Source organism: Pleuronectes platessa, chromosome 13 (assembly GCF_947347685.1).
Source record: "Pleuronectes platessa chromosome 13, fPlePla1.1, whole genome shotgun sequence".
Taxonomy (NCBI): Eukaryota; Metazoa; Chordata; class Actinopteri; order Pleuronectiformes; family Pleuronectidae; genus Pleuronectes; species Pleuronectes platessa.
Window position 1 is genome coordinate 14,215,508 of NC_070638.1, and position 121,896 is coordinate 14,337,403.

At 42.8% G+C, this 121,896-nt stretch overlaps 3 protein-coding genes across 6 annotated transcripts; 1 reads left to right on the forward strand and 2 right to left on the reverse strand.

Annotated features, from left to right (window-relative positions):
* The first annotated feature begins 34,502 nt into the window (after positions 1-34,502).
* On the forward strand, positions 34,503-75,444 carry dnah9l (dynein, axonemal, heavy polypeptide 9 like). The gene is made up of 89 exons (XM_053438820.1): positions 34,503-34,607; positions 34,816-34,915; positions 35,258-35,469; positions 35,575-35,808; positions 36,106-36,273; positions 36,785-36,901; positions 37,145-37,282; positions 37,466-37,590; positions 39,595-39,790; positions 40,496-40,600; positions 40,682-40,873; positions 41,093-41,293; positions 41,395-41,730; positions 41,836-41,913; positions 41,992-42,047; positions 44,608-44,728; positions 44,817-44,986; positions 45,175-45,397; positions 45,499-45,615; positions 45,810-45,896; positions 45,991-46,149; positions 46,376-46,459; positions 46,567-46,725; positions 46,972-47,094; positions 47,726-47,848; positions 48,076-48,300; positions 48,397-48,615; positions 48,888-49,055; positions 49,284-49,409; positions 49,492-49,599; positions 49,693-49,824; positions 49,908-50,068; positions 50,671-50,827; positions 50,924-51,069; positions 52,828-52,944; positions 53,045-53,183; positions 53,496-53,588; positions 53,878-54,072; positions 54,610-54,687; positions 54,998-55,130; positions 55,419-55,546; positions 55,683-55,831; positions 55,981-56,131; positions 56,281-56,412; positions 56,500-56,673; positions 56,759-56,963; positions 57,565-57,730; positions 57,865-57,967; positions 58,286-58,423; positions 59,066-59,167; positions 59,254-59,415; positions 59,640-59,723; positions 60,145-60,254; positions 60,390-60,552; positions 60,714-60,837; positions 61,335-61,477; positions 61,631-61,792; positions 62,030-62,089; positions 62,179-62,352; positions 62,444-62,590; positions 63,323-63,436; positions 63,631-63,774; positions 64,354-64,536; positions 65,046-65,051; positions 65,169-65,270; positions 65,866-66,000; positions 66,163-66,336; positions 66,780-66,912; positions 67,046-67,148; positions 67,320-67,442; positions 67,563-67,767; positions 68,156-68,320; positions 68,484-68,624; positions 69,243-69,413; positions 69,597-69,719; positions 69,806-69,999; positions 70,139-70,287; positions 70,593-70,720; positions 70,949-71,086; positions 71,236-71,325; positions 71,410-71,601; positions 71,750-71,869; positions 72,417-72,476; positions 72,914-73,096; positions 73,245-73,427; positions 74,396-74,511; positions 74,598-74,710; positions 74,985-75,125; positions 75,197-75,444. The coding sequence occupies exons 1-89, from the start codon at positions 34,515-34,517 to the stop codon at positions 75,442-75,444; spliced, it is 12,768 nt and encodes a 4,255-aa protein (XP_053294795.1). The 5' UTR covers positions 34,503-34,514.
* Positions 75,445-75,565: 121 nt separating this feature from the next.
* On the reverse strand, positions 75,566-95,531 carry LOC128455183 (mitogen-activated protein kinase kinase kinase 7). 2 transcript variants are annotated; one of them, XM_053438859.1, is made up of 11 exons: positions 95,065-95,531; positions 92,967-93,054; positions 91,555-91,656; positions 90,948-91,013; positions 90,805-90,833; positions 89,663-89,800; positions 89,412-89,498; positions 79,343-79,417; positions 79,111-79,217; positions 77,243-77,423; positions 75,566-77,147 (listed from the first exon to the last, which is right to left on the reverse strand). In XM_053438859.1, exons 1-11 carry the CDS (start codon positions 95,221-95,223, stop codon positions 76,119-76,121), a joined length of 2,061 nt encoding a protein of 686 aa, XP_053294834.1. In that variant the 5' UTR covers positions 95,224-95,531; the 3' UTR covers positions 75,566-76,118. The 2 variants fall into 2 exon arrangements, with proteins under 2 accessions (XP_053294834.1, XP_053294833.1); XM_053438858.1 differs by having other exon boundaries at positions 75,566-77,150.
* Positions 95,532-98,239: 2,708 nt separating this feature from the next.
* Positions 98,240-121,208, reverse strand: LOC128454606 (rap guanine nucleotide exchange factor 4). 3 transcript variants are annotated; one of them, XM_053438040.1, is made up of 30 exons: positions 121,141-121,208; positions 117,177-117,319; positions 116,480-116,568; positions 115,359-115,505; positions 110,943-111,015; positions 110,423-110,442; positions 107,263-107,369; positions 107,010-107,131; positions 106,420-106,603; positions 105,868-105,952; positions 105,636-105,696; positions 105,059-105,135; positions 104,375-104,521; positions 103,609-103,703; positions 103,395-103,455; positions 102,837-102,943; positions 101,959-102,109; positions 101,782-101,870; positions 101,639-101,666; positions 101,481-101,556; positions 101,125-101,271; positions 100,891-100,988; positions 100,505-100,630; positions 100,090-100,268; positions 99,899-99,989; positions 99,761-99,811; positions 98,854-98,941; positions 98,678-98,742; positions 98,471-98,525; positions 98,240-98,367 (listed from the first exon to the last, which is right to left on the reverse strand). In XM_053438040.1, exons 1-30 carry the CDS (start codon positions 121,206-121,208, stop codon positions 98,240-98,242), a joined length of 2,958 nt encoding a protein of 985 aa, XP_053294015.1. The 3 variants fall into 3 exon arrangements, with proteins under 3 accessions (XP_053294015.1, XP_053294016.1, XP_053294013.1); XM_053438041.1 differs by having other exon boundaries at positions 102,837-102,915; positions 103,370-103,455; XM_053438038.1 differs by having other exon boundaries at positions 102,837-102,915; positions 103,370-103,455; positions 110,387-110,442.
* Between the last annotated feature and the right edge of the window lie 688 nt (positions 121,209-121,896).

The window sequence follows — 121,896 nt, forward strand, 5'->3', positions numbered from 1 at the left end:
TATTAAATATTGAGATTATTAATTTAACTTTTATCACTTGAGACTGATAACTATAGTTTGACTAGTTGGTCCCTGTAACCAGGGTGGTGCCCCGCAACGATAAGCATTAATTACAGATTGTTTCATTCTTAATTGATAATTTTATTGTTTTCATTAATTATTTAACCATTATTAATTGATAACCGTATCATTTCTAATTAATTATTTTACTATTCTTAATTACTAGCTTTATAATTTTTAATTATTTTTAATAAATAATTTCTATTTTAATAATCATTTCTCATGATTATTAATAATTAGCCAACGTCAAATCTACTACTACTATTGCACAACACTAGATATCAGTCCTCTTAATATGCCTGAATTCTTTCATCAAGATTGTTTACAGGGAAACTGGTGAAAATGTCGTAACAGAAATCAGATGTTTAAGGGAGCAAGTGCACAAATGTTATTGGATGAGTACTGTAATTATTATAATTGAATGGGATCCTCCCTGATACATACCACATTCTTGTGTTTTGTGGAAATCATTCTAGTAGTTTTCGTGTATTACTGCAAACCAATAGATAAACAAACCAAACAAACCCAGCTGAAAAATTAACCTCCTTTGCAAAGGTTATTATTTTACTACAATATGTGTTAGGGCAGGTTCTGTCATTCCTGTATTTGCCTTCACATGCATCAATGATTTTTAGTAAACCATCTATTCATGTAATCCAGCTTTAGTGATCAATCTGTTTACTGTTAACTGTTGTATCAGTGCTGCAGTGTGACTCATCAAAACACATGGTTTTAATCCTATAGGTCTACCCAACATGTCAAATGCATTTTCCTTTCTTGAAAAACATTTGTAAAGCAAATGTGTACCACCCTGGTACAAATTTCCCTGCAAGTTCTGTTCAGAAGCTAACAGCCACCTGTGTAATTCTCTGTCTCAGTTCAGTGGCTACAGAGGGGGGGTTGCTCCAGGGCTGCCCCTATCGCTGGCTCAACTCTGTGCCAGTCCGACAGAGCCCCTGCTGAGGCTGAGTCCGACTAAAATACCACTGACTTACAAAACAAATCAAGAGGCCGTGTTGGCGGGCACAGGTGGCCACTGATCCAGGAGTTCCTGTTTGAGTAAATGTTAATAATACATTGAAGCAGCATTTGAAGAAACAAGCAGGAGGTCCAATACTATCTACAATAAATCTGTTCCAGAAAAACTATTGCAGTCCCACTTCAAAATGTGCTTGTCAGTAGGGGCCAATTGCTTTGCCTGTGTTGTGCCAGCATACAAAAATATCCCTTATAGAAATATACAAAATGTACATAGGTAAAGGGCTCTGCTGGGTATGTCTGGGTTCTGAGATCTGTGCGCACAGTTTATAAACCGTGTTCTCATATTCATAGACAGTGCACAAGATTGCAGCGCACTTATGATGTGTGCACTTGAACGACTTGGGGTTGCAAGTGAAGCAGAGTGTAGACGATGTTATCAAGTTAAAGGATTGAAGCATCTGAGACCCAATAAAAAGCACAGTTGCGTCAATTGGATGAGCAGTTGTTGATTAACTTGAATTACAGATTGGTTCATTGCACGATAACAGATCTCTGCTGGTGTTACTTCTTGTGTAGTTCCAGGAGAATATGAGAGCAAGAATATTATTTGTAGATTTATATTACGATATTACTATCTCGGTAATCACCCTTGAAATAATCACCTTTTCTATAAGATAAGGCAACATTTCATTAATTACCTGGTAAACCTTCCATCGAAGAAAAAGCTTTAATCAAGTTAGGGCTGCTTGATTAATCGAAATTTAATCGCGATTTTGATTATTGGGTCAAACGATCTCCGAACTACTATAATCGAGTTGAAACGATTATTTGTCATTTTTTTCGAAAGAGACGCAGATGCGCCATTCAGTCCTTCCTCCAAAGCTTCAGCGGCTCAGCTGACTGGCTCTCACTCTCGAGCAGCCGTAAAGTGAAGGAGATGAGTTGTGATCGGCATTGAAAAAGCAGCAGCTCACCATGTAGCGGCCGCGCCGCACCCCGCTATTCTCAAGCGCGCTCCCGCCTGGCTGTTCAGACTGGTCAGACCGGACCCGCATTTCTCCGCGCCGCGGTCAGCCGGTCAGAGAGTGTTAGGGTTGCCATCATTAAGGGTTTGAATAATATATCCTGGTTTCACAGAGGAATAAGACACGCAGCTGTCATCGGTGTTTACCTGAACCGGACGTGATTCTCTTTATTGCGCATGCTCCAGTTATTTAAAGAATAAAATAACACAGACTTCAGAATAAGGGCACATAATCGTTTGAATAATTTTGATTTCGATATTGTCCAAAAATAATCGTGATTATGATTTTTTCCATAATCGAGCAGCCCTAATTCAAGTCCCGCCGAATTTATAAAATCAACTCTTCAGTCTTATAGTTATGGATCAGCACCATCCTTTTAGCTTATCTTGCAATCCTAAACTGGAAAAGACTACAGAGTGTGAACTAAGAAAAACCTAGAACCGAAAGTTTTCTGACATCAAAAAGCCTGATTCTTTTCAAATCTAGACAGTAAACAAACCATGTGCTGTACAAGACAGCATCATGAATCATAAGCACCTGCTCTAACCTCTGCTGCTCTCCTGTGCCCTCGGCATGTAGAAGCTTGACAACAACAAGGTGAGGGTTATAATTACACCAGCATGTCCTGTCCAAGATATTTAATGAAACATACAGTAAGTGCCTAGAGACAGCAGGTCAAGAGCCCTCAGTGGGAACACTTAATGCAGATGAGGTAATATGGGTTAGTTGCTGCACGCAATCCCCATGCATTTGGATATGTGTGATAATGTACATGTGCAGACACCCAAACTCAGCATTTCCAATAGACATGTGCACACACACTAACCCAGAGGTAATTAGCCAGAGGTTAACATGTTGATTTAGCTGTAACCAGCTATAAATAAATAACAGCTGCAAGCCCAGTCTTGACAGCTGATCTAAACTTTGCACGTGTCTTGATTGTATAAGAACAGGAAGGTCTCAGAGCAAGGACATACACTCACACACTCAGACATGCATGCATATCTAACAAGACATATTTCATTTCGCAATATGTGTTGCAACAGCTAGAATTAACCACAAATATGCATGAATACTGTAGACACGCTTCAGATTTATTCGTCATCGGAAGTCAGTGACCGTACGTTGACCCAGAGCACCATGGGAATCTTTGGATCCATGCAGAAAGGGCAACATGGATCTGTTTGTTAAACACACAGACAGACACAAATGCTATGTGCACATTGCCATCGTTGTCTCCTCTCTTTTTCAGGCGCCTCCCAACCGAGAGCACAAATTGCAAAGTCCTTCATCCTACATGTGCATTTCTAATACCGCCTCATTGAAGATAAGAGCAAAATAGCTTAATAGGGCCTCTGCCTCCACTCCCTTCATCTTGGTACAATTATCATCTAATGTGACAGGTGACATTTTCTACCACGCTGGGCCAGCCTCTTGTTGAGAACTCAAAAGCATGATAATGGAGTGTAACTGAAAAAGACCACTTCTTTGCTGCTGTACACAAAGACACTTAAAATGTGGGCATCTTTTCAGGGCCTTGGAGAATGTCATGTCCTGTTTGTGTGTTAACAAAAACAGGGGATGATGGAGAACAGGGTTATGATGCAAAATGGTTTCACATGGGTTAGAATGAGGAAGTCGGCTAGGAGGAAAAAATATGTTGCTGTAATTCTGTTGGAAATGAGACCAGAGCCCTCACGGAGAACATCTTCTGCTACTTTTCTCTCGGTTTGAAGATTGTTTGTAACAAAGAAATTCTCTCTGTCACTCTCCATTGTGTTTTTACATCACGTACAGCAACTTCACATCTCTAGAAGAGTCAGTGCTATTTGCAAAAACAGCCCATTAAAATCTGGATTTACAAATGTATGGAAGTTCATTAGAGCAGACTCGTTTTCTTTCCAACTGTATTCCGCAAGGCTCCGTTGTCTGAACATCTATTCAATGTGAATTGGCATTTTCAAGTTGTAACTGGACTCTCTTCTGTTTGTCTGCGTGTGTTATCAGAAATTGTTTAATCATGTGGTCCTTCTGCACATTGAGTCATGTTAAATTGCTCAGTGGCTTGTAAAGACACCTGACAAATCCGGATGAGACACCAAGTTGAAACACACAGGTTTCTTTATCCCACTGCTTACACTAACACACACGTCACCGCTGGCCCACACCCACACACACACATACACACACAAAACTGCATAGACTCCTATTAATGAAACAGGAGGTATAAAGAGGGAGGGTACAGCATGAGAGACTGACGATGTGTGAGAGCAAAGAAGAGAGAAAAGCAAATGCGAGAGCAAAAGAAAGCGAGGTTAAGAAGGTCCGCCTGTACAAGCAAGACACCCTCATTACCACATAATCTCTGAAAGGAGGTGAAAAGAGAAAGACGGCCAAGAAATGAGAGGGACGGGGAGTTTGAGGAGATTCAATTTGCATTGACGAGGTGACAGCAGCGCTGGCGGCTAGTTGTATAACCCTGCATCTGGGGGCTGGGGGCGGGGGGAGTTAGGGGAAGGGGGGCAGGAGGCTGAGGAGAAGATTAGAGGTGAGAGGGACAGAAAAGGGGAGAAACAAACAAGAGAGAAGAGAAAGAGGGCAAGAGGTCTCGAAAACAGTGGTCATTAGCAGGCAGAACACACACCCAGAGAAACACACACACAGAGCTTCTCAGTAAGCTAAGCACATACCCTTGATAGTGCATTGTAATTAATAATTCATAGGCTGTCTCTTGCAGGTAAAGGGAAATGAGGACGAGATGAAGAGACAAAGATTGAAGTAGAGAAAAAGACATATCTTAGAATGTGCTTATTTGTTTGAGCTCACTACGTGCAACTAGTATTAACATAAAGAATGTGCATCTCTGTCTGCATGCAGGGGTGTATATGAAGGTATGAATAATCTGCAGGTGAAACTAGAAATCAATATTAAAGCATCTTGTATATTCATTATAGAAAGGACTTGTACAAAAACTATCGTCAAGAATTTTTGCCATAGTGAAGTCAAAATATTATGAGTTGTTATTTAGAGAGAAAAAAGTTTGTGGTTCTTTCTTCTAAATAGACAGTTCATTGCACAATCAAAGTCCTGATACTTGTGAAATTGTGGTGCTGATGTGCCAAAAGATTTAATATTTTGTGATATGTGAAACCTACACTTTAGTATAACTCAACAAGATGCTCCATTTCTTAATTTTAACACATGTTATTCTCGTATCTCCGCACTCTAACATGTAGACTACAATTATGTCTTTATTCTCTGAAATTTCCCCTTTCAGTGGCCCTCATATTCTGACATACAAAACCATTAAGATAAAGCAAAGAAACAAATAAAACAGTACTCTGTTTGTAGCTTGTTTGAAGCTTCTTCACAGTAACGATTGAAAAATGTCCCGAAATCGATTGATATTTGCAAATCATTTCATGATGAGGACAACAGAACCACAGCAGTTTTTCCACCTATCATATTCAGCAACATGTTTAGCCGTGGGGTGTTTTGTGTCAATCAGCCATCCATGTGAGGAACAGGAGTGTAAATAAGCGTATAATGAGAAACAATTTGGCAATGCGGCCACACCAGGGCCTGGCCATGTTTCCAGCCCTTTGTTTTAAGCATATTGTCTGTAACAGTTCCCAAACGGCCACTTTCTTTCAGCAGCATTCATGAAAGATTGACACGGTAGAAACTGGCTGAGTGGCATGAGGTCTCTGGAGCCGCTTAGATCAATGGACGTCCTCTGAGCTTTCCCCCATTTCGAGAGGCACAGGGACCACAGAGGGAGGGGAAGCCAGATTACCGTAGCATTAATAAAACAAAGTGTAATCTGAAACAAGAGCAAAAACAAAAGGCTGCATCCGTGTTTTCCCCCCAGGCACAGTCTGTGAGACTGTGCACGCACAGTCTCACAGACTTTGCCTGTGACATACACACAAGCACACAACGGTAGAAAAACACACACGCACATGCATGGTGGGATGCATCCATGCTTGTAATGGAGTTGTTCCTTAGAAAGGTTAATTCATCCCAGTTCAGCATGCTGTCATGGAGGAAGCGGGAGAGGAGGAGAAGAAAAAAAAGACGTTTTCCGACGTGACCTGCGGGTAAAAAACAGAGAATTGACTATGGAGTTTACTTGCAGTCTGCCTTTCACACATGCACAACACAGCGGGAGGTTCTCTGCACAGACCTTTCACAACAGTAACAAATCCTCTGCATTATTCAGGTGAGAGGTGGAGCAGTAGACAGAGGCAGGAAGTGACGTATTAACTTCGCTGCAGAGATCACTCGATTTTCTTGACAACACACGAACAGTGGCGTCAGCTCTTAACACCACAAACTGTCTTGACATCTTCATTGTTACGTGTAGCAACAATTTTCACCAGGAGATATTTGGTTTCTTTTTGTTGTTTTTTATTTTTTCGTTTGTCGCATGTTAACAGCGTCATCAACCCCCCTACTAGCTTGGGGTGAATCAAGGGATGCCCTGCTGGATTCACAAATCAACTTCTTCTGGATTTCTATGGACATTATACCAGGATATGTATATTCTATACAAGTCAGCGGAAACTGGGGAGCGTCCTGTTCGGACATTTACATTCACACATGCACCTCCTCTGGAGGAAATACAGAGGAACTGCGAATTCAATGCATGTCTGAAAAGAATCCAGATGAAGGGAATACAGTAATACCCGCGGTGGGAAGGATGTGAAGGCAAGGAGAGATTGAGAGATAAGGGAGGCACATAGTCAATGAGTCAATAGAGGGATGGCGATAAAAATATCGAATGGTCGGATGGATGGATGGATGGATGGATAAAACTTTATTGATCCCAAATTGGGAAATTATTGCAGAGGGAATACATTATCAGAGAGTGTATTGTCAGTTACAGGCAATCAAATCAGTGTTTAATCAATGATTCTCTAGATTTAAAGCAATTGTATCTTGTGTTGTACTGATTCTAGAAACTGAAATGTTGATAAGAGATACCTGACAAACCTCATAGAATCTCAAAGATTTGTTTTCCCTTCCTAAGACCTCAGCAGGCCTCCACGTTATCCCGAAAACAGACTTAAAGAGTTTTGTTCCAATGCATCAGCCTTCATCACAATATATTTCTAACTGCTATTTGAGAGGGTGGTAGACAGGGGTGGACTGGCCATCTGGCATACCGGGCATCGTCCCGTCGGGCCGTTGACCCAATGTGGGCCGGTCTGGTCCGCTATGTTTTTATTTATTTTTTTCTCTTCTTCCTCTCTAAATTCCATCCAATTGGGCCGGCCAATTGGCTACAGAGGGCTAGCAGTGTGTTGCCAGCATCGACACATATCATTGGTCTTTTGTTTGTCATTGTCAATCAATCATGGGCTGACAGGCTCAGAGAGCCCTGACAGTGCTGTCAATCACAACACAAACCAGGGTGGGGCGGGACCTCATGGCATTGGCGGGGGGAGTCGCGGGACGTGCTGCTGCTGAGACAGAAACTTAAAATGGATAATAAGAGTGAAAAAGCCCGGGTGGCGCTGAGAAGCAACGAAAAAAAAACCTTAAGTCTCTGGAGGTGGAGGCTGCTAAATGTGCCAAACTGACGGACCTGTTTGGTGCCGGGTTCACCAGCCCAGCAGCAGCAGGTGCGCCGGGAGACGAGCGAGGAGGACTCGACAATGATGAGCGAGTGGAGGCAGACATGGTAAGGAACGTTGGCCTGGCGCTGGCTAGGCTACATTTTTGAGACATGTCCAAAACAAAGTAGAAAACGTTTTTGATTTTGTTTTAATATGCCGAATTGTGATATTATGGGTTATTATTGTTCAGATGATTTAGCTAAGCTAGCTAAGAGCTGCTAACGTCGTTTACTGTTGCCATAGCAACAGTAAACTTTCTGAGCTGTAAATAGAGATGCAGAATCAAGCTGTATTGAAAACAGAATACAAGTAAACCTATAGGGAATAATTAGTTTAATTTGAAATATTTGCCATTGAATTTATTTTAATCTTTCAATTCATTGTTTACTGAGGTGATAACTATTTAATAGGTATAATTTGTGTATAAATGTGTTACTTTTACTGTAGTTTTCAAATGGCTGTGTATAGTGCTGTCTTGAGCATTTTCGTGTATTGTCACAATGATCTGACTTTTTTGCATTGGAAAACACTAGGAAAGTGTCCTAATGAAAACATCATACTTCATAATTATAATAATTTTCAAACGGTTTTAAAAGAAACACACATCCAAAAAGTTCTCAACTCTAGGTGCAGGACAGAGGAAAACATTTTCTTTATTCTTCAGACATTATAATGTATCCATGTCCTTCTCAGGTTGACCACTTGACATGTGAGAGCCTGAGGAGTTGTTCAACCTCTGTCCATGTTCGAGGACTTGCTCTCTGTCTGCCTCCACTCTCTGCCTTCACTGTACCAAAGTTTGTCTGTTGAGTCTCCTCTAGTCTGGTGAGTTTATCATGTTTTATGTTTTATGAAATCATACTTAATTTGTGATGATTAGAGACATCATAATGTATCCATGTCCTTCTCAGGTTGACCACTTGACATGTGAGAGCCTGAGGAGTTGTTTTCCAGACACAGGTAGAGCTGGCAGGGGCGTAACCCTGGGCCTGCCCTTTTGGGCTGGGCTTCAGCTGCAGATCTAAAGGCTGCTTCCAGGGGCATGGGGCCCTCAGCCTTTGTTTTCCTTTGCTTCTGCACCTTACAACATACATCACACCTTATTTTCACACATCCAAACACTGTTAACACCACTGACGCGTAACATATTTTACACATCCCACTACGTAGTTAGAGCTATCTTGATTTGGAGTTAAATAAATTTACTTTTGGCTTGAGAGGTTTGTGTGTGGCCTCCCTTCTTGTTGCCATCTTTGAGCTAGGTGGTAACAGTAGTATGCATGAGAGAAGACGCCGCGAGATTTGTGGACTTCTATGTGGTGTCCGCTGATAATGTAGTGGGCTGGTCTGGACAGACAATGCCAGGGCTGAATTTTTGTCCCAGTCCACCCCTGGTGGTAGACATGTGATCGCGAAAAATATTTATCTGGCTCTACTTTTTGATCAAATTTTCTTTCTTTCTTGTGTGTATTTCCGTCTCTGTAGTGCAGAAAATGTGTAATTTGAACATGAGGAATAAAGTCTAGATAAAGTGTTTAGCTGTAATGCTCTTTTAAACACTGCAAGTCTCCCCCTTGCCTTTAATTCAACCACATTATTTCCGTTACAAAGAATAGCTTACCTACCAGCTTTTAAGAATAAACTTGTGATTTAGTTAGCAGCATTTACTATGGCATGTTAGCCTACACCCAAATGATCTATCTGAACATGCAGAACTCTCTCAGGGGATGGTAGGCAGGTTGTCAAGGGGAATGGAATTTGGGTTATTTTGATTTCAAGGGGATGGCATATTCCCTCTCCAAGATATTCTTCTCACATTCCAAGATCCCACTCCATGACTGTAGCATAAGATTGCATTAATAAAACAAAGTATAATAGAAACAAATCTGGATCAACCCTGAGGAAGAAATTGCAGTGAGTACACCTCTTAGCCTTTTTTTCCCCTTCTTCTTCCAATTTGGAGACAACAGTCGAGTCATCAAAATTTGAAAATAACACAGATAAAGAAAAGTGTTGCTCCGCCTCAGGAAAATGTTACTTTGTCAGCACAAAGCTGCAAGAGAAAAATAGAGCCTGCAAGACAGAAAGAGGAAGTGAGAGACCTCTTGTGTGGTCCAGTGGATCATAGTTATTTTTGGTGTTTTTTGGGGTCCTCTGCTAAGATTAAGATGCATTTATTTGTCCTAAACACATGCACAGAAATGCGCAGGCACACTCATGCAGGTAGGGAAATTTAACCTCTGCTTTTGACCCATCTGGTGCAGAACACACAGAGCAGTGAGCGACCATGTACGGCGCCCGGGAAGCAGATGTTGGGGGAGTAAGGTGCCTTGCTCAGGGGCACTAGACAGGGTAGGGAGAATCCCCTTGGATTTTTGGACAGATCAATCCAGGTTCGTCTTTTTGTTGTGTCTCTGCGGAGTCGAACCAGAGACGAACCAGAGACCTTTTCTGCCCATAGTCCAAGTTTCTGCCACTAGTCCACCGCCTCTCCACTGCTGTGACTGGAGCATATGACCTGCCTTAATCAAGCAAATGATTCCCTCCGCCCTTTTTGTTAAACCATAACTAATGGAGTCTTCCTTCGCATAAACATACTAGCAAATACATAATGCATATTAACATTCAGCCAATCAATCCAAACATAAAACCATTGGCTCGGTGCCATTGACTTAACTAACCTAGCTGGTATTTACACCCATCACACAGGGGACTGGTGGAAGATGAGGCAGATGGTGCATCTAATTGTCTGAGATGGATTCCTTTTCTAAGCCGTCTGTGATTTAATTCTTATTTAAGAATCACGTGTAACAGTTGGAGGTGAGACTTCCACGAGAATAAGCATATGACAGAGATGAAAAGCTATTCCATAGAAACTCTAAAAAACAAGCTTAAGTGACTGTGGTTGTAATGGCTTTTGCAGAAGTCCATTAGCAGGTGATTCCCATTATAAAGAAGTAGAAAAATACATAATTGGTTGCTACATACTACCACTACCCCCCACCCCCTTTCAATCTTTCTCTCCAATCTCTGCTTTTTTCTTACTCCGTTACTCTCTGAGGATGAGAAGAGTGTCTAGCTGCTTCTACTAGATGAAAACCCATCTAAGTCAGGCATAGCTACCTCATAGGAGTTATAAACAAGGGGGGGAAATGTGTAAAGTATTGGCTTTTTCCTTACGAAGGGGGAAAAGAACCATAAAAAGATGCGGACCTACGCCAGAGAAATGCTTTGGCCAGGGTGGTGAAGGCAGCAGGTAGAGATCTGAAGGAGGGAGCGAGGTCGACCATTTGGAACGAGGGGAAAATTAATTTAGCCAGGAGTGGGTTGTCAAAGGTGGTGATAATAGCAGGAGGTGAGATGATGATAGCCTTGATGTGGGAATGCTTACTGTGGGCTGCTCTGGCATGCTCCTGTGCACACATTATACACACACACACACACACACACACAGGTGCACACACTCATGCAAACACATCTTTGGATTGGTGTACATGAATATGATAAAGTACTTTTGAAGTCACTCACACAAGCACGTGAACACGCACACTTGAATGTCTTTGCTGTATCAGTTCTCACAGATAAGTGAGCCCTTGCTGGGGTGTCTTTTTGAAAACGGTATTTTTCACAATTCCCCCAATTTCACAGATGTTGCATCTACTGGCAGGGAAGAGCAACTTTAAGGACAGGCCTAACAGATAGCAAGTTAACTGTTCCTACTCCGTTGTAGGTCACAAAGCCTTTCTGGGAGACACCTCTGTGAGACATATTGCATCTATCTACCAATTCTAGAGATCTCTGTCTGTTGCTCGCATGTCTCACAAACTTTTCATTTTATCGGGTTCACACTTATTGTATTGTTAAGGGCCCAAGGAAGTGCAGTGTCGAATTTGGTGCAATTTGGCAAGTGTGATATGTTCAATATTAATACAGGTGACCAGCGCTCGGGTAAGGGGGCGTGCGGAGTCAAGCTTCACCAAACCTTGAATTAACAGGTGAACGGCTCTCTGTGCATGAGCCAGGACGCAGCTTCAGGGTTCTGAGCAGCTGGTCTTTACTTGGCACGGCTCAATCACTGTGTGTCCCTTTCCAAAGACCATTACAAACAGCTGGGTTTAGAACACAGCATGAACTCTGCCCTTCAGCAAACATATGGCCGGAGGAAATCATTTAAGACTGAATGCATGGATCACTTATATACTAAACTATTAGTTGGTTTTCTGCCTTTCATTCTCTTCTTGTGTGTTCCACTCACACACACCTAAAAACAAACACCTCAGAACATCTAAACAAAACATGTCTCGCTTCTTCCGTCTTCTTTTCCTGCCAGGATTCGGTGAGTGAAAGATGGCAAGTGAAGAGATGGTATCTAGTTTTCCAGGTCATTAGTACCCGGCATGGTGTGGTGTAATGTTGCGTCTCTAATGCCCACAGCCAGTCATGTTCACTAATGATGTTGAATCACCACCACGGGGTGCCTGCTCCTCACTCTGATGATGGTGGAGTCAGTGGTGATGATGTTTGTCATGGGCACATTTAAGGAGCAACACTTAGTTGATAATTATTGCACTGGAACACCAACGCCATCGAGGAGCTACAGCGGCTCTGGAGACCGCACTGTGAACCAGCACTCTGGAACCAGCACTCTGGAACCACCAAATTTCTCTCATATTATACCGTCTCTCATCTTCATGAGTGTCCCTCTCTCAATTTTTCAACATCTCAGTTATTTTTTGTTGTATCTGCTATTGCTCAGTGAGGATTAACAAGTCAACTACCCGGTCTTCTCTCCATGAATTATCTTGCTACATCTTCTCTGTCTGTATCTTCAAAGCTCTTTTTTTTTTTTACACTTTGTTAACTCTCTCCAGGACTAAGGTATTCTACAGTTCAGGTGCCCTGGAGTCCTTGAATCCTATCATTCATTTCTCTCTGTATCTTTTACCCCCCCCCCAATCCATCTGGAGTTTTTTTCTGCTTGTCTCCTGGTTTCAGGGCCTTTATGGTCCCAGGTTCCAGTCTCGTATCATTCCATATTTATTCCTCTCTTACAAGGAACCACTTCTAAGGCTGGATAGTCAAAAGTGGGTCTCGGATGGCTTTGAAGTGACAATGGTCCAGATGGTGAAAGCGCTATTCCTAAAGGATATTCCCAAATACCGCTGTTCAAAGTGGGATTTTCATTCTAGCTGAGTAGAGGGCACCTTTTAACTTAGAGCCAGTGAAGCTCTCATAATTTTTTGTATTTCAAATCTCCCATTTCCACTTTTAGCAGAAAAGTTGGAAATGAGGCTTTGAAGGATTCTATAACAGTGACAGTGGAGAGCATTTCAAGGGTTAACTTTTACAAAATGCATCAGCTTCCGCTCTTAATAGGAACAGTGCACATTACAGCATACGGGAGATTGACTATATGTGATTGAAATATTTAAGAGCTAATAGTAAATGGACACAGAGAGGGATACCAAACCTGCAGTTTACACTTTGATTCCTTTTAAAAGTCATTTCCCAATAACTTGCTCTGTGTTTTTGATGGGGAAACATACTTTATTGTTTGGGGTTATTGTTTTCAATAAAAGGGGTCCGGCTTACTTTCAGAATCTCTGAGTCTTTATTAGTTTTTAAAAGTGACAATTACCCTTTAAAGGTCAAACAGCCAATCAGGATACTTCTCTCGACTGGCAGATGTTAATGACCTTACTGTGGCATGCATTAATGACCTGGGTATGCAAGATGTTTAATGCTGCATTTACATTCAACCTTTGTTTCCACAATGGCTGTACGCCTTATACATTTCTCTGGTATAAGTCATGTCTGTACAGGTTCAGGTATTTACCTATAGGTATTACATGAGGTTATTTCCCTAAGCCCATGTTGTAGTTTTCTGCTATGCATTTCTGCAATACAAGTGACAAATAAAACCATTTTGGCAATCACTTGGTAATATGTCAAAATCAAGATTGTTCATGCTGCATGAGCAACATATGTACAGTCATTAAACAGCAAAGCAATTCCATTTATAATTCATGGCGTAATACTGGTGTGAAAGACTTGTTTACACAGAAAACCAGACATCACAGTGCAAGTGTCGATCTGCTATTCCCGGGATTGCTTTCATGAGAACCAAAGCTTTACTCCACTCCTCTTTCCTCTCGTCTTGCAGAGCGCCTGCATTCATTCACGCTGCAATCAGAGTAGGGGATGGGTGCACCGATACCTAAGTGCCCAGATGGCTAAACACACAAGCATTAGACCCAAGGGAAGCATCGACGCAAGGAAGGGCATCACATGAGGCACACACCCACCTACATTCATGGCAATACCCAAGCTTGTCGGATGCAAGGAACGACAGCTCTCTAATCAGCAGGTACTGATCGGACCCCCATAGAGAGGAGAGGAGAGAGGGAGAAGAAGAGGAGAGGGAGAGGGAGAGGGAGAAGGAGAAGGAGAAAGAGAAGTGAGGAGAGGAGAGGGAGAGGAGGACGAGAAAAGAGAAGGACAAGAGTAGAGGAGAGGAAATGAGCTGTCACAAGGCCCTTCAAAGAAGCATAGGGGGTCTGAATCGGAATTGGATAGCAGTTTTAATGAGAGCCTGTCAGCACCAGGTGCCTGCTGAATGCTGCCCCCTCCCCACCTCAAGAGTGTTCACACACACCCCCAACCATACACACATCCTCACTTTGCACTCACTCATACAACCTGGCCCGTGCCATCCACGCTCAGTGGGGTCTCTCCCTCTCCATTTCCCTCCTCATGAGGAAGAGGCAGATTTACAGATCATCAGGCTGTTTTTCACTCACATGTGATGAAGATCCGTCTACGCTGAAATCACCAAGTGATTGGAGCGAGGGCCCACGCTGAGTGCACTCACAGACCAATATAGATATGCATAGGCATCATCCACAATTATCTACAATTGACTACAGGAAACATGAAATGTGGTAATCATAAAATCAGAGGCGAGATGCTGCAGCTGCCTTGCCGCATATACTCGCACACTCACAGAAACAAATACAGAATTTAAATGTTAACTCAAGATTGATCAGTGTGTGCTGAAGCCGGAGCTTGTATATGACCCCATGGTCAACTCTGACACTTTGTGACTTTCGATACTTAATTAACGTTCATTTAAGACGAGTCAGACTGTGTCCAAAGGGCCGGGGTAACGTGTGTTAGTCAGATAAGAGCCTTGTTAAAAGGAGACTGATATAATATATTTGATTGGCTTGTAGGTGAAGTATATAAAACTGATTATTTACCAATCCATCACCTAAATGATTCATATTGAAAAAAATGTAAATGTGCAATGAAACAAATATGGTAATGTTTTTCACAGTGGTTGGTTATAGAACATAAAACTTTCCATCTCTATGTCAATTTATATTTTCTCAAAAAACTACTTTTTGTCAATATAATGCACAAAGAAGGAATAAGTTTGATACAACTGGATTCAATGTTCACCTTTGTGAAACTTCATCAAAAAGAGATAAAATACTCTGATTAAATACATGCGCGCAGTACTGATCACACAGAGGATTAATTTGAAATGTGTTAGTATCACAAAGAGCCACAAATGGGCCAATTTTCACTGATTGAAATACAGTACTTCCAGTAACATTAACTGGCCACATTGATCCAATGCATCAGAATAGATCTCCTCACCCCCCAACTGGTCGAGGCCACACTGAGTGATTCTAGAGGTTTCTTCCAGTCAATGAGGGAGCTTTATTCTCTCCAAAGTCGCCAAAGTGTTTGCTCATTGTTGGAGCTGTTGGGTTTCGCTATAATTTTGTAAAATGTAGAAAGTAAAATTTTTGTAGAATATTTTATATACTGGTTTTATTGGTTATAATCGTAAAATGAAAAAGATGTGTTTTGGTTATGAACAACACAATTATACTGTTCTATGTTCGTAGGACCAGATTTCCCTTCAACCGTGTGTGTATCTGTGTATGAGTATATATATGTGTGTGTGTGTGTGTGTGTGTGTGTGTGTGTGTGTGTGTGTGTGTTTCTCTACTGCAGGTGAAGTATTGCTCACTCAGCACTGTCCTGCCCCTTGGGCACCACCACACGCCTGCCTGCCTGCCTCCTGTCCAGCCACAATCAATTGCACAGTTCCGCACAGTCACACACACACACACGCACACGCACACACACACACACACACACACACACACACACACACACACACACACACACACACACACACACACCTAAACTTTGTCACACACACCCTGACCATTAAGATTTACTCTCGTCATCCAGCCCATTGATCTGAGGCAGGAGCAGAGAGAGAAAGAAGAGAAAGGAAGAGGAGAGAGAGAGTCTGAGAGAAATATTGAAAGAAAGAGACAAACAGAGAGGTGTTGGCATGACGATTAACCTTGAAGGAACAGTGTCAGTTAGATTAATTGGGTAGTCACCTCAGGCTTGGTCGGATATATATCTGTTTATGTCCCCTGCTTTAGAACTAATTATGTGAAAATTACATATGCAGGAATACCGTAATGTGTTGAAAACACCAATCATCAAATTCAACGCAAAAATTATTGAATTATAAAACACAATGTACAGGTATACCCCTTTGAACGCTTGTGATAACAAGTAATGGAATTCTTATTTCTCATACGACATGAAGCCTTTAGCTGGGACAAAGCCTATAAGACCTTCATATTTGAACATCCTGTCTACATTATTAGACATGCTGAAAACCAGACTGTGCACAGAACGCTTTGTGTATGACTTGTGTGGTGTGTGTGTGTGAGCATGTGATTTTGTATAGAAGCGCTGGGAGAGCTGATTCTTTTAACTAACTCAATTATTTTCAGACTGTCCAGCAGTATTGAATCAATTCAGGTACTTTTGATTCACCTTTCCAAAAATGTCAATTTAGTCTCCAAGAAAATAAAAAATGAAGAGCAGCAGCATCACAAAACAAGAGAAACGCTGTAGACAAGATCTTATTTGAAAAGGGCACAGGTCCAACCGCTATTAATCTAATCCAAGTGAAGCTGGTTCAACTTTCTCAAATTCCAAGTTACATACTGTCCATGTGCAGTATTTTAAATAATGGTGAAGGGGAATTCTGCAGCTAACCTGTTTAAATTCTCACTGGTTGTAAAGGCATTGAAATGTTTACAAGGATACATTTGTTGGACTTATCAATTAAGGACAACAGAGAATCAAAACCTGGTGCAGCTGAAATTTTGGTTTGCATTTAAAATAAAATTGAGGTGGGGCGCCCGCTCTATCAGTGGAGCTAGCAGGCGCGATGCTGGAGCCCTCTTACAGGGGCTGCAGCTTTGTTTCCTTCCGGCCATTTTGCTGCATGTCTTCCCCACTATTTCTGCCTATTTCACATTTGTGCTGTCCTATCAAAAATCCCAGAAAAGAGCTTAGAAATAAATAAAACTGGAGTTGCAAAAGTTGGAGGCAAATGTTTCTTACCATCCACTGTTCCACCATCACATCACAAACTTCCCCTGTCATTGTTTCAATGTCAAACTGCAGCCTGTTTATAGTCGCGTAACCTTCCTGTAATACTTTCAAGGAGGAGGAAAAAAGTATTTCTCTCACTTTTTTGCATGAAGTACATATTTGCATTTTAGGACATCGTGCTCGTTTCACAAAATCTCAGGAGGCTCAGCCGTAAAGTGGAGTGACAGATTGTCCTTTTCTGTCTCGCAGATCACTTTGGCAAAGGTAGCCTCATGACAAGAAACACTCTCAGCAATAATAATTACAATGAAAGAAGTATTGATAGTTATTTATGGGACAGGACTCATATTAAACAGTCTCATAGATTAGGCGTAAATGCATCAAGTCTAAATGGCGTAATTCAGCGTTCCTGGAATATTGCTTTTTCACAGACTTACTTCAACCCATAAGGGCTAATAATTCATGGGGAGTGAAAGAGGGAGAACGTCTGGCTATAGCTGCTTGTTAAGTAGTTGAGCCTTTTTTTTATAAATGTCACATGCATCTTCCTTTAATGAACCATAGGGGTTAAATCCAGAGCACCCACGCACACACACACACACTCACAAGCAAACAAACACCAACGCATTCATAAAGAAATTCTTTCAGAAAAACACAGACTGATGCACTCCATCAATATACTAAGATACCACAAGAGAAGTAATGTGCAGGAAAGGAAAAGCGCTAGAACTGTTTATGTAAGTCTGTGCTCGAGCTTTGAGTGGAGAAAAAGAGTCAACAAGTGCTCTATTGTTGCTTTTGTTTGTTCCCACGAAGGTTTAACAAGAGACTCTAATACTCTTATTGTTCTCTCCCAACGCCACACAGCACGATGAACTTCACAGTATTTAACTCATGACAGTAACGCACACAGTCAAACTACAGCATGCACGTCTACACACACAGACCGGAGCCCTGCACGCCCGCAGAATAAACTACCTCCATGTTATTATGCCTTATAAAAGAAAAGCAACAGACTTTGGGAGTAAAGATTTAACTAATTTATCAATATGCTAAGTGAGCCCCGGTTTCGCAATAAAGCCCAGGGAAAGCGTTTTAATGTGACACTGCTGACGCATATCAAGAAAATTACTAGTTCCTCGCAAACACGCATCATGGGCAACAATGAGGCACCAAGTTAATTAAGTAGATTAAAACTCTCTAGGCCTTGGCCCCGCCTTACGAATATTGACGGATCTGCAATAACAATCTCAGAAAAACAAGAGCAAACACGGAAAGAAGAGGGAGGAGAGCGACAGGAGATATGATGAAATGGGGTAATAAAGAAGAAATCCAAGGACGCAGGATGCCTGCGAACCTGAGAGTGGAGTCAAAGGAGACAAATGGGACACAAATGGATGCAGATGAGATGCAAAGAAGAATGACATCAGAGAAAGCAATGAGGCCGAGATGGAGAGACAAAGGCATCAAAGGCTGAGTAATGCTAAATTTATTCCTGTCCGCATCCCTTCCATCTAACTCCTCTCCATTTCCTCAGAGTGCAAACAGCTCTCCATCAACAGGAATCATCTTTCTCTGTTGGGCCGACACACACACGGCCTGTTTTACAGGGTCATTCACACATCCCTCTTTCTCACTCTCATAATCCCAGAGTATCTGTCTGTGTTCAGATGTGGGCTCGTTGACACTGATATGAATTCTTTGCTTAATGGTACACCTCTCCTCCCTTCAGCGGAAACAGGATTACTAGACATCCACTTCCGAGCCCTCCCGACCAGATATGAGGATAGAAAGCAGCGACAAGAAAAGAAAACATCTCCCTATTCCTCACAGAAAAATTTCTTTGGATGGTTGTTATTCTTCAACTCAACCTGAAGCCTAATCATCATGTTCAAACATCACGTCTGACAGAGAGCATTGTAAAGATTTGTGCGTGAACAAGCTTTGCACTCGTTTGAGCTCAAGTGTTAATTTTCTTATTAGTGATTGAATGACGTGTCAATTGTGTCTTTTTGTCAGATGCATTCATCAAACCAGCTTACACTTGACAAACACAACTATTACCATTAGAAAAGTGCTTGGTTTGAAATCATTGCCTCTTTCTGCCTCCGCTCTTTATTGTGAGGAGCACCGTACCTATCACTCTGTCTGTCAAACAGGGTTTCAACAAAAAATTATTCAAGAGAATACACTGTCATCTTCTCCTTCGAAAAACAAGATCTGCACTCGACAGAGAGAAGAGAAAAGGTGAGAGATGGAAGAAAGGGGGAAAATAGCAGGAAAGACAAATCACGAGAAGAAAAGTCATGTGGCAATTAGAAGGAAGGCATGATGAGTTCAGGACAAATACTAAAATGATCCTTTACAATGGCAGACTGTGAAGCTCCTGTCAGCACAGAACCTGTAACATAGTTCATTTATCTGGTAAAGTTATGTCCATTCACAAATCATAGGAGCATGTTCATGTCATTTTTACCATAAGACAACCAAGATGAATTCACACAGAGCTTTTATAAAAGCAGTACATATACTTACAAACAGATTTTTAGATTCAAATCGAACCTTTATTACATCAGCATAGCCTTTAAAACTTTACGACAGTCCCCTTCTGAAACCATGTTTAAAAAAAAAAAAAAAAAAGATTTCATCAAGATCTATGAATTGTACACTGAAATGAAAATGTTGAAAAACGCACAATGTCAACAGAGGTGGAAAAAGTGCACCCTCTGATATGGATCCACAATTTAATGGGCACGTCTCTGACCCATACCACATCCTTCGACCAAGTTTCATGCTAATCAAGCAAGTAGTTTTCACAAAATCCTGTTTCCTGACATACAAACACACGCAGACAAAAACATGACTATCTAAAAGCTCACTTCCTAATCTGTCACTTTAGGTAAAAAAAACATGGGGCCCGATCTTACACCCAACACAAAACAATGCGAAGTAGGAAGCGGCAAGTGCAATATGTCTTCCAGATATACAGTTATCATATTTCCGTCCAGTGGCCATTTGATTTAAATAGCTATTGTACTTGCACAAATTAGGGTGGTCAGGCACGTTGTTGATACATTGTTAAATTTAGGTCTAGGAAAGTAATTCTGCTTTCCACTACCTCAATGCAGTTTTTTGCAAATCCACCATTATAATAGCAATCCGCCAAGGTGCTAGCACTTCTGGCTCTTAGAGTGGATGTGAGACGGCAAGTTGATTGGTATATTGCATGTTGTGTCCAAAACCTCCATGATCAATTACGAGACAACCTCTCTGAACCATTCACCTGGCACAGTGACCCAATTTCCCACCGCTGAGATCATACAAATGTGGATTTGGACACACACCATAAGATCAAGTCTCACGAGACATGTGATGAGTATTGTGTATTTTGCAAAAAAAGTAACTTAAATGAAAAAACAATTCTCACGGTCCTTTTCAAAGTTGACACCAGCATATTAAATTGATAGAGCTTTCATGAATGACTGTACATACAGTGTGTGTCTGATAGAGGTTTAAGATAGAGGGACAGGTTGATGTAGGAGAGAGTGAGAGCACCATGCTCCATCAGTAAATCAGGCCTGACGGAATGACCTTTGATAACCCCAGACAGAAAAGGTTACATGAACGGCAGAGAAAATGGGTGTATCTGTCACTTACTATCCAGCTATAAATGATGGGTGGTGTGTGTGTGTGTGTGTGTGTGTGTGTGTGTGTGTGTGTGTGTGTGTGTGACTGATCGAACAAAGAAAACTAGGTGTATCTTTCATTCACCCACATACATTAACAATATACTGTAAAAATAACATATACTTCCTCCTTCTCTGTTAACTGTAGGAAACAGAGAATATTTTCTGTGGTGCTGCACATCAACACAGGTAGATCTGTTATATGGACTGTAACACACTGATCGCCACATTTAAAAACAAACGATTCTCTTTTCAATGGAGAATAACATAAACACACTGTATATAACATGGTGGTTGAAATGCCTACATACATCAATTCCAAATAAGTATTTTACTATGTCTGTATGCCTCTAAATAATACAACACCATCGCAGTTCAACCTTTACCCAATTCATCAATGCCTTTGCTGCATTTGCTGCTTTAACCATCCAGGGTCCTGTAGGTCTGTTGCAATATTGTCTAGGATGGATCACGTTGCAAAGTATTTTGTTCAGAATTAAATGGTAGCACCTCCAAAGTGCTCAATTGATAAGATATGCAATGAAAATACATTCCCCTGTTGCAGAGCCTGTTTGTTCGCTCTCTGAGAGCTGCAGCATGACTGCAGTGACCACAGCCAAGAATAAAGAGAACAGCAGATCCCCAGCTTCAAAGCTGCAGCTTAAAAATTAAGTTTTCAGGTGGTTCAAATCCCGGTTACACATAATTATATTCGCAGTCATCCGCACCTCTAAGGCACTTTAATAATAAATGCTTTGGTGAAGCGCATGATGGCTGTGTACAACAGCTTCCTTATTATAGCTCGCAACACTAATTTATATCGCAAGCTAACACCAGTTGTCCAAGCCCCTGATACCCGCTGAAGTCCCCTATGCCCCTAGGGCCAAATGCGCTAAATTAAGCTTACGGTATTTTACAAACCTCAGCGACCTGTGCTATCTAATAAACTACTAATGGAGGGAAACACAGGCATCTCATTAGAGGGCTGCCAAAAGACACACAAACTCACACACACTCACACAGACAAGAGTTGAAGCAACTTTCTTCTGGCTCTGAGCTGGACATTAATGATGTTCCAACTGGTTTTAACAACTATTTATTTATGGAGGGAGTAATTTTGCAGCGTAGTGAACCTGATAAAGGTGTTTAGGGAGTTATTATGTATTAATCAACCTGCAGTGTCTGTCTTTTTCTGGAGGAGAGGAGAGGAGAGACTGTACACACACATGCACGCACACGCACACATTTCTTTCGTAAACAGAGGGGAGACGACTATTTAAATAGCAACTTGGTGACAATGGGCTGTGATTGACAGCAGAAGGAGGGGTTTGATGGGAGGATTCTGTCAGCGACTGATAACAGCTGTCGGCTTCACTCACCAGAGAGACAGAGACAGAAAGCCAAAGAGAGAGAGAGGGAGAGAGAGAACGAGACGCGCACACACCTAAAAAGATGCACAGTAATGCACCCCTGCATATATTTCTAATTTAAGTTCTTGCTTGCATCATTCCTAAGTTACATAATGCATATGGAAATAGGTAGATTACAGAGTCCATCATGTAAATGTCTGTCCTCACAAACAATCCATCGCAGCCTCACACTGCTCTGTAGCAGATGACAAACAGAGATGCAAAGTCTCATATACGCACACACACACACACACTTATTTAACATTCATCGGAGTGAGGATGGGGTAATGAACGGGAGTCAACAATGAATTATGGATCATATTCTAATGGTTGACTTACCCTTCTCATTACTGGCATGCTAATGTGATTGGGAAACAAATGATTATCAGCTTTATTAGAATGGGAAAAAAGCTAAAGTGAGGGCATAGGGCTCATGATCCTCGGGACTCAATGACCGTTTCCACTGAAGAGAGGAGACTTGACACAGACGGTAAAAGGGAATCACTCTACACGATCCGACATCTCAAAATTGTTACTTTATCTATTCTTTGTATTAATCACATTATTCTGGCACATCTTTGAATATAACAAGACACACATTCAACCTGTATGCAGTTATGGTTTATCTTAATAGTTTTTTCTTCCAGCAAATGTGTTCAAAGTTAGGAGTATCACATGATTAATTCCTCCCTGCAACAAAATACGTTTACTAACACTGGTTTCTGCACCAATCTGCACAAAACCTACAGCTCCAAACTGATGTAATACATTGGAGTGCATACATAGGCTCCCTCGGGCATTTATCACAGCACTGGTCAAGGTGGAGACATCTCCAACAATCCATCTCTCAGCATATTGGCACCAAAAGACTTGCTTTTATGCTTTACTCAGAGATTTATGAGCAACTACAGCCGAGTGTGGCTGCGTGTGTGTACGTGCGTGAGTGCATACATTAGCAGCATGCGCACACCTCGCAGTCTGGGAGGGATCGGGTTGATGTGCTTATTGACACCTCGCTTCCCTGTGTTCCGTCTCCCCTCCCTCTATCCATCTACCCCTCAATCCATCACCTTCCTTTAAAAGCCTGTTAGGAAACCCAATACCTTTCATTAGCACAAAAAGATTAGCCTTTTAGCATAAATGAAGTGTGTGTGTGTGTGTGTGTGTGTGTGTGTGTGTGTGTGTGTGTGTGTTTGCATGCGTGGGAGAGAGAGAGAGAGAAAGAGAAGGTGCAGGAGGGATAAATAAAGATAATCAAAGATGGCTGTGCCAGACAACCACTTAGCTTAACCCACAATAAGCTCAGCGTACAAACACAATCACACTGTTACACACATAGTTAAAGGATATTACACAGCTCACAGCGCTGATATTGACGGGTTTGAAACAGTTTTAAGAGTTTCATCCCATAATAAGACACCCATCATTAGAGAAATCTGACAGATGACTTGATGTGGCAGGAAAGTAAAGCCGATTATGGATTATTAAAGTCATTGAGTCATCTTAATCTCTTGCTTGCAAAATAGTTGGGGCTTTGATGATATAATGAAATATTGAATAGTTAACTGACAGATTTCAGATGGCATGGAAAAAGGATACAATAAGATTGTTGAGAAGGATTTTGCACTAAATATCCTCAAAGCAATAATTTTGAGGAATTGCATATACTATGAGAAAGGACATCTGATCATCAATATACCTTCACTGACATAAGCTCCTATTGACCTCCAGCCTCACTTAAGAAACAGCTATACCATATTCTGTTGATAAAGGCAAGCAGAGATTACAGATAAAAAAACTCTTATATATTTCAATGAGATATATTTGTGGAAGCACCCATTGGCTACAAAGGATTTACCATAAAATATTAAACATGATGACTTGTTTGACTTCATTTATATCTATCCTTTTACTTTAAAACTACGGGCACAGTGTGTATGTGCTTAACAGAGTTATTTATATATTCATGTGTATGTATATAATCAAATTTAAGTTGAAAACTGGCCTTTAAATGTGCTGAAGCTTGAAGATCAAAATATGTGACCTTCCAAATGCTGGACTGTATGGAACTTGTTTTATTAGACAATATATAATGTAGGTGACTAACTGCTTTTCCTGCACCATAAATATTATCAGTTATGGAACGATCATTTGCATTTCTGTTATCTGGTGCTGTTAATAAGTTTAATGGTGTAATCAACACTGGGTTTTTACAATTGCAAATTTAGGTCAGAGTATGTCTGCTCCAGTATGTGTTTGCAATGTTTTAACGGTCGACTCTGCACAGCCATTACTCCTGGGGCGCAATAAATATTTGTATTCATTCATAACAAAGTATGATGTACGTACACACACACACACACACAAGTATACACACAAAAACTCATAGGCATCAGATTATGAATCCTGTCCTGTTTATCACACGGACACACACTCATTAGGCCCATCTTCGGTAAGCTTGATGGACATTCCATCAGTAAAAACAATACCAATGCATTTCCCTTGGGCAGTCCTGTTAATCTATCAGCCAAACACACCTCACAGCACATACACACCAACAGAAAACACAGTTATTTAACCCACTATTTCCCTGGAGAGAGGGTCTTTAACAGTAACAAAGCAGCGTCCAATCACTTACATGCTTTTCCCTGGTGCCACACAAAACAATCTGGAGACGAGATTACACACACACACACACACACACACAAACAAAAAAGTACACAATCAGTCAAAAACACACACATGCCTTCACCTAATACCCATCAGCTTTTGGGACAGAGGAAAATCTATATTTCATCTGAGAGGCTGAGGTGTTTGTGCGCACGCTGAGTCTGTTTGTCATTAGGCCTAACCCCTGTGGCTCACCTAATAAGGTTGCTGTGTATGTGTGTGTGTGTGTGTTTAATTCTGTCTGTGAAGGTTTGAGAAAGGAGAGAATATGACTCTTTGTGTTTGTGTGTGTGTGGTTGACAGTGGAGAGTGTAGAGGAGTGGGAGTTGGGGGACAGAGAATCGTGCAAGCACACACTTGAGGCACAATTAAAGTTATCGATCACAGCATGCTCTCACACAGAGATCAAGGCTTAACCCTGATCAATGGCTAATCTGTTTGTCTGTGTGTGTGCACTGGTTTTATGCATCATTTCAATTTTTCCAGCCTTATTCATAATTTCACACTTAATATATTTTGAAACCAGGTTCTAACTTCATCATTAACTTTGATGCTGTGCTAGCAAGATCTATTAGACTGCTTCGGCACCACAGTGTGTGAGGCAATTCCTAGAATAAGCCTTATGAAAGGGCCTTGCATGCCCACGATAGGCATTTATAATGTTTACCATGTTTCCTAAGACTTGCTCATTTGTGGTCAAAAACTTGAATTTTGACTTGAGGATGGCTCATCTCACGATAAAAAAAATTGGAGTCACCAAATCTATTTATTGCAAATTGTATGACATCCATTAAATATCAGTCAAGATATTTAATTCCCAAAAATAAATACGAACCTCCTTTCCACTTTAGGAAAACTCAAGGGATCACTAACTCATCTTCTGTCTACCCAATAATATTAAGAATATGTAGTCTGCATCAAACTAGTGGCCCAACTGATCAAGACTATGTACGATTTGCAGTGAACAAAAAGAGCAACTTAAAACCGGAAGGGATTCTCGCTTTATTATAACAAGCCTTCTTCCTATAATGAGAATTCATTTTCTGGTTCGCAAACATCTCAAGAAGAGTAATGAGATTTAAAGAAATTCTAAATAAACAAGCTAATACATTTAATATAATGCATATTTGTCAGTCAAACATAATGAAATGATTAAAACTCAATATATAGTTCTATAGAACATAAACTTGGTTACATTAAAAATGTGCTGGGATGTGGAGGATCTCACAGGCAATGCTGAGCTTTCTTATCAGGTCAGCATATGACTCCATTACAAGTCCTGGAAATGTACATCTCTGTTATCGCTCAGAAGAGAACTGTTACCTCCGTGATGCCCCGAACCACAGCTTGCAGCACAATCTGTCATGCTGCAAGGCAACGTTGATATTGTTGCAGACAGACATTGTTCTGTGGTCCTGTGATCGCAGTGTGGAAGAAATCCTCGAGAGGAAGAACAACAGTGAGCTGCCTGTGGCAGGAACTGAAGCAGGTTGGAAGGCATCTACCTGCCCAGTAGAAGTTGGCTCCAGAGGTTTGGATGGAAATTCCACTCAATGATTCCTAAAGGCACTCCAAATAACTGGGTCCAGACAGAAGAAGGCACTCAAAGAAGAGGCTGAGGGAGCTGTGCAAAGAGTTTCTGGCTGTGGCTCAGATGGAAGGAAGCAAAGTGGGACAGAAAATAATCTTGGGGTCAGCTGCAGGGACCAGCAGCTGACCTGATGGCACCAGCGGAGGTGTGAGAGGCAGCAGTGCAGAGGGGTGAGAGACTACCTGCACTTCCAACTGTTAATCTGAATGGATGGAAAATATGACATGATACATTCATCCTATATATTATGATAAGCATCTGGAAGCCCAGCTTGATACCCTGCTATCATGACCAGCCAACCTTGACTGAAGCCTCAACTCTGTACTCATCAAACAATTACTCAGTCTCCCACAGCATTTCAGTACAAATCTGTCCACTCTCCTTAAAATAACATGGGAAGAACAAGTGCCTTTTTGCTAATAAGGACATCAGACAGCACCAGAGTTAACCTATATGCAACATTAAACAAATTGCTGGTCACTGCAATAATTGTGAATGAATGCCCCCAAAATGACGGACAATCAATCTCTGTGCCCTGCCATTTTATTCATCAGAGAGAAATCTCAGTCTATCATTTCCCCTCTGTCTACCTTCATTAGCACATCTTCACCGTGTAATGGCCAAGCACTGGCAGCCAATCAGAGTAGTGTAGTCATTTAAAAGGGGGGTGGTGGTACAGTTGGCGTGTCAGTGTAATTCCCCGCTTTGTTCTCAGACATATTTTAATGGAACCATGGAAAAGCTTGGTTGCTTTCACCTCATTTGGTTAAACCACTGAGCATGAAAAACATATGGGGTACAGTGTGGTATTACTCTTTAGATAATCACATGACGGTGGAGGTTAAAAAGGAAAGCCCCTGAGGTTACACAACTCTTCTTCAGAGCTTTACTTTTGTCACTTCTCATGAAAGTGAGATTTGTTCATTTTGAACCTCTTCTTTTACAATGACCTCTTCAACGCTGAACTCCCTTACAATGCTATCCACTGCGTGAGATGGTGGGGTTTGTATAATTTGTATTTGTTCAGAGGATACCCAGGTGGATTTCACTCCTCTTTTATTGTTTTATCGTCTTAATATCTCTGAGGTGAGCAGATGATGATAAATCAATAGAAACAATACTTTTTCTCCATGTCAAAGACCAAGGGAACACTCAGTATGAGTCTGAGCCTAAATCTGTGCAAACATTCTTCTATTGTTTTGTGTGAACTAGTATCTATGTGAATACCTATGGTAAGATGTTTAATATAGACTTGCAGTGGAGCTTTGCAAGATCCAACTCAGCTATTGACAAGACGCGTATATAATAACCCATCTCTCCAGAGCATATATGGAATTTATAAGCGACAAGAGAATGGAAGAGGCATGGGTAAAAAAATTGAATTAGATGATCCAGGGGAGCCTGATAGAGAAACAGCCCCATCTACAGGACCACAGCATGAGTGTTAACAAATTCACAACCCCTCCTTAAACTGGGTGGGTTGTGTACCATACTTTAAATTCCAGCATGTCTCTTTGCCTCAGCAAAGCTTAATGAGCCTCCTGAGAACACGCCCAGGTGAACTTGCTGTGAGAGGAAAATACCTGTGTCGACCACAGCACAGAACAATGCAGAAACAGAAAATACTGTATCTGCAGATTTTAGAGGAGACACTGCAGCACTTTGCCAGTGAAATGAGGGTGTTCTCTTACACAGAGTGTTACCTTAGTGAACAATATCCTGGAAGTGGTCAGCATGGACTCAGCATTTCTCGACTCAAGTTGCTGGGGTCCCATCAACGAGTAGGCACAAACAGACACATTTGCACAAACACACACACACAATATATACTGAGAAGAGAGCAAGCTCAGGACTTAAATGCACAAACACACACTTCCTGGGAGATCGGCAATGCTCTCTAACCTCTTCCTGTGCACAGAGACCTGCTTCTCAAATATCACTGAGTCCAGACAGAGGAGAAAGACCTTTACAGAACAAAAGGAAGGTCTGATAAGGAAGAGCTTGCTGGTGACTCCCTGCCTTTTCTCTTAACTACAAAGAGACCGTCTGCCCCTGGCGGGCTGTCCGAACTGTCCCCTTCTCTTGACTCGTCTCTGGAGGGAGACAAAAGAAGAAAAAAATGGAAGGACAGGAGTGGGTTAGATTGGTGTGATGATTGAGAGATGAAGTCAGAGGTGTGTCTCTTTTTGTAGGTACCAAAGGTATCAACCGGCTGCTTTCATTTGACATATTAACTTCCCCCAATAAAATCTGATAAAATGCAAAGCTGCGCGACATATTGGCATCAGATAAAACGCACATTAAAGTGGGGTTTGCTTGTTCTCACCAACTCCACAGATCTCGGCCAACTGTGCTTTTCCATGTGTGTATGTGTGTTTTTTTGTGTGTGAGAGCGTTTCCAAATGAGCTGGCAGCCATGCAGAGGTACGAGACAGATGTGTGTGTCGGTCATTACTGTAATCGCTCCATTTACTTCATCTGCCCCGGGAGGTTCGGCTGGTCAGCACCATCTGGACATACAGACACACACACACATACACACGGCAATCGCCAGCCATGGCAGGGTTTCATGGGTAGTCGGCCAGCAACAAGAGGGAAGCTTTGAAATGATCATTACGGGTGTATTTGTGTTTGTGACAGTGCGTATGCATTTCCCATCTTTATCACTGTCTCAATTTCTCCCTTCCCCTGGTGACATTTTTCTCCCTGCTTTTCTCTTCTTGCATTTTTTTCTCCCCAAGTCTCTATCCTCCTTTTTCATCCATTTTTGTGCTTCCCCTGAGTCCAGCTGCTGCAGAAATACATGAATCTGTCATTTTTCCCTGTAGACTACAAGACAAAATGAAAAAAGGCCATGGTGAGTGATACGAAAGTGCAGTTCGAGACACCCAGTGCCTGTGGAGATGATGGTCACCGTGGTGTGTGTGCGCGAGTGCGTGCGTGCATCTGCAGTTGAAAGATAGAGACCTCGAGCTCATCTACATGTAATTCCCTCCCCTGACTGAGGACGGGGAAACGGTGATGAGGAGAGAAGTAGCCGAGTGCTTCCGGAGAGAGACAGAGTCAGGCTGAGACACCGGACTCAAGAGCGGTAGCCTCATCGTCAAGTAACACGTAGTCATGGCAACAGCAAATGGAGAGAGTGAGGCAGAGAAGAAGAGGAAAAAAGAGGAAGAAAATAAATGAAAAGAGAGGGAGATGCTTTAGGTTGAACTACATTGCTGAGTTTAACAAAAGTGTTTTGCTACAATGACGCGGAATACTACATCAACCTACAGGTGATATTTCTGTTACAGTCAAGATGCTGAGAGTTTAAATATTTCCCGGGGATATGTTTTTCCATTTGGCTTCTTACTCATGTTTACATTACTCAGCAATGACTGTTGAGAACAACACTTGAATATTTATCACCAGTAGCCAGCCAAGAATATATCTCTATTCCTGCTGTTGCTCCTCTGCTCCTTCATCACACTATCCTCTGTCTTATTTGTATTCTGTATGCTCCCCGCCCTTCCTCATTCTTCACCCCAGCATACACCCTCTCTTTTCTCTCCCCCCTTTGTCTCTCCATTGGCTCCCTCACCCGCTCCTCTTGTTCCCCCATTGTCCTAAGATCTATTTTTCTGGCCTCCATCCCGACACCCGACATCCCTGCAGAGTAGAGCTGACATTGGGCATGAGGTCAGAGAGATGGGCAGTCATGCTCCTGCTGTCAGCGGACTCAAATAGGCTTAGATGCAGCGCATGTGAAGACACCCAAGGGATACCCTCCGCCAGCCTTAGGCTCCAGACAGCCATACGCATATAAATCCCGCACATCCAATCCCAAACTTTTGTTGGCATATAATAACACACGCATTCGCAAGTTAGCACCAACGTAAACGGCACCCTTACATTTGATATAAAGGGCAATCATTGGAGCTGCCCGACACACATACACAAAATGAATATGTGTGTGTAGCAAACATTCACATACCCACACAGGCATTCACTTATTCAGAGTGAGGCATGGAATTACAGATTTCTGAAAGGACAAATTCCCTTGGAGAGCTGCCATGGATTATTGGCTGGTATAGCCAGTGTTGTGAACAATGGAAATATTCTCTGTCGATACATGCTGAGCACTTGCTTAAGAAAAATTAAGAAATAAACCTCTTTAGGTAATTTACATCCATTAAGCACCTATGTGTCATGTGAAGCGAAAAACACTTCCATCCATTGTGCCCTCAGGATTAAAGTGATTTCAAAAGTGAACTTTGGGTCAAAGGAAAGTGATTACAGAAAATACAGTGGCTGTTTCAACAAGGAAATCTTCTATAATGTAATGGGGAACAGTTAAACTGCATTTATACACTATGTGGGATGTTTTACAGATGTTACATTTTATTGTTTTGACAAGCCTTCTACTGGTTTATGGATCATATCAGTCAGCCCATTTCAAATTGGGATATCCTTACATCCATGTATTAAGGTTTAAGTCAGTAAGTTCAGGATCTTTGAAAAGGGTTATCATTGCTGCTGTATTATGAGTAACACAGTTAGAGAAATGTCCCATTTCTTCATGTTTTTACATAAATGGCATAACATGTGTAATAGGATGTCACGGCTAAGGTCACTTTGGATTATATTTGCAGGATGATGTCAGAAGCATTGTGCCACACTGCCTCCATGTGGTGGTTAACTACACTGCATATATTAGTCAGAGAGGATCCGTTTATCTGGGTGACTTTGACTTGAAATAACTTCTCCCTGATAAAAACATGATAAACATCTTAAAACCTTTTACAATCTGAACCTACTGGTCTTAACATCTGACACAATCTCATAGAATTAGAAATCACTCAAATTGCTTATAGTTACAAACCAATTAATAAATATTTTCCTTATGCCACATGTTTGACAACCTTATATTTATATTAAAAGTTTAATATTTTTACCTTTCCTCGAGGTGTCACTGTAGTGAATAGATCTCCCCTAAAGACTCAGGTTACAGGATAGAGTTACAGGCCCCACAGACCGTAGCCTCCACCAGCGAAGGATAGTGAGGTTACGTTGTGCTGTCACAGTGACAAGTTAACCTGTCCATCACAGAGTGTATCAGTTTTCCCAGGTGATCGCCCTGAGAGCTGTAGAAGAGAGAGGGACCGAGAAGAGACATGATGTTGGGACGATAGAGGGAGTTTATCAGTGTTATGTTTGGCCCACTTTATAGCTTCTGTTCTTGACAAGAAAGATAGAGGTGAGTTTGTACCTTTTATCACACTCTGCGAGGTTCTCTTTTCTGGCTTCACAATCCCCACCACCAGCTGAGTCTCCATGGCCGAGTCGCCCAGGAGCAGCAGCAGTACCAGGAGTGGTTTAGGCAGCGGAAGTGCCAGAGGAGTGCGTGTTCCCCAGGAGCACTCTCTCAAGGCCGGGGTGGTGTTGTCAGATGAGAGGGTGGACTTCCTTCGCGAGCAGGCCTTTTGTATCCTGCGAGTTAAGACGGATAAGTGGAACCGTTTCATTGGAGCGGAAGAGAACCAGAAAATTATATTGGATTTCCTGGACCACATTTGGACCAACAGGCTGCTGCTCTTCACCGGACCTGGAGGGACACTGCATGCAGGGGATGCTCAGGTAAGAAAAACATACACAGAGGGATAAATACACAGATATGCAAGTCAATTTAATAAGGGTTAAAGCACTGAAGTATTTAATTATGTACTCCATCTGTTGTTTCCTCTATGTATTTGTTCAGAATTTCTACATACAAATATCCCTGAAGTAAACATAGTGTGGAATCGTGTCATGCACATACACGCATGCAAAGTGGAAGAATTTATTTGCCTCTGTGGCATGAAGTCCCCACCCTATCTAACACACACACCTTTTGAAATAAGTCACTGCTTATTTCTGGTGCTTTCAATGCGGTTGAAAGCGTTCCTGTTGTTTTTGCTCCTGTGAAGACGGCCCCCCCATGGAAGACCAAAGTGCTGTGTGTGCTGAAGAAGGGTGTAAAGAGGATCAGTCGGCAGGATTTCAGACACCAACTCCAGCTGGGAGAGGTGCCTGGATGTCCCATGGAGCACCTTCCTGTTATTATCTCAGAGGTGGGCCAGTGTGTGTGTGTGTGTGTTTTTGTGTGCGTGTGAGTGTGAATGAGTGTCCATCTCAAACAATGATGCAGGGGGCATCAAAACGAGTCTGAGAAAGGAGGATTGAAATGCGTTAAGCACATCCGATCATTATTACTTATACCAAAGTTGTTATGTACTGTTTATTGGTGACTAGCCGAGCAAACACGACTGATCCCTTTGTAAAGTTGATTCTATTTTTTGTGTAAAAAATAAATTATGAAATCATAAGTCGAGAGAGGACGGGGGCCCACAGAGGCTCCTGGTGTACAGGGCCCAGAATATTGTGCTTGTAACCACTGTGTCCACACCACCGCCTGTGTGACAACTGCGCGCTCAGGTGCTGCTGCCGGTGCTGTCCACCGGCCTGAACCACGAGGCCTGGCCTCAGGTGGTGTGCGAGGACATCCACCGGCACCTGGAGAGGCTGAGGAGCCGGGTGGTGACCCTGAGAGGCCGCGCCGAGGGACACACGCTGCTGCCGCTGCCTCTGAGCGTGGAGCGGGCTCGACCCCACGACATCGCCCTCAGGTGAGTGTGTGTATTGTGTGTGTGTAGTGTGCGTGTGCGTGTGTGCGTGTGTTAATGAGCAGATAACTGGACGTGTCAGGAGCAGAAGCGGAATGAAACTAGTCTTGGCTAACAGCTGAGTAACTGCTAGCTTACTTTTTTCTCTATGGCGCATTTCTGACATTTTTTTCTCTTCGTAAATTTTTCGTAAACGTTAACATTAAAATATATTTTTCTAGTTGTTTATTTCCTGATAAAACGTTACTTACCACATTTCGGTGGTAAAATAGTCGTTTGAACCGGTGCGAAGTGAACACCTGTCCCCGCTGCTTTTGCCATTTGCTCTGTAGTTAGTTTGTGGATACTCGGTCACCCCAGCCGCACTTAAAAAATTGATTGGCGTCTATACGTGCTCTTACGGTAAAGGACCTTGGTGCGGAAACAAGGGCGAAGTAAAACGTGCTAAGTGTAATGACACTTATTACGGAAGACATAACAAGTCTAATGACATTATTACATTTTTTAACAAAACTTAAAGGGAAAGTTGGCTACTTTTTCATAATGGCACTATAGCTCATATTAGATATCAAGAGAAAAATCCTTGATAGGTGACACAGATATTTCACCTGTATATTACTTTATTTTTTACAAATAATAATATAATAACAAGAGCAAGTTATGATTACCATATTGAAAATGAATCCAACATTCCCTTTAATTTTTTCAAATATTCTTCAGTAAAATCTTCTGAAGCTTGACATGCAGACAGTCGAGGTCACCATGAACAAGGGTTAGGTGTAACTTCTTTAATTTGAATAATATTTAATAGGGGCAAATTGTGAGTGCTATAATGACAATTGAGCTGACTTTTCCTTTTTCTTAAACACATATATATGTCATATTCCATTTCATAATACTTGTTAATTTTGTGTGTGGAAAAGCAAATAAAATGTCCATAATAAGTGACATTACATATTAAACTTTTATTTTCTGCCTATGTTCCGCTCCAAGCACCTGTAACACAACACCTGAAATAGACGAGCATTAAATTTTGAAGCTGCGGATTGTTTGCCTGAGGCCCAAGCTGAGAGCCCCCCTTGAGAATGGCTGAATTACAGCTCCAATAATTTCGTGAGAACACCCTTAAATAATGTCTCTGATGTCTTGTTACAGTCAATGTTGATTGTGTCTAACTTCTTTACAACGGATTTACAAGTGAAATAATACTTTAGTCCTATTCTTCGTTTGCTGACTCCACATGCCACTGCCTACATTGTCATATCTATCTCGGTCTCTCACAGCCCCACTGGTTGGCCACTGGACCATGGATTGTTATACTCTATAGAAACAATAATAGTTCAGTGGTCTGGGCAGATATGGAATGTCCTGAAGAAGGACTCTGGTATGATGCTGCTTCATGGAGACCACCCAGGCCCCAACGTCGAGCTCCAGTTTTGGGCCACTCATAGAGAAAACCTGCTGGGCATCCAATCACAGGTAAGAGATTGGTTCTGTGGAAGTTGTGCAATCAGTTCAGATTGTGAACTGGTGTGGCTGTTCCCATTGTGGTGTTTCAGTTTACAGAATGTATTAATGCAATGTCAGATATTGATATTAATAGATTTTTGGTCCACAGTTTGCCTTAGAGCACTCTGAAAATGTTGCATGACAGGTGATCTACATCCTACTACGATTTCCTTCTCAGATCCAGAGCCCCAAAGTGGAGCGGATCATGGAGATCCTGAGGAGCGTCAAAAGTAGTTATTACTCCTCCTTTAATGATGTCTGCCTCGAAGTCAATGAAGGTAGATCAGCATTACTAATCTTTTTATTAGGGATGTTTTGTTTTCTCCTTTAGTTTTCCTTAATGTAATTCTCCAAATATATAAGCAGCTTCTGTTTTTGTAGAAAATTGATTCACATCTAATCAGATAACTTCTTCTGGATTTTATATGTATCCTCGAGTGCAGCTTTCCTTTACTTTTTGTGGCATCATGCTCATTGAGTAATGATGGGCAACAAGCAATCACATTTGCTTAAAATCTAAAAACACAGCTATTAGTCCCCTGATTGATTTTATTTCAGTTAAATTGCCACCGCATTACGGACATGCTATATATTAGTATATCTGTTTATGATCATTATAGCTGTGCTGGAAGCAGAGGACATAGATCTGTATTTACGCCCTCTGAGGAGATTGATCAGCAGCTTAGAGGAGAGGACCTTCCCTCAAGTCGACGTTCTGCTGCCTCCTCTCTTCCACACTCTCTGTCTCATCTGGAGCCATTCCCAGTACTACTGCATTCCGAAACGTATGGTGGTCCTCTTGCAGGAGTTCTGTAACCTGGTCATTGAAAAGGTAAACTCCTAGATCTTTACATTGATGTGAAAGACATTGAAAGAAAGGCTGAAGAACTAGGTGACTTGAATAACTGTTCAACCAACTTATTATGTTTTTCCTCAGGCCGTTGCCTACCTCATCCCAGAGGAACTGTTTAAGATGGAGCTTGAAGAGGGGCTGGAGAGGGTCCAGATAACAATCTCAGTTCTACGCACCTTCAGGCAATTGTTTCACACTCACCGCCAACGGATCCCTGAGTACTACAGACACAGCCACAATGTAAAACTGTGGGACTTTCCTGCTACACTTGTGTTCCAGCGCTCAGACCGCATCATTGAAAGGCTGCTCATGATTGAGGTACATAGGTTGACAAGCATAACTCCTGTCAATTGTACAGTATGTTTGTGTGTGTGTGTCTGTGTTTTGGTTGGTTTTATTGACTGTTATTCCATAAATAAGATGCTTACACAATTCATCTTGTGAAGACATGATTTTTTGATATTTTTAACACATTTTGTATCAATTAAACTGCAGAATATTCATTTTAAACACATATATTTATTGTATCAGAAAAACTGCCATAGCATAAAAAGTATTTTTAACAATCTTTCCCCCACCCTGACCCATCAGTAGTTTTTTTCTCCTCTCATATAGGAACTTTTTACATCAGCACTGGACTTTCTGAAGCTGGAGAAGGTTGAGCTGGGTGGATCCAGAGGGAAAGTCTTCAGTGAGATGGTCTTTAGCATGAGCGAGGAGTTTCATGAGCGCTGGCGGGCTCTCAGAGAGGGCAAATACGACCCCCTGGACTACACCAGCGATGTGAGACCTATATGGAGATTGTAGAGTTGTATTTGATATCACACTGCTATTTAATTAATTATCCCCAGAGGGGTGTGATTCACAGCCATTTGTAAGTGGAATTATCAGGCACAACCAAACCAAATAATTAGATGTTATTTTTCTGCCCAGCAGTAGAGTAATTGAAAAGTGAGAAAGCAAAGTGGTTGCTGAGCAACACACAAGAACCAACGTCAGCGGTCATAATTTGTCGGTGCATCAATATTTAATTTACTAGATATTTTACAGCTATTTTACAACATCTGCCACTGTGACTCAGCTAATCTGAACTGGAACTCAATCAGAAATTGATCAGTGTTATCATATAATTAGTTGTAAGTGTGTTGTTCCAGCAAATTCTGATCAACTGCTGATATTTCTGCTCCAAAAGTTATATTATAAAACTTGCCTTACAATAAAAGAGGACTGGAAGCTTTATATTTCAGAAAAGAGGCTGAAAATATCAACCTGTCTAATCCCATTTTGTGTCCAGGATTTTGTGCGACACTACAGGTACTTCATGCAGCAGAACAGAGATTTTGACCAGAGGCTTGGGACTGTCCTCAATCTGGCTTTCCACCACTCCAAAAATCTAAAGTCAACCTTTAAGGTATGTCTGTTACACCTGAAGTCCCAAAAAATTCCATTCTTTACATATGCCCGTTCAGACCCTCAAGGCACAGAACATGGAGAACACTTAACATGGTAAAAAACTATACTCACATGCAGCATTCTGTTCTTATTGGGAATTTTAACTTGTTGGTGTTTGATATTAAAAGTCAGGAAATCTCATAGTCGTTACCACGTATGGTCTAAAATGTGCTTTTAAAATTATGTTTTTTGTCCCATCTAGTTGCTAAAGATTTTCGGCACCCTTCTCGAGAGACCCGGGATCCACCAGCTGTTCTCTCCGAACTACAACATGTTGTTGACCATGTTCAACCAGGAAATAGACCAATGTCAGTTTATACTTGATCAACACAGAGAAGCGGTAAGAGAACAGGAATTATTATTCTAAATGGCCAATAACCTTATTAAATAATGTTATAATTGGAAAGTCACCATAAGCTCATTATGAGACACATGGTTCATAAACTTGGCGAAACATGTGTGGTTAGAGATGAATTAATATGTCTCAGTCATAAACCAAATATATGAAGCCTTTCTTTCTCAGCTGCGCTCAGGCTGTGCCGTCCTGGGGAAAAATATGCCGCCAGTGGCTGGAAACCTCAAATTGTCTCAGGAGCTTCGGAGCCGCATCCTCACAAACAGGAGCAACCTCTGCCAGCTGGCCTACATGTGAGGAATCTCTCTACTCACACACACACAGTTACTCCACTCCAGTGTGATTTGTGATCCAGCAGATCTGTTGTCCTGGTAACCATAAAATACTGACAGAAACACAAGTAGAACTCATCAATACTCTCGGACACTCACTTTAAAACACATGAATTTGACTCTTGTCTATATTCCAATGCAAACACATTCGGATATCTTCGTCTCACCTGCAATGTTCACTGTTATTATCTATTTTTGTCTTTAAAATGTTTTATTCTTCATATCAGCTTAATATAGTAAGTATCAGTTTCTTTTTAAACAATGTTAATCATATTCTGGAATAAATATACCAATATGTGGTTTTCTTTTCAAAACGTGGATTTCTGGTCAAAACATAAAAGTTATGTACAGTGCCTTGCATAAGTATTCACCCCCTTTGGACTTTTTTACATTTTGTCATGGTATAACCACAGATTAAAATGTATTTCATCGTGAGTTTATGTAATGGACCAACACAAAATAGTGCATCATTTGGAAGTGGGGGGAAATATTACATGGATTTCACAATTATTTACAAATAAAAATCTGAAAAGTGTTGAGTGCATATGTATTCACCCCCTTTACTGTGAAACCCCTAACAAAGATCTGGTGCGACCAATTGCATTCACAAGTCACATTTGCAAGTCACATAATTAGTAAATAGGGTCCACCTGTCTGCAATTTAATCTCAGTATAAATACACCTGTTCTGTGACGGACTCAGAGTTTGTTGGAGATCATTACTGAACAAACAGCATCATGAAGACCAAGGAGCTCACCAAACAGGTCAGGGATAAAGTTATGGAGAAATATGAAGCAGGGTTAGGTGATAAAAAAATATCCAGAGCTTTGAACATCTCTCTGAGCACCATAAAATCCATCATAAGAAAATGGAAAGAATATGGCACAATCGCAAACCTACCAAATTAATCAGAGAAGCAACCAGGAGGCCCATGGTTACTCTGGAGGAGTTGCAGAGATCCACAGCTGAGGTGGGAGAATCTGTCCACAGGATAACTATTAGTCGTCTACTCCACAAATCTGGCCTTTATGGAAGAGTGGCAAGAAGAAAGCCATTGTTGAAAGGGATCCATAAAAAATCCCGTTTGGAGTTTGCCACAAGCCATGTGGGAGACACAGCAAACATGTGGAAGAAGGTGCTCTGGTCAGATGAGACCAAAATTGAACTTTTTGGCCTCAATGCAAAACGCTATGTGTGGCGAAAACCCAACACTGCCCATCACCCTGAGCACACCATCCCAACAGTGAAACATGGTGGTGGTAGCATTATGCTGTGGGGATGCTTCTCTTCAGCAGGTACAGGGAAACTGGTCAGAATAGAGGGAAAGATGGATGGAGCCAAATACAGGGAAATCCTTGAAGAAAATCTGATGCAGCCTGCAAAAGACTTGAGACTGGGGCGGAGGTTCATCTTCCAGCAGGACAATGACCCTAAACATACAGCCAGAGCTACAAAGGAATGGTTTGGATTAAAGAATGTTAATGTCTTAAAATGGCCCAGTCAAAGCCCAGACCTCAATCCAATAGAGAATCTATGGCAAGACTTGAAGATTGCGGTTCACAGACGGTCTCCATCCAATCTGACTGAGCTTCATCTTTTTTGCCAAGAAGAATGGACAAACCTTTCCATCTCTAGATGTGCAAAGCTGGTAGAGACATACCCCAAAAGACTTGCAGCTGTAATTGCAGCGAAAGGGGGTTCTACCAAGTATTGACACAGGGGGGTGAATACTTATGCACCCAACAGATGTAAACTTTTTTGTTCTCATTATTGTTTGTGTCACAATAAAATTTATTTTGCACCTCCAAAGTACTATGCATGTTTTGTTGATCAAAGGGGAAAAAGTTTATTTAAGTCTATTTGAATTCCAGTTAGTAACAGTACATAATGGGGAAAAAGTCCAAGGGGGGTGAATACTTATGCAAGGCACTGTAAAAGAAGCCTGTTTCCCTCACTCCCCTCCAGGCCTCTGGGTGGTGCTGAAGCAGACGCTGTCCTCAAGAAGTGCGAGCGTGTTCTGGAGGTTATGGACCAGCATGACGAGGAGCTGTTCTCAAAGTGGACAGAGGGTCTGGAGGAAATCTGTCAAACCCACCTTAAAGAACCGCTGCTCACCCTGGACACCGACACAGGCCTGTTCCAGGTCAACTTCAGTCCCGCTGTAAGCACAAAGACGATGCACCACCAAGAAACGCATTCAACATTTTAATGGAGCTAAAAAAAAGTGTAAATGTTTTTATTTGATGTGGAATTGGTTCAGAAGTGTGCCAACAGTCATCAAGCTCACAGATAAGATAATGGACAAACATAAAACTACTATATATAATTTTATAGTACAAAACATTCTGTATTTAAATTTGGTAAGTTGAAGTTATACCATATTTATGATGCAGATCAGCTAGATATACATTCCTGCTGTAACGTATCTCTGATAGTCCAATACAAAACTGAATAAGCTTCCACTAAATTCCTTAAAATATTATTTTGTGAATTAATACAGGCTTTATTGCTTCACTTTCTTTTTCCAATATCCAGTTTTTGGTGTGTCTCAAATTCACAGAATTAGCAAATGTGCTCAGAAAATGTTCTCTGTGAAAAGCAAGGCAGCAATAAATATGTCAACCTATCTGATGTACTATACACCGTTCTTCTAATGTACCATTTAATGTCAATTTTCAATAATTTTCAACAATGACTGATCTACGTGTCTACCTCACAACTATTCATAAGCCTAAACAAGCACCTCCATTTTATGATTCATGATGCTTATCCTATCAAATCAGATGTACTATTCCCACAGAGGTAAAGGAAAAAGAAACAACATTAACTTTAGATTAACTACATTTTCCCCTCCACTCTTTCCTAGTTGACATCAGTGTTGAGAGAGGTGAAGTATCTGAGCATGTTGAAGACCCAAAACATTCCTGAAGCCGCTCTCCATCTCTACTCCAAACGGGAGAAACTCTACATGGTGCGTCCACTGGACATTGAGTTGGGGAGCTGGCTGTATATATGTTGAGCTGGGTTTGACGACACCCTTTGTATGATGCAGCACACACAGACGCTGACCTTGGTGACCCAGTGGTACAACCAGCTCCAGAGCACCATCCTGGCTGTGGAGGTGGGATTGGTGAAAGATAAGATGGACGAGACAAAACTTCAGCTCGAACCGACCCTCCATGAGCTTACGTGGGCTCAGGATGACCTGTGGGACTACATTCAGAGCACAAGGGACATGGTCAAAGTACTGAACATTCAAAGCCTACACATGTTAATGCTCATTAAAGATCATCTCAGATGCATGTTGAGAAAATATTAAACAAACTCGTAGTTCATCTTAGAGTTGGTTTGATAGTATGTGTTGCTTACAAATGTAGCATGAAACCTGTTATTCTCCTTACGTGGTACCTCCTTTGTAGAAAACTGGTTGTTTTACGGTTGTTCTCTTTTTTGCCATCGCTAGGGCATCTCCAGCCGTGTCCAGAGGAGCAAAGCTAATGTGGAAGCTATCCAGGCTCTTATGGGTAAATTCAGCCACCGGGCCTTCATCACCAGAAAGAGCTGTGGTTCAACCCTCCTCCTCTTCTCTGACATTAAAGAGAGTGTTTCCAAACAGCATGCTCTCATCACCAGTACAGGGGAGCAGATACACAAACTATTGCAGGTATAGCATATTCACACGCCTCATTTGTGATTCCAAAGAAAAGGACTCGTTCTGACAGTGTAGAGGTTAACATCTTCCTTATCTCCCTCACTGCACTCCAGGAGAACCAGTCTCTGCTGGGCGTGACAGACCTGGACAGCAGTGAGTGGAGGGGCTACACAGACTATGTGGATCGTATGATCCTGACAGGCTTCTCCACTGCAGTACGCTGCTCCCTGCAGTACCTCATGGACAACACAGATGCAGCCCAGCGTATCACACCACTGTTTGAAGTGAAGCTGGTACTCAACAGCAATGAGATGACCTTTGACCCCTCACTGGACTTAATCCAATGTGGTAACTTCTATGAGATTGTGGATAAGACGGTTACTAACATCACAAATGTGGCGTCCTTCATTCCCAGAGTGGCCAATCATAAAGGGCTGGATAACTATCAGGTGTTGTACAGATTAAATTAATGGCTTGTACCCTGTGCATCCATTTGTCAATATAAACGTCTTTAACACCACAACTTCCCCCTGTCTTGTGTCCTCATCTTGTAGGGCGACGTAAGTGAGATGGAGGATTTGACGGAAATGTGCCATGTAATCCGCTCTCGGGCACGTGCAGCTATCACTAAGGTATATGTTGGTTTCTGCCCTCACACTCGTTTACTGGGCTTACATGCTTCTAATTGGAAAGACCGCTTTGATTTTCAGGCCAGGGAATACCAGGGATCGTTTGCCAGCTACCGATACCTCTGGACTGATGACAGGTCAGATGTGGCTTTCGGTTGCTATGTGTAATTACTAGAGCTGTGAAAAATAACGCGTTAACGCGTTATGATTAAATTACAGGATTAATTCGTTTTTTTTTTTTTAACGCATTTAACGCATGCGCAGAAGGACCTTCCAATTCCGCCGCCTCTGCACTAGTTGCCGCTCTAATGCAGTCAGACGGCAGCTGCCATTCAAACAAACAAACAACATGGATAATTCCAGAGCTGCCAACTCTCACGCTTCCGCCGTGTGACACACGCTTTTGCATGTTTTCACACGTACTCACGCCACACATCCAATTTCTCACGCCAAAAAAAACCTGGATCTTTTAAGCTAAATCTATTTTAACTTGTTGACGAGACGAGACGAAAATGTTGGTGGTTGACTAAGTCACGATCATTTTTTAAAACATCATCGTATCAGGCCGTCATGAAGTACCAGGAGCGGGCGAGTGTGTGTGTGTGTGTGTGCGTGTGTGTGCCCCAGATAGCGCACCGGTCCCGAGGCTCCGCCCCCCGCCCCGCGCACTCGCTCAGAGACACAAGACCAGAGCTCCTTCACGTGAAGGAGCTGGTCACTGACTCACCGGCTGCTCAGTGGAAACAGTGAAAACACAGAGTTTCTCTGGTCTCAGCTGATCAGAGCTCAGCGTCTTGATCAGAGCAGAAGCTGCAGTTGGTTTCTACCGAGCTGCAGTTTCTGTGTCCGCCTCCAGCCTGACCTGCTCTCACTTTTCGTTTAAATATTTCGCCAACTAAAATATATATTTTTAAGCTATTAGGCTGCAGCTTTATGTTTTTATTTATTTAAAAATAGGGTACTTCTTATTTCATACATTTTCCACAAATACGGGGAGGACTCAAATAACCCTACAAAGGTCTGTGTTTAATTTATTTCAAAGTAGGCCGACACTTGCCTGTGTATTTTCTTCTCTTCATAAGCGTTTGGTTTTTCCTTTGTTGTAACAGGTAAAAATATCAATCAAATGTCAACAGTTTTCTTTATTGTTGTTCGATAATTTCATAAATGCAACAAACCATAGTTTAGTATAGTATAACTTTATATAAAACTTTATTAGCTTTGTTATCAAATATGTTTTGCGGCTCCAGACAAATTTTATTTTGGGGAAGAGGGTCCATTGTGTTGCTTAAAAAGGCTACTGTTTAAGCACTTTATTTGTTGCACTTTTTTGTCTGATGGAAAGTGTTGTGGGAGGCGAACATAAATCATTAACTGCTCTTAAGAATACAATTATTTAAAATATAGGTTAGGTTTCAGTTCAGAATTAGTTGAAAACCATTGTAATCAAAATGTCAATCAACCTACCTTGGTCAAATCTTAAACAAAGGTCTATTAATTAGGCTATATTGTGGTCATTGAGGCACAACAATAGTTTTCTGGTTGAATGTTCAGCTCAAGGCTAGAAGGCCCTACAAGTCATGATCAGATGAACATGAATCAGAAGAAGTTCAGGTATTGCACATCTTTAGCATACCACCGAAAAATCCACTAGAATGCAGGAAACAACATCTACTTAAACCAACATTTCCTGGGGGTGGACCTTCAGCTATGTCTTTGCGTCACAGAATGTAACCAATGTTGTCCATCTCCAGTCGGCCGCTCCTATCAACGACTTCGGGCCCCAAAGGCCACCAGAATGCAGAGAACAACATGGATACAACGCCAAATTCCAACAATTCCCTGATATTTGAGCCACCAACGTGTGTGGCTGTGTGCGCGGCAAAATGTTGGTCACCCCCGACAAAATCTCACTCCAAGGTTTTTTGAAAAGTTGGCAGCTCTGATAATTCTGATGAACCTGAGGACCTTCTGGACGGGAAGATCGTGTTCCAAAAAAACAAAGATCGAACATTCAGTAAAACCAAGGTGATATGCACACTCTGCGAGAAGACGTTATCGTTTCACCGTAGCAATACCCGCCTAACCACCGCAACGCGAAGCATGTGTTGGTCGGCGAGGGGCGTTCAAGTGGAATGCGACAAACCAGACTCACTCGCAGGACACATTGTGCAAAAGAAGCGGTCAGCTTTACTGTCAGAGAATTTGAACAAGTTAGTTTGCCTCACCAACTGGCTAAAGAACGAGTAGCTAAGAGGGCCTTTAGAGGCATTAGATTGTATCATAGTGTGGTTAATGGTTGTGTGACAAAAAATATAAAAAATGTCAACCATCCTATGGCTAAGAAGCTCAAATAATTTCTGTTTGATTTAAAAAAAAAAAAGTTTTATTCAACCACACAATGGCTAAGGAGCCCGAATATTGTTTAGGATGAAGATTATATTAATGTTCCATATGGAAAAGCAATGATAACTGCTGAAGAACTGCTGAGTTGCAGCACAAAAGAAAAGTTAAATGTCATAAATCTTGTTTTCACAAAAATATTCCGAGAAAATCGGTAATGTGATTAATCATGATTAATCCATAGAAACCTGTGATTAATTTGATTAAAAATTTTAATCATTTCACAGCCCTAGTAATTACATGAAAGAATATAAATATAAAGCAAGGCCAAAGTCTTTTTCTTACATTTCACAGGTCTGAATTCATGAGGCAGTTTCTGCTCTATGGCCATGTGTTAAGTACAGAAGAAGCTGAGCTGTACGCCGATTATGAACTAAAGAAGAACCCACCCACACTGGATAACTTCAAAGAACAGGTGGGCTTCACCAACCTTTAATATTCAGGTATTTAAGCACAATTTACTATTTGTATCGATCTTTCAATTATATCCATCTTCATTCCAGATCAACCTATTTGAGTCTCTGTATGTGCGAGTGAGCAAGATGGAGGACAGGAGGGTGTTCTGTGGCTGGCTGCAGCTCGACATCAGACCCTTCAAGCTCACACTGATGAACGTCATCAAGAAGTGGAGCTGGATGTTCAAGGAGCACTTGCTGAACCATGTGAAGCAGAGGTGAGACATAAGCACACACAAATAACGAGAACTACAAGTATTATGCTGGAAAAGACTTAGTCAATTATTTTGAAATTAAGCAAAGCAAAATTAACAGTCTCTTCTTATTTTCGTTCCACGCACTTTTTCCTTTTCCTCTTCCTTGACTCTGAAACTTAATATCCTCCTTTGTCCTCTCCATCTCACAGCGTGAGGGAATTATCCTCTTTTGTCCAGAACACAGCCCACGGTCTCTCTAACGAGGTGTCAGATGGCGACTATGCAGGTCTTGTGGACATCATGGGACACCTCATGGCCATACGAGACAGACAGATCAGCAATGAACAGCACTTCAAACCTCTCAAGTCTACTGCTGAGCTCCTCAAGACCTACGGACAGCAGTTGCCTGAGAGCGTCTACTGGCAGCTAGAAGTGTGTCACGTTGCAAAGATGCATACAATTCCATGGATGGTAGCAGAATATGTGTATTTATTGGTACATTACATTCCTTTCTATATCACCACAAAACACAGGACCTGCCGGAGAAGTGGAAGAGTCTGAGGAAAATTGCCTTCGCAGTCAAACATGAAGTGGCACCTCTACAGTCAAATGAAGTTTCAGTGATTCGCAGGAAATGTGTGCGGTTTGAGGTGAGGCTGTGTGTGAGGGGGGTTGGATGTCAATGTGGCGGCCCCTAACAAAGAGCTCAATATCTGACATATAAACCTGCTGATCACTTTCTGTCCTGCATTATACATGACTGACAGCCCACACAAGGTGAAAGCAGATATAAACCTGGAGCATCTATACATCCTGAATGTCCTGGTTTCTCCCCATATTTTAGGCGAAACAACAGCAGTTCAGAGAAGAGTTTCGTACTGAATCCATCTTCAAGATCGCTGTGGAGGAGCCGTATAAACTGATTGATAAAGTGAGATAAGAAGATAATTCAAAACTAATACTTGTTGCTGGTCACACCCTGAAAATAATAATTCCATTGTTAATACCAATGTGCTTGTCTCCAGTCTAATCGATCAGTAGCATTGATGGAGGCAGAGATGAAGAAGCTGCAGGACACAGCTGATCTATTTGAGGTCAGTTTCCCAGACTACAAGCAGCTGCGCCGGTGCCGCTCCGACATCATACTGGTCAAAGCAGTCTGGGACATGGTCATCTTCGTCAAGGTACAAAATAACAATTGTTTTGCATTTAATTTTTTTATGACTTCCATAGATTGACCATTAACACAATGTCGACATTGCAGCATAGTGAGGCTCAGGATTTGACAGCGTGTTTTTGTAGTTGACACTGCTTAGACCTCCTTTTAGGCTTTATGTGAAATTTTTTTTTCATCTGTAAATATCAGCAGAGAATCCCAGATTGAATATTTCATTCTCCTCTCCATGGCAGACCAGTATAGAGGATTGGACCAAGACTCCATGGAAAGAGATCAACGTTGAGCAGATGGACATGGAGCTCAGACGATTCGCCAAAGTACGACAAGCTCCCATTGACAGACGGATAAAATCTTAAATTCTTTGCAAGGGATGAAGCAAACTGTAAAACTGTCTGTCTGACTACCTCTCTGTTGCACACTAAAGGAGATGAAGATGTTGGATAAGGAGGTGCGTGTGTGGGACGTCTACATGGGTCTGGAGTCCACTGTTAAGAACCTGTTGACGTCTCTAAGAGCCATCAACGAGCTGCAAAACTCTGCAGTCAGAGAGAGACACTGGCAACAGCTCATGAACACCACAGGGGTATGAGACTGATGCTCCTCAATGCCTCATACCACTTCATTCAATAGTATTTCATTACTGATCACATTCTGCGCTGTACATGTGTCACTATTGATCTAAGTTATGGTCCTCTTTAATAGCCTTCATGTACTGTACCATCATTGAACTATCCCCTCCAGGCCTGAAGTGACCAGCACAGTTGAGGGAACCCAATTATCCTGCTCTGAAACATGATCCCACTCATGGTTGCCATGTCTTGTTTGTCAGGTCCGGTTTGTCATGGGGGAGGGCACCACCCTGGGGGACCTTTTGGAATTACAGCTTCACCGGGTGGAGGACGAGGTCAAAAACATAGTGGATAAGGCCGTGAAGGAAATGGCCATAGAGAAGGTAAGAAGACACAGACTAGTAACAGTATACTGGGCTGTATATTAATGTAGTAGTCATCAATACAGCAGTGTCAAAGCTATTTTAAAAAGAGTCTTAACAAAACAGACAAATCCTTACTGAGCATGTCAGTATGTCTCTCATCAACGTGAGAGATCAACTTATTTAGCACAGCAAAGATTACAAAATAAACAATCTTAAAGCTTGATCTGCGAGTTGAAGAAGGAAAAAAGCAAGAAAATGCAGAGCTGGTCTCGCTTTCCTTCCTGCGTGACATCACAGGGGAGTCCCCGCAATTCCGAGGGTTCCAGTGACTCTTGTCCAGTGAGAAGCCAGAGATTGAATTCAAACGTTTAACACAGTTGACAACAATGCACTTTTGAAATATTTACAAAAACTTAAACTGTTTACAATATCATCAACACATTTGACCGTTAAAGAATCTCTAAGTGTGTTCTTGAATCAGTAGAATGTTATATAATTTGATAGGATTAATTCACCTTTAGTTGACTGATAAAAAACCAGGTGAAACTTGAGATGGGGATGGGTATGTGTGATGAACAATAAACTGTATCCTTATCCTACAGCTCATTTTTTATGATAGTTCAAATGGAAACATTCTACTTATGCTTAGGTTTTGGCAGAGATAACCCAGACATGGAGTGTGATGTCATTGTCATATGAGACTCATACCAGCACAGGAACCCCTCTTCTCAAAGCTGATGAGAATCTGATTGAGACACTGGAGGACAACCAGGTGAGTGTGTGTTACTGTGCTTCTTCTCTCAAGTGTATGATATGTACCTTCTTGTAGTAGTTTAATGGGTATGTCGTGACATGATGTTTCCTAATATATATCATCACACTGGCAGGTAGCTGAGCAAAAAGCGGAACGGTATAAATTCATAGTGAATGCAGAATATTTTTCATTTGTGGCTGTGATCTTACAGATACCTGTAACACTGCGGTTGTATCACTCTTCAGGTGCAGCTGCAGAACATCCTGATGAGTAAGTATGTAGAGTATTTCCAGGCAGAGGTGAGTGGATGGCAGAAGAACCTGATGCTGGCCGACCAAGTCATCTCCTCCTGGATGTCTGTCCAGAGGACCTGGGCCCACCTTAACGCCATCTTCACCAACAGCCACGACATCCGCTGCCAGCTGGCCAGCGACGCAGAGCGCTTTCAGGGAATCCATACTGACTTCCAGGTACCATATACGGACCACCCAGGGCCAACAACCATACAATCACACTGTATTTCCTCTCCATTTTTATTTGTTTTAATGTTCTCTTCCCTAACCCAGGGCTTGATGACTGAGGTGGTGCAGAACAGTAATGTGGTGGAGGTGACCAACCATACTGGCTTCCTGGAGAACCTGGAGACTCTGCAGCGGAGGCTGTCTCTGTGTGAGAAGGCCCTGGCCGAGTACCTGGAGACCAAGAGGCTCACGTTCCCCAGGTTTTATTTTGTGTCGGCCTCAGATCTTCTGGAGATTGTATCCAAGGGAACACAGCCCAAACAGGTAATAGATAACAATAGAATGATGGTTCCTAGGGAAAATGGGAAAGGAAAACATAAAGAAACCCATTTGTAGTTATCAGTTTAATATATTCTTCAGGCTGTGTCTCACTATTACAGAGCGGAGAATATTATTAAAGATAAACAATGAAAGACAAATTGGAAATTTCACGTGATCTCATTTGTTTCATATTTTTTCATTTCCTTACATTTCATTCAGGAGATTACGGTTTGTAAACCAAGTAAATAGTGTTTGTGTGGTTGTGTTTTTTCAAGGTCACCAGGCATTTGCTGAAGCTGTTTGACAACATCGCAGATCTTCGCTTCAAGGACTCTGACAGAAATGCAGGGGAGGAAGATGATGAGGAGGCAGTTGCTATCGGGATGTACAGCCGAGAGGGAGAATATGTTCCCTTCACTGAACCGTGCCTCTGTAAAGGACAGGTACTGAAAAACTCAATTTGATTTCCGTGTGTGCAGTTACAAGGACACTGTTCACCAACCCCATCAAAAATGTATCAGTTTTGTTTATTATAAGTACTGTACAGCACAGTATACATGTGTATGTATATCCATTTTCCATTTGTAAAAATCTTCATGCCATTTCAAACTTCACACAGCCTGATTTTTATATGTATTCATCTATTAAAGACATTGTGTGTCTTTCTGCAGGCAGAGTGTTGGTTAGGTGCCTTGGAGAGCACCATGCGCTGCACGGTTCGGAGGGAGATCCAGGAGGCCGTAGCTGCCTATGAAGACAAACCCCGAGACCAGTGGATCTTCGACTACCCCGCACAGGTATGATGATGTTTAATCAGCAGAATTAACACTTTGACTTAAAACAAGGAAACTAGCTGTTGTCTGCTGCGTCTGTTCGCAGGTAGGGTTAACTGGTAGTCAGGTGTGGTGGGCCACAGATGTGGGCATTGCCTTTGACAGGGTGGAGGAGGGATTTGAGACAGCCCTCAAGGACTACAACAGAAAACAGGTAGTGCGAACACACTACAGAAAGACATTGTTACAATGACGGTTGAATGTGTTTGTTTCTCCATTGATGATAAATACATTTGTGGTTTTCTAGATTATACAGCTGAACTCACTGATCCACATGCTGCTAGGGGATCTAACTCCTGGAGACAGACAGAAAATTATGACTGTCTGTACCATCGATGTCCACGCTCGAGATGTGGTCGCCAATCTCGTAGCTCAGAAGGTAAAGTTAATATTGCATCGGAAAAGAATTTGGCTGAATGAGTTTTATCCTAACAATTAGACCTTTCTTTTGGTGTCTCTTAGGTGACGACAGGTCAGGCGTTTGCATGGTTGTCCCAGCTTCGTCATCGCTGGAATGATGAAACCAGACACTGTTGCGTTAACATCTGTGACGCCCAGTTCCAGTTCAGCTATGAGTACCTGGGGAACACTAACAGGCTGGTCATCACTCCACTCACTGACAGGTACACATACTGTACATTCAGCACATTATGTTAATACACATGCCGACAGTGTGCTTTATTTAAGATGTGTTCTTTAAGGAGAGAGCTGGCATGTGACCTTTGTTTGTACAGGGTGAAGCAACAAGGTCAATCAGGGTCACTATGAGCACTTAACATTTAATCAACACTATTTACCTTTTACTGAGCAGCAGCGCCCTCTGCAGCCTCAGGTTGTAATTCATTATGTTGGGCACTCACAGAATACTTACCAATTAACCTAAAACTAATCTTCGGACTAGTTAGAGTACTGATGGTGGACATGCAAACGCCACACAAAAAGCCCCTGCCTAATCTGGGATTCAAACCTTGGACCTTCTTGATGGGAGTTGACCTAACAATGTTGCTTTAAGCTCTCCAGTGAAGCTCTGCAGTGGTTGAAAGCAGGTAGCTCCCATGCAAATAACTATAAATGTGAGTTTAGTATATAACCACATTCAAGATCATTAACCAGTAACTAGATCCATATTTTCTATTAATAGACAGGTCCATTGAACCCACAGTTATTTCATTGATTCCTCATGTCTTAGCTTAAATGTTTTGTGTCTCAACCTCTCTTCTGTTAGGTGTTACATAACCCTGACCCAGTCTCTCCATCTGACTATGAGTGGCGCCCCCTCAGGCCCAGCTGGCACTGGTAAGACTGAGACTACTAAAGATCTTGGACGCTCCCTGGGCATCATGGTGTATGTGTTCAACTGCTCAGAACAGATGGACTACAAGGTATCGTGGACTGTGCAGATGCGTTCTGTAGTGTTAGGTTTACTTCATTATCGTGATTACAACCTTACTCTCTGTGTCTCCTTCACATGTCCTCAGTCCATAGGTAACATTTATAAAGGTCTGGCTCAGACAGGAGTGTGGGGATGCTTTGATGAGTTCAACAGGATCTCAGTGGAAGTGCTGTCTGTGGTTGCTGTTCAGGTTAAGACTATACAGGATGCTGTACGGAACAAGAAGCAAAGGTATGTGTGGAAATAGAGACTTGTAAACTAAACTATATGTATATTTATTCACCCTTGTGTCGGCTAATCTATTCTATGATCTATATGCGTCAATTTTTGGTAAGCAGTGGTTGTTCCTGTGTGTATATACAGTGCCTTGCATAAGTATTCACCCCCTTTGGACTTTTCTACATTTTGTCATGGTATAACCACAGATTAAAATTTATTTCATCGTGAGTTTATGTAATGGACCAACACAAAATAGTGCATCATTTGGAAGTGGGGGGAAATATTACATGGATTTCACAATTATTTACAAATAAAAATCTGAAAAGTGTTGAGTGCATATGTATTCACCCCCTTTACTGTGAAACCCCTAACAAAGATCTGGTGCGACCAATTGCATTCACAAGTCACATTTGCAAGTCACATAATTAGTAAATAGGGTCCACCTGTCTGCAATTTAATCTCAGTATAAATACACCTGTTCTGTGACGGACTCAGAGTTTGTTGGAGATCATTACTGAACAAACAGCATCATGAAGACCAAGGAGCTCACCAAACAGGTCAGGGATAAAGTTGTGGAGAAATATGAAGCAGGGTTAGGTTATAAAAAAATATCCAGAGCTTTGAACATCTCTCTGAGCACCATAAAATCCATCATAAGAAAATGGAAAGAATATGGCACAACCGCAAACCTACCAAGAGGAGGCCGTCCACCCAAACTGAAGAGTCGGACAAGGAGAAAATTAATCAGAGAAGCAACCAGGAGGCCCATGTTTACTCTGGAGGAGTTGCAGAGATCCACAGCTGAGGTGGGAGAATCTGTCCACAGGACAACTATTAGTCGTCTACTCCACAAATCTGGCCTTTATGGAAGAGTGGCAAGAAGAAAGCCATTGTTGAAAGGGATCCATAAAAAATCCCGTTTGGAGTTTGCCAGAAGCCATGTGGGAGACACAGCAAACATGTGGAAGAAGGTGCTCTGGTCAGATGAGACCAAAATTGAACTTTTTGGCCTCAATGCAAAACGCTATGTGTGGCGAAAACCCAACACTGCCCATCACCCTGAGCACACCATCCCAACAGTGAAACATGGTGGTGGTAGCGTCATGCTGTGGGGATGCTTCTCTTCAGCAGGTACAGGGAAACTGGTCAGAATAGAGGGAAAGATGGATGGAGCCAAATACAGGGAAATCCTTGAAGAAAATCTGATGCAGTCTGCAAAAGACTTGAGACTGGGGCGGAGGTTCATCTTCCAGCAGGACAATGACCCTAAACATGCAGCCAGAGCTACAAAGGAATGGTTTGGATTAAAGAATGTTAATGTCTTAAAATGGCCCAGTCAAAGCCCAGACCTCAATCCAATAGAGAATCTATGGCAAGACTTGAAGATTGCGGTTCACAGACGGTCTCCATCCAATCTGACTGAGCTTCATCTTTTTTGCCAAGAAGAATGGACAAACCTTTCCATCTCTAGATGTGCAAAGCTGGTAGAGACATACCCCAAAAGACTTGCAGCTGTAATTGCAGCGAAAGGGGGTTCTACCAAGTATTGACACAGGGGGGTGAATACTTATGCACCCAACAGATGTCAACTTTTTTGTTCTCATTATTGTTTGTGTCACAATAAAATTTATTTTGCACCTCCAAAGTACTATGCATGTTTTGTTGATCAAACGGGAAAAAGTTTATTTAAGTCTATTTGAATTCCAGTTAGTAACAGTACATAATGGGAAAAAGTCCAAGAGGGGTGAATACTTATGCAAGGCACTGTAGGTTCCATTTCCTGGGAGAGGAGATCGAGCTGCGGCCAACAGTGGGAATCTTCATCACTCTGAATCCTGGATACGCCGGCAGGGCTGAGCTCCCGGAGAACCTCAAGGCTTTGTTCAGGTCTGATATAAACAGAGAGAATGAGAAAATGATAAATGGAATAGTTAACTAATACTAAAAGTGAATAATTAAAACCAACAAAGCTTTGATAACTGTTCAGGCCCTGTGCCATGGTGATCCCCGACTTTGCGCTGATCTGTGAGATCATGTTGGTGGCAGAAGGATTCATAGACGCCCGTCTGCTTGCTCGTAAATTCATCAGCCTCTACACTCTCTGTAAAGAGCTACTGTCCAAACAGGTACGTCCATCAAACCAATGTGTAAAGACGCAGGAGGAAACTCATCTTTAGAATTAGAACACACATTTAAAAAAGAAGAAATCACATTTAGATGATCATGTGGATGAGGATCTTTGTTTAGGTTCAGAAGGTTCTCACAGGAATCAGCAGTGACCTGTGCATTTAACTTCAAAATATGCAGGAACATTATTCCCACATTTCAGTTAAACTTTTACCTCCCTGTTTGGAAAGCATTCAAATTGTAGTTGGCATCATATAAAATGTTGATTGTTTGACGGCTGGCTTGCATAACTTTATTCCCTCATCTGTCAGGATCATTATGATTGGGGTTTAAGAGCGATCAAATCGGTGCTGGTTGTGGCAGGATCTCTGAAACGAGAGGATCGCATCAGACCTGAAGAGCAGGTAGGCATGGATCTCTGCTTGATCTGTGGTGTCATTTACACTGAATCATATCATATCTAGTTGCTGACTTTTGGAAATGATGACAAATTTTTCCACTTCATCTTTGTTATTGGTCCCAACTCGACTACCAGTGGTGACTGCAAAGCAACGCTAACACTCCTTCTCGTCGGTCCAACCAAAGAAATCCTTCATCTCATTTTTTTGCCATTGCCCTTTCTTGTTCCTAGCATTTTCTGAACTAAACAGTTTATTATGCATTACAACATAAATTGTATGCTTTTCTCTCCAGGTGCTGATGCGTGCGCTGAGGGACTTCAACCTGCCTAAGATAGTGACCAGTGATGTGCCCATATTCCTGGGGCTAATTAGTGACCTGTTTCCTCAGCTGGACGTTCCTAGGAAGAGAGACCCTGAGCTGGAGAACGCTGTTCGCAAGTCAGTCAGTGAACTGCGCCTACAGCCTGAGGAGAACTTCATACTTAAGGTGTCTCATTTCAACATTATATTCAAATAAAGCTCATCCTCTTTTCTGTGAACATTTTAAACGTAATATAAAATAGTTTTTGTTTATGTTTCCAAGGGGTGTTTATATGTTTATAGCAGCAAGGTGTGCAAAAAGGTGTTCGTGCTTCACATGTCGACATGCAGGAAGATTCACAGAACTTAATTCCCTTGCAGACTTATAGAAGATGATTTTGGGTCTGTGTGTGTTATTATGTGAATTCATTAGTAATTATAAGATCAGATAGGTATGTTGCTGACCTTTTGGTTAGAGTGGTCGTCCTCTAACCAGAAGGTGGGTTTGATCCCTGTCTTCTGCACTCCGAAGTGTCCTTGGGCAAGATCCTGAACCCCAAAATTGCCGCCTTTCAAAGGGAAAGTGCTGCACAAAGATGCACTGTATGAATCGGTGTGTGAATGGGTTAATGCCAAGAGCTGTTCTGTAAAGTGCTGTGAGTGGTCATAAGGACTAGAAGACCTCTATTTAAATACAGACAATTTACCTTTTTTGTGTGTGCAGGTCACCCAGCTGGAGGAGCTGCTGGCAGTCAGGCACTCTGTGTTTGTAGTAGGTGGACCAGGAACTGGAAAGAGCCAGGTTTACTTTGTTGTATTATTACTTTTGTATCATGAAACCACATACATTATAATATTTCACCATTCATTTTTAAATCCACCTCATATAGCCACTTTATTATGTCCTCACACCCTATATACATACATTTTTAGCTTGAAATTACTTTTATATTTGTGACTATTAAACATAGAAGAGGTATCTTCTCTACAGTCTTTCTTTGAGGCTGCGTTGCTGATGAGTATTGATACGTAGAGTCATAGTCGACCACAGCTAAAGTCAAGGAAGAGTTGAATTTCTCCGTTCACTTATGTGTTTATTTTTTATTCATCAGATCTTGAAGACTCTCTATAGAACCTATGCAAACCTGAAGATGAAGACTGTATGGCACGATATCAACCCTAAAGCTGTCACCACAGATGAGCTGTTTGGATACCTGCACCCTGCAACCAGAGAGTGGAAAGATGGTGAGGATTGACCATTATCAGTGATCAAAGATGATCAGAGGAACCATTGTTTCCTTCAAATGTCTGTTTTATTCAAAGTTATTAAGACCATAAAAAAGTCTCCTCTCAGAATTAATTAGAATAAACAATAAAGTACTTTTTAGTTCAGAGTTAGCCCTCGTTTGAATAGTTTTTAGTAATTTTGCAGTGAGGGTCTGATACCAGAGGATTGTAAAGATGATTAAATTGATGAAGAGTGGGCACTTTGTTGAAAATACTGCACATCCTGTATGATTTATTTTACTTTAGGTCTGTTCTCCTCCACCATGAGAGAGTTGACCTCAGTGACTCATGATGGACCCAAATGGATTGTTCTGGATGGAGACATTGACCCCATGTGGATTGAGTCACTCAACACAGTTATGGACGACAACAAGGTGAAAGAAGATTATTAGTCTCTAGGACATTTGTTCCATTCATTTTAATGCTGCAATTTTTTGCTGCTACCTTTTTATATTTGACCACATGCTGCTGAAACTCCACCAGTTCAAATGTTTTCTGTCCTCTGATCAGGTCTTGACTCTTGCGAGTAACGAGAGGATCAGTTTATCTTCCTCTATGCGTCTGCTTTTTGAGATCTCTCACCTGAAAGCTGCTACTCCAGCTACTGTGTCCAGAGCAGGAATACTCTTCGTCAACCCACAGGACCTCGGCTGGAGCTCGTAAGATGCCGAAACACACACAAACACACACACACACACACAGACACACACACACACACACACACACACACACACTCCTTGACTTATATTTCGTAACTTTTCTGAAATTGTATATTAGTTAAGCAGCAGCATCTTAATTGTATTCTCAGTTATGTGACGAGCTGGATAGACACCCGAAAGGCCCAATCAGAGCGAGCCAACCTCACCATACTCTTTGATAAGTATGTGCCATACTGCCTGGAGCAAGTGCGCTGCAACCTGAAAACCATCACCCCCATACCAGAAAGCAGCATGGTGCAGGTGATAACACACAATATGAGTCTTAATCACTGTGTCACAAACGTTTCCAGTCTTTCTTCTCATTGTTATTCAACCAGTTGTTGCATATTATCAAACAGTGCTACTGTTTATTGTTTATCCGATGCTGTGTTTCTGTTTGGCTCAATCAGACACTGTGCTCCTTGTTGGATTGCCTGCTGACTGAGAACAACACTCCAGCAGACTCACCAAGGGAACTATATGAAATCTACTTTGTCTTCGCCTGTGTCTGGGCCTTTGGCGGGGCTCTCTTCCAGGATCATGTGTGTTCACGTGAAGAATTTCCTTGTGTCACCATCATCTCCCTATAATTAGAAAATCCATGTTTTTATGTATATTCCCTGTTTCAGCTGAATGACCACCGTGCTGAATTCAGCCGCTGGTGGACTAAAGAGATGCGAGCCGTGAAGTTTCCGTCCCAGGGCACCGTCTTTGACTATTTCATAGACTCTGAGACGAAGAAGTTTACGCCCTGGAGCGAGAAGATGCCGCAGTTTGAGCTGGAACCTGATGTACCTTTACAGGTGGCCACTTATGATCTGTGTATTTGTGTGCTATAACCAGAATAGAGCAGCACTATATAGTCAGGTCATGTGATGTCTGTTTCAGACGGTGCTGGTCCACACCCCAGAGACAATTTGTCTGACCTACTTAATGGACCTGCTCCTCCAGAGAGGTAAACCCATCATGTTAGTGGGGAACGCAGGAGTGGGTAAGACCATTCTGGTTTCGGATAAAGTCGCCAAGCTGAAGGAGGCCTACATGGTGGCTAAAGTCCCCTTCAACTACTACACCACATCAGCAATGCTGCAACGTAAGGATAACAGGAATGAAAACAAATATTCATGGGATGTCAGTGTTTAAAGGTTCACTGTGTAGACTTTTATCGATATCTCGAGGTGAAGTTGCATGTTGCGGCTAAATAACCCTCACCTTTCCCTGAAAGACAACCTGTGGTAGCCTTCAGTCGTCGTAAAAACTCAAAAGGTGTTTAGTTTGTCCAGTCAGGGCTACTGTAAAAAACACAGAGGCCTCATAGAGAGGATCTGCTCCACATGTAAATATAAAGTATTTAAATATAAATGGCCAATTCTAGGGTAAAGAAAACAACAATTCATACAATGTGATGAAGCATATTTGAAAAGATCACTAGGATTATTTGTATTCAATTTCTGCCAATACATCCCTTTCAGCTAAATCATACACACTGAAACCTTGAATACATGCTCATTCTCGAAAAGCTGAGATAGAGAAGAAAAGTTATTAATTATATTATAAGTTAATTATATTATTTTCTTGATGTCCAAATTGTTGTGGAGGTTGTACGACAGTCGCTGTTGTTTCTTCTACATTATTAGATATTTTTTCATTTATTAATTTTCTGTTTTCTCTTCTGTTCATTGTATGGACCTCAGGTATCCTAGAGAAGCCCCTGGAGAAGAAAGCAGGTCGTAAATTTGCTCCTCCCACTGCGAAGAGACTTATCTACTTCATAGACGACCTCAACATGCCCGAGGTGGACGTTTATGGGACCGTCCAGCCGCACACACTCATACGCCAGCACCTTGACTACAATCACTGGTAAGACTGTGACATGCTTTATAATCTACAATAATACAGCTCCATTCTGTGTGTAAAATCATCAGTGTACACGAAATACAGGTTTTACAGAATTTGCTGCTTCAGTGGAATTTTAACAAAGTTAAACTTTTCAGGTATGACAGACAACGGCTGATACTGAAGGAAATACATAACTGCCAGTATATCACCTGTATGAACCCGACAGCTGGAAGCTTCTCCATCAACCCTAGACTACAGGTACTACCTAAATGCAATATGACACAATATGATAACCAGTAAAATAACTTTCCATTGTCATGACTTTCATTCTAATGGTAACTTGATTCGATTTCTGAACAAACTCCGTTCCAAAATAAAAGTTCAGAAATGGAATAAGAAGGGTAAAACACTGAAGTGTATCCAAATTTCTATTATCCTTCGAAAAACACAATAAATTCATGAAATCACCTCATTATAAGTCAGATTTCAGAGACAGTTATTTTATTAATGAAGTGAGTCTCAGCCACAGACTCCAGATGGTTAATAATTCTAAAAATATCTGTGTTTTCATTCCAGAGACATTTCTCAGTGTTTGCTGTTCATTTCCCTGGTGCTGATGCATTAGCAACCATCTTCTCCAGCATCCTGTCAGCTCACTTCCTTCAAGGAGGATTCAGCTACGGCGTCTCTCGCTCAGTTGGAATTCTCATACAGGTCCATCTACACTATACACTGTCACATTAAATTAGTCTTTTCCTTTTTTTGTTTCCTCAAGTGTGTGTTATGTGTTTTTTTTGTGAACGTAAACGTTTTCTACAGTAAAGGTAACGAAAACACTGCTCCTGAAGCTCCTCGTCAGTAGCCCAGACGATACTTTCAGGGGATACTTTGCTATATTTGCATAATGCATGCGTTGCGGCTGGTAATAGTATGGCCCCCATAACAATGCTAGGTAAAGTGAAAGCGGAGGCTGACATTTCCTACACGTGCTGGAAATGGCTGACCAATCACAACAGTGTGGGCCAGCTGATCAATCAGAGCAGACTGGGCTCTATCAGAAGGGGCCCTTAAAGAGACAGGAGCTTACACCAAGTGTTTCCGATAATGGAAACTTTCAGGGAAGTGATGTCTTTTCTGAACATGTGAATCTTTTCAAGTAATAACCCAAATTATAAACCTGAATATGACCATAATACATCTTCTTTAAAACCTGATTACACTTATTATGCATATGCATGCAACACTGATCTCTCAATTTATCAATCACAGATCCATGACATTGCCCATCTGCTTGTCTGTGCCGGTATCTATCCAACCTTTTCTGCACCTCTCCCTCTTTGGTCTTTGCTCATCCAGGCAGCTATTTGCCTGCACCAGAAAATCAGTCAGAACTTCATGCCTACAGCCATACGCTTCCACTACATTTTTAACCTGCGAGACCTCTCCAACATCTTCCAGGTAAAACATGCATGGTCATTTAATATCAATATGGGTTGTCTATAACCTCATCACATGGTATTTACTCTATGGGACCTGGTGTGTAGGGCATCCTGTTTGCCCTGCCGGAGAGCATCCGGTACCCCATGGACCTGGTTCACCTGTGGCTCCATGAGAGCTCCAGGGTCTACTCTGACAAACTGATGGAGGAAAAGGACGTGGAGCTCTTCAATAAAATCCTGCTGGACACCGGCAAGAGATATTTTGAGGTAAAGTACAGTCACTTAATCCTTAAAATGTTTAACAGTTGGTTGGCAATGTCCATTTATGTCCAAATAAATGTTATGTCCATTTTTTTAGTTTTGTTGCAGATCCTAGAATGTAAAAAATATGAATGATATTTCTAGGTCATATCAAGAGTTTGTCATAGATCAGCTCAGAATAGACGGTCTTAACTGTGGCATGTTCAAGATTTCCTGGCTTTTATTTCCAGGGAATCGATGAGTCCTTCTTTATCCACCAGCCTTTGGTTTACTGTCACTTTGCCCAGGGAGTTGGAGAACCTCGCTATCACCAGGTACACAGATTCAGTCACACACAAGCCAGTCAAGGCCTTTTCAGTTTGTACTTTATGTTGATTCTTTTCAAGCAGAAGTTTATTCCTTAATAACTGTGGGAATAAAAAAAAAAATGGGTGAGTTTAATTGTCTTTGACTATAATCAATTTATCATTTTGATTATCTGTAGCTAACGCATTCAAATATCGTATGGCACAAATTCAGCTGTCATATCTAATCTGCCGGGAAATAAATGAGGATGAATGCGTCGTCATTAGCAAACTAATTACCTTTCGTTTCTTTACGGGGTTTGAATTAAAAGTTAATTGACTCAAGTCTTGATAAGAAACTAATTGTATTATGTATCTGGAAGTAACTGCATAGTGACTTGGACCCTGCTGCTGAAAGTCAATTTCATTTGTTTTTTTCTCCACCTGTCAGGCTTCAGACTGGGAGAAACTCCAGAAGACACTGGCTGATGCTCTGGAGCATTACAATGAGCTGCACGCTGTCATGGACCTGGTTCTGTTTGAAGAAGCTATCCAGCATGTGTAAGACACATAAAGACACATGTATGCAGTTAAACATGCTGAAACGCGCAAGGGTGGATTCACACTGATATTATTTTACGCATATATAAAGCCACAGGCCACACGCACGCTGTTAACTCTGGTGAATGTGGCCAGGTGTCGTATCAGTCGTATCCTGGAGGCCCCCTATGGTAACGCCCTGCTGGTGGGGGTGGGGGGCAGCGGGAAGCAGAGTCTGTGTCGGCTGGCCGCCTTCCTCAGCATGCTGGAAGTTTTCCAGATCACTCTGCGTAAAGGCTACGGCATCAATGACCTTAAGGTAAATTGACATTCACACAGGCATGTAAGACAGATACAAAATGTCATTCCACTCCTCAGTATAGCTGTAGCATTGTTCTACTTTGTAAATTCACTTTTGCTTCATTTATTTGGTGGCATATTTATGTCTTTTGTCTCTTTTCCACAACCCCTCACAACCAGAGTGATATCGCAGCGTTGTATATGAAGGTGGGGGTGAAGAACATAGGGACAGTGTTCCTTCACACAGATGCCCAGATTCCAGATGAACGCTTTCTGGTGCTCATCAATGACATGCTGGCCTCAGGTTGGGCTACACTGACCTCGAATGAGTCTGTTATCCCTCTATAAAGAAAGGATTTCTGCTTTTGTGTGAAAAAGAAGCGGAATACTTTGTTCTAGGAAAAAATCAAAGACCCTTTGTGTGTGAATTTAAGTCAAAGCCTCACTGAACATGAATTCAGCAACAGTTCAAAGAGTGAACATTTCCTCAGCCAAATTTAATTTCTGTTATCTATTTGAATGGAGAGCGGAGAAGATCCGTTTCTGACAGACTGATGACATAGACGAAGAGCTGATGAAACATCAGACGCATGCTCTTGCAATGAATAATATTATAGTTCATCGATAAGATGGCATTGGAAACTGATTTTAATAAAAGTGTGTTGTGTATGGTCTTTTTTAGTATTAGCAGCAACATTAATGAATGTAAATGCCATTAACAAGGGAAAAGAGGGAATATTACTGAATTATATAAATAGGAAGAAACACATGTCTGAGTCTGTATTGTTTGTGTTATTTCAGGAGATATTCCAGACCTGTTTAGTGATGAAGATGTTGATGTTATTGTATCATCCATCCGTATGGAGCTCAGAGGGCTGGGACTCATAGACTCGAGAGATAACTGCTGGAGCTTCTTTATTGAGAGGATACGACGACAGCTAAAGGTCCAAAACATCATTTTTTGAATTTTGTATATTATAACTTTACTATTAGGTATATAAGTGCAGTGGTTGGCACCTACAATATACTAGATTAATTTTAACAAATTTTTCCACATCATCAGTTATGAATCTGCTGTCCATGTCTCTGTCCTCCAGGTCGTCCTGTGTTTCTCTCCGGTCGGATTCACGTTGCGGACACGTGCACGAAAGTTTCCAGCTTTGGTGAATTGTACAGCGATAGACTGGTTCCACCCGTGGCCTCTACACGCCCTGCAGTCGGTCAGCTCTACCTTCATAGAGAAGATACCTGGACTAGAGGTAACCACACATTTACACACACACTTTCTTTCTCCATTCAACCGCTTCCTCTCCTCTTATACAAAGTTGTAGTTTAAATATTGGAAACATTATGTGGAAAATTATGCCAGATACATCCATAAATATGACCAAACATTTATATGGCACAGGTAATATAAAAAGATGTGTCAATGTGACTTAAGCCAGTGGCTGCCAGCATTATAAACCTATGAATCTTCGTGTGTTCATCCAACGCAGCCAAATGTGAGGGCCTCTATCGGTGAGTTCATCTCTTATGCCCACACCAGTGTCAATGAGGTGAGTTATTGCGAAGCGCCCGAGGTGATATCCACTTGATGACCTCTCTGACATCATCTCTCAGTGTCCTGTTTAACTGTGCCATCCAGGTGAGTGTCAAGTACCAGCAGAACGAGAAGCACTTCAACTACACCACCCCGAAGAGTTTCCTGGAGTTTATGAAGCTGTATGGCAACCTGCTGGGGAAGAAACGCACAGAGCTGACGCAGAAGATGGAGAGATTAGAGAACGGCCTACAGAAACTGCAGTCTACTGCCTCACAGGTCAGAGTATATATACTGTTGTGCCTGAATGCATCCAGAGTTAGAGTTAGTTAGCCCACCCTACAAAGGCTTTTTCTCATCCTTGTTGCAGGTGGAGGATTTGAAAGCCAAGTTAGCGGTGCAGGAGGTGGAGCTGTTGCAGAGGAACGCGGATATCGAAGCTCTCATTGCTAAGATAGGACAACAGACAGATAAGCTGAATCAGGAGAGGGCTGTGGCTGATGCTGAGGAGCAAAGGGTGAGAATGGGTGTTTTTAGGCTTCTAGAGAAGCTTATGATTCTTATGATTTCCTCCAGGAGAGACATGACAGAGTATTAGGGTCATGTTGAAGAAAAAAAAGTCTGAGATTTTAAGAATTAGGAGAATAAAGTCTTAAAACCATGAGAAATATGGTTTGATATATTTTATGAGAGCAAGGACAAAGACATTTATAAGAAATAATCACCAAGGAGAACTTGTTCCACTCCTGGATCCAAAACCTTGAACCAATCTTATTGTGAAACTATGAAATCTTTTAAAATATCTCATAAATATAACCAATGATAACCTCGCAGTCGACCATGAACTTACGTTTCCTCCTCCACTAAAGAGGCAATTTCCTCTGAGTGTGTGGTTCTTCCTTTGGAATAGAGTGTTTCTTACAGAATCTTTTCAAAGTCCTTATACTATAGCTGTGATATTGATGTGCCAAGAGATTAAATATTTAATTTTATTTATGAGACCTATACTAAAGTATAACTTAGCAAGATGCTCCACATTCCTTATTTTAACTCAGGTGATTAGGGGATCTTCTCAAATCCCGCCTCTAACACGCAGCCCAAAATAATGACTAAAAATCTCAGAATTTGAGTTCTTATTCAACATAGCACTAGTTCTCCATCTTAACGAGGACACCCGGTTGAAGGGTAATGACCGGAAAGTTTTTTAACCAAACTTGTGACAATTCATGCAACTTTTGTGATTGTTCAGGTCGCAGCGATTCAAGCTAAAGTGACCAAACAGCAGCAGGAGACGGAGGAGGACCTGATCAAGGCAGAACCTGCCCTGCAGGCAGCTAATGCTGCCCTTAATACACTAAACAGGGTAAAGCACTTTAACGAAACATAAACACATGGACCTCAATCCTTTCACCACAATTGATTTGTTTTATTAGATTCAATCCATTTTGTATGAGCAAATTGCAAATAGGGCAAATAAACAAAGAAAATCATGTTACAAGGTCCATTCTAGTCCCCCAAATTAAATTGTGTGTGTACTCGTGTGTCTGTGTCTTTCAGTTAAATCTGACAGAGCTGAGGACGTTCCCCAACCCTCCAGGTATTGTCACCAATGTCTCTGCAGCTGTTCTGGTGCTCATGTCTCCCCAGGGCAAAATCCCCAAAGATCGCAGCTGGAAGGCATCCAAGGTGGTTATGAGCAAGGTGATATTTTACTGCGACGTCTCCGAGTGTTTCTCAGATTAATGGCCCGCTACCACAAAGCCAAAAAGTCCATCACAAATAAATTCCCTGAACTGCAGGTTGCACATTTGAAATAATTTATTGGCTATTCCTCATCTCTTGTCTGTGCTAAAAATTCAATATCTATGTTTATTGTGCTTCCATAGATATATTGTAGTGGTGCTTCTCTTTTCATAATTTACCTATTTTACAATCAGTCTGAGTTATAGGTTTTATATTTTTATGTTTAGAGTGCTGCTGCTTTCTGGGCCCAGACAAATTAAAAAGGATCTCTAATGCCTGTGAAGCACTTTCCTGGTTAAAGAGGGTTCATATAAAGTTTAGAGTTTCATTTGCAGAGCTGCATAACGTATTGGCAACTGTCATATATTTTTATGTATATATGACAGTTGCATTATGGTGTGCATCAGTATATCATTCATTATTTCTTCTTAATTTCCACTTTTGATTTTTAATCCAAAAACCTTGTGTATATTATACACAGAAACTGTGATATTACACTGGTAATCCACACGCACACCTCTGCACACAAATATCCAGGTGGACGACTTCCTGCAGGCTCTGGTGAACTTTGACAAAGAGCACATCCCCGAGGCCACGGTGAAGTGTGTCAGAGACGACTACCTCAGTGACCCGGAGTTCAACCCCGAGTTTGTCCGACAGAAATCCTCAGCTGCCGCGGGCCTCTGTGCCTGGGTGATCAACATCGCACGCTTCCATGAGGTACTCACATTTACACCAGCTGTCTCACACATTCAGTGTCACCCAGTGTTTCCCACAGAATTAGATTCAACTTGTGGTGGTTGCTGACCCAGGGTGCAAGGGGTGGTTCTTCACCTGGGCTGTGCTTGTAGAAAATCCCCTGCATCTTCTACCATAATAGCAAGGAACGTCTCTCCCTCTCTCTTTTGCTCTTTCTCTCTCACCCTCTGACTCTCTCTCTGTCTTGTTAATCCACCCTATTCCCAGGAGGGGTAGAGCAAATTGTGCACCAGTTAATCAATCGCAGATTGCGTTGTTCTCTTTGATGAAAATATCAACAGAATCAATAAAAAATAATAAAAGTAAACATATTATTTATATTTTGGCGGTCGATAATATACTTGGGCAAACTATCCAAGTAAAGTGTATGTGTGGGAAACACAATCACCCAAGTGCTTTGTGATTTTACTGCTTTGTGTTGTTTCATTTGTTATTTTCTTTTTCCCAAACTATCATGCTACCCTGGATAGATTTTTGTAAGTACAACTTATCTCTGCTGTCTTTGTTGTAGAGTTTTTATTATATTATATATTATTATATTTTACAAATGTGTGTTACAGAGGCGAGTGTGTGTATGTGTGTTGTGTCTTCAGGTCTTCTGTGAGGTCGAGATGAAGAGGGCGTGTTTGTCTCAGGCCAACACTGATCTGGCAGAGGCTGCTGAGAAATTACAGGCCATCAGAAAGAAACTGTCTGTAAGTCTCCTCAGATCATTCTTCTTTCCTTTGTCTTCTTCCCTCTACACAGCACTTTCTCTACAACTCTAATTCCTCCTGGGAGTTTTAATAGCATCCTGAACAGCCAGTAGTTTGATTGGTTGATTCCCTACACATGTTGATTCAAAGCAAATAGTGATTTCACTTGTGAATTCTGGAAAATGTCAGCATACTCATGTCAAGTCGCCCTTTGAGACTCTCACACAGCCACAGAAAGCGTGAGACACGTTCTTGCCTACTGGAAATTTGTTGTTTGGTAAAGGCGAGGAGTGGCGTGCAGGAGACCAGCGCCATTCAGTGGTGCTGCAGGGGAGAGGAATAGAAATGTCAACATGAATCTGTGAAACGACTTGTTCTATTCCCACGTCGCCTCAGACATCACACAGACCTTTAGACATCTGTTTAATGTCCAATTCAACTGATTCTGACACGCGCATTCATTCAAACAGCTCCCCCTGCTAATCTCTTGACATTTTCAGGTTTGCAGTGCACGTGTGAAACCATATAAAGGTTGTAATAAATAGAGCATCAAATGCCTCAAGTCTTCATATTTGGATGTTCCTCCGTCTCTCAGGAGCTGGACAGCAGCCTGGAGATTCTGACAACAGAATTTGAGAAAGCCACGTTAGAGAAACTGCGCTTTCAGGAGGAGGTCAACCACACGAACAAGACAATAGAGCTCGCCAATCGTCTGGTCAAAGGGCTGGAGGTGAGAGCAGCAGTGACCATTAGGAGATCGCTTTTGATATCTGATATTTAGGATGTATTGTGCACTGCTTTGTACTATATTTCTTTTTCTTATGCTTTACAATATTGAAGTATATTGGCAATAAGTGGGTGCTTCCTGTGTGTGTGTGTCTGTGTGTTTCAGAGTGAGAATGTGCGCTGGGCCCACTCAGTGGCTGGGTACCATGAACAGGAAGAAACACTGTGTGGGGACGTCCTCCTTACTGCAGCTTTCATCTCTTATGCCGGCTCTTTCTCGAAGAAGTACAGACTAGAGCTGCTGGACAACCTGTGGATGCCGTTTCTGCGCTGCCAGAAGGTCACAAGCAACGAAACACTTGATAACTTCTAGTTTGGAAAAAATATATATAAATATAAGTTTTTTTTTTAAAGATTTATGATGATAATCTTATAATGATAAATAATATGTCCCTAAATTCATAAACCCTGTTCAAACAGGGTATTAACATCCATCCCAAGTCATATGATTACAAGTGGTCAGTTTTGAGTTCAGGTCTGAATCCACCCAAATGTGTTCTGAATGAGTCCTGAGATCACAAGCCCAATTGGGAGGTGGTCTGCGACACATATAGCCCCATTCTTTTTGCTGTGTGAACGCAAATACATTCTGGGCCTTGGACACATCTGTAATCTCATTAAAAACGTTTGTACAGACAGACCTCTCAGGACTCATGATAACTCCAGGTGTGAACATGGCCATATATTCTTGTTTTGCTCATGTCTCTGTCCTCTCTCCATCAGATGCCCATCCCCATGACAGATGGATTAGATCCAGTGTCAATGCTGACTGATGATGCAACAGTGGCCCAGTGGAACAATGAGGGCTTACCAGGAGACAAGATGTCCACTCAGAATGCGACCATCCTCACCAACTGTGAGAAGTGGCACTCAACACACTTCTGTATTTCCCCCCCCCCAGTCCCCCACAGGCAATATCAACAGTGCAGAGCTGCGTTTTCTTTAATACACGTGTAAATCTTGTTTGGCTCGTGTGTGTGTTGCCTCAGGCGAGCGCTGGCCTCTCCTCATCGACCCTCAGCTGCAGGGCATCAAGTGGATCAAGAGTCGCTATGGCAGCAGCCTCAAGGTCGTCAGCCTCGGGCAGAGAGGGTGAGTGTTCTCTCTTTGTGTGACCATGCTCAGGTAGTCATCAGGGCTTTCAGCATGGACCTCCTCAAAATCTGAAGTGCTGCTGTACTCTGCTCAAAACCAATTTTGTTTTCTTAGTGCTGTGTGTGAGAGCTAACATTAATATTCATATTGTCATTTTGAATGATGCAGTTACGTAGATGTGATAGAACAGGCCGTCGTGGCAGGTGACACCGTCCTCATCGAAAACCTAGAGGAGACAGTTGATCCTGTTATTGACCCTCTGCTGGGACGACACACAATCAAGAAGGGCAGGTAAAACACTGACACATGTGAGCACCTGTACACAACAACACAACCATGTGATCATCTTACATTTCTAATTTTTCTCCCCTGCTCTATCTCTACTTCCTTTTCTGTCCCTCTCCCTGACAGTTGTATAAAGGTCGGGGACAAGGAGTGCTTCTTCCACCCGGGCTTCAGACTGATCCTGCACACTAAACTGGCCAATCCTCACTACAAGCCAGAGATCCAAGCCCAAACCACACTTATTAATTTTACTGTGACCAGGGATGGACTGGAAGACCAGCTCCTGGCCCAGGTTGTGAATCAAGAGAGACCGGACCTCGAGCACCTCAAGGTGGGATCAAGTGGGCTTCTCTTTCCCTTCCTTTTATGGAACACTTGGTTTACTTTTTTTGTTGGCAGTTCAGTCAATTCCCTTTCTGTGTGAAGTTTGCATGTTCTCTCTGTGTTTCCAAGAGTTTCAGCTTCCTCCTGGCATTAGGTTGATTAGAGACTCCACATGTTTCTATACAAATCATCTGCTTGTGACCTGTTCATGATGTATCCTGGATGGATGGTTCATATTTCTTAAAACATAACGCCCTTTAACTTGTATACTAGGGATTATCATTGTTTTCTTATTAAACTGTATAATAATGGCAGTAATAAATAAAGTAAGATAGATGGATACATTTAAGTTGTGTTTGTATGTACTGTAATATGTTTGTACAATCTTTCCATAGAGTGAACTGACCAAGCAGCAGAACATGTTTAAGATTGAGCTGAAGCTTCTGGAGGATGAGCTGCTGACAAGGTTATCTGCTGCAGAGAGTCACTTCCTGGGCGACAACGTCCTGGTGGAGAAGCTCGAGACGACCAAGCACACTGCTGCTGAGATTGAGATGAAGGTAACAGCGGGTGGAGGTATCAATATGTGTGTTACAGTTAATACGGCATGGATTGAATATCAGAGTAACTTCGCTTTTTTTATCCTCCTAAAAGTTCCTTCCTCACCATTGTTTAAACTCTTCTCATTCATTCCTTTATTTCCTTTTCATCCCTTGTTCTCAGGTCCTGGAAGCTAAAGTGAATGAGGTGAAGATAAATGAAGCTCGAGAGCACTACCGTCCTGTTGCTGTCAGAGCGTCTCTTCTCTACTTTATCATGAACGATCTCAACAAGATAAACCCCATGTACCAGTTCAGCCTTAAGGTAATCAGAAGAGAAAGATCATTCAATCTCTGCAGTTTAAATTCTTTCTAACACTGCAAAGATATCACGGCTGTGTTTATGCCTCTGTGCCGATGACAGTCAGTGCCCTAAGGCATCATGTTGTGAGGTTGTTCCTCCGTCTCATTCTTCTGAACACGATACCTGAAGAACGGCCCGAGGAATTTAGCACAAATGCTCAGTCTGACTGAAGCATGAACGGATTTGATTTTGGTTATCAAATTATTGGTCAAGGTTACTGTGAATTCACAAAGCACATGTTTGCCTTGTGAACAAGATATCTCAGGAAGGCCTTGAAGGATTCCTTTCACATTTGGAATAAACAATTACTTGGACTCACAAATTAACTGATTTGATTGTCAAAAGTTTGAAAGTCACGGTGAACTCAGTAAAGTATGTAGACTGAAACTGCACTGGTTGTCAGAGGCATAAGACCACAGGGCGGTAATTCCAGTTTACTGTTATGTCACTTAATACATCATTAGTATCACATAATGATGAAAAACATTTAACTTGGCATGAAATCTGTGATGTGGTATTCTTGCACTGATCATAATCATCTACTTCACGAACAGACTTTATCATTCCTTATATTCTCAGGCCTTTAACGTGGTTTTCCACAAAGCGGTTGAGATGGCAGAGGCCAGTGTGGATGTGAAGAGCAGAGTCCACACACTCATCGACTGTGTAACCTACTCCACCTTCAACTACATCAGCAGGGGACTGTTTGAGAGAGACAAGCTGACATTCAGCGCACAGCTAGCCTTCCAGGTGAGTGTGTGTGTGTGTGTGTGTGTGTGTGTGTGTGTGTGTGTGTGTGTGTGTGTGTGTGTGTGTGTGTGTGTGTGTGTGTGTGTGTGTGTGTGTGTGTGTGTGTGTGTGTGTGTGTGTGTGTGTGTGTGTGTGTGTTGGAGAGAGTGTGTTTTGTCCTTGACAGTGTCCTCCCTCTTTCAGTTGCTCCTGATGAGTAAGGAGATAGACGTGCGAGAGCTTGACTTCCTGCTACGTTTTAACATTGACCACAATTACAACAGCCCACTGGACTTCCTGTCCAACACTGCATGGAGCGCCATCAAGGTGCAAGCGCACACAGGTTATTTTAATTGGCACACAGAAATAAATTACACCATAAATCACTGTTTGCTTTTGTTGTCGTTGCCCAGGTGATGAGTTTCTCTGATGAGTTCCGCGGTCTGGACCGGGACATCGAAGGCTCTCCCAAGCGCTGGAAGAAAATGGTGGAGTCGGAGTGTCCAGAGAAAGAGAAGTTCCCTCAGGAGTGGAAGGGGAAAAGCTCCCTGCAGAAACTCATCATGATGAGAGCTCTGAGACCTGACCGTATGACCTATGCTCTCAGGTGAAGAGGATGGATTTCTTGCCCCACCCACAACAGATACAATTTGTATTAGTGGTCTGGTTATTGTCTTTTAGTTCCACTTTTCTTCACCTTTTTGTAACCCCAGGCTGTTTCTACTCTTTTTGTCGTCTAACTATAGGACCTTTGTGGAGGAGAAGCTCAGTGTTAAATACACAGAGGGCAGGAAGACAGAGTTCGCCAAGTCCTTCAGAGAAAGTGGTCCAGCGTCCCCTGTGTTCTTCATCCTCTCTCCTGGTGTCGACCCACTGAAAGATGTGGAATCACTGGGTACAAAACATGCACAGACTGCATGCACCAAATACTCCTCATACACTCACTAATCATTGTTACACAATGAAGGAACAGTAGCAGTGTAACCTTGTCACTAAATAAATGCTTATATCATAAAATGGTGAGAAATGCATAAAAATGTGATTAAGATTTAAAGCGATGGAAAAAGAGAGTATTATTTGGTAAGATAAAAATATTTTTCACAGGAAATATAATCACAACAGAGCAAGTACTTGTTTCTCAAGGTTTGTGTGTTTTTTGTCTGTGTAACTATTTAAAAAATCAGTTTTTTGTGTTGTCAGGAAGGAAGCTTGGTTTCACTATCGACCTCGGGAAACTTCACAACGTGTCCTTGGGTCAGGGCCAGGAGGCTGTGGCAGAGGTTGCCATGGAGAAGGCTGCCAAAGAGGGCCATTGGGTTATACTGCAGGTTGGGATGCAAGAAAGATGGATTAACTTGTAATATCTTGATACAAATTATATTTTATCAAAGGACAGAAATGCCAAAACGTTCAGAATAAAAAATTATAATAAATTAGTTAATAAATGAAATATAAACATGTTTATATGATATTGGCTGTTTCAGCCACTCTGTCTCTTTTCATGCATGTTGTTGATACTTTATTAAGTTTTTATCTTGGGTTTCCATCGCTTGCAGAACATCCACCTGGTCGGTCGCTGGCTAGGTTCTCTTGAGAAGCTCCTGGAGCGCTGCTGTACGGACAGTCATCCTGACTACAGAGTGTTTATGAGCGCAGAGCCAGCACCAATACCTCAGGAACACATTATCCCGCAGGTAGAGATACAGTGCACATTCACACTAACCCTAATAACGTTATCACATAATGAAGGTGCGCCCCCTGGTGTCGTTCCTGTTACAATGATGATTACAGGTCTGCACCTTTACAGTGGCACTTAATACAGATCTTTCATGTTTTTTTCCAGGGTATTCTGGAAAACGCGATTAAGATCACCAATGAACCTCCGACGGGCATGCATGCCAATTTGCATTCTGCTCTGGATAACTTTGACCAGGTCGGCTTTTAGTTTCTGCTCCTAGTCAACAGTTATATATATTTATGCATTTATTCTCTAATTCATTTATTGGCCCCTCTCTAGGACATCCTGGACCAGTGCAGCCGGGAGCAGGAGTTTAAGACCATCCTCTTCTCTCTGTGCTACTTTCATGCTTGTGTGGCAGAGAGGAGGAAGTTTGGCCCTCAGGGCTGGAACAGAAAGTATCCGTTCAACACTGGAGACCTGACGATATCAGTAAACGTCCTCTACAACTACCTGGAGGCAAATGCTCAGGTAGGCAGCTTGTTGGGTTGAGATGGTGCTTAAGGAGGTGACGGAGAGAGGAACATGTCAGTGTAGGTTTAGCGTGTGCAGTGAATAGTGTGCCACAACAAGATTAGATGATTCTACTGACAGTGATTCATACTGACTGTTGATGCAGGTGCCATGGGAGGACCTGAGGTATCTGTTTGGGGAGATCATGTACGGAGGACACATCACTGATGACTGGGACAGACGTCTGTGCAGAACATACCTGGAAGAATACATGCAGCCCAACCAGGTCTGTACAAAGGCTCGAGTTTGTGATCTAGCACAAGGGCGGCTGTGGCTGAGGGGTTCAGTGGTTGTCCGCAGTTTGATCCCAGTCTTCCCCATCTGCATGCTGAGATGTCCTTGGGCGAGATGCTGAACTCCTCATAGACATCGCCCCTCATAGAAAGAAAAGTGCTTCTAATAGATGCACTGAATGAATGTGTGTGTGAATGGGTGAATGGCAAACTGTACTGTAAAGCCCTTTGAGCGGTTATCAAGACTAGCAAAGCACTTGATAAATATGAACCATTTACAAGACAACCGGCCTGGCTCTGCTGCAAATATGGCCACTTGCCCTAACACTGTGGACAATTTGAGTTAAGAATCAGCTCCAGTTAGCAACAGTTCTGCCAATTTCTGAGCCAGAAACTGCACATACAAGCTGAGGAGGGTCTGGCAACCAGACGTGCCACATTTAGACCACTGTTGGACCAAGCACTGTTGGCTGCCCAGGTTTGGAGTATTTCATGTTTTTTACTGTGTTAGAGATCTGATTTTTCTTTTCCATCTACCAGTTTGATCGGAAGCTTGCTTTGGGTCCTGGGTTTGTCGTCCCCTCCAACCTGGACTATCAGGTAAAGTCTCAGGAAACAGACAGCGAGAACACATAACTGGTGTGAAGTGAGCTCAGTCACTGTCCCTGGATAGATAAAGGTTCAAAGTTGAAATTCCACAATGGCAGCTCATACACCACATATCTCTGGCACTCCAAACTTAATTCTGGTGTTTTTCAACCGGGACCCTATGTTTAAATTACCAAATTAATGGTACGTACACAACTTTTGGAAATCGGTCCAGTTGATCGACTGTGCCGGCATCTGCGACAACTGCAATGAGATACAATGTGATCGAATATGGCAACTGACTTCTAGTAGAGCGAGACATGTGTAATGTTGTGTCGATAAAAGTGTGTCAGTATCTTTAAATGTGTGTACCACCTGACTTACATCATCCTTTGTTATCAAAACATTCCATTTTTGGAATCTATTGATAATAAATATCTAATTTCCAGGGCTACCATAATTTCATAGATGAGATGCTGCCCCACGAGAGCCCGGTGCATTATGGGTTGCACCCCAATGCAGAAATTGAGTTCCTGACAGTGACATCAGATAGTCTCTTTCACACTCTGCTGGAGCTGCAGTCTCCTGATGCTGTGATGGGGGAGGGAGCCTCCCAGACCCTGGAGGAGAAGGTTGGATTTTGATTTTTTTTTTTCTTGACTGTAATTCTGTTTTATCAGATAACTCTGCCTCTTAGTAAACACATACAGACACTGGTATATGTGTATTACATAAGAGTAGATTTCAATTGTATAATCTAACAACTTCAACTGCCTTTAGGTGAAAACTATTTTAGACGAGGTTCTGGAAAAGTTGCCAGAAGAGTACAACATGTCCGACATCACCTCTAAGACTGCTGAGCGCTCCCCGTACATCCTGGTCTGCTTCCAGGAGTGTGAGCGCATGAACATGCTCATCTCTGAGATACGACGCTCACTCAAGGAGCTCGACCTCGGACTCAGGGTTTGTCTACACAGTATTTATATGTATCTCACATAACTCCCGTTATCTGAACCACAGGGATTTCAATAATTATCAGAACCAAAAGCCTTGTGTACCCTTATATATCAACAGTTCCCCTTGTATGATTACATGCAGCCACGCAAAAGCAGCAGGACATTTACTGTGTGTTCATTAAGTTACAGGCTCCACAAACCTATGATAGTTAGAGGTTTTCTTTGTTTCTTTAGTTTTTTGAAGCAGTTTGATATTCTTGAAATTCCATTCAATGCAGATACTGTCAGGAATGGCAGGTGTGAACCCAAAAGCAACGACAATGAGGCAGAGTGGGAATAAGCAATGTTTGTGGTTTATTGGAATGAGCAGGGGTCAGATACCAGGTAGTCAGTCCGATGCAAACAAATCCAATAAGGAGCAGGCCAGATATAATCCAGTGTAGACAGAGCAGGGGTCAGGAGCCAGGTAGTCAGTCCGAAGCAAACAAAACCGACAAGGAGCAGGCAGAAGAGGAATCCAGGGGAAAAGCAGACAGGTCACGATGGAGATCAGGCAGGCAAGGAGTCAGGAGGTAAACGCTGGAAGGATTAGGCACGAACACACTAAACGATCTGGCAGAGGACAAGGGGAACAGGCATGCAGATATAGAGGGGAGACTAATGAGAGAATGGAAGACAGGTGCGTCTGTGGGTGGAGCCGGTGAGGGGATCAGAGGAATGAGGAAGGTGCAGAGCAAGAGGGGAGTGGCAGAGTCCTGGAAAAAGAAGAGAATTAGTAAACAAAACTTAACAGACAAACTGAAAATATTAATAAGACGGTGAATTCGTGACAGATACAGCCACATCACATAGTGTCACAAATTGTATGTGGTTTACTGATTGATGATGAGTAATAGATGTTTAGATTCATTGCTGCAGTAGCCCTAGCTGGGTGTGTTTTCATGATGATAGTACAGTGACATGTGTCTGTCTCAGGGTGAACTGGCGATCTCCTCTGAGATGGAGAAGCTGCAGGCGGCCTTGTTCTTTGACAATGTCCCCGATACCTGGACCAAGCTTGCTTACCCCTCCATCTACAGCCTGGCTATATGGTGTGTCTACGTGTGTGTGTGTAAATATTGATTTGATTAGTATTGTGTTGCATTTACTAATGCATCTAAGTGTGTGTGTGTGTCAGGTACAATGACGTGTTGCAGCGTTGCAAAGAGCTGGACACTTGGACTCAGGATCTGTCTCTGCCCTGCGTCGTCTGGTTGTCTGGACTTTTCAACCCTCAGTCTTTTCTCACAGGTAAACACATATTTGTGCACACAGAGAGAGATCAGAAAGACAAAGAAAGCACGAACTCATACTGAACTTGTATGCAGATGCATCTTAGTAAATGTAGCTGCATTGTTCAGTTCTTCTATAGTTCTCCTCCTTTTTAACTTTTTCTACCTGTAGCCTCTCAAATATATTGAACAATCTCAAGGTTTTTTCCTTCATATCACAGTTTTAGATCTTTTATTTCTTGAAGATGGAGCTCAGTAATCCTCTGTCCTCTCCTCCTGTTCATGCTCTTCAGCCGTGATGCAATCTCTGGCGCGTAAGAACGAGTGGCCCCTGGATAAAGTGAACCTAACAGTGGACGTGACCAAGAAGTTTAAGGAAGAGTTTAACCAGCCAGCCAGAGAGGGTGCATACGTGTATGGACTTTACATGGAAGGTAGAACTCTGTCTTTCATTTCCCTTTTATTTTGAAGGAGTTCTCTCCTCTTGACCCACATGTTTCCACAGGTGCAAGATGGGACATTCAGTCCGGGGTGATCACTGAGGCGCGTCTGAAGGAACTGACCCCTTCCATGCCTGTCATCTCAGTGCGAGCTGTGCCCAATGACCGCCACGAGACCAGGAACATCTACGCGTGTCCCCTCTACAAGACCAAGATCAGGGGGCCCACGTATGTGTGGACTTTCAGCCTCAAAACCAAGGAGCGACCCGCCAAGTGGGTTCTGGCTGGAGTGGCTTTGCTACTCAGTGTGTGAGACCTCAGGAGGCGGGAATGAGAGGTTAAGAGGGATTTATTTTACTGGGTGTATTATAAACGTTTTACTAGAGGAGGCAAACTGTATCACTATCAGAGCAAAATCACAGGACGCGAATCTCTTTATTTTCTTTTTATTGAAAAATGATAAAATATACAGAGAAATGCCAACAAAAGTCACGCGCTAGGTCACAGTTAGAACTGATAAAAGTCAAAGCATGTTTTGAACAAATCAAATCGACAAACTACAAGGTTCTCTACAAGCAGAAGGGAAAAACACAACTGACAGTGCTGCCTCATTAGAGCGGCGTTCAAGTGTGTTATTCAGTAACACTTGTACCTCTTACAGTATGTTATGCATCAGTTCTAATAGCACATTCAATTACACAGGTGAAATCATTCCGTCAACTTTACAAGACAACGTTGAATTGTCTTTTTGCTCCTTCACACTTCACAGTACACATGGGTGTAGTATTCATCCATTCAATAAAAAAAATCTAACAATAGAAATGTGTGTGTACCAGCTTGTTTTCAACTGGAGATTCTAGTGCACTTACTGTAGTTCAGATACTGTATGTGCTGACAAGTCAAGATCATGCTAGTTTGGCCTCCGTGTTTGTATGTATGTGTGTGTGTGTGTGTGTGTGTGTGTGTGTGTGTGTGTGTGTGTTTGTCCTAGTCACTGTCAGACCAGTCGAGCTCCATCATGTCCATGGCAGCAGTAGCCATGTTAATCTTGGTTCCGTGCCGCACACTGCAGCTCTTCACAGAGTTCTGATTGGACGAAGACCGCATGCTCACCTGCACCCCCGAGTGGCCGAGGACACCCACCTCGCCCCTGATCTTTTGGCTGATGGCCTCGCTGAGGTCCCCCCTCCTGACGCCCTGGACTACGACTCCCATGTCACTCCTGCGACCCCTGACCCCCAGCTCACTCCTGACTCCTTGACCCACCACCTTCACCCCCAGGTCCCCCATGTTCATGTTCATGTCCATGTCCCCCAGTTTCTCCATGTCCCCCATGTCATCCATGTCTAAGGTGAGCATGTCCCCCAAGCCCCCCAGACCACCGTGGAGACCCTTGAACATGGTTGGGAGCCGTCCTCCTTCAATCTTCATCTCTCCCTCCATCCCTCTCTCATTGAGTTGTTCTATCTCCCAGACTCCCTCCTTCTCCTTCTCTATCTCCTCCCTCTCCCTCTCTCCTTCTGCCTCTCCAAACCCACCCGAGTATCCTCGGACTATGGTCGTCACCCTGCTCCTCTGCATTCCCCCTCTCTCCCTGTCCCCCTCCTCCCAGGTCCTCTCCTCCCTCTCCACCACGCCACCGGGGAAGCTGCGGAGCGTCACCTGCACTCTTCCTCCTTCCAGACTCCCACTATCTTGTCTCTCCCTCTGCCCCCAGCCTTTCTCCTCCAGAGTCCCTTCATCTTCCTCGTCAACCTCCTCTCCGAACCTCCCCTGTAACCCCCTGAGCATGGCGTGTAGCCTCCCGCTGTCGAGTGAGCCCATCCCCCTCTCCACCCCAGCACTGCTCCCCCTCTCTGTGTCTCCGTTGCTGAGGGTTCGGAGGAGGCTGCTGACCCCGGTACTGCTGACCCCGGCACTGCTGACCCCAGCACTGCTGACCCCTGTATTGTTGGAGTCCTGAGAGTGCGAGCGGAAGAAAGAACCAGAGGAGCCGATGGACATGGGGGTGAAGAACTGCTAGTCAGGTGAAGGAGGAGAAGGAGAGGACGGTTAAGATCATAAAGAGCTATTGGATGACTCTACATATACTTCATTCCCGATTTACTCACTGGTGAGATGTTGGAGCGCTCCATGAGTAAGGAGTTTGGACTGGGCGTCATGTTGGACCTCTCCATCAGCCGCTCCTCCCACAGTCGGAGCCTCCTCTCCCGCTCCTCCAGCTCTTTCTCTTTGGAGTAAAGTTCCCTCTCCAGCTTGCGGAGGCGCTCCAAGGTCGACTCAATTTCACACCTGGGGTGTTTACAGGTAGAGCACAGACAGAATGTCAATGAGCTGCTGGGTGCATGTTCTGCCTAAAGGCAACTGTATTATTGTATTATTTAAATATGTACTTTATTGAAATGCTTACACTGACTGCCGAATTTCATATTAATTTTAAGATAATTGTTTTCACATATAAAGCACTGCATGGTAAGGTCCCTGCTTACATCGCTGACCTGCTCCATCTGTACAGAACCAGCAGGTCACTCAGGTCTGATCAGAACTTAATGGTCGTAGCCACGACCCTGATTTAAAAACTAAAAGTGATCGTGCTTTCATTCTTCAACAATGGAATATTCTCCCTACAGATTCGCTTCCTGTAGTGCTTCCCTCCTTCCCTCCTTCCCTCCCTCCCTCCTTCCTTCCTTCTTTACTTTCTTACTTCCTAACTTACTTTCTCACTTAGTTCCTTAGCTCCTTACTTAATTACACCCTTACTTAATTTGTACAGCCTTATTTCCTTACTTCATTCCTTATTTACTTCCTATTCATTCTGTCCTTACTTCCTAACTTCCTTCCTTCCTTCATTCCCTCTTACCTTACCTAGTTCTTCCTTATTCATTATTTACTTTCTTCATTTACTGTATCCAGATGAACCTCATTTTCAAACCCACTCTTATGATAACTGATCCACTATGGGGCGACATGTATTATTGTTTAACAACAAAACTGCATACGAAATTTTTGATCTTTGAAAATCCAACACACGCAGTGTCCAGTGCTATTAGTGTGACATAATAAATTTACTTTTCCTGCTGAATACAGTTTTATGTGTTTAAGAAGTTATGCATGGCACCAGGTGAATAATATTTGACTGCAGTGCTGTCTATTGCCACAGGAGGTCACTGGTGGAGTCAGTGCGCTTGTGTAAGAGCTTGCTTTCACAAACACAATCAGCTCTCACACAGCAACTAAATATAGATGAGAGATCTGACACACAGCCATACCTCCTCCTATGTTCAGCCGTCCCTCCCTCTTCATTCGTCCCGCCCCTTCACCTCCCTCACTGTCCCTCATCCCCCGGCCCCCTCCTCCTCCCCCTCTCCTTGTCCAAGCTTTTCCACCCGTACCCAAAACTTCACTGAGAATTGATTGTCTCGCTGTACTCATGCTAAATATTCACAGAATCTTGCACCTTCTCTCCTCTGCTCCATCCACCGCCCCTCTCTCTTTTTCCCCTCTCTCTCACTCTAGCTCTCTCTCTCTCTCTCTCTCTCTCTTCCCCCCCCCGTCATCTGTCCACTCTTGTTTCCCCCCCTCTATTCTCCGTGTTTTAGATTTCACACAGACCCAATACATTTCTGTTCCTCCCTGAACCCTCTCTCCTCTTCTTGGGTTCACACTCAGTTTGTCCTCTGCCCCCCCCCCCCCCCCCCCCCCCTCGCCTGTGGTTCTCCCTGTGGCGGAGCGAGGGCAGAGTGGAGTAGAGGAATCTCTTTCAGGGACACTTTCCAGAGAGCTTATTATAGACTGAAGTAGAGCACAGGGTCACACATTCAGCTTCTCCCCTGAGCTTTAGACTCCACAGAGTGTGTGTATGCATGCAGTGATTCTATTGAGCTTGGAAATTAGAGTTGATTCCTCGTTCTCATACACAATCACTGCTTCAATTTGTATGTCTGCAAACATACTTCTGTGTGTGTTTGTTTTTTTGTACCTCCACTGGTCCTTGTTATGTAAAAAGGAATTACACTGGTCCGGTAATCTGCTGTCGTTGGCCATGGCCTCCAGGATTACCAGCATCTGCTTAAACTGCGGACGCTCCTGCAGGTACATGCATGCACACAGGTCCAAATAACTACACGTTATACTAGTTTTTAATATCTTTATACAAGCGAGCTATACTTTAATTTTATGTAAGATAATATTTGTGTCCTTTTTTACTTCACCTTTGGATCTGCTTGCCAACATTTCCTCATCAGTTCAGCAAAACTTGCAGGACAGCTGGTGGGGATGGTCAGTCTCTGGATATGCAGACACACAAACACAAGAAGCAGGAAAATTCACTTTTTACAGATATCTGACCAGTTTCTTTTATATCAAAATAAACAGACTTTTAAAGCCTGTGTTTACTTAAAGTATTTATTTAAAACTAAAAAGTATATTAGTCCTGGTTGCTGTTCCATGAGGTCGCAGTGACACTTTGTTCTAAATCAGCATGCTGAATGAGGATCTGCACCAGATTTCATGTCAACTTAAAATGGTGCCGAAGGCTGCTAGTGTGGTTAAACAACTTAGGTGCTTTAATCAAGATAATCAAATGTGTTTGGAAACATAAGAAAATGTTGCAGAGCTTCTAACTCATTTTGAACTAGAATAGTTCAGTAAGGCTCATATATCCGCCAAAGACCCAAGTGTCTCCTTAAAGTCAATCAAGCTGCACCACATTTCACACACTCATAGATGTAGGTTCCCTAAATGTGTCTGACTTTAGATCCATGAATCACCGTGGAAATACTGTGGACCCTTATCTCACATGTTGAAGATGTTGCTAAATTCGGTGCTAATGTAGCAGGGTTAATGCTTCCCACTTGCCATTGCCAGCGAGATCCTTGCGCTGGCTGTGGTAGTGGGAGCCTTGGTTGGAGTGCTAGAGCTCCCTCTAGCGGAATGCGGGGGTTGTATTTTACATTGCTGCCTCCTCTCCTCAGTCTGTGTATATCCCGGCTGGGAGAGGTAGGTAGTCAGAGCAGTTAAACATGAATCCACACTTTGGCGATGTATTACGGGAGTCTAAATGTACATAATACTGTATTAATACTTGGTTGCTTGTACATATATATTGTGTTGCTTGGAATCTGTAATTACTTTTAAATGGACTTTAGTCTTAGGATCGCTAGCTTGGCTACCATTAGCTTTGGTCGTAGCTACTTAGCTAGCGTCGACTTCGACATGAAAGTGTACTTCAGCTTGTCTTTCTCCCATGTTAGGCTGCCATTGTGAGGGTTCTCAAAGAGCATTTCCCATGTTAAATATTCCACCAGGTATGTCACCAAACGCCCATTCAAATATTTTGTGAGTCATTTGTTTAATGTGATATTTATTTTCATGTAAATGCTCAGTCTGTGTATATCCCGGCTGGGAGAGGCTGCCATTGTGAGGGTTCTCAAAGAGCATTTCCCATGTTAAATATTCCACCAGAATAAACGGCTGGCTGCCAATGGTCCCATCGTGGTCTCAATCACACAACGCAACGAGAGAGTACACAACCGCTACAAATGGTGCCGTGACCCGGATTTCTCTGCCTGTCTGCTGCGCCATTGAGGATCGCCATTCGACACGTAGCACGTGAGCACCGACGACGTGGCCGTGCTGTGAGTCGCCCGTGCTGCTTCGAGTAGACAGGTTCAGTAATAAAAAAAAACAAGAGAGGAATAATTCGAACCAAGGGATATAGTTACAGCCGACCATCTTGTAAAGATATATGTGTTTTATTTTTTTGTGTTCTATTTTATTTTTCTTTCTCCTTCTCGTGCACATAATGCAAATTTAGTTTATTTTTTTTTTTGTTTGTTTGTTTTATTTTGCTTTTGAGTTGAACGTCACATTTGAACAGTGACGTGTCATTACTTGTGTATGTGTTTTTATTTCTTTACTATTTTCACTGCTCAACCGTACATTTTGGGTTTTGGGAAATTGTGGCTCATTGGAGATGGATGAGCTGAACTTATCTGCTTTAGGCAGGGGTCAGACATTTATGTTTAGCCCATCACTCCAGAGAGGAGGTTTTCGGGGGAGGCCCCTGACATCCACTCCTCAACAGGCCAAAGTGAATGGTGCTGAGGGTGGTGACGTTTCTTCTAGTGCTGATCAGTTAGCTGGTCCATCTGCATTTTCTGGGGGTAGGGATGTGGACCATGTCCCTGTGCATGTATTAACTGACTTAGTTAAGCAGATAGGGACTAGTATTGGGGAGAACATTGCCTCTTGTCTTAGGCCCGCCCCAACTGGTGATGTTACTTTGGCCCCTTCCACCATTGCTGATCTCTCTAAGATGAGCCTAACTGTTAGCCAGCATAGTAGTGAACCGCATCCCTTCAGGGGGGACAAGACTGACAAACTTTCGGTTTCTGAGTGGGAAGACTGTGTTAAATTGTATCTGACTAAGAGGGATGTTCAGTTATGTGATCAGGCGGAAGAAGTAATGGGCAGGCTACAGGGTAGAGCACGTGATGTTGTGAGAGTGGGGGTGCGTAGCAAGCCTAGTTTGGTCTTACGGTTAGGTCCTCAGCCCATTTTCGACATACTCAAGCAACACTTTAGTGAGTCTGTGACTTCTTTCATGCCTCTAGCTGACTTCTATGACACAAAGCCCTTAGAGAATGAAAGTGCTGTTGACTATTGGATCCGGCTTAACAAGGCACTCGACACAGCTACGGATGGGCTAAAAAGGCAAGGCAAAACTATTGATGACTCCTCTAGGGAAGTGACTGTCATGTTCATCACTCACTGTCCTGATCGAGAACTGTCTCTGGTCTTCAGCTGTAGGCCACTGGAGGAGTGGACTGCCATGGATGTGCAGGTACGGCTTGATGAGCACCATCACAAAAAACGTCTTCAGCAGCGCCATTCAGCTGCACGTCCAACAGACCACCTGCAATATTCTCAGGCTGTTGATGCTGTGCATAGTCACGTGCAGACTGCAGTGACTCCTACTGCCCAACCTGCCATGACCGGTGGGCCGGCGTCAGGTGAGAGTCACGTTCTTGGGCATATTGTCACTCTGCTGGAGCGTTTGTTACAGCGGGAGTCTCCTCAGCGTTACAGGCAGTCTAGACAGGGACCTGTCGGTCGCACCCGGGCTCGGGGGCCATGCGCTATTTGTGGCTGCGACGACCATGACACTGCATCCCACTGTCGGAACGAACGTCTATGCTTCCGCTGCCATGCTGCTGGGCATCAAGCTGCCACTTGCTCAGCCCCACCTGCTCCTGGTTCACCCACTGCCCTGGCCGGTTCACCCACACAGCAGGGAAACTAGCTGACCCACACGAGGAGGGGTCTAGTGGAGGGTCAGCTGGCGCATCCCCATATGACGATGATATTCAGTCCGTTTTTTCACATGCTTGTGCAACGACGGACAGTGATTCAACTTTAATTTTTCAGAACACGCAGCGACTGACTGCGAAAGACAATCTTTTCTACACTAGTGTGATGATTCATGATGCTGTGGAGGTGCGCGCCATGTTGGACAGTGGTTCAATGGCCTGTTCTATGAGCTCACGCTTACTTCCAAAGCTGCAGGACGCAGGTGTTATTTCCCCTCACTCTGTTGCCCCGACATCAGTTGTGCTGATTGGCTGTGGAGGGTTGAGGACATGTCCTGTAGGTGTTTGCGAGCTGCAGATGAAAGTCCATGACTGCCAGATCTCCGTGCCTACACTCATTGTGGATGGTCAGAGTGATGACCTGATTCTGGGCAGCAACGTTATTAAACACCTCATTCGAATGGCTAAACACTCTGGGAGTTTCGGGGAGACAGCATCTCTTTCACCTCAGGCGTCTGGTAAGGAGGAAGGTCTTCTGCAGCTGTTGGCCACTGTGGAGAAATGGAGAGGCAGTGAAATCCCAGAAAAAGTGGGCACAGTCAAGCTGAAGCATGCTGTGACTTTAGAGCCTATGCGAGAACACTTAGTGTGGGGGCGCTTGCCTGGTCATGTGTGCCTCTCTGCTGGAAGCACACTGGTAGTGGAACCAAGTCAGTCACGCACAGTGCCACGGACCGTCATGGTAGGGCGACTGGTGACGCCGCTCTGGGGCGATGGTTGGGTCCCAGTGAGAATTATCAACCCCTCCAATAAACCTGTGACTCTGAGACGGAACTGCAAGATTGCTGATGCGTCCCCCTGTGTGGCACTTGAGGACTTTGACAATGACTATTTGTACAGGACTGACGAGACTGACAGTGTTGAATGTAATGTAGCCAAGACTACTGACCTGACTGACACGGGTAGCGAGAAGAGCTTGACAGTTGACTCTGAGCGTTCTATTCCCAGGCCTTGTAGGTCAGCCCTTCACGACTTGGGTCTGCAGGACATTGACATTGACTCAGCTGATTTGTCTCCATTCTGGAAAGCAAAGCTGGTTGATCTACTGACAAAGTATGAGTCCATCTTCTCTCGCCACAGCATGGACTGCGGTACAGCCAAAGGGTTTGTCCACCGCATCCGCCTGAGTGACAGCAAACCCTTCAGGCTGCCGTATCGTCGGCTGGCTCCATCTCACTATGACAAGCTTCGAACGGCTTTGAATGAGATGGAGGAGCGAGAGATCATTAGGAAATCTGCGAGTGAGTATGCATCGCCGCTTGTCCTAGTTTGGTAAAAGAATGGTGACTTGCGTCTCTGCACGGATTTTCGCTGGCTGAATGCGCGTACCGTCAGGGATGCCCACCCTCTGCCTCACCAGGCCGACGCTTTGGCAGCTCTGGGGGGAAATACATTTTTCTCGACCATGGACTTGACCTCGGGATACTACAATGTGGAAGTACACGAGGAGGATAAGAAGTTTACTGCGTTCACCTCCCCATTTGGGCTTTATGAGTACAACAGACTTCCGCAGGGTCTGTGTAACAGCCCGGCAACATTCATGAGGATGATGATGGCTATCTTTGGTGACCAAAACTTCTTAAGCCTCCTCTGCTATTTGGATGACATTTTGGTTTTTGCTCCTAACGAACAGCTAGCTTTGCAGAGGCTAGAAATGGTTTTTGAGAGATTGAAGGTGCACAATCTAAAGTTAGCCCCCAAAAAGTGCCACCTCCTGCGGCCATCTGTGAGGTTTTTGGGGCACATCATTGACAAACATGGCATTGCCACAGACCCTGAGAAGGTCAAGGCCATTGTAAATCTCAGCGAGAAAGACTTGATGGATGAGTCCGGCATTGTCCCATCTCCCACCAAGATAAGATCATTCCTTGGCATGGTTGGGTTCTACCAGCAATTCTTTGAGGGCTACTCGAAGATCAGCAAGCCCCTCTTTGCACTTACCTCTGGAGTCAAGAGGCCACGTTACAGTAAGGGGAAGAGGAAGACGCCTGTAACAAGGAAACTTACCTCTGCTGACTGGACAGCGGAATGCGGAGAGGCTTTCAAGAGGCTAAAACTAGCTTTGCTAGATAATGCTGCTCTGGCTCACCCAGACTTCAGCAGGCCCTTTTTGCTCTCGGTGGACGCCTCCTCCAATGGTCTGGGTGCTGTGTTATCTCAACTGACTGAGGGGGATAATGTAGCACGTCCGATTGCATTCGCCAGCAAATCTCTCAACTATGCCCAGTCTCGCTACCCAGCACATAGGTTGGAGTTTCTGGCGCTCAAATGGGCTGTCTGTGACAAATTCAGCCACTGGCTGAGAGGCCACACGTTTACGGCATGGACGGACAATAATCCGTTGACCTACATTCTGAGTAAGTCCAGACTCGATGCTTGTGAACAGAGATGGGTGGCTAAGCTCGCCCCGTTCGACTTTGAAATAAGATACATCCCCGGTCCTAGGAATGTTGTGGCGGACGCCCTCAGCCGGGAGCCTTTTGTGCAGCCCAGTATGCTTCATCGTCTCACCAGGGTCCCGTATGATGCACTCATGGAGGAGGCGAACGCCTTGAACCTTGACAGTGTGCAGGATGCGTTCCGTCAATCCTGCAATCCGCGAGTCATGTCATCTCTCAGCAGTGCTGTGGCAGTGTCCTTGGGCCCTTCCGTTTCCAATCAGGCCGTCTCAGCTGTCTTAGAGCGGTCATTGGGCCAGGAGCATGTGCCTCCCCAAGCCTTTCTCCTTCCTCAGCTTGTGCAATCCATCCAACCACGTGAGCATTCCGACATCCGTCCCTTGCCTAAAGAGACGTTGATGGCTTCACAACGTGCAGACCCTTGCTTGAGTCGGGTGCTTCACTTTGTGGAGAGGCAGAGACGTCCATCAAGGCGTGAGCGTGGGCATGAGCCAGCTGACACTTTGAGGCTCCTCAGGCATTGGGAGAAACTTTCTATCAAACAAGGCGTCCTCTATCGTGTCTCGAAGGATGTTGTCACAAAGCGGAAGACGTACCAGTATGTTGTACCCTTGGTACTGAGGGAAGAGGTCCTCAGAGGTGTGCATGATGAAGCTGGTCATCAAGGCCAAAGACGGACGCTTTACCTCTCTAGACAGAGATTCTACTGGCAAGGCATGGAGAGAGACGTGAAGGAATATGTGCGGTGTTGTCGCCGCTGTGTCTTTAGCAAGTCTCCAGAGCCGGAGGGCAGGGCGCCACTCGAGAGCATAGTGACATCTAGGCCTCTCGAGTTGGTTTGTATTGACTTTTGGTCGGCTGAAGATTCTTCCAACAAGTCACTTGATGTGCTTGTGGTTACCGACCATTTTACCAAACTGGCTCAGGCATACCTCTGTCCAAACCAGTCAGCAAAAGCTGTTGCAAATCAACTTTGGAACAACTTCTTCTGTGTATACGGCTTTCCTGAGCGCATACATTCGGACCAGGGTGCCAACTTCGAAAGCAGTCTTATAGCCGAGATGCTCATTGCTGCTGGTGTCCAGAAATCGCGCACCACCCCGTACCACCCCATGGGCAATGGAGCTGTTGAGAGATTCAATCGCACCCTTGGTGGAATGATAAGAGCCTTGCCGCCCAAGGCCAAGCACAGGTGGCCGCAGCATCTGAAATCTCTCACCTTCGCCTATAATGCTACAGTGCACGAGACCACAGGGTTTGCTCCATTTCAGCTGATGTTTGGGCGGACGCCCAGGCTGCCAGTCGACCTGTTGTTTGGGTCTGTCCTTCAGGATGATCTGCTGGTGGATTATGGCGCCTATGTGCAGGGTCTCAGGCATGATCTGGCAGAGGCCATAAAAATCGCTCAGACCTCCTCTACTAAACAGCAGCAGAGACAAGCTGCCATATACAACAGGAAGTTCAGGGGCGCGGCTGTGGAAGTTGGAGACAGGGTTCTTTTAGCCAACAAAGGAGAGCGTGGGAAGAGAAAGTTGGCTGATCGCTGGGACAGTCACCTGCACACTGTTGTGGAGAAACACGAAAACACACACACCTTCAGGATCAAGAACTGTACAACGGATCGAGAGAAGGTGGTTCATAGAAATTTGATAATGCCTGTCAACTTCTTGCCTATCCCACCTGGGTCCGAAAATGACGGTTCCTGTGTGAGTGACTTTGCTACAGATGATTCCTTTCCGGATGGTGATGTGGGTTCTGCCGTCCTGCCTGATAGTGATTCAGAGGACAGGACTGTTTCTTGGATCTCACGACTCCCAGACTCTAATGGAGATCCGCTGGATGCCTTGTTGGCTGACGGACCTGTTCGGACTGTCTCTTGTGATGCACCTCTTGACCTGGAGGAGGATGTTGACCCTCCGGCCCAGACTACCTCCTGTGACTTACCTGGGGATGCAGACGATTGGACAGTTCCACCTGACTTGACGGCTGACGTTGACTGTCCTTCGGACCAGACTGACTTGCGACTTAACCCTGTGTCAGCACCTGTTTTGCAGTCTTCTGTTGAAGGTTCCCTGACTGTAGACAGGGTACAGCATCCTCAGCCCGATACTGCTGGCAGTGATATAATGCTAGGTGTGAGATCTAGAGGTGGGAGGATTATTAGACCTGTGGTCAGGCTCATCCAAAATATGCACCAGAGAGTTTTTGCTGGGTTCTAAGGTTTATGGATTTTGAATTTTTTTTTTTTTTTGATTTTATTTATTTTATTTTATTTATTTATTTTTGTGTATATTAAAGTGCCGTTTTTTTTTTTTTTTTTTTTTTTGGTTGTTTTTCCTTTCTTCCTCAGAAGGGGTAAAGCTCTGAATGGTGCAGGGACCTGTGTGACATAGAATGTTGTGGGTCCAGGTGGTTGTCGACTGTACTGTGTGAATTATGAGGTATCAGGTAGCCTAACATGTAGACGGGCATGTTTTCCTATGGGTGTTGGGAGGCTTTGCAGCCTTCCTCATTCTAATTCTTCAGGGATGGTCAATGACTGGAATGCTTGATATCTGTAGTATGAACAGTACTGAATTTTTGTTTTGTTATTCACTGTGTATTTGTATGTTGTTTACTGTGCCTGATTTGGTTTGTTTCAGGGGTTCTCACAGCACTTGTATGGTTGTTCTTTGGATGGGCAAGTGGAAATCAGTAGAGGGGAATGTAGCAGGGTTAATGCTTCCCACTTGCCATTGCCAGCGAGATCCTTGCGCTGGCTGTGGTAGTGGGAGCCTTGGTTGGAGTGCTAGAGCTCCCTCTAGCGGAATGCGGGGGTTGTATTTTACATTGCTGCCTCCTCTCCTCAGTCTGTGTATATCCCGGCTGGGAGAGGTAGGTAGTCAGAGCAGTTAAACATGAATCCACACTTTGGCGATGTATTACGGGAGTCTAAATGTACATAATACTGTATTAATACTTGGTTGCTTGTACATATATATTGTGTTGCTTGGAATCTGTAATTACTTTTAAATGGACTTTAGTCTTAGGATCGCTAGCTTGGCTACCATTAGCTTTGGTCGTAGCTACTTAGCTAGCGTCGACTTCGACATGAAAGTGTACTTCAGCTTGTCTTTCTCCCATGTTAGGCTGCCATTGTGAGGGTTCTCAAAGAGCATTTCCCATGTTAAATATTCCACCAGGTATGTCACCAAACGCCCATTCAAATATTTTGTGAGTCATTTGTTTAATGTGATATTTATTTTCATGTAAATGCTCAGTCTGTGTATATCCCGGCTGGGAGAGGCTGCCATTGTGAGGGTTCTCAAAGAGCATTTCCCATGTTAAATATTCCACCAGAATAAACGGCTGGCTGCCAATGGTCCCATCGTGGTCTCAATCACACAACGCAACGAGAGAGTACACAACCGCTACACTGAGAGGAAACTCAATGTGCCCCACACACTTCAAACCAATGATAAGAGCATAGTTTCACAAAACTACATGTACAAAAACGTCTAATAAAGAATAATCTTGACTTTTCTAAGTTTGTCAGGAAATGTTTTTTTCATGTAGAAACAAATTATTTCATGGCCTTTAACACAACCACTATTGCAGGGGAGGGGGACAACAACAACATATGTCTTGGAGACTGTTACAAACATGTTTAATGGGTTTTTATCATTAAATTGTGTTTAACGTTGATCAGTTTTGGAATTTAAAATGTATCCTTTTCTCAGATTGACATAAAATAGGAGAATATAAAAGTTTCTCATCTTTCTGTCAAATTTCAGGCCACTGAGATCCTGTCCCCGCCCTGAGATCCCATGACTATCGCTTCAGGTCTGAATGTGGCCAGACGGCCCACAGTGCAAGTGGAAACAGTTTTCTGTGGGGATTAATCCTAAAATATCACAGGCCGCGAGTGGAGAGAGGGCAAGTCGGAGGGTCAGGAAGAGGTATCGCAGCGAAGGGGAAAATCAGAGGGAGACTGGGAGAGGGAAAGAGAGGGCGAGAGACAGTGAGTTATTTAGGGAGAGTATTTTGGAGATTAGCCAGCAGCTACGCAGGATTCATGTTCTCAGAGTTGTTTGTTTCCCCGCGATGTGAGGGTGTGTGTGGCTGTCGGAGGGGATTCGGGCGCGTCAATAACTGAAACACATGCAACCCCCCCACCAGCCATAAACCTTGTGAATCAAACCTCCTATGGTTTCAGCCTTTCTTCTTTCTCCTCTCTCTCTCTCTCTCGTAAAGGCTTTAGGCGGGGGGGGGGGGGTCTGGCCGAGCTCCACTGCTGTGTATCCAGGCCTTACAAGAGCAGAGAACTGACATCAGGCCTAAAAATACCCAGCCTCAGCCTCACCAGCCTCACAGTGGAAACCATGAGAGCATCGCATTGTTCCCCCAGCCTTCCCCAGCTCTGGTGGGTCTAGACCAGGGTTTTCAGAAAGGTGTGCTCCCTTTGTGTGTTTTTGTGTTTGTGTGCATCTGTCTGCCTTGTCTGTGTGTGAGACTGTGTTTGTGTGTGTTACCTCTTGTTTTTCCACCACCAGCCATGCAACCTGCAGCCCTTCGAAGCCTTTGAAAGGAACCTCCCGAGTCAGCATCTCCCACAGCACCTGATCACAGAGCAGACTGTGGTGGTTCATTCAAACACACACAAGCACTTTGAGCCACATATAGGGTTTGTTTGTTTGCTTGTTTCCTTTAATAGTTCTAATGACATCTAAGTAGAGAAGTTTCATTCCCGGCCGTACAAAACAAACATTTAAGGAGCACTCACCACGCCGTAGGAGTAGGTGTCGCAGGTCTCGGACACAGGCAGGCTCTGAATGACCTCAGGAGCCATCCAGGGGAACGTGCCCACCACGGTCATGTGGGTGGTGTGGGAGAGGAACTTAGAGGCCCCGAAATCACAAATCTGAAATTCCAACAGAGAGGACGAGAACACTTAGGACAAATAAGAATAAGAGCCGAAAATGAATGAACCCCATTCAGAACCAGATTTACTGCCAAGTAGATTTTCAACATCCAAGGAATTTGCTTTATTGTTTCTATTCTTAATAGACTAGAATAACCACGCTGCAGTTGTATGCCTCTGCAGTTTCCTTGTACATATTTCTACATTCTTCCCCCCCAGATTCATATAAGGGTACTGTGACCTTTGACCCTTGACCATTATAACGTTGTCACTTTATCTTTGAGTCCAAGTGAGAACCGATTAAACGTCGGAGAAATAATTTTTCTGAGCTTTTTTGAGGCCACCGTGACCTCTGACCTTTGACCAACAAAATCAAATCAGTTAATCAGTAAGTCCAAGTGAATTGTACCAGATGCAAAGAAACTCCCTACAGGCAGTCCTGCTGTATTGTGATCAAAACTACGCAAGGTCACATGACCAAAACAGTTCATCTGTATGTACCATATGTGAAGAGCTTCCCTCAAGCTGATCTAAGATATCATGTTCAAGAAATAACATATATCATTTTGACCTTTGACCTTTGGCTAACAAAAGACTTTCCTCAAGGCGCTCCAGAGATATAACATTCACAATCACAGTAAACCTTGACCATCAAAATCTTATCAGTTCCTCCTTCAGTCTAAGTGAATATTTGTACCAAATTTGAAGGAATTCCCTTAAGGCATTCTTGAGATATCGTGTTCAGGGGAATGGGACGGACGGACAACCCCAAAAACATAATGCATCCGGCCGCTGAGGCATAAAACCAGAGGGAAGAATGGACAGAAACTTTAAGTATATGAGCAATAAGTGAGAAGGCAATATACACAATAAAGTGAAATGTATAAATGTAAATAAATTATCAGATGATGCTCAATGAAAAGATGTGCAATAAGTCAAAGGTTGTTCAGAACATTACTGATATGTGGTGATAAGTGTTCATAAATATGATCATTGTTACAAACCTTCAGGTCTTTGTCTGCTGTCATCACCACTGTAAAGAGAGAATCCAGTCAAATCCATGGGACATTACTTATTATTGTACAACAGACAGATGACACAATGATCTCATGTTCAGAGGTTAAAAAGAAAGTGTTGTTAATGTTACCGTTCCGTGACTTGAGGTCTCTGTGAATGACTTTGACTGGAGCTTCTGCGTGGAGGTAATGTATCCCTGAAGGAAAGACAAAGTTTATTATGTTAGGGGGTTTATAATTTAAAATTTATTTTGTGGTGATAAGATTTGGCAGTAGTTTGATTGTAAAATGTCAAATTTGCATATTTTGGGCTCAGCTTTCAACTTGCTTTTTGTCAATCAAATTACAGATAGTCTTTGTGACTTACATCTGTTCAATTACCTAAAAATGAAAATATCCATCCTCTTAATTAATCGGCACCGGTGTGATTTGCTAGCTTACCTATTTATTTATTTTACTTCCAAGTGTGAAAATCTTATTTCTAACATTATATCAGAGGCCAAAAACACATACATGTGCAGAAATACTTTACAAAGATCTTTATCTAATTCATTCATTTATTAAGTAACTTGTTGCAGTGAATGACAAAATGTAGTGTCACTTATTATAAATAAAGTGAAAAGCTGAGTAAACCTCTTGTACCCTGGTGATCGCACCTCTAAACTGCTGGACTTTTGCCACCAGGAGATACAAGCCTGACATAAGGACATTTACTTTGTCTTATTCCCTCAGCTGTACCTTTGGCTATCTGTATGGCCCATGTCATGATCTGCTCCATGTCCATCTCCTCGCTCTGCTCACTGGAGAGGTACTCGTACAGAGACCCCCCGCTGGCATATTCTGTAAGCTCACACAGAAACAGAGGTTAATATCAGAGAACAGTTATTGAAAGTGTTTCAGATTCACAAACACATTTTCATGGGCAGATGTGGTTCAGGAGGAAGAGAGGGTCGTCCACTAACAAGGTGGAACACTGTTCCGTCAGTGTAAATGATGTGTGATGGAAAAGTGCAGCATAGACAAGTGAATGTGTGTGAATATGTGAATGTGATGTATAATGTAAAGTGCTTTGAGTCATTAAGACCAGAAAACACTATACAAATACAGGCACTTTGCCTTTTCTTTACACCCAGTAGATTACATGGTTGACTATGTTTCACCTGCCACATCTTGAAACACTGACTATTCTAAGAATAAATGTAGAAACAGTGAGCAAGTTTGGTTTTAATTGGTTATTAAATGCTATAAAAACAGAGTAAAACATCACGATTGACAGGTTAGACTGACTCGAGACTCTGGTGCCAAATGTGTAAGATGGCGGCGTTTGTATCTGGGATATTTGGTTTCATTTTTGGATCGTGGGAGGAAGTGGAGAGGCATCGTCATACTATATAAACAGTTTATGATGTATATGCAGATTATTCTGGAAAGGAAACTGTCCAATGAAAGGCCTGTGTCGTCCAGTGAGTAGAGAAAGAGAAATCTTACTTTTAAATGACTTAATGTTACAATTTACAATTTCACTGGGATGATAATCCACCTCCTGTCATTTATTTTGACTGTAGTTTTTTATATTTGTCTACTTTTGTATTTTGTAAGCTTTGTACTTCATGTTCAACTGCATCAACACCTACAACCAGTCTGCAGCTCTGTGTCGGTGCTGTGTCGTGACCATATGACTTTGTCCAGGCTTATTACCACATCCAAACATGCTGGTCTCAGTTACAAATGTCCTGCCAGGAGACACAGCACCAAGCAGCCATTAGAGTACACACCCATACTTCAAAACACACAAATAAACACTGCTCTGCCATCTGAGCATGTGCTAACGTGTGTGTGTAAGTGGTCCGTCAAGGATCAAATACAAACTAATATAGTTATACACACACACACACACATACACACTAAACCCTAACCCTAGCCCTATTTTTACAGGAAAGAACAGTTTGGCCAAAGCCTAACCCGACCTAATGTTGAGTATTTACGTGAGGCCTTAAGCCTACGGATAATAATTTCAGAAGATAACCTTTGTCCTGAATGAAGAGAGAGATTTAACAACCATATGTTCAGATTGTACGTCCTTGTGAGAACATTTGAAAGGATGTATGGGTCACACACACACAGACACACACACACACACGGGTTCTGACCTGTGACGATGCCATAGTTGGGAGATTCCAGTACAGCTCCATAAAACTGAATGATGTTTTTATGACTCAGGACACTGAGAATCTCGGCCTGGACGAGGAGACGGGAGAAAGAGAAGCACAGGCATATGCACAACTTTATTAGCAGACAACTTTAGTTTCCTAATATCTGAAACTGGTAATGAAACACGACCTATAAGAGAATAATCACCCCTGATTGGCTGGAAACCTAAAGGTGTAAACTAGATTCTGATGGCGTGTGTGGGACGTCGAGCTGTTGTCTGAGCCTCTGTCATACAACGGGTCGAGTCTCCAAACAAAGAACATTCACGCTGCCGCGACAAACATCTGAGTGACAAGTACTCCAGGTCATAACCTTTAGATATGTGGAATATGCAAACTGCTGCTTAACATAACATCCATTTTATGTCACATTAAGGCAACGTTAATAGTTTCTGAATAAATGATTTTTCTTCCAAAGAGCAATTTTGTTTAATTATCAATTCTTCAACATGTATTTTATCAGTGTACAAACATCAGTTTGTGTGCATGTGCAGTTTTATGTGTGAATACAGTAGTGGTAAGTAACCTTGAAGCACACAAACACCTAATTTCAGTACTATTTTAAGGTATTTTAAACCTATATACATTTCATATATATATATATATTCATATATATATATAGTATACTATACCTGTCACATACATATCAGTTAAATCAGTGCACTTATAAATATACTGTGTCATACAAAGCTCATCGTGCAATCATCCTGTGCCACTGCACTTTTATTTGGTCCATAATATTGTATATATATTATATTGTACTGTAGTGGAGGGTCTACTTCATGTACTCATCTCTATATTTTTTATGTTTTATTGCCTGATTTTATTCTATTTTATACGTTCACTTGTTCTTTTAACCATCGGCTGCTTTAACTAGTGAATATCCTCAGCATGGAATCATGCTGATCTGATCTTAGAGTTCAGAATTTACACTTTATATCTGGCTACATACTTTTCAGAGTTAACATAAAATCATAATAATTTATAAACTGATTATGTTTTTACGTTATTGTTTAAAATACTGTACTTCAAATGAGATGAACAAGATATTTCTTACTATAATAGATCCTTATTAATAATCCAATAATATAACACAGATATCATTTAGCATAATATGCACTTTTACATTTTGATTCTTCTGCACTTAAGTAAACATTCAACTTGAATTTTAATTGAGTAAATATTGTGCTGTGTATCTATTAAAACTTAAATAAATACATGAATACTTCTTCCACTGCTGTTTGTGTAAATAATCAGACGAAACATTTAAGGTGAGTGTGTTTAAAAGCGGTGTGGCATCGAACAGACAGTTTCTCCCCTGATCCATCAGTCTGTATTTACATTAAAAGTGCACACATACAGTTTAAATGGCCTGCTCACCCTGCATGTGTTTGTGTGAGGATGTGAGTGAGAGAGAAATAAATCAGACGAGAAATAAAATGTTATGTCAACCCTCCACGTGTGACACACACATATATATATATATACAAGTGCATATATTAAAAAAATGTCAATAGTGTGTGTTATATCTGAATCCTTTCTGAAACCTGCTGCCACAAGAGTAACTGTAACATGATCGATTCCCCCACAGGTCGCCCTTAATCCTCCTGACACCGGCCTGTGAACTTGCTCCACCACTCCACCACCACCTCAGTATTAATAACATGGAAGGAAATTTTGTTTGGATCACCATCGAGGGGCTCGCACTCCACAGAGAATCACCCGGCCTGGCCCAGCCCGGCCCGGCCTGCCAGGTATTCAAGCCCCCCCCAGGTGACCACACACCTCGCCCTCGCATAAATAAAAGTGCTCCATCCACAAAAGAGCAGGAGGAGGTGGGGTGAGTCAAAGAGTGGTATGTTTAAGATAAACACATGTTCAACGGCAGGCAGGCAGGGGAGGAGGAGGAGGAGGCCTGTGGGTGTACGAGTTCAAAGAGAACCTGGGAAATTATTGGAAACTGATTCATGATAAGAGCAGTGATGTGGATATTCATATTGTGTGTGAGTGTGTGTGTATGTGTGTGTGTGTCCCTCACCTCTTTGTCAATCTTCAGGAGCTTCTTCACGGCCACCTCCTTGTCCTGGGAAATCCACAGGGCTCTGTAGACGCTCCCAAAGCTACCTCCTCCACAGTTCTCATAGAAGAGCAGGTCCTCATGCTTTATCTGCACAAACGACGAGCCAGGGGACGACATGGCATACTGACTCACACACACATGCACCCACACATACACCCACACACACAGAGAGAGAGAGCCCAGAAGCTCAAGCCCTCAGCCGCTGCTGCTGCTCCAAAAGTATATAAATATATATACAATTCACGGATCAGTATGGAGAGAGTGAAGGATGATGAATAAAGAGAAGTGGAGTAGTTTCCTCGGCAGCGTCGGAGTGGATGTTGTCAGTCAGCACGAGAGATTGCCAGAGGGAAGAAAGCAGAAAGTGCTGGAAAAGAGAGAGAGAGAAGTTTGCTCCCCCGTGAGTCAGGAAAAGTCGAAGCCCCTCTGTCACTACTAGACAAGGTATTACATTGCCCGGTAGTGGTGGTCCAGTGGAACTACAGTACAGATTAGGAACACACACACACACACACACACACACACACACACACACACACACACACACAGCGTGCGGATGAAGGGGAGGTGAGTGTTTGAGTGTGTGTAAGTTACGGTTTGCAGTCAGTGCAGTCGGCCTGTAGCAGACACTGTTCAAATATGGTCACTGGCATGCAGGGCATTCCTCCTTCCTGGATAACTGTGGCTATATTAAGATCCCCCATACACCACACACACACACACACACACACACACACACACACACACACACACACACACACACACGCACAGAAAGATACAGATATACAGCTCTAACCTGTGGCCTCAGACATAGTAAATCAATCAGAAACAAGGACTGTCACATAAACCTAAATCCATCTCTCTCTCTCACACACACACACACCAGTGCAGCCAGACTGGGACGGTGCGTGTTACTCAACCCAACAGGAATGACCCAGTGACATCATTACGCAGGACGGCCATGGTGATATCACTGCGTGCAGGGACAGGTGAGATCAGCTTTGGGAAGTTATGACGACTTTCTGTTTGTTGACAGTAAAACAAAAGTAGACTTGATCATGATTCACTGAGTAAAAACAAGCAGCGTGACTAAAAGGCTGAAGGCTGTTACCCCTTAGAGGATAGAAGCGTTTGATGGAGTGGAAAAACATGAATTGATCAATTAATGAGTCCTGCTGCTTGGAATGCAAACATAAGGAAGACACCACCCCACTACAGAAGGTTGTAGTGATCCCACATTTGAGATGTTTTGCTGTGGGAGGCCTACACGTGCATGTTAAGTGTGCACAAAAGCAGTAAGCTGGAGAGACAAATCCTTAACAGACAAATTTACCAGGGTTAAGTCCTGTGAGAACCGTGGGTATCCACAGCATCTCCAACTATTAGATACTGTACCTCCGCCAAGGAGGTTGTGTTTTCCACGCTGTCCGTTTGTTTGTTTGTTTGTTTGTTTGTCAGCAGGATTACACAGGTACTACTAAACAGATTTCATTGAAACCTTGTGGAAAGATGGGACATGGGCCAGGAAAGATCCTTTAAAATATAGGTTACTTTCATTTCTTTCTTGTTGTTGTGAACATTGTTTGGTTGTGTTTCTTTTGACATTTTCAATGGTTTTCCAGGGAATAAATCACTAATCTTGATTTAAAAATAATCTGCAAATGGAAGTTAGGATTTAATGATCTGCATTGTTCTGTTGGCTTAACTAGAAGGTGTCATTGAATTAAATTGGACTGTTGGGCCTATTCATTCTACTGAGAACCATTCTAGTATTCTTGTGCTATAAGAGAATGACTTGAGCCGTGTATGGTGCAGCAGCAAAGATCATGTCGTGACCTCAAAAGATCCACAGAGATCATGTGACAGTCAGTGTTATAGTTCAGCGTTATTCACTCAGATCTGAGCTAAATTACATTTAGCTCCGCATCAGATGTCCCCAGTAGCTGAGATCTATTCTCGCTGGATCCCAGTGGAACAGAGCAAACAGACGACTGGCATCACCAAACCTCGGCACCACTTTGGGCAGGACACACTTTTGAAGAAGGTGATCGGACCATTTTCACTGTTAAATTAGCTATTTTTTTATTTACAAGGCAGACCACACAAACAGTACAGTTACAGGCTGCTCTGGGGGAGGGGGAGGCAGTTCTTGACTGACACACCATCACATCAAAAGCTCCTGAGTTCAGAGGAAAACTAATGACACGTCAATGTCAAGAACACACTCAACTTCTACACCCACAGATACAAAAATAAATAGACTGAACACGGACTGGACACAAACTGGGAGACGACGAGATTTCCCCTCAGAGTGCGAGACGCTCTCTGGACTCGGCTGAACCGATCCCAGCGAGCAACTTCTCCATCTACAACCGTTTACACCGGTCACAGTCGCACGGTGACAAATTTGAACACTTTTTGCGATATCATTGGGTCAATAATCTGACTAATACTCTGTTAAGTAGCTTTGGAGTTCTATGACTAGTTCAGGGACATCGATATTTTACCTAAAGGACATTGAATCCTAAAGACACGCTCATGTAGGTTATGGAGTAAATAGGTGTGACGTTCATCTGTAAATCCAACAGGGGAAAGGAGGAGTCTTCACTACAGTCTGTGGGCTCCTCCGTGTTTTTTCTGTCTCTGAGTCGGGCCGTCATGAGAATGCTTTTGCTTGACAGGCAGGTACAGTAATATATTGTAAACAAGGCTCATCCGGGGGGAGCACAACATCACAGGACAATCAGATAGAAATCCACTGTATAGAACGCAAAGCCTATGAAGTTCAGTCATGCAGGATATTGATTCAAGTTCTATACATTACAGTTCTATCTTACAGGTCCCAAACAGCGACAGCTAATAAACCATCAGTCTGGGAGGGGTGGGGTGGGGTGGGGGTGCTGAGACATGGCGACAGGAGAGCAGCTGAACGTTTGTTCTGTCCAGGAAGAAGAGGCGTTTAATGGTACAGTATAAGTCCTGGAGCCACAAGAGTCCTTTACTGTTGTGATTTGCTACTGATAATTCATGTTGTATTATATCTATCCAGGTAACATGTGTGTTTTGTCTTTGTTGTTGTTGTTTTCTAATGCTGACGTCACAGAGAAGGCGATGGCGGTGGGAGGTCTGGAGCTCATGTCCGCCGAGGCTCCAGCCGGTAGGAGAGCTGTGTCAGCGCCCTCTGGTTGTCAATCACGCAGAACTTCCTGACGTAGCCCCGCACCTCGGCTTGGTTTTTGTTTGGTTGGCAAATGTCGGGATCTGACACAGCGATGGGAGGAAGTAGAGAGGAGGAAGAAAACGTCATTTGAAGGATTTACAATAAAAGGCAGTAGATAAATGTGATTAAAAAGGTGTCACTCACTGAAAGGTTGACTTCTACAATGCTTCACTTGCCGAATCGTGTTAGCTATTATACGCTGAGGAAATAAAGAGATACAAATATTGGTCGAGTGCGAGGGGGAAAAATATGACACTGTTAGGATATTGAGTATTATAAGTACAAATTATTAATGTCGTTATTATTCTAAAGAAAACTAATTTAGCCTTTTCTTTGCTCACAGACACTCACCATTTTCTCAAAATTGACCATGTTGTCAATAAATGTCTTGTTGCCCTCGTGTGTGAATGTCATATCTGAAGAGAAATAATGAGAATGAATGGCAGCCATGTTTTTCCCACAATGTTTTCCATGAGACACAGAGTTTACAGATGTACTGAGACGCGTTGAGATTCACAGGGACTGACCTTTGAGAAGGAGGGGCATGAAGGGGATGATCGGCGGCTCCAGTTTGGTGACAGTGAGTCGGTAGGACCGGTGGTTTCTGGATGGGTCCTGTTAACAGACAAAGTGACAGAGTAAAAACCTAATACATGAGATTGGTTCACCGTGATGATCAAAAACACTACTTGCTTTTCTTTCTCAGCACTGATGATATCGCGTCAGTTAGATTTTTTCTCTGAGATAATGTTTAAAACAACTTCACAGATTTACATGAAACTTGGAACATGGGCCAAGAAAGAACCCATTCAATTCTGGTGCAGATCCAGGAATTTTGTATCACTTTCTTCAACATTGCAAGATAAGGTTTTTCAAGACATTTTTATTAATCTTAATGAATAAATCAGACAGATTTTCACAAGTGTGTGCAATTTGGTGCAGATCCATCTGATTATCTGGAGCTAGCGGATTTGAAAGTGGTTGCAAATAGGGATTCAAACCCATAAGTGTGTAGCGGAAATAATATGGATTCAATAGGGAGTCCATACTTTCAGTGAATCTTCAATAGTTTAAGATCTATGCCCAAAAACCATGGAATTTGGAGTGGATTTTACAAGAATGTTGCTGTGATGAGTGCGATTCTAGTTTTCTTATGCGTTAAGAGAATTATTTGCGTCATGTGAGGTGCAAGAGTAAAGATTATGCGGTCACATCAAATGAACAGGTTTTATTTGCCCAGATTTTTAGCTACTCTATGTTTTTCTTATATTTCTGCTGTAAATTGTGCTGAATGGAACTTTTATCGGAAATCAGCTGTGTTACTCTGCATGTTCAGATACTACTCACAGTAAATAACCACATTATTATTTTGTAGTGAAGCTGAACTGACTCGTTACAGACATAATCAAAAGCCACTTTTGTTTGGGAGCTTACCATCATGCTCTCAAACTCGGCATAGAACTTCTTGAACTTGGAGGGGAGTTTCTGCCAATAAACAGAGAAGTGAGTTTAGCAACAAGAGGATGGAAAGGTGGCTGGAGATCGATGCGTTTCTGGAGGAAGACGTTTTACCTCCCACGTCTGGCTCAGTCGGCTGACAGCTGGGTTGCTCATCCCCATAATAATGGCAAAGAAGGAATTCAGGTTTTTGAACTCTCGACAGCTGCAGACAAATAAACACACGAGCGAGAAATGAAGCGAAGAAATGAAGGAACTCGACGTGCATGTGAAGCACGTGACAGTCTCCAGCAGGTCCTACTCACTGTGCAGCTATCTTGATGAACTTCTTCAGGAGCTGGACTCTCTTGCTGAGCTGCCCGCAGAGGCACACCTCAGTGACCACCCACAGTTGAACCTGGTTGAATCGCCGCAGGAACAAGTCCAAATTCGCCGTGGTTCTCCTGAAGCTCTGCCGGCCGAACGTGTGGTAGAGCAGCTCGTGCTGAGGGGAGACGGGAGGAGACGGGAGGAGACGGGAGGAGAAGGGAGGAGACGGGAGGAGCAGGAGGTTTAGAGTTTGTCTAGTGGACAGGTCCTGAAACATGCCAACTTTGGGTGAAAGGTTACATATGTATGATCCAAACTGTTATCAGACTATAACACTGTGCCTGTAACATATCGTTATCTGGTCACCACTGGCCTGAGGTAGCTCTCAGTGTGTATGTGCACGTGTGATACCTCATGCACACAGCTGAACAGCTCCCAGTCATACATGGTCATCTGGTAAGCCAGGTCCTTAGAGCTCATCAGCTCAAAGGTTGACATGGAGCCTGCAGTGGGGCCCTCCTGCTCCGGGTGAGGAGTCTGAGACACACACAAAGAACAGAAGCACATGAAAATTCACAAGCATAACAAATATATAAATAGTTAGAAGAGGTTCACACACACATCGGGACACATTGACACATGTAGTTTTGTCCAAGTTTGCAGTGATCACATTTCCAACTCTACTTGTATTTGATGTGTAGGTTCTTTGTCCAGTATGCTTTCAAATATTGCCCCAAAGCAATAACTACTTAATACTAATAGTGCTATAAACCAATTCAATCAAAATGTCTTCTTACCAGAGTGCTGAGCTGTCCACGAGAACAGGCAAACAATCGTCCGTTGATGCTCACAGTCGAGAACACTGACACGTCATTTGGCTTCAACATCAGTTTTTCTGTAACATAAAGGGAGACCACTCAGCTGCAGGACCCAGATATGACCCAACATTTACTTAAACACACTTCAAAGATCCTGGATCAGTTTTTAAGATACAAGAAGCTGCTGAAATGACAAACGAGCAGTGTTCTTACCACCGGCCGAGCTGAGGTGGAGCAGCACCAGCTCCTCTGTGGTGCAGAGTTTGTCGGCCACAGCAGCAATCACTTCTCTTCCTGTTGCTGCCACGGCGACCCGGATGGTTGTGTATGTGTGATCGCTGCAGTAGACCTTTAGTAGGACTACACACACACAGACAGACACACACACGCACACAAAACAAAAACAAAATACATCCTGAAATACAGTTACATGGTTTGCGATCACATCTGATGAATTAATCAAATGTCCAAGATGAAGATTCATTTATCCAGAACAAGCAAAACAGGAATACAAGTCCTACATCAGATACAATGAGATCCTAGTGAAGATTTGAGTTTTCTCTACGTACTGTCGTCCTGATTCCTAATGGGTTGTTTCTTTTGCAGCCTCTCCTCTCCGTTGCTGAATTGTCGTAATAGGGTTTTCTGTCAAGGTTACAAAGAGCAGCTTGTGAGTATCTGCATCACTATGATGCAGCATCTTCTAAAAACACTGGTCTGAACGTACCTTTTTCGTTGCTTTGGCTTCTTCTGAACTACAAAGTGAAAGAAGTGTAGAAATAAAGATGCAATGAACATTTAGTTAAATGAATTTAACTGGGGTTGAAACATAAAACACGAAGAGAAACTTTAACGCTTTTGAAAACCTACTGTAATTTGATGATTTTCTCCAGGTCAGGCACTAAGTCTTTCAGAGCTCGCAGCACCCGAGAGTCATTTGATAGACTTCCGTACAACTCCTGCACAAAGGGACGGAGAGAAGGAAGCACAGTCATCACATGTGCAAGCGGTGTGATTTACTACTTTTGAAACTTTGCTCTGGTTTACCTCCAGGAAGGCGAGAGCGGCAGGTTCCTCCTGCAGCAGGTACGAGTGTGTGTTGGCCCAGCGCAGGGTGATAACCAGGGCCCTCCTCTTACTGTTCACTGCATACTCCAACCTCTCCTGCTCAGAGCCGGGCGGAGAGGGCGCATGGTAGGTGCACACCAGGTTAAAGATGAATACAAAGATAGATTGTGGATGGGACTTTGACCCAAAACAAATTCAGGCAAGATTGGTTTTAATTAGTTATTTGATGCTATTAGAATGGAGTGAAACGTCATGATTGACAGGTGAGACTGACTTGGTAAAGCACGTGTGTCATTGCGACCTTGCTACTGCGGCTCCATCCCAGATTCTACTGTGAAGACTCTGCCTCCAAAGATGGCAGCGCTCGTACTCTGGTATATTTTGGCTTCATTTCCAGAAGTGGAGACATGTCGTCCATCTTTAGAAACAGTCCGTGGCTGTTATAAATTCACTTCAGCGCATCCGTCAATAAAAATGAGGGCAGTGTTTATTGTTTATATTGTGTAATCATGGTTGCAGCCGCTGTAGAACACAAGTAGCTGAGCACTAGTGGCACTTCAGTGACTAAGACAACGAGAAAAGACCTTCTCGTCTGGGATTACAACTTGTTACTATGGTGTGAGGAGGTGAGGAGGCAGCTCATTAGTGCTGGATGGCAAACTGCTGCTTCAGCGCTTCCACAAGCAGAGCTGCAACCGGCACCGCTGACATGCTGTCAACAGAACATGTTGGCTGCTGTTCTGATATGTCAGTGCACTTGATAAGTGGGTATCACTGATATAATGTGAGTTTTAAAAGGAACGTGCCGAAAGTACCGGGGCAGCAAGAGCAAGAGAGCGTGAAGGCAGAAAGGATATTGTGCCAAGAGCAGAGGACAGAGCTGGCTGTTGGCCATGAAGACACACTGCATGAGGACAAAATCGTCCACCGCTGGGTCTGACAGGAGAGGGAGAGAGGGAAGAGAGTCAGAGGGGAAACAAAGGAAATGAAGTGCAAGAGAATTAGGAGGATAAAAAAAGATTGTGAAAAAAGCCATTCCTCTTATTTATCCAATCTTCCATCTTTAACTGTGATGCTTTTGATTTCGGGCCTGCAAAACCTCTGATATGTCTAACAACATCAGTGTTTGTAGGTTTAATTAAAGGATTCATTTGTGGGTAAATAAAAACCCAACCTCACAGTGTGCTAATTTCATTAAATAAATCCATGGCCTACAACATGATATCACAATAAATGACCTGGGCTCAACAGAAATGTGATGTTTCAGAAGGAAAAAATGATAGTTGAACAATATGAGGAGCTCTCAATATACAGTTATATCCAATGTATGACACAAGATATCCTCAACAACCATCTTTTCAAATCGAATCCATAATTTCCTTCTGGCTACCTGGATCATTGTGGTGTATGTCCATCCTCATGGTCTCCAGGAAGTGCTCCAGAATCTTCTCTGGCATTCCTGATATCACAGTGTACCTTCAACAGTGTCGCAATAAAAACAAATCAACACTTTAAAATCAAACTGTAGGAGGGATTAGCACATTCAGATTTTTTGTTTACTTCTAGCTACATCAGTATGAACATTTGTTGGTTCTACATGCGGACATGTGCTTCTAGACACACACATACTTGATGCTTCCCATGGTGGAGGCTCGGGGACTCTTCTCTAACACCAGCACGGCTTGTTCGTGTTCTTTCAAACGCACCGTGTTGGCCTCCACATCCTGCAGGAACAACAACACACAACACACAACACACAACACAGTGTCACTGCACGTCAACTAGGAAGCTAACCCTCTCTGCGATCACGCTGGTGTGATCAAATCAAGTTGTGTGTTCTGTGCCAAGTAGAAAAACGTGTTTGTCATATAGGCAATGTTGTGCTCAATGACAGATGTCAAATCTTAGCAAAGGGGGAAAAAATTGATGTTGCGTATGAAAGCTTATTCGAAAATGTGATTTGCATTTAGAGATATTCTGCATTATCTTTTAATCCTATATGATGTGTCTTTGAGCATTATTAAAAGCACCATATAAATTAAATGTATTCTTGTTCTTTTCCATCTTCTTCTTCTTCTACTTATTTTTATTAAAGTATTAAAAAACAGCCAGATTAACCATGGGATTCTAAAAGGTTACATGTAATACAGCTATATACCAGTGGGGGGAGACAACCATTGTACAGCAGTACCAGACAGTGCAGCATAAAGCTTTGACAGACAGAATAATATAATTTATAGGATTTTCCTTTCATTTAGAAGGAGTACAGTGGATACATCTAAATTTTGATTTGCAGGTTGAAACAGTTGATTCATTTCTGACTCTGTGAACCCTTTGGATTAATTGGATGCTGTGTGTGTGTCCCCACAGAGTCAGGACAAAGTCCAGCTCTCACCCTGAGTATCCTGTTGAAGTCCTCCTTGTCCACACGCAGGAAGTGGCAGTTGTCCTCTCTCAGGACAATGGAGGCAGCTCGAGGTGAATCTGTGACCAGCGCCAACTTCCCAAAGTCGTCACCCTCGTGGAGTGTGCACACAACACCCTGAGGCACACACAAACACACACACACAGACAGACACACAACAAGATATAAACAAAGCTCAAACACAAACAGCTCACTAGTTATCAGCCCTGAGCAAAAGTCAGAAAGGAGCCGGAGCACTTAAGAGTGGGATGAATCGTGTTTGTGTTTACATATGTGTATATGTATGTGCAGAATACCTTTGTGTATGTACAGTCAAATTGTGATCAACGTGTGCACACATGAACACGAACAGTGAATGTGCCTGTCTAGTGGTTGTGTGGTGTGAATTTGTGTATGCGGACAATCCGTGAAAGCTATTTAATCATAAGATGAGTCACAAGCAGTTTCTACTGGTGGTTCCCGGCCTCACAGGGAAACACCAGCAAACTGCTGCTGGGATCCATTCAGACACAATGAGCAGCAAATCTTATCAGGACATGCAGAGGAAATATCATCTAATGAAGCAGAAACCTGGAACAATGCAAATAAAACGAAGAAAACATAAACATGTAGGTGGGTGAATGCATTCAAGCACATGCACACACACACACACACCTTGCCATAGATCACCACATTGACTGAGCCCTTCTGGATGATGTACCATGATGTGCCCTCCTCTCCTTGGTTAAACACTGGAAGATAGAGAGGACATGTACACATGTGACTAAACCTCTTATTCATCCTGAACACCAGAGGACTTCAAACTGCAGGCGCTCTCTCCCCCGGCGGAGGAGAGGAATATCTAAACACTCAGACATGATACACATATTTTTGGATATTTTGGAGTCTGACTAAAAGTTCCTGAGGATATCTTTATCTCCAATGTTCATCGCAAACAAGTGTCTATAAACAAATTGGGACATCACAGGATAGAGATGCTCATCATACCTCAGGTGTCTAACAGTATAACAGGAAATAATGAAAAACAGGAAATGCCAATTCAGCATGCTTTAATCCCAATGTGTAAAAATATCAACATATCTTGGGAGTGTTTATTTAGTAGGTGGGTGTTCTTTACTCTTAAAATTGTTTTTGCTTCTCAGCCCACGCATCTGGAATAAGGTTATTCTGTCTGGAGCCTACAGCAAAACCGCTACACAAACAAAAAAATGCATTCAAAGTGAAAACTCACACACGGTTCCAGCTTTTGCATGCGACTCGAAAATCACAACGCTTGCCAGTTCCCTCTTCACCTGCAAAGCACAAAACACAGTTAATGGTGGTTAATGGGACGAGGATCGCCTGTGACACATACTTCTCCCTCAACTCTTAAACTCCCCCCAAAAAACTGTGCCATGTGGTACTGGTGAGTTAAACCAGCACTGTGCCTTTAAAAAGAGAAGTGTAGCCTCTGGCTGACTCACAGTGTTGGAGAGGTGACCTAAGGCCTTGATGTGAAGCAACTCATCGTAGATGATCTCAAGGTCATCTCCTGTCCTCTGACCAGGCCTAGGGAGAGAGACACACACACAGACACACACACACACACACAGGCGCAGGAGTTAGTCAGAATGAACTCACCAACATCTCATGCATGCACTACACCACTAATCATGCCGAGGATATTGCAGATGACACATCGTAATGCTAAAGTGGTTTGAAGAATACTCACTATGATAATACTGTATAAAACATTCAGTTCATCAAATATGTAGCATACGGTTTTATCATCATGTGAAATGACACAGCTATATAATGGTTTTAGATTCGATTTGGTTCTCTACAGTATGAATGAAAATATTGCCATAGAGGAGTTAATTACATATAAAAAGCAGCAGGAAGTAGGGATGGTGACATGAGCTTCCTTAATGTACATGAATATATGATATATATATACATATCATATATATAATTATATCAACTCGTAATGTGTTGCTAGTGTAATGTAAATGCTGCACTGCAATCGTCTGACTAACGATTTCTTGAGGATCATGCGCAGCAGGGCATCGGGGCCAATCTGAGCGACGAAGAGGATGGTCTCCGGCAGCTCCTCCTCACTCTCCCTCCTCTCATCCTCACTAGGCAACGGCGTGTCCTCCTCGTCATCATCAAGAAAACGGTAGAACAGGTACTTGTCCTGGAAGCCAAGCTCCTGGTCCACTGAAGTGCAACACGACAAGAACACACGTGTCAAAGGAGACATGTAAACATTCAAACAGAGTCGTATCTTCTTTGTTTTTTATCATCTCGAAACGTCATTTCAGAAATCATCTTTGAAGTTTGTGAATCTAATCTTTATTTTATATTCATCCTTTAAAACTTCTAATTAAATTTGCCTCTGGAATCATTCTAACACTCAGATTCAAAACCCTCAAACCATGTTTTACTCTGAAAGGCGCTAAATTAGAATTTATGCATTAAACAATATGCAAAGTAATAACCATCTGATTTGTGGCAGAGGCTTGGGAAGTGGCTTGCAGTACATCATGGCAACTATGTGAAGTAAGTAACTTAACAGCATGCACCATGATGAGAAAGTCATAAAAACAGCCAAAGTTTTACTTACCATGGTTTAGCACCCCTTCCTCCAGCAACGCCTGCCACATCCCGACAGCGTGGGACCGTGTGAGCACACATGCACTCTGCAGCACCAGCCAGTCGACCAGCTCTGTGCCAACACAGCACTGTCTGCAGTACACACGAAAACACACGGTTACACAAACAGTAAACTGCCAAGACAATAATAGCAGCCCATGTATTTTTAAATAAAAATTCTGTAAAAAAAAATACACAGTCTGTATTGTTGTAGACAACCCTACCTGTAAGTCTTGAGGTGATACTTCCTGTCTCGGATCATGTGCGGGGCTCTGGACAGGATGGCGTTACGTAGAACCTTCCCGGCTCTCTGCAGTTTCTCTGAGGGAATCTGCCAAACAGCAGGAAGGCAGAGTGGGGGGGTGTTAATTGGAATCCAAGAAGCAACACTCACAATCTTTTATTCTTACTCTGTGCTGCAACATTTATGTAAAACCATTCTTAAACCACATCTAAAAGACTAGAATTACCACCGCGCTCTCTCTATACCGCCAACCAGTGCATTTTAATCAAGAGATATTTTTTCCTAGATTCATATATAGGGTACTGTGACCTTTAACCGCTGAAATACGATGAATTAATCTTTGAGTCCAAGTGACAAGACAAACTTTAGACAATCAGTTCAAGAAGTCAAAAACCTTTCAGTGATGCTGCTGTGACTTTGACCTTTGAAAATCCAAATCTAATCAGTTCATCTGTGAGTCCATATTTGAAAGGATTCTCTTGAGGCGTTTACAAGGACATGTGGACGCAGCGCCCCCTGGCTGTCCCTCCAGCACTGTGTGTTTTAATGTTTGAACGTATATGTCTACATGTCCGTCCCATTTATAGTCGCCAGGTTCTGCTTGACTTTGACCTTTGACCTCAAACTTCTAATCAGGTCATCCAACGTTCGTGCCCGATGTGTCAATTTACCAAGTTAAATAGATTCATGTGACAGACTAATATTTTGGAGAAAATGTCAGTAATACAATAAAATGTAATCCTTTTGATTATTGACATTGACTTTGATTGACGTGCTGCAAGTGATATATATGAAGCACTCGAAACAGGAAACACTGCACATACAGTGCCTTGCATAAGTATTCACCCCCCTTGGACTTTTTCCCATTATGTACTGTTACTAACTGGAATTCAAATAGACTTAAATAAACTTTTTCCCGTTTGATCAACAAAACATGCATAGTACTTTGGAGGTGCAAAATACATTTTATTGTGACACAAACAATAATGAGAACAAAAAAGTTGACATCTGTTGTGTGCATAAGTATTCACCCCCCTGTGTCAATACTTGGTAGAACCCCCTTTCGCTGCAATTACAGCTGCAAGTCTTTTGGGGTATGTCTCTACCAGCTTTGCACATCTAGAGATGGAAAGGTTTGTCCATTCTTCTTGGCAAAAAAGATGAAGCTCAGTCAGATTGGATGGAGACCGTCTGTGAACCGCAATCTTCAAGTCTTGCCATAGATTCTCTATTGGATTGAGGTCTGGGCTTTGACTGGGCCATTTTAAGACATTAACATTCTTTAATCCAAACCATTCCTTTGTAGCTCTGGCTGTATGTTTAGGGTCATTGTCCTGCTGGAAGATGAACCTCCGCCCCAGTCTCAAGTCTTTTGCAGACTGCATCAGATTTTCTTCAAGGATTTCCCTGTATTTGGCTCCATCCATCTTTCCCTCTATTCTGACCAGTTTCCCTGTACCTGCTGAAGAGAAGCATCCCCACAGCATGATGCTACCACCACCATGTTTCACTGTTGGGATGGTGTGCTCAGGGTGATGGGCAGTGTTGGGTTTTCGCCACACATAGCGTTTTGCATTGAGGCCAAAGAGTTCAATTTTGGTCTCATCTGACCAGAGCACCTTCTTCCACATGTTTGCTGTGTCTCCCACATGGCTTCTGGCAAACTCCAAACGGGATTTTTTATGGATCCCTTTCAACAATGGCTTTCTTCTTGCCACTCTTCCATAAAGGCCAGATTTGTGGAGTAGAAGACTAATAGTTGTCCTGTGGACAGATTCTCCCACCTCAGCTGTGGATCTCTGCAACTCCTCCAGAGTAACCATGGGCCTCCTGGTTGCTTCTCTGATTAATTTTCTCCTTGTCCGACTCTTCAGTTTGGGTGGACGGCCTCCTCTTGGTAGGTTTGCGGTTGTGCCATATTCTTTCCATTTTCTTATGATGGATTTTATGGTGCTCAGAGAGATGTTCAAAGCTCTGGATATTTTTTTATAACCTAACCCTGCTTCATATTTCTCCACAACTTTATCCCTGACCTGTTTGGTGAGCTCCTTGGTCTTCATGATGCTGTTTGTTCAGTAATGATCTCCAACAAACTCTGAGTCCGTCACAGAACAGGTGTATTTATACTGAGATTAAATTGCAGACAGGTGGACCCTATTTACTAATTATGTGACTTGCAAATGTGACTTGTGAATGCAATTGGTCGCACCAGATCTTTGTTAGGGGTTTCACAGTAAAGGGGGTGAATACATATGCACTCAACACTTTTCAGATTTTTATTTGTAAATAATTGTGAAATCCATGTAATATTTCCCCCCACTTCCAAATGATGCACTATTTTGTGTTGGTCCATTACATAAACTCACGATGAAATAAATTTTAATCTGTGGTTATACCATGACAAAATGTAGAAAAGTCCAAAGGGGGTGAATACTTATGCAAGGCACTGTATAAGCAAACACCCTGCAGATCACACCTGCAGCTCAGACAGAGGAGACCAGCAGATGTGTACACACACACACACACACACAAGTGCACACACTGCTATTGAAAACAACAAAGAAAGGCATGCTAATTGAGCAGATGGGATCTTTCTTCTATCTGCATGCATTAGTTAGCATTAGCATAAGTACAGAGGATCACAGCTGTGAGTCCTCACTTGTCACTTCACAGAAAAAACACACACACCTTTCAAATGTCCATTCTGATATTCTGATTGGTTCACAAACATGTGCGTACGCGGCGGTGCTCGCTTTTATGACAGTGTGCTCCGGTTAAACTAGGTTCTTATTATCATGCTTTTCTAGCATACATACAACATACGTACTAATCAAGTAGCTTCACACATCACTAACCTACTGGCCGATATAAATACATATTTTCATGCTGAGCTGTCAACACAGATATTCTCACACAAGTACATAGGCCTCGAGGAATCAGAGACAAACTGAGGCTGCCCAGCCCCGGTGGTTTGGTTCATTCATGCTTCGTGTTTGCCGGGAGGAAAGACCCAGTTCTCAAAAACCAGAGCTTATTTCAAGGATACTGTTATCATTACTTCCTACACAAAGCCAAGACAACTGTGAAGCAGAGTGGGTGGTTACCTTGTTGTGAGCTCTGTTTGCAGAGTCGGAGTGAATGTTGTCCTTGTCTGTGAGTCCTGAGGAGCAAAAACGGGCATGAGCACGGTGCATTTGAAGTCTTCTGCAGAATACACAAACCATTTATTAAATCGCTTATTTGCTAAATGCTAAAAACATGCAGGGAAACAACCTGCACGATGATTAGGTGGAAAGGAAGTATAGAGGATCGTAAAAAAGACGTCGGAGAACTTGACACACTCTATTCATTAAATAAAACATGAAGAACTCCTTTTTGCTTTTCAAGTAATAAGAGCCACATTTACAGTGTTTCTTTTATTTCAGTGTTTGTGTTCATGTTTAATGGACTGTATATATTTAGTGCTTTTACAGTCTCACAACCACTCAAAAGATGTTAAAGTAAAAGCCTCATTCACCCATTCACAGACACACTCATACAGCTGTTTTATACAGAGCGTTTTCTCTATCACACACCATTCACCCACTGTCGTGTGTGTGTGTGTGTGTGTGTGTGTGTGTGTGTGTGTGTGTGCGTGTGTGTGTATGTGTGCGTGCTCACTGTCATTGTTAGATCCGCTCTCCATCGCTCCATAAGGGGGGGCCAGCAGTCCAGCCAGGCTCTGACGATGCTTCTAAAAGACAAAAAAACACACGGGCACTTTCAGCCAGTGTCAGATTAATAAAACATTTACACCTTAACTGTTGCGACGGGTCAATTCTACCACATCTTCTTCTACAAAACGTCAAAGTCATTACGTGTCGACACAAAGACACACACACACACAGACACACACACGACCAGCAAATACCCCTCAAAACAAAGCCCTTTGTACAACCAAGATCATTTACATGCAGAACAACTAACATTATATAACACACAAACACAAACACACACACACACACAGCATTTAAACCGGGGTTAATGAGAACAACCGATGCTGCTGTTTGTACAGATGTTGCTCTTACAGCTGTTATAAATAATAAACTGTGTTTTCATTTCTACAGCAGAGACATTAAATACATACAGCAGGTAATTATGAGCCTGAAAGTGCCACTGGTCATCTGCAAGGTCATTACCAAGCAACCCATGCCCTCTGAGGACACACACACGCACACACACACACACACACACACCCACACACACACACACACTGAGAGAGAGAGAGAGAGGGAGACAGAGTGGACGTCTGTCCTCTGTTCCCTTTGACACAAACACCACTTCTCTGTAACCAAGACAATCAGATGATTGACCAGAGCCCAATATTACAGACAAATCTATCTCAGGAGGTTTCAATAACAAATACTGAAAAAACAACAACAACAACCTACATTTATACAAAGTATGAAAACTGAGAGTGAAGGACTATGTTCCCCACATGCACAGCCCAGCTACACAGACAGTGGAGGAGCAGGACTCACCTGAGGGAACACACTCAGCTGCCTAGAACCCCAGAGAGCTGCCCTCTGCTCCGCTACAACCCACACACACAGGACAGCATCCCGCTCAAAACAAGCTACTCTCTCTATTTCTCTCTCCTCGTGTCACACAATCGCCTCAGTGTCTCTCTCTCCGTCTCCCGCTCTCTTTCTCTCTCGCCAAGAACCGAACCACTCTACCCCTGGCAGGTTACCACGGTGATCCCGTATGACTGGGCTGCTCCGGTGGTGAAAGAGAGAGAGGGAGGGAGAGACGGAGAAAGCAACCAGAGGAGGTGAATGAAAGGAGTAGTGAGGAGGGAGGGAGCGAGGAAAAAGGAAGGAAGCTGAGGGAAAAGACATTGTTATGGAAATGTTATTCTCTTTTACTTCGTATACCTCTCTAGACCAGGAGGACAGTAGACAGGAGAGCTGAGTACGATTATCTTTAAAGTCACCACAAACTTGTGTTACAGTTACAAAAGCACAGATGTCCTGTACAACAAGGGCCAAGTCTTCCCCTTCATGCTTCACACTTTTACAACACTTTGATTTGCAGTCATGGTCGGCTGGGGGTGTTGAAGCAGGACCAGAACAAACAAATGGGTTGAGAGGGCCAGGTTACAGTATATCCTACTACACTTTAGTATACTATGTAGTATACTACCAGAAATGATATATGTATAAATAGACTTCACTGCTAGTGAACGTCTGTTCACTAGCAGGATTACGCACAAACTACAGGGTGGATTACAACTAAACTTTAATGGTCAGGAAACAGCCCAATTTACTGTTGGTATTATTGTAACATCAGTTGGACACATGCATCTGCAAGATTAATTTATTATGGCCATTCCTAGATTTTGCAGTAAAAACATTTACAGTTGAAAATGGTAAATGGTAAGTTACTTCTCATACAATCAAATGTTTCAGCTTTAATGTTTATACTAATTAAACCCTCAAGTATGAAAAATAGTCTTTGTTTATTTGTGTGGACTGTGCCATCATAAACTTTATTGTAGTCATCATCAGCTCAATATTTATTTTTGTCAGTGAGTTATGATGTTCATTAATTTGACTGTGATATTCAGCAGCTTGTGTCTGTTTTAATTGCCCACGTTACAACTAAGGAAACGATTCCTGTTCAGTTTTATGTCACATTTTATGATTATTTTGCCAGAATTAATAACGTGTGCCTTCTTCAAATGACTTGCCCAGGGTTACAAGCATTTGGAAACCTAAAGGTGAATCTTAATTTAACGTTTTGAATGATTTAACACAGACAGTTTGTGTTCTCATCACAACCATACACAACTCTCCAGGATGACTAGGATCTCCAGCTTGACCTGGGACACGTCCAAGAGCGATGAATGTGCGTAGACCAGCCAGGCAACACATCCGCAGACTGACACACTGTTTACTTGCACATATCCATCAGAAAGAACAAGCTGTTGTACATCTACACCCTGTTCATTCACCTCACTGCCACTTAGTGTTAGAATTATGGAGCGGCGCTTTTTTCTTTCATCCTTTCATCAAATACATGACTAAATTCATCCTGAGGCTTTGTAGCACTCACCACACACACGCAGACACACACAAATTAAACCCAAGCACTGACACACACACACATGCACACAAACATCCTTTTAGTATGAGCTGAATGAAATCCAAAGCAGGACAACCCTGGGCTATGTTTTCTGCTTCATGTCTACTGTCCTGAAATAGAAAACACAGTGACAGACCGAGTGCACTTAGGCGACAAACAAAACACTACAAGATGGCTGGCGCCCACGCTTTCATAATCACTTGTTGTCTTATCTTGCTTTTATCATTTCCTGTGGAATTAAATGGAATTTATTTTCCTGTTAATTTATTTAGTTATTTAATTTAATTATTTTGAAGACGTCATTATTTTTATCATAATTATTAATTTAATTAAATAAAATATACCATAGATTATCAGAGCAGCAAATCAAGCCACATATGCCTCATTTTTGTTTTGTTTTTAAACATAGGGAATAACAATAAAGTTGTCCGACTGCTTTAAAGTTAATGATGTGTTTACTAAAAGTATCCAGGTGGATTTGGAGTCTGATTTTGAGGTGCAGAGCTGTCAAAGGAGGACACAAAAAATCTATGTTTTGCCTTTAATAAGAAATAAAAGGACCACTTGCAACTGTATTATATTATGTTGTCACACTAAGTTTAGAGGAATGATGTATACATGGAAAAACCAAAGACAGAAACTAAATTGGTTTTCAATCTAAAAGAAAATGGAACCTTTCAGATCAGACAATGTAGGATAACAGATTGAATAAAGCGCAGAGCAGAGGGTCTGGGTGCTGACTGGGAAGCAACAGTGAAGTGACCCCCCCCCCCCCCCTGCTCTGCCAGGACTTCCTCTCCCAGTGAGACCCTGTGAATGGAGATGGTGACCTCAACCAGGAGGCCCACATCTGAACTGCTCATTGTGAATTTATTTATCTCATATACAAATGTGTCTAAAAGTGTTTTCATGATTTAAGTTATATCTGTAATGTGCCAATATGACATTTTGGTCATTAGTTTCTGAAAAATTTGATCCTATTGACTTTTGTAGCAGCAAAAGTACATATGTAGGAACTAATGTTAATTAGTAGAATGGAAGAAGCCCAGAGAGGTTACATTTTACATTTTTTGGCAGCAGGATTATGGAAAAACTGCTGAACAGATTTCCACAATATCTAAAGATATAAGAGCATTCAGATAATGAAGATGCAGGAATTCTCTTGAACATTGTGAGAGCATTTTTTGACATTTTTATCAATTTCCCAGGGAATAGTTCATGGATCTTGATGAAAGAAATCGGACACATCTGAGGGACTTGGTTATTACTGATATTTATGAGCATGTGGAATTAGGTGCAGATCCAAATCAAACATTCGGATCAAATGATTTTAAATGTGGTTTCATAAGGGGACCGCTGGGAGCTGGTGGAGGTTTTTGCTCTTTTGAGAAACATTTTATTTACACTGGATTTCTGTGCAGTGACCTCACAACATCTGCCACGAGGCAAGCCAGGATTTGACATTTTAACTGCGACCGCTCAGGATAATCAGCAGATTATGAAAAAAATGTATTCTATCTATATCTATTTATTAAAATAGTCATCTACGCTGGCTCAACGACATTTCAAAAGATCCCCTCAGGCTCCTGTGTAACTGCTTCTCACTCCAACACAGTGAAATAGGCTCATATGAGTCCATAGATACCTGAGCCACACATCATGATTGGTTGGGTGCATAATGCTGCAATAGCAATCCAGTGCCACACACACACAATGTATTTACACCATCCCTTCTCTCCCTGTACCTTACACAACTCATTGCTGTATGTCACCTGAGGGGTGTCTCCAATAATGGGAACAAAAAGCAAAGTTGTAGTGGACAGCCCTCTTGTGGTTAAAAGCACAATTACAATGCGTGTTTGTCTCGAAAAGGAGTCTAACAGAGTGAATGTGGAATCATGAAGTTCCAAAGTGTATTTAACTCTCTCTCTCTCTCTCTCTCCCTCTCACCTCCCAGAGGCTCTTGAACTCCCTCTGCTCGATGCGCAGCAGCTCGCTGGTCTCTCTGCTGACGATGGTAGCGTGGCGAGGTGTGTTGTCCAGGATCGACTCCCCGAACGCCGTCCCAATCCCCAGTGAACAAATAGTGACTGCATCCTGCACGCAAACACAATGTTCATCTGTCAGTGATACGGTCCTGTTTTATACCAGTATAATGAAACACTAAACTCACTGAGACACTGGTGCAGTGATAATCATCAATACGTCTAAGGTTTGCTTAACATGGACAGACACGGTGAGCAGACGGATTAATATATGGAAATGAATGCAAATGAATTCAAATATGAGAGGCTACTGTAAGGAGAATATCTCTAGGTGCTGGAACTAATTGGACAGGCTAGAGAAATGTAAACACACACACACACACACATAGTTTATCCACACTGTACATTGATTTAGACAAATACTCTGCATGCTATGGAAACCTTTGTTCAGTTGTCCAAACTGTCATTTCATATCTAGCCACAGAAACTAGGCCAGTGGTGGCACTTTAGGGCGACATACAGTGCATGAAAGGGACATTTCACAATGGGGAGGCTCCTTATCTCGGTCTTTCCCGGAGAAACAAATCCTCTCCCGCTCTCTCCCTCTCTTCGCCCACATGTCCTTCTCCTCCTCTATATTTACATTATAACCCTATTTCCAGGCTCTCACATTAAGGGTATAAAGCCAGGCCCAGGGCACGATTCTCAATGGACTTGTTTTCTGCACCATGGTCGATTTGCTGCGGCGTATTTAAGCAACTGAGAGACATAAACTAATGTAGTAAAAGAAAGTCGGCAATAAAGGGAGTAGTGTAGGACCAGCCCTCTAACATCACCTAGAGCAGCCTGCAGCTTGACAGAGAGGGTTATGAAAGAATATAGTACAAGGGGGAACAGGTAAATTGCAGCCATGAGGAATAATACATTTTCTAAACAAATCTGCCATTGGTGTCCATGAACCAAGATTCATTTCAAACTAATCACAGGATAAACACAGAACTGACACACAACAGGAACAGACGGGGAGCAGGTTATCGTGTCTGTAGCTCCAGTCTGAGCAGTAAGAATTGAATTCGAGGATGTTACCTGGTGGTTGGCTGTTTCTGACACTTTAACATCCAGGGAACCCGAGAGCACGGCGTACCAGCTGGTGCCGATGTCTCCCTGTCGAAACACTGCAAACAGTGGAGTAACAGCGTGTCAGAATACATTCAATACAGTAAACCAGGACAGACATATCACTGTTAGCATGTGCGTTTGCATTATACGGAATAACCAATCCAGAAAAGATATAAATTCATCTTTACATTTTCCAAAATATGTTTATTTTGAGTATTATTTTTCAAATTCTACATATTTTGTGTTTTGTATTTCTTGAGATATTTGTGACTAAAAGGAAATCTAATAAACTGTTTCAAATGGTTCCATGATGACATCTGGAGTCATTGCCATTTCTTTGTGACACTCAGATCAGCTGTTATACTAGTATCAGAAATCTTTTACTACCTAATATCTGTAGAGGATCCACATTGGTCCAGCTCTACAGTACAGAAACCCCCAGAGGTCACATCCTCTCACATTTGCATGGTTTACATGGACACGTGAATTAGCCTGAACCCAGTGCTTTGCATTCCAATGCATCCCACTAACAGCTCTTAGAAGAAGAAGATCTTCTGCAGCCCGACTTTCATTCATTTGAACAGAAGAGTATAATTCTCTGTAGCGTAGCAATGTATCTCCTAATCCAACTGTAGTGTGTTTGTGTGTTTGTGTGTGTACGTACACGTGATGCCTTTCTCCAGGCACTCGTAGAAGGCTGAGGCACAGATCTGCACCAAGAGCGGAGACGGGAACCTCCGAAAGGCTTTGACCTCTCTCAGTCTGGTCAGGATAATGTCCACGTCCTCTCCTGAGCGCTCCGAGGGCCTGTGCACAAACACCAGTAGCTCTTATATTAGGGCTCAATTATACATCAGTGGTGTTTAACTGCATAATGTAACTTGCTCACTGTGATGGAGGATAGGAAATCAATCTAAAACCTATAGAGTGCTGTGGAATGGGCTTTGTTTTCAATTTAAATATTTGCAATTACCAGTGAATATGTCAAAACATCACAAATCGGTGGTGTACTATTGCTGTTTACGGATTTGTGTGACTGTGTGTGTGTACGTGTGGTTCATTGTTCAGTCTGGTGCCTCAGCGATAACAGCACAGAGCCGCAGGCGTTACTTCGCTTGGCTCAGACCCCCCACAGGGGTGTGGATGCAGGATCTCATTTGTTCGGCAGCTATTTCTAATACGCTTAAATCTGAGCACATAAGAGCGCGTCACTGCTGAAAATCTGGGCGAGCGCACACAGACACGAGGGAGCACACGGAAGTTTCATCTGAGAGCTTAAACGTTCTGCTCGGCAATGTGGTGGAGGAGAACTACAGAGCGGGGGGGGGGGGGGGAGACTAAATCGTATGAGAGTAACACACGCTGCAGTTAGCCCCATTCATTCACTTATTTCCCCTCTGCTCGTGACTCAGCCTTGCACGTGTGTGTGTGTGTGTGTGTGTGTGTGTGTGTGTTCATACAGAATAACTAATGCAGCGTGGGCTCTTTCCTTCACCGACAGGAGGCTGTCTATCCCCAGTCCTCCCTCAGCTCCTTCCTTCCCCCTCGATCCCAGCTTTCTTCTTCTCCCTCTTTTTCCTCTGCCTCCGCTAAATATTTCTCTGATCTCCATCTCCATCCAGACTTGCAAGATATTTGTCAGGATGAAGGAAATGAACAAGTGTCTCCCTATTTTCTCCTCTCCATTACTGCCACAAACTGTGTGTGCCCCCTCCCATCCATATCCTCAGACATTAATCAAGCCATTACTATCCCTTTATTTATGTTTCGCAAGCTCACAGGCAGAGGTGACTCCCTCTTTACCAACATGCACATGTGCATACAGAGATAGACACACATATACTTGTGTTCCAAAGCAGCAGATTGTCCTCCGTGGCTGGGACGGTGCTCCCAGATAAACAGACTGTGCTTAAAGGGCTGCACTGCCAAACATGTCTCCCAGTCCCACAACATCTGCCATTACAAACAGGTCTTTTTCTTTCTCTTCCTGTGTTTCTCTCCTTTTATTCTTGTCTCTGACTCATCCTCCCATCACCCACCTACTGCCTCGGTGCTCCAACAGAGAGTCGTATCCCACAGTGCACTGGGTTAATGGTTTCGACAGGGGGACTCCCACTCTGTAATAGGGAGAAACATGGAGGTTGACTCTGCAGGGTTATAAGGACAGCACCAGCGCCACCCCTCCACCTCTCCGTCTACAGTGAAACGGCTAAGATCTGTCAGTTTCGATTTTCTGCTCAAAGCCTCGTTGTTTTGTTCTTTCTCTTTTCGTTGTCATGCATGCGCTCGCTCGCTCCCTGCCTGTCTGGTGGAATCTGCCTCGCCCGTTGGCGTACAACCAATGTGACCTGAGAGGTGTTCACCTTATCCCCCTCTCCCTCCCTCCATCGCCCTTCTCTCTCCTCCTTGACTTCTCCTTTACTCCGCCGCCCTCCCACAGTGCCCATGTCAGCAAAGATCTCAGCTTTCAACCACAAATTATGGACACACACACACACACACACACACACACACACACACTGCAGAGGAAACAGAGAGACACCAGAAGGTTCTTCAGAATATTTTAGGAAACCTCCATCTGGGGAAGTAAAACAAATATAAATCAGTGTTTCCAGACAAATAAATCATTGGCTGAGCAAAATGTCAACACAAACATGTTTCCTGTTGTGGCAGATTAAAACGTTACTGTGGCAGAGTTCTTTCAACACCAATCTGCCTCGCCACTAACGACCTGAGATCCTGTTAAAACACTGAATATTCATCACTGTATACGCCACTCACTCTTCAAAACAAGTCTTCAAATCCCTCATCCAGCCCTTGACATCTTTGCAAATTATCCTACATGTTCCATGGAGGAAACACTGCGTTTAACTTGGAAGCCTAATGGGTTTCTATCCTGGTATCTCGTCAGCAAGTGTGTGTGTGTGTGTGTGTGTGTGTGTGTGTGTGGGGGGGTATGTGTTGACTCGGCTGTCTTTTACCTTGCTGGGGCGGCACTGAACAGAACAAATCAGATCTTATCTCACATACTTCACACTCACTTGCAATAAATGTCTTCGGACAGATACATCAGAGTGGGTTGTCTCTTAACCTCATGTCTTCCACCTCACTCCCCCCCCCCCCCCCTCCCTGCCTCTAATTCCTCACTTGCTCACATCAACAGTCACTGTAGATGAAAGATCCCAAACACACACAGACACACACAGACACGCACACACACACACAGGCCGCTGGATATTGATTGATTAAGAGGCGCGTATAGCTAAGGAGAAGTCGGTGCTCGATAATAACATCCTGTCCGGGCTCCGCTTCTGACTTAACCGGCTCTTACTGACACCCACTGCTTATGGTCTGCATTTGATTTAAGATATATATATATATATATATGTATATATATATATATATATATTGTTCAGTGGTTGACGGATGTTGTCATCCAAAACTCCAGATTTGTCAACAGAGCATAATAAGACACACCCATCACACAATAATATTGTGGTCATTATATTTTACAGAAATCTAAAGCTGAAAAATAAGCTTTCGACTGATCATTTACTCAATCGACAGAAAACCTATTGGCATGAATGTTCATTTTAAGTCTTTACAGAAATCAAAAATGCCCACGATAGTAGAAGGTTCAGCTTCTTAAGTGTGAATATTCAGTGATGTTATCTTACTTTAGTGAACTGAGAGGTGTTTGGAGAGGCCACCGTCTCCTTGTGCTTTTTTCAAATTTGCGGATTAATCCAAAATCCTAATAATCTTCTGTCGCAACTACTTTTTATGAATGACTAAATAGACGTGCATGCACCCACTCGTACTCCAGGTGAGGATGAGCAGACAAGATGGTAGCTCCTGGTTGCCAGGGGTAACACGAGGATGTGTCACAGTGAGGTGGGTTCAGAATGTGTGGGTGTATGAGCAGTGGGGTGTATGTCTTAGATCATTGATTTCTCTTTAGGTGTGAGATGTATCATCTGCCCACTTCCAGTAATTGGTGCACAGTTGCCTTTTCATTGAGTCATTGAAAGCCAGTCATCTCTATTGGATACCAGGTATAAACCCTTTTGTGTCCACAGAGGCTCAAATCTTGCAGCAGCCATTAGACGTTGATCTTCATCCTGTTAAATGATTGGTTCAGGTACTGCTACCTGTTCAGTTCAGTCGGAGCAGACAAACTGTGTAATGTGGGGGAACTGTGCCTCTGTGTGATGACTAACGCACACGCCCCAGTGGTGTGTTCGTTACGGCGAAGCGGTTTGATTTGAGCACACAGACATAAACCATGTGCGCCTCATCAGCCATCTTCCACAGCACAGACGTGTCAGTGGACCTCGAAGCCACCGACGCCTTTTTGACCGGGGAGATGGGATAAGAGGGGAAAAGGTGTGAGATGATGTTGCTCTGCAGCTTTTGCCATTAGTCGATGAGGAGTGTGCATCCGCTGGGAACCACGGGAGGGTTTGACATGACACGATATTACGCTATTACTGCGCGCACACACACACACGTATACGCACACACACGCACGCAGCAATCGCCGGTTCCCGATGAAACACGTTGACGCGGATGAATGAAGGAGAAACCAGCGGGGTCGTGTGTGGAGCTGCACCGCGGAGCCGACTCACCTTTTATCCAGGCAGCAGATCCACTCCGCCGCAGGAGCCGGGGTGGGGGACGTCTGCACCGCGACCATCTTCCCTGGTTGGTGTGTGCTGATGCTACCGGAGGAGGCTCTCCCGGTTCGTCGGTGGTCGTTACTGGATCTGAGCTCCCCGCCCCTCCGCTGCTGCTGCTGCTGCTGCTGACGATGATGATGATGCTGCTGCCTTTACCCAGGCATGCAGATGACTTGTGTCAGTCTGCCTGAGTGGGCTTTGTGAGGGCAACTGGAGGGCTCACACACACTAACATACACACACATACACACACACTGTGGTGCATGCATCAGGGAGATACTAGACATGTTACTGTCTGTACGGCCAAGATGATTCAACGTGTCAGTAGTTGCAGGAAAACCATCGTTGCTATCTGTGCACAAAAACACTTTGGTCTATTGTAATGCAACAACTGGAGAGAATAAAGATGTTTCACCACACTTCAATACTGTATCACTGAGGGATCAATATTTTGGAGATGAAAATATTCATGAACATTTATCACAGTATATTCGTCATGCCTTCTGAGTCAAACAGGTGTTGTTAGTAAGACCAAAATGTAATTGGTCTTTTAACAACCACATGGAGTCTGGATCTAGCTTCTGAGGCTTCTTCCGGTTAATGAGGGAGTTTTTCTCTTTTTTCGTGCCTGGAGATCATGGATATTGTGATTTGGTGCTATAAAAATTAAAATAAAATTGAATTCAATCCATAGAGAACATTTTG

What these genes read in the sequence shown, in the direction of transcription:
- dnah9l (XM_053438820.1), top strand. Translation starts at nt 34,515, where the DNA reads ATGATGCTGCTTCATGGAGACCACCCAGGCCCCAACGTCGAGCTCCAG. An exon ending in TGGATAACTTCAAAGAACAG is followed by an intron (nt 44,729 to 44,816) that starts GTGGGCTTCACC and finishes TCTTCATTCCAG; the next exon opens with ATCAACCTATTTGAGTCTCT. An exon ending in CCATCAGAAAGAAACTGTCT is followed by an intron (nt 65,271 to 65,865) that starts GTAAGTCTCCTC and finishes TCCGTCTCTCAG; the next exon opens with GAGCTGGACAGCAGCCTGGA.
- LOC128454606 (XM_053438038.1), bottom strand. Translation starts at nt 121,208, where the DNA reads ATGGTCGCGGTGCAGACGTCCCCCACCCCGGCTCCTGCGGCGGAGTGG. An exon ending in GAGCGGATCTAACAATGACA is followed by an intron (nt 110,443 to 110,942) that starts GTGAGCACGCAC and finishes TTTGCTCCTCAG; the next exon opens with GACTCACAGACAAGGACAAC. An exon ending in GGAAGGGGTGCTAAACCATG is followed by an intron (nt 106,604 to 107,009) that starts GTAAGTAAAACT and finishes GTTGCACTTCAG; the next exon opens with TGGACCAGGAGCTTGGCTTC.
- LOC128455183 (XM_053438858.1), bottom strand. Translation starts at nt 95,223, where the DNA reads ATGTCGTCCCCTGGCTCGTCGTTTGTGCAGATAAAGCATGAGGACCTG. An exon ending in GTTGGCAAGCAGATCCAAAG is followed by an intron (nt 79,218 to 79,342) that starts GTGAAGTAAAAA and finishes ATGTACCTGCAG; the next exon opens with GAGCGTCCGCAGTTTAAGCA. An exon ending in AGCGCTCCAACATCTCACCA is followed by an intron (nt 77,151 to 77,242) that starts GTGAGTAAATCG and finishes TCACCTGACTAG; the next exon opens with CAGTTCTTCACCCCCATGTC.